This window comes from Salvelinus alpinus, chromosome 18 (assembly GCF_045679555.1).
Source record: "Salvelinus alpinus chromosome 18, SLU_Salpinus.1, whole genome shotgun sequence".
Lineage (NCBI taxonomy): Eukaryota > Metazoa > Chordata > Actinopteri > Salmoniformes > Salmonidae > Salvelinus > Salvelinus alpinus.
In genome coordinates this window covers 15,838,837-15,963,836 of record NC_092103.1, presented here as the reverse complement: position 1 = coordinate 15,963,836, position 125,000 = coordinate 15,838,837, and the positions used below count along the sequence as shown (strand labels likewise).

The following is a 125,000-nucleotide window of genomic DNA, read 5'->3' as shown; positions in this document are numbered from 1 at the left end:
TACAGCCTGCCGGCTCTCAGCGAAGCCCTTGCGTAGAAAGATGCAGGCAGGCCCCAGTACGTTGTGCATGTTGCCTCCGTTCTGAGCCATAGCCACTAGTGGCTCAAGATAGCCCCCCCCAGTCCCCTCCTCACAGGACTGCACTGCTCTGTAGTTCTTCTTCTGGTCCTGGGGCCACAGACATCCAGGGTGTGGGGCCAGGAGATAGAGGCGCAGGGGCAGAGACAGGGACACAGACTGTGACTCAGCTTGTGGATGGACAACATGGAGTCAGACTACAACAAGAGGCTAGCTGGCATGAGGGTGGGTGGTTGGAGGTGGAGGCTGAGGTCTGCTAGTCCCTGTGAGGTCAGAGGGCAGGATGGTAATGGTCAGGGTGTCAGTCATGTGAAAGGAACAGTCAGGTGCTGGGTTCAGTGAACGGGGCCCTGAATGTCACCCACCCATCCATCCCAAAGACGCTCTCTGTGCAGCTGGGGACACTTATTTGACTCAGCACACTGCCAGATGTATACAATCAAAGAGACACAACAGCTAACTAAGACAATCAGACCAATCCATGGGACAACACGCAGGAAGACCCAAACAAATATCTGCAAGCCATTCTGCTTTTGACAGGCACAGTTTAGTGGTACAGTGTTCCATGTGACAGCTACAGCCAAAAATGGTCACACTCATTAGTGGTTAAAAATGTAGGGTTGTCAATACATAATTTTGTCTAATCTCCATTTAACCTTTAAATACAGGGTTTCGTTCATGACAGGAAAGCCACTTGCATATGAAAGCGATGGATGGCTTATTTGTGCTCGTTCCAATTAGCCATTGTCCCAATGATGGAAGGAATCAAATCCATCCAGCCATTACATTATAATGACCAATTAGTCTGTGGACCACGGGGCAGCGGCAGGCCACAATGCACAGCCCCAATTACAGACAGAGCCTCAGGTTAATTAAAGAGGGGAACATCAGCCACCATTGAAACCTTTACAAATATTAATCTGCACCAAGGCAAATAAGGGCCAACCTTTCTTCAGTCGAATGACAGACAGACAGAAAAGTGGCATCAGTGGACAGAGCTGAGCTGTGTTCAGAGACCGGAACGCTGACAGGCTTATGACAAAAGGGTCACTATACAAGGAACACTGAGCTGGCAACTTAAGAAGGATATGCTTCTATTTCCCTCCATTGTTTGTTTCCCCCCAAAATAGCCTTTCACAGCAGCGAGACAGCTATCTCTCTATCCCTGCCCTTCTTCCTTCCCTCCCTTGGTGGGATTTTAATTAGCTTGGTGGGACATTTTGGGTGACCTTCATACTCCATCTGTTGCTGTGGAATTTCGAGTGCCAGCTCCTGCCCTGCTACAGTGCACCCCATCACACTGTCCACTGGGTAATCTGAGCAAGTGATGCATGAAGCAGTGCAGATTTTCTGAAGGTCCAGTGTGTCACCAAAATCACTACTAATGTTAAAAATGATGACATTGAATTGGCAGCTAGAACAATATTAGAATGTGAGAAGCAGTCAAGAAGTAACTTCCCTATTTACCAGATGGCTTCAACTGTTGCTTGTCATATTGTATCGTACACGCTCAAGGATGTACAGCTGCTGAAGAGGATTTAAATCCCTGATGCATGGTGGACCAGCGCTCCCACTGAACATGAAGTCATGTCTTTATTGTGCAGTTATCTTTGTACTAGATAGCTAAAGAACTGTGGCTGTCATTGTTGTACACAGACTAAGCATGTAGCGCTGGCAGATACTGTAAAACTAAGTCCAATATATCCATTCTATAGATACATGCCGCTCAGTCAAATCCAGTCTGTAGTCCACGTACGGAACAATGAACATCAGCCGGTTGCAGAAACAACCCGTATCAACAAGGTTTCTGCTAAGATCAGGTTACGGTTCACGGCGCTCCTGCAGGCAGGGTTAAACAGGATAGCGCCACCTGTTGGTTTGTCCGCGCCACTGTATCCCCTCTGAAGGGGTGAAGTGGTGACGCTGGTTTGGGGCTTTGACTCATGTGGTTGATCTTGACATGAACCTGCTCATTGACACCACTCATCCCAGCTAGCGGGTTCCAGGACACAACTAGACACTGTCGACAACAGTTGAGTGACGGTTGAGCATCATTGGCTACACTGAGGACTCCAACACAGTCACTCCAGCTCAACTGACATTCAGTAGGGAAAAACAGTTATGTGTCCATCTGGTATATATCTATAACAAAGAAATATGGGAAAACAGACACAATACAGTCCTATGTCACGACTTCTGCCGAAGTCGATGCCTCTCCTTGTTCGGGCGGTGTTCGGCGGTCGACGTCGCCGGTCTTCTAGCCATCGCCGATCCATTTTTCATTTTCCATTTGTTTTGTCTCGTTTTCCCACACACCTGGTTCTCATTTCCCTCATTATGTGTTGTGTATTTAACCCTCTGTTTCCCCCATGTCTTTGTGTGGTATTGTTTATCTGTTTTCATGTATGCGCACGTTAGACTGGTTATGTTCAACCCGTATTTGTATTTCGTGTTTGTTTGTGCCGTGTGCTTTTGGTTCGCCAAATAAAAGGCTCCGTTTTGCTACCAAATATCTGCTCTCCTGCGCCTGACTTCCTACAGCCCTTCACGCATACCTTGACAGAATACCACACAAAGACATGGGGGAAACAGAGGGTTAAATACACAACACATAATGAGGGAAATGAGAACCAGGTGTGTGGGAAAACGAGACAAAACAAATGGAAAATGAAAAATGGATCGGCGATGGCTAGAAGACCGGCGAAGTCGACCGCCGAACACTGTCCGAACAAGGAAATGCATCGACTTCGGCAGAAGTCGTGACATCCTAATGCGTGGTAGAGTGGTATTGTCGTCATCCAGTCCACAAATGATTTCAAGCATCACAGTCGGTATTCTATGCTGGTCAGCGGACTATTTTAGTTACTGTGGCTCAGTGGGGTGGATGAGACAACAGCATGACACACTAGGTTGTCCTGTCTCCTCTAATATTCACAACTAGCCTGTAAGAGCGGGAGCACTGCTCCTCAGACCAGAAGTCTAACTGAGATGCCCCACAGTCAATACAGCAGTGTGCTCTAAAACCGAGTCTCTCACAGTCAATACAGCAGTGTGCTCTAAAACCGAGTCTCTCACAGTCAATACAACAGTGTGCTCTAAAACCAAATCTCTCACAGTCAATACAGCAGTGTGCTCTAAAACCAAGTCTCTCACAGTCAATACAGCAGTGTGCTCTAAAACCAAATCTCTCACAGTCAATACAGCAGTGTGCTCTAAAACCAAATCTCTCACAGTCAATACAGCAGTGTGCTCTAAAACCAAATCTCTCACAGTCAATACAGCAGTGTGCTCTAAAACCGAGTCTCTCACAGTCAATACAACAGTGTACTCTAAAAACAAGTCTCTCATAGTCAATACAGCAGTGTGCTCTAAAACCAAATCTCTCACAGTCAATACAGCAGTGTGCTCTAAAACCAAGTCTCTCACAGTCAATACAGCAGTGTGCTCTAAAACCAAGTCTCTCACAGTCAATACAACAGTGTGCTCTAAAACCGAGTCTCTCACAGTCAATACAACAGTGTGCTCTAAAAACAAGTCTCTCACAGTCAATACAGCAGTGTGCTCTAAAACCAAGTCTCTCACAGTCAATAGAGCAGTGTGCTCTAAAAACAAGTCTCTCAGTCAATACAGCAGTGTGCTCTAAAAACAAGTCTCTCACAGTCAATACAACAGTGTGCTCTAAAACCAAGTCTCTCACAGTCAATACAGCAGTGTGCTCTAAAACCGAGTCTCTCACAGTCAATACAGCAGTGTGCTCTAAAAACAAGTCTCTCACAGTCAATACAGCAGTGTGCTCTAAAAACAAGTCTCTCACAGTCAATACAGCAGTGTGCTCTAAAAACAAGTCTCTCACAGTCAATACAGCAGTGTGCTCTAAAAACAAGTCTCTCACAGTCAATACAGCAGTGTGCTCTAAAACCAAGTCTCTCACAGTCAATACAGCAGTGTGCTCTAAAACCAAATCTCTCACAGTCAATACAGCAGTGTGCTCTAAAACCAAGTCTCTCACAGTCAATACAGCAGTGTGCTCTAAAACCAAGTCTCTCACAGTCAATACAGCAGTGTGCTCTAAAACCGAGTCTCTCACAGTCAATACAACAGTGTGCTCTAAAACCAAGTCTCTCACAGTCAATACAGCAGTGTGCTCTAAAACCAAATCTCTCACAGTCCAACACTACTGTAAACAATCCAGTAGTGTCTGCTGAGTGGAGAAGGCTCATAATAGTGGCCGGAACAGAGCAAATGGAATGGCATCAAACACCTGGAAACCATGTGTTTGACGTATTTGATACCATTCCACCGATTCCGCTCCAGTCGTTACCACGAGCCCATTCTCCCTGATGAAGGTGCCACCAACCTCCCGTGACACAATCCCAGGGTCAAAAAGGTCCAGTGTGGTCCAATAGCCTCCAGTCAAGTTATGGACACATAGTGAGACATGCACCACAGACAGTCAGGGGTCCAGGTAGACCACAGCCAGAACACAGTACACAAAACCTTACCTTCTTGGAGAAGTGAGATTTGACAGAGTTCCCCATGGTGAAGTCCCTCTCGGTGTGTGGTGCGTCTCTAAACGTGTCTGTGTTAGTATGTCTGTGTGGTGTTTGGGCATGTGTTTGCGTGTGCGTTTGCATGTGCATGTGTTTCTATGTATGGGATAAAGAGAAAGGGGGTCCAGTGGGTCAGAAACTAAGACGAGGGAATTTAGGGGGAGAGAGAGACGCACAGAGAAAGAGTGGGAGAGTGAGGTTGCACAGGATCAACATATGACCTAGAGGGAAGGACACTGGGAGTCACAGGAAGAGAGGGAAGAGGGGAGGTAAACCTAAATGGAGGAAAGCAAAGAAATACTACAAAGAATGAAAGATCAAAGTGACAAAGACATGAGAGGGAGAGGAGGCAGGCATGCGATGCATGCGCTCAAAGCAGAAAATGCAAGATTGCTTTATTCATTGGCTCACCGTCCTCTCTCTCTCTCCCTCTTTTCCCCCCTCCCTCTCCCGTCTCTCTCTCCCTCACTCTGTTGCACTGTTTCAAACCATCTCTGCAAAGAGAAAGTGGTAAAGAAGCTCATTAACATATTACCTTCCCCCGAGCAACACACTGGAGACACTAATCCAAATACACACACATGCATACACTGGATTAAACCCACACATGCACACACTGGATTAAACCCACACATGCACACACTGGATTAAACCCACACATGCATACACTGGATTAAACCCACACATGCATACACTGGATTAAACCCACACATGCATACACTGGATTAAACCCACACATGCACACACTGGATTAAACCCACACATGCACACACTGGATTAAACCCACACATGCATACACTGGATTAAACCCACACATGCATACACTGGATTAAACCCACACATGCATACACTGGATTAAACCCACACATGCATACACTGGATTAAACCCACACATGCACACACTGGATTAAACCCACACATGCATACACTGGATTAAACCCACACATGCATACACTGGATTAAACCCACACATGCATACACTGGATTAAACACACACATGCATACACTGGATTAAACCCACACATGCATACACTGGATTAAACCCACACATGCATACACTGGATTAAACCCACACATGCATACACTGGATTAAACCCACACATGCATACACTGGATTAAACCCACACATGCATACACTGGATTAAACCCACACATGCATACACTGGATTAAACCCACACATGCATACACTGGATTAAACACACACATGCATACACTGGATTAAACCCACACATGCATACACTGGATTAAACCCACACATGCATACACTGGATTAAACCCACACATGCATACACTGGATTAAACCCACACATGCATACACTGGATTAAACCCACACATGCATACACTGGATTAAACCCACACATGCATACACTGGATTAAACACACACATGCATACACTGGATTAAACCCACACATGCACACACTGGATTAAACCCACACATGCATACACTGGATTAAACACACACATGCATACACTGGATTAAACACACACATGCATACACTGGATTAAACACACACACATGCATACACTGGATTAAACACACACATGCATACACTGGATTAAACACACACATGCATACACTGGATTAAACCCACACATGCATACACTGGATTAAACACACACATGCATACACTGGATTAAACCCACACATGCATACACTGGATTAAACACACACACATGCATACACTGGATTAAACCCACACATGCATACACTGGATTAAACCCACACATGCATACACTGGATTAAACACACACAGATGTGGGGCTGTGGAGCTAAAAATACAACACACGCTCTCTCTTCCCCCTCTCTTTTTCTCCTCCCTCTCTCCCCTCGCTCTCTCCCTCCCCTCTCTCTCTTCATGTACATTTTAGTCATTTGTCAGATGCTCTTTTCCAGGGCAATTTACAGGAGCAATAAGGTTAAGTGCCTTGCTCAAGGGCACATCGACTGATTTTTCACCTAGTTAGCTCGGGGATTCTAACCAGCGACCTTTCGGTTACTGGCCCAACGCTCTTAACCAATAGGCTACCTCCCCCTCTCTCGTACACACACATGTACACACACAGAAGAGTACGCTCATCACAAAGTCATGCTAAACTAGAAGGGACAGTATTGAGATCAAAGTCAAAGCTCTACAAAATATGCACGAAATGAACATAAAAGGCATGTGAATGATGGACCACACACACACACACACACACACACACACACACACACACACACACACACACACACACACACACACACATGCGTACATGTACTACACACACGCGCAAACACACACCACAAATCACTGCATATACTTGCTAGATCGCTACAGGGGTCTCAGCTTTTAGACAGCAAGCGCCACAGGGATGCTGATGCTGATAGCAATCCCTGCAATCCCCTGCAGTGGCTGCCACTGGTCACATAATCAACGACATCATTTCCTGTTTGACTTTGTCAATTGTTTCCCATAGTTACACACACCAAGGTCCTATCTCTCGTCTATCCTCTCTCTTCCATTCATTTATTCTCACTCTGCCTCTCGGTTTCCCCTCACGGAGGCTCATTGTGAACATCAGAACACATCAGAAATCAGCCTCGGGAGCTGTCGGCTCTCATAATGTCAGTGCAAAGACACAGCACACACGCAGCTTATTAAACCTACATAATGGTGCCAATTCACATAAACAATAATGCTCACTGCATTCACACACCTCCTGATATAGACTCAACCATACAAAAATCCCTCTATAATGTGTGCTAATAACAAGTCACATGAACACCCACAGTCATCACACAAAGGAAAGCATGCCTTAGTATTTCAACAAGCTGCACACATGCAGACACACTTGCACACACGTATACAGTTTGTCACGGGAGAGACAGGCAGCTAATTCCATTAGGAGATGTCATGTTAATAATGGCATTCGCAGTTTAAAGAAGATTTGAGCTGGGAGAGAAGGGAGAGGGGTCTGGGACTGGGAGGGCTGATAACGTCATCTCTCATGATGCCGTCATGGTATGTCGTTTCTCATTCCATGTATGTACTATACCCAATGTACTATACTATGGTACTGTATGTGAGTGTGGGCTCATTCTGTAACCTCTATACAACAATGAAAATATTAGTCTCACAGTAAAAAGGTTGTACCTCCTCCAATGACGTATAATTATTACTGTATATTATAACGCTACATTGCCTCACGTCACTATTCACATTTCAGATACAGATGTTCTTCTGAGAAAATAGATTAACAATGTGCTTTATTCTTTGTATTTTCGTTTCATCTGGGGTTAAATATTGAAGAATGAACAACCCTGATCTCTGTCTCCTTATGGAGGAGAGTTGAGCCTGAGAAACCAGTTGAATTGGGACGATGACCTTGTAGCATGTTCGCAGCCTCACAGCTCTGTATGTGAAGATCACCAGAGGAGCATCCATTCAGTGACCTATAAAAGTGCCCCAGGCAGAGAGAGGCTATGGTGACCTTCATGGTGACAGGTCATCTCCTGAGGTAAAATATAACAGTCATTTTAATTCAAGTGTGAATAATTGATTAGGTTGAATTGGTTGTTATTTTATGCAAGGAAACTATCATCTTTCATTTGAGACTAATGAATTCCGTGCTAGGGATAGTGAAGAGAGAAGCTCATGAAAAAGGAGAATGGAGGGGGAGTAGTTTGCTGTCAACATTTCAAATAGCAAAGCACATACTATTTTATACAACCCCAGCCAATATTACACTTCTCTTTTTCTTCTGCATCTCATCTGCTTTAACCTCTGTGTCCCCTTTCACTCTCTCTCTCTCTGTCTCTCTGTCTCTCTCTGTCTCTCTGTCTCTGTCTGTCTCTCTCTCTCTGTCTCTCTCTGTCTCTCTCTCTCTCTCTGTCTCCCTGTCTCTCTGTCTCTCTGTCTCTCTGTCTCCCTGTCTCTCTGTCTCTCTCTCTCTCTCTCTCTCTCTCTTACTCTATCTCTCTCTCTCTGTCTCTCTCCCCCTCTCTCACTCTCTCTCTGTCTCTCTCTCTCTGTGTCTCTCTCTCTCTGTCTATCTCTCTCACTCTCTCTCTCTCTCACTCTCTCTCTCTCTCTCTCACTCAATTCAATTCAATTCAATTCAATTGACTTTATTGACATGGCAAGTTCATTATTACTTACATTGTCAAAGTATACATATCGAAAAATCAAAGTCAAATATATATGTATATACTGTATATACAAAATATATATATATTTATATATAAATAAATGGTGGGATCAACAGCAATAAAAATAGTAGTAGTGGACATGGGATTACCATTAACAACAACTACAACAACAATATTAATCAGAACAACAATACATTAAAGCAACAGTAGTAGACCAGTCTCAACATGACTGAGAAGACACATGATCTGGTATGAAAGATAAAACAAAACAAGATGGGAAATATTATCAACATTACTCACTCTCTCTCTGTCTGTCTCTCTCTCTCTCTCTCTCTCGCACTCTCTCATTCTCTATCTCTCTCTCTCACTCTCACTCTCTCTCTCTCTCTCTCTTTGTCTCTCTCTCTCTCACTGATTTCCTCTTTCACTGGCTACAGACAGCCTCAGGTTACCATGAATATTAATAATTAATATTCACACACAAACACGCGCGTGCACGCACATGCGCACGGACACACACACGTCATTACACAGTCTCTTGAATTTCACGGTCTAATCCTTCCCATTTCAATGAGGATTTAACTGAATAGTGAAAACATCTAGCTCCTTCACAACCATCCGTTAATGGACTGTATAAATACCCATCCGTGGCTATAAATAGTCTTTGGGCTATAAACATATTGAAAACTGAAATGACATGGTTCATACGACAATACCTACATCATAGCAGCTTATCTACACCTCCTTTCCCTTCCCCCTTTCTCTCTATTTTCTGTCATCCATGATCTCTCTCCATTTTTTCTGCCCCCCCCTATTCTCTTTCCCTTTCAGACCTCATCAAGGTCAGTATGACCCTGGCGGGAGAGAGGGAAGGGGGGAGGGAGGGAGGTAAAAAGGGAGGGATGGAAAGATGGTCAGAGAACCAATAAAAAGGGAAAGAAAGGAGACTGACAAAGGAGAGAGAGAGAGACAGAGAAGATGATTCAGTGGAAGAGTGACAAGGGAAGGTAGGGAGGAGGGAGAGAGAGCAACAGCAGGAAAAGGGAGCAAGGGAAAAGGAAGCCTCAGCTGTGATTTTACCAGAGAGCTGTCAGATGCTGTGACAACAGGGAGCTGAAGAGGAAAAATAGAGTCCTGTGTTTTCCTTACATAACCCAGGCCTATCAGCATGCCTGTCCACCTAGCTCGGATCCCTCCTCCTATTTATCCAATTCCTTAAATACCTGCTTATATAATACACAGAGGCTTGGTTTGAGAACTGTGGATTTGCTAATGTGTGATTGTCAAAATCCTTAACACACAACACAGTTTAATAATGAGTAATTTATTAGCTCAAGCTGGGTAAACTGCAGAACCAACACACAGCCTGTTATCAAACACGGATGTACACACAAATACACCACTTTGAATACATTGAAAATGCTTTGTGTTTGTATCCACGGTTTATGGTAATACAAATCCTTGACACAAATCTTACAAACAAACCCACACTCTCTGTTTAACAAATTGTAAGCAGTCACCTCCATCTGGTGGTGTCATCTCAGAGGTGTTTTCTCATTGTTGAGAAACTATCATCTATTTACTTCTTTTCCCAGACTTCCAATGAATATTTTCCTTTCCTCAGAACAGGTATCTTTGGGTCAAATAAAGTCGCTACAGCAGTGAAAGCTGCGAATAGACTGAAAGACGAGTTTGACCCAATCGTGGCTAAGAAGCAAGGCAGAAGTTCACTGGTGATAATTCCAGGTGTCCATGTCCAAGGTGCTGCTGTTACCTGGATTGGTCTATAAATGAATAGCGATGGAAAATGTAGCCTATATACTGTAATTAATGTATGACTACATCGATATACAGTCTTGCTAAGGATTCCTAGGAATACCTAGGATAGGATAAAGTAATCCTTCTCATCCCCCCCCCCCCCCCCTTAAAAGATTTAGATGCACTATTGTAAAGTGGCTGTTCCACTGGATGTCATAAGGTGAATGCACCAATTTGTAAGTCGCTCTGGATAAGAGCGTCTGCTAAATGACTTAAATGTAAATGTAAATGTAATGCTAAGTACAACACAGATGAAGTGAAAATATGAAAGCAGTTATGTGTGAGATAATTATGTCCCCCAAGAACTGAGAGTATGAGTGTAATGATGTTGTTATCATGACTGTCCAACATGTGTGCTGTTTTATTTATTCATACGTCTAGACCGCGATGTTGTTCTTAGACCAAGATGTTCCTTTACTGATAGGAATCATTCCTCATTAAACACTCATTAGTCTCATGACCTCATAGCCCCTCTATTTCAGTCATTCCTTCTGATGAAAATGAAAACCTGCTATTTATACGGATGCTTGAGATAATACGTTTGCTTATGCAGGGATCCCTGCTTAAGTCACCAACTTGCAAACTGGCTTTGTCAGGTAGCGCATTAGCCAAAGGATTTGAATATTTTTACTACCACATAAAAGGCTGCTCTCCTCTACTCTCTTATAATCAGGTCTTGGGAATGCTATATTTAGCTTCCACTGGCAGAAAATAAGTTCTGTAGGGATTGTATGCAGACCTTGATGGAAATATGAAATGTAGAATGTCAGTGGGTATATTCTCACTCCATATCAAAACATGTATTCAAAGTATACTTGTACCAGTGCCAATACAAAAACACAATCAGATGTGACATGTAAATGTGAAAGGCAGTGTCCTCTAATAGAGTATCACAACCAAAGATCCAAACATGCACATTTGTGCAAACACACACAGGGAAGTACACACCCACGCGCGCACACACACGCAGACACACAGACGACCTTTGTATCAGAGAAACAGAACATCTTGCAATATCTCGGCACCACAACACAACTCTCAGGTGCATTGAAACTTTGCAATGACTTAATTGGACTCAACCATACTGCATATCCAGTTATAGATGTGATACTACTGAAAGAGTCTGAGAGCGTTGTGACAAGGCTCTGATTTTCAGTAACTAGCATCAAGTGACAGTCACCTTGCACACTTTTTCTACTTGAAAACTCCTCCAGCTGAGCAATTTCACAGGCAAGCGAGTGTTAACAGATATTGTCATTAGAGGTCCTTCTGTATTCCCATTTCAAAGCATAATGATTGGATAGAGTGATAGAGGACTACTGTCTCACTATGGAGCAGATTGAGACAGGCAGAATAGAGCACAGCAGTGCTGCATAGATTTGGGTTTGCTGCCTGGAACTCCTGTGACTGATTAGAGCTCTGGCCTAGATTGAGTGAAGTTATTTCTGGCACAAATTAACACATGAGGAAAGTATTGCCTCCTGAGCTTTATATCTCCTTCAGTACTGAGACAAATATTTCAAAGCACAGAAAGAAAACTGGATATCCTATATGAAGAGCAACAGAGGCACAGTAGGAATGAGACTATTGTATGAGGACTTTGAGGAGGGCTTTCGTATTTGTAGATGGTAGAGGAGATGGGATGCAGGAATGAAGAGATGGAGAAGCACCCTTCTTTTACCATCGACCCTCACCTCTCCATCTGTAGGTTTACAGCCCCAAAGTATAGCGTAGATTTTACCTTTACCTTCCCCAATTTCTCACAGTGTTATCACTGTTCAATGTCACTTTCTTTTTTAAACACTTGATGTGAGTGTGACTTACCACAAATAGCTGTGTGTGTGTGTGTGTGTGTGTGTGTGTGTGTGTGTGTGTGTGTGTGTGTGTGTGTGTGTGTGTGTGTGTGTGTGTGTGTGTGTGTGTGTGTGTGTGTGTGTGTGGGCAGTCGGGTGTTCAGCACAGCTACAATTTCCACAGGATTGGAAAGTTTATCCACCTGACTGACATGATGAGAGTATCCTTATTCATACTGCTACGCATGGTAGTCTGCCAGCCCCGCCATGAAACTAATTATCAGATACATGGAAGTTCAATTTGGACTCAAAATGTACATACATTTTTAATATTGTCAGCAGGGGTGAATGGGTGTCCGGTCACATTTTGGCTTGGGTTGCTGCTCTACCTGTCTCTCACCTTTGACCCTACCAGACCAACCTGACACTGTGAAGCATTCAATTTTTCTCTAGGTGTGTATATCACGCATGTCTGAGCTGTCTGAGCCATATCATCTAACTTATAGGCTACTATTCATATGTCTCAAACTGTCTTGTTTCAAATATATTAAGGCATTGAAATCTTGGGGGCAAGTTTGAGGCATTGTGTAGTGCACTGTGCTGTTGGAAAAATCCATAATACCTTCTCTGTTGTCACACATTCTACATTTCTGTGCCATGAATTACTGTTAAAAAAACGTTCAAAAACATGATTTCCTGTGATTATATATATATTTCCACACTATGAGGTTGAAACAATACTGTGAAATTGTGAACATTAAGATAAAGCATTTTTACTGTAAGAGAAAAGACCACATGAAATTTCATCCTGTTTTTCGTGGGATGCAGTTTTGGCTTGCCTAGTGACATCACCAGGCGGTAAATGTGTTAATAGACCAATATGAAAGAGAGTTCCAAACTTCTCTGCCAGTAACAGCTAATTTTCAGTTTTCCCCTCCCAACTCAGACCACTCCCAGACAGTCCTAGCAAAATTCTTGCTTGAAAATTGCTCTTTGCTAAGAAGCTGTTTTTGTTTTTTTGACTATTTTAATTGAAAACAATCACAGTAAGGTACTTATTTGTTACACATAAATGATTTGATATTGAGATTTTAAAAAACCCAGCTGCATTGGACCTTTAAACGTGTTTTTTTCCCATCTCTTTGTTACACAACAAACACCTACGCGTTTATTAACGGGACAACGGTGTAAATTAAGTTTAATCTTTTTGCATTTTGTTAGAGACAGACAGTTTTACAGTATAGTGATGGTGTAGCCTATGAAGATTGTCTAAAATGACAATTCGAAATGACCCTTAAAACAATACATAAATTCCTATTGAATAAAAAGCGAACTTCTGTCGCGCGCCGTTTTTTGGCAATGGTCGTATGTATCGATAATGAGTATTAATCTCCAGTTTAATTTACTTGTTGAATCCTTGTGCTGACTTTGAATGTTTGTTCGAGAGTAATCATGTGTTATAGTTCTGTCTAGACAAGGGACTACTACGTACCTGCCCGAAGACTGATTTCACTATCGGGTGCAGATTGGAGTCATGTTCAGATGGAGCTGTGCTGAGTCTTTTGGAGGTGCGGCTGGTAACGGGGCCGGTAACTGGCGTAGCCGTTGCGGGTGGGACCGAGTTTAAACTCGTGGACGACCCAGTATTTATTCTGTCCTTTGATTCAAAAAAGTACGCAGTATCGTCGGATTGTTTAGTATAGGATGGAGTTGGCGAATACCTCCGCCCCGGACGTGCGTTGCCGTGGTGATGCGCTGGCGGCAGGTCACATCTTGAGGTGTTGTGGTGGTGGTGGTGGTGGTGTGGGTGTCTAGACGACTTACTGCGGTCTTTCCCGCTCCGATCCATCCGCTCTCTAATTTCTTCCTGGCTGTAGCCGTCATTGTAGTGGCTGCTTTGTTGGTGGGAATGTCCCCGTTTATCACATCCATTCCTGTCTGTCCTGCCACCAGCATGCCTCGGTTGACAAAGGGGTCTGCGCGCGCTTGCCTCGCGCTCATCGGTCCAACACGGCTCGTCAGGTACATCTGTACCTCCGTCGGGTTGGTGGATGTGACTACAGTGGCTGCGCGACCCATGATGCTCAGAATGTTCGGACCTCCGACTCACCGGCACGGCCGAAGCTCTCAGCAGAGAGGTGGTAGATTCGCTTTTGGGAAGAGAGGAGCTCATTGTCGTATGCCGTTCCCTTAATGTATTACTGTGTGCAGATACCAGGACTAGACAGGAGGTCGTTTAAGACAGATGCACCTGTGTGGTCGTGCTGAGCATTTAGCCAGTGTGTAGTCAGGGCAGCCTGTTGGATCACCTCAGAGTAGCCTATTCGCGCGACTCTAGCCTAGGCGACAATGCAAACTAGGAACACCCACCTACACTCTCACTTGTGAAATTATAAAGTTCTGAATGCAACCTGCTCGCGCAATTGTAAAGATGTCCTTACGTGTCAGGCGAAGTGAGGAATCAGTCGCTTCTATAGTAGGGTACTAGGGGGTAACTAGCCCCCCCCTAAGAACAATGTCTAATTGCTGACACAAAAAAAGCACGTTTTGAAAAAAATTGGTATGTGGATGAAGATCATGCTTAGGCGAATACAATATAAAGGGAACTAAATGGCCACAGTTTACACATTTTTTTTCTATTTCATGAAATGTTTTTAGAAAAGGAGCGTTACCCTGGTAGAAGAATATGGCATAGAGTTTCACACAAGTGTGTTAAAATCCATTTGATCAGTTTTATTTAGAAATTCTTTAGTAAGTAATACTGAAAAGATATGTCTAGTTGTCTTATTTTAATGATTTACATAAAATATTGGGAGGGGGGTAATGGTGTTGCACATGTCACCATTAATATCCTCACTATGAGGAGATGTGATGTAAAGTCCCTCTATTTAACTCACCTGTACATTCATTTTATTTGTTCTTTCTGTGTTGAACCTTTTCCATGCAATCCATTATGTACAAATACACTAAATATGATTTGAATAATGCAAGATTTTAGTTGTTTTTAATTCATATAAAGTATATAATATTGGAATGGAATATAAATAATAACGCTGGAATATAACATTTGATTACAATAACTTATGTAACATTGATATGGAAACTCTATTATGCTATGCTATTGCACGATTCTAATTTTAAAGACAGGTGGTAAGGGTAGGTAACAACTAGAGGTCGACCGATTATGATTTTTCAATGCCGATACCGATTCTTGGAGGACCCAAAAAAGCCGATACCGATTAATCAGACAATTTTATTTATGTATTTATTTGTAATAATGACAATTGCAACAATACTGAATGAACACTTATTTTAACTTAATATAATACAACTATAAACTCAATTTAGCCTCAAATAAATAATGAAACATGTTCAATTTGGTTTAAATAATGCAAAAACAAAGTGTTGGAGAAGAAAGTAAAAGTGCAATATGTGCCATGTAAAAAAGCTAACGTTTAAGTTCCTTGCTCAGAACATGAGAACATATGAAAGCTGGTGGTTCCTTTTAACATGAGTCTTCAATATTCCCAGGTAAGTTTTAGGTTGTAGTTATTATAGGAATTATAGGACTATTTCTCTCTATACCATTTGTATTTCATATACCTTTGACTATTGGATGTTCTTATAGGCACTTTAGTATTGCAAGTGTAACAGTATAGCTTCCGTCCCTCTCCTCGCCCCTACCTGGGCTCGAACCAGGAACACATCAACAACAGCCACCCTCAAAGCATCGTTACCCATCGCTCCACAAAAGCCACGGCCCTTGCAGAGCAAGGTTACACCAGCCTAATCTCGGGAGTTGATAGGCTTGAAGTCATAAACAGCTCAATGCTTGAAGCACAGCGAAGAGCTGCTGGCAAACGCACGAAAGTGCTGTTTGAATGAATGCTTACGAGCCTGCTGCTGCCTACCATCAGACTGCTCTATCAAATATCAAATCATAGACTTAATTATAGCATAATAACACACAGAAATACGAGCCTTAGGTCATTAATATGGTCAAACCCGGACACTATCATTTTGAAAACAAAACGTTTGTTCTTTCAGTGAAATACGGAACCGTTCCGTATTTTATCTAACGAGTGGCATCCCTAAGTCTAAATATTGCTGTTACATTGTACAACCTTCAATGTTATGTCATAATTATGTACAATTCTGGCAAATTAATTACGGTCTTTGTTAGGAATAAATGGTCTTCACACAGTTCGCAACGAGCCAGGCGACCCAAACTGCTGCAGACACAATTTCCCTAGTTAAAAGAAATTAATGTTAGCAGGCAATATTAACTAAATATGCAGGTTTAAAAATATATACTTCTGTATTGATTTTAAAGAAAGGCATTGATGTTTATGGTTAGGTACACATTGGTGCAACGACAGTGCTTTTGTCACGAATGTGCTTGTTAAATCATCACCCGTTTGGCGAAGTAGGCTGTGATTCGATGAGAAATTAACAGGCACCGCATCGATTATATGCAACGCAGGACACGCTAGATAAACTAGTAATATCATCAACCATGTGTAGTTAACTAGTGATTATGTTAAGATTGATTGTTTTTTATAAGATAAGTTTAATGCTAGCTAGCAACTTACCTTGGCTTCTTGTTGCACTCGCGTAACAGGTAGTCAGCCTGCCACGCAGGCTCCTCGTGGAGTGCAATGTAAGGTAGGTGGTTAGAGTGTTGGACTAGTAAGAACGAATCCCCGAGCTGACAAGGTAAAAATCTGTCGTTCCAGGCCCCTGAACAAGGCAGTTAACCCACCGTTCCTAGGCCGTCATTAAAAATAAGAATGTGTTCTTAACTGACTTGCCTAGTTAAATAAAAGGTAAAAAAAGAAAAACGTCCACAATCGGTGTCCAAAAATGCCGATTACCGATTGTTATGAAAATTTGAAATTGGCCCTAATTAATCGGCCATTCCGATTAACAACACATCCGCCACGCTGATCCTAAACACCGGGGCCGCTCAGGGGTGTGTGCTCATGTCCCTCCTGTACTCCCGGTTCACTCATGACTGCATGGCCAAGCACGACTCCAACACCATCATTAAGTTTACAGATGAAACAACAGGGGCAGGACTGGTCACCGACAATGATGAGACAGCCTATAGCGAGGAGGATAGAGACCTGGCCGTGTGGTGCCAGGACATAGGAGATGATTGTGGACTACAGGAAAAGGAGGAACGAGCACGCCCCAATTCTCATCAACGGGGCTGTAGTGGAGCAGGTTGAGACCTTCCTTGGTATCCACATCACCAACAAACTATCATGGTCCAAACATACCAAGACAATCATGAAGAGGGCACGACAAAGGCATGGGTCCTCAGATCCTCAATAAGTTCTACAGCTGCACCATCGAGAGCATCCTGACTGGTTGCATCTCTGCATGGTATGACAACTGCTCGCCCTCTGACCGCAAGGCACTACAGAGGGTAGTGCTTATGGCCCAGTACATCACTGTGGCCAAGCTTCCTGCCATCCAGGACCTCTATACCAGGCGGTGTCAGAAGAAGCCCCTAAAAATTGTCAAAGACTCCAGCCACCCTAGTCATAGACTGTTCTCTCTGGTACCACACGGCAAGCGGTATCAGAGCACCAAGTCTAGGTCCAAAACGCTTCTTAACAGCTAATACCCCCAAGCCATAAGACTCCTGAACAGCTAATCAAATGGCTACCCAGACTATTTGCATTGCCCGCCCCTTTTACGCTGCTGCTACTCTCTGTTTATTATCTGTGCATAGTCACTTTAACTATTACCTCAATTACCTCGACTAACCAGTGCCCCCGCACATTGACTCTGTATTGGTACCCCCTGTATATAGCCTCGCTATTGTTATTTTACTGCTGCTCTTTAATTATTTGTTACTTTTATTTTTTATATTTTGCGTATCTATTGTTTACTTAACACTTATTTTTCTTAAAACTGCATTGTTGGTTAAGGGCTTGTAAGTCAGCATTTCACCTGTTTTATTCAGCACATGTGACAAATAACATTTGATTTGATTTGACCTGTAGGTCACAATTAAAGCTATCCCCAGTAAAATTGGAGCTCATGAGCCCACCTCCTGCACTGCTCACACCTAATCCAGTCTCCACCTGTGACTGAAAACGGGGTGAGATACCAATTGAAAAGCTCTCTCTTAAAAACGTAGATAGCTATCTAGCTATATGATATAACATGCTGTGTAAAATAGCTAAACGGCTATAAAGTTGCATTAACTGTAAAGCTATCAGTCACTAGTGGAATCGTTTGCAACTGAAATTAAGTTACATTATCTTTTTTAATGTATTTTACCTCAGACGATTGCTAGCTAGTACTCCTAGTAGCTTATGCTAACTAGCTAGCTGGCTAGCTTTTTACTTCTAATGAAGTTGCTAACTAGCAAGTTAGCATAAACAAGCACTAACTAAGCTAGTCATTGTCTAAATGACAGGTAGAAACACATTCATAACCTTAAGGGGGTAACTGGTCCCAACACACTCATCCAACATATTACTACTTTACAAAAAAATTCTCAAAATGTTTCTCTCTTTTAACAAGTCGATTATTTATCTTAAGGCTTTTTTACTTGTATATTTAAAAAAATATATATAGATCTAACTTCATTGGAATATTTATATCTACAACTTTTTCAGAATTGATTTTTTTTTAATCAACTTACCACCAAATAATTTTGTTGAAATATCTCAAAAAGTTGTGATGACACAAAGCACATTTTTTGTTCAGCAAGAACAGTGACAGCCAGGGAAAGTTTTGGGGAAATAATTTTGTGAAATCTTGTGGTCTTTGTGTGACTTTCAGGGGCGGGGGGCAGTTACCCCAGGGGGCTAGTTACCCCCTACTACCCTATACAGTTGCATAATGCATCAGTGAATTTGAGTGCCTTTGGATGGGGATTTATAGTTGCCTCCTATACAGCATGCTGCGCACTATCCTAGCGGAAAGTTCGTTTAGTTCCACGTCAGCACAGATTATAATGAACAGTAAAGGAGTTGTATATCATCAAAATTGGTCACTGCCTGGGGGGGCGGGGGGGTGGACAGTGATTGGTCAGTGGTAGAACACTGACCAATCACTGTACAAGTATTTTGGTCAGTTATTGATGATAGGCAACCTAAGTGGGACCTCATCTCTTGGACAAATACATAAGGCCTATTCATGTCAAAGGGAAATACACTGAACAAAAATATGAACACAACATATAAAGTGTTGGTCCCATGTTTTATGAGCTGAAATAAAAAATCCCAGACATTTTCCATATGCACAAAAAGCTTATTTCTCTCAAATTTTGTGCAGAAATTTGTGTACATCCAGGTAAGTGAGCATTTCTCCTTTGCCAAGATATTCCATCCACCTGACAGGTGTGGCATATCAAGAAGCTGATTAAACAGCATGATCATTACACAGGTGCACCTTGTGCTGGGGGACAATAAAAGACCACTCTAAAATGTGCAGTTTTTTCACACAACACCGTTTTGAGGGGGGTGCAGTTGGCATGCTGACTGCAGGAATGTCCACCACAGCTATTGCTAGAGAATTTCATGTTCATTCCTCTACCTTAAGCTGCCTTCAATGTCATTTTAGAGAATTTGGCAGCGTATCCAACTGGCGTCACAACCGCAGACCACGTGTAACCAGTATTTCTGTCTGTAATAAAGCTCTTTCGTGGGGGAAAAACTCATTCTGATTGGCTGGGCCTGGCTCCCTAGTGGGTGGCCTGGCTTCCAAGTGGGTGGGCGTATGCCCTCCCAGGCCCACCCATGGCTGCACCCCTGTCCAGTCATATGAAGTCCATAGATTAAGGCCTAATTTATTTATTTAAATTGACTGATTTCCTTATGTGAACTGTAACTCTTTAAAATCTTTGAAATTGTTGCATATTGCGTTTATATTTTGGTTTGTATACATTAATATTATCACAATATTCTCAATTTCATAATGAGTCATACTGCAGGGAAGGAATTGTCTCTTCTCTCCTCTACATCTTTTGTCTCGTATCTTTCCGAGGGCCTTTGGGAATTGCCATTGTAGCCTTCCACAGTAGAAAGTTGACAGCCTGCATGGAATTCCGAGCCAAACTCCCCCTCCCCAGTCCTATCTAACTACTGTATATCCCAGCTTTCCATACATCTTGTATAGCCTAGCCTACACTAAACATGTTCAAATGATCGAGCTGGTGAAACCCTAGAGGCCCAATGGCCTCAAAAAAAATCTATATATTCATTTTCATCCACAATGTCTAAATAGGCTATTACCACTCCTGTTGGCAGATTGCTCTTTTTTTCAGTGACCTCAGTCATTCTCTGGCCTCTCCCCCTGTGTGCTCCCACTTTCTCTCTAGGGTAAACAGATGCTCTCAAGCTGAAAGTCTTATGTAACATTGTACCTTCACCTTTCAACCCAATTTCCACACTGTAAAAACATATTTGTTGACTCAATTTACAAAAGTTTGTTATAAGTCCAATCAGGATTTCATGTTGAGTTAGCTTAATCTAAAGTTACTTCAACCTAGTAAAGTAAGTGTAACTGACACATTTGGATTTAATAGCTTGTTGAGTGACCATGATACTTGTAGTCAAATCAATGTGCTTCAACTGATAGTTTTAGTTGTGCTAACAAAGTTACTTAAGTTGTTTTGGCAAATTACTTGGTGTAAAGGGCAAGTATTTGCTAGTCAGAAAAACAAAACTATTAGTTGTTTCAACTTACCAAAGTTTGTCACAATGCTGCCTTACCATTTTAAGTTGTGTCAACTTCCAAAACAGTTAAAACAACTACTTTTTTTTAAATTACACATTTCTGAACTGGGCTGAAATCTTTTAAATAATATAATTGTGATTTCAGTAGGGAACATTATGCTCCCATCTGTCTCTTGCTCATGTGTGAGCATTTTCACCAGTTTCAAAACTGGCAGTGCACTCAGTAATGTCAACTAACCAACACCACTTTAACTACAACATGCTAAGTAACCATTACAGAAATGTTTTACTTGTTCGTTTTAACGTGGTTGTTTAACTACCTTCATTGAATGTTGACATTGCTCTGGATAAAATCTGAATTAGACATTTGTTATGTTGCTTCAGTTGATTTGACTTCTTAGTTTTCAATTTATAAGTTGCGTAAACATATCGTTTTTTGCTAACTCAACTTGAGGTCATAAATTAAGACTATTTGATGCGTTGTAGTTATCTTAACTTGACATTTTTGTTCAGTTCACTTGACTGATTTGACTTCATGGTTATGAATTTCTAAGTGGAGTAAACACATAGTTCTTTGCTATCTCAACTTGATTGAATATGTTTTGACTTTTTGAGTGAGTTGAAGTCAACTCAACTTTAGAAAAAAAGGTCAACTCAACTAATTTAGTTGACTTGGCTAGTTTAAACGAGTCATTTTGACTGAATCCTTATATCCTTTTTTACAGTGCATACATTGTTTTATGGTAAAATAAAATGTAACATGACTTAGACAAACCCTTCATAAAAGATGAAGTGCAATCAGTGGTTGAAATTGTGTGATTGTTTGTGCTTGCTGAAAAGAATGGGGTTATATGTAGCTGTTATAATTCAATCAATACACTATAAACTAACTGTCTTTGCAACTTTTGCAAAGCCTTTATAAAGGCCTCCTTAATGTAAAGTGCTTTTGAACAGCACCATTTACTCAGTATGAGTGTGTAAAAATTATGGAATTCACAATACATTCTTGACCGTAAGTATTTAATGAGAGACCAGAAGATACAACAGGTGAGGGACAGTAGATCTGAAGCTCTTTATCAATAGCAGTTCTTCAGATAAGAAACTTATAACCTATTTCTGTTTATGATTGCATCATTACATAATGAAAGAAAAACTATGCTGTTTAGCCAGATAGTTGCAGTAAAACCTGACAGTCTTGCAGACCCATCTGCATGCCCATGGTCTTGAATCAGAGCAGATGTCCAGGGATTCAGGGCAGAAGTACATATGTGAAGGATTTTTATATAGAGACCCAATTAGACATACAACCTCTCCCTCCTAACTGTGTTTGAGTGTGCAGTCCTAATCCAGGCTCTTGTCATCTCCTTTCTAGACTACTGCAACTCTATGTTAGCTTGTGCCATCAAACCCTTGTAACTTATCACGAACACTGCAGCCCGCCTGGTGTTCATTCTTCCCAAGTTCTCCCATGTCACCCGCGCCTCCGCACACTCCACTGGCTTCCAGTCGAAGCTTGCATCTACGACAAGCCCATGGTTCTTGCCTATGGAGCAGCAAGGGGAACTGCCCCTCCCTACCTAGGCTATGTTCAAACCCTAAACCCGAGCATTCCGTTTTGCCACCTCTGGTCTCTTGGCTGTCCAACCCCTACGGGTCAGTTCCCGCTCAGCCCAGTCAAAGCTCTTCTCTGTCCTGGCACCCTAATGGTGGAACCAGCTTCCCCCTGAAGCTAGGACAGCAGAGTCTCTGCCCATCTTCTGAAAACATCTGAAACCCTACCTCTTCAAACAGTATCTTAAATGACCCCACCCCCCCACAAAAAATATATATTTTCCTACTGGCACTGACTTTGCTGATAACTACTTTGTTGAGTGGAAATGTACTTGCTATGACTGTAGTATGTGGTTGTCTCACCTAGCTATCTTAAGAGGAATAAGATCTGGATAAGAGTGTCTGCTAAATGACTAAAATGTCAATGTAAACTGTAAGTGGACTCTGTCTCCTCCATCCTCCTTCCCTCTGCCCCCTGTCTCTCTGACATCTGTTTCTCTGTCTCCTCCATCCTCCTTCCCTCTGCCCCCTGTCTCTCTGACATCTGTTTCTCTGTCTCCTCCATCCTCCTTCCCTCTGCCCCCTGTCTCTCTGACATCTGTTTCTCTGTCTCCTCCATCCTCCTTCCCTCTGCCCCCTGTCTCTCTGACATCTGTTTCTCTGTCTCCCCTGCTCCAGGGATAGGCAGCAGAATATCTCGCTTATCTTTTCGTCTCTTTCCCATCCCCTGTTTTCCTCACCTTCTTTTCCTGTTCTTGTTCATGCTATTTCTAATTTTGTCATCCTCTCACCCGCACTGTCCTGTTTCTATGTGTCCTTCTTTCTTTGTAGAAAGTCTACAGCCCCCTTGGAGTTCTTCATATTTTATTGTGTTGCAAAGTGGGATTAAAATCGATTTAATTGTCTTTTTTTTCAACGATCTACATAAAATGTTCTGTAATGTCAAAGTGGAAGAAGAATTAACACTAACATTTTGTAAAAAATTTATGAAATACAAAACACGAATATACAGTGGGGCAAAAAAGTATTTAGTCAGCCACCAATTGTGCAAGTTCTCCCACTTAAAAAGATGAGAGAGGCCTGTAATTTTCATCATAGGTACACTTCAACTATGACAGACAAAATGAGAAAAGAAAATCCAGAAAATCACATTGTAGGATTTTTAATGAATTTATTTGCAAATTATGGTGGAAAATAAGTATTTGGTCAATAACAAAAGTTTATCTCAATACTTTGTTATATACCCTTTGTTGGCAATGACAGAGGTCAAACGTTTTCTGTAAGTCTTCACAAGGTTTTCACACACTGTTGCTGGTATTTTGGCCCATTCCTCCATGCAGATCTCCTCTAGAGCAGTGATGTTTTGGGGCTGTTGCTGGGCAACGCGGACTTTCAACTCCCTCCAAAGATTTTCTATGGGGTTGAGATCTGGAGACTGGCTAGGCCACTCCAGGACCTTGAAATGCTTCTTACGAAGCCACTCCTTCGTTGCCCGGGCGGTGTGTTTGGGATCATTGTCATGCTGAAAGACCCAGCCACGTTTCATCTTCAATGCCCTTGCTGATGGAAGGAGGTTTTCACTCAAAATCTCATGATACATGGCCCCATTCATTCTTTCCTTTACACGGATCAGTCGTCCTGGTCCCTTTGCAGAAAAACAGCCCCAAAGCATGATGTTTCCACCCCCATGCTTCACAGTAGGTATGGTGTTCTTTGGATGCAACTCAGCATTCTTTGTCCTCCAAACACGACGAGTTGAGTTTTTACCAAAAAGTTCTATTTTGGTTTCATCTGACCATATGACATTCTCCCAATCTTCTTCTGGATCATCCAAATGCTCTCTAGCAAACTTCAGACGGGCCTGGACATGTACTGGCTTAAGCAGGGGGACACGTCTGTCACTGCAGGATTTGCGTCCCTGGCGGCGTAGTGTGTTACTGATGGTAGGCTTTGTTACTTTGGTCCCAGCTCTCTGCAGGTCATTCACTAGGTCCCCCCGTGTGGTTCTGGGATTTTTGCTCACCGTTCTTGTGATCATTTTGACCCCACGGGGTGAGATCTTGCGTGGAGCCCCAGATCGAGGGAGATTATCAGTGGTCTTGTATGTCTTCCATTTCCTAATAATTGCTCCCACAGTTGATTTCTTCAAACCAAGCTGCTTACCTATTGCAGATTCAGTCTTCCCAGCCTGGTGCAGGTCTACAATTTTGTTTCTGGTGTCCTTTGACAGCTCTTTGGTCTTGGCCATAGTGGAGTTTGGAGTGTGACTGTTTGAGGTTGTGGACAGGTGTCTTTTATACTGATAACAAGTTCAAACAGGTGCCATTAATACAGGTAACGAGTGGAGGACAGAGGAGCCTCTTAATTAAAGAAGAAGTTACAGGTCTGTGAGAGCCAGAAATCTTGCCTGTTTGTTATTGACCAAATACTTATTTTCCACCATAATTTGCAAATAAATTCATAAAAAATCCTACAATGTGATTTTCTGGAGTTTTTTCTCTCATTTTGTCTGTCATAGTTAAAGTGTACCTATGATGAAAATTACAGGCCTCTCTCATCTTTTTAAGTGGGAGAACTTGCACAATTGGTGGCTGACTAAATACTTTTTTGCCCCACTGTACCTTGATTAGATAAGTATTCATCCCCATGAGTCAATATGTTAGAAACACCTTTGGCAGTGATTACAGATGTGTCTTCTTGGGTAAGTTTCATAAGAGCTTTGCACACCTATATTGTGCAATATTTTCCCAAGCTCTGTAAAGGTGTTGAGGATAATGGCTAGACAGCAATTTTCAAGTCTTGCCATAGATTTTCAAGCAGGTTTAAGTGAAAACTGTACCTTTACCACTCAGGAACATTCACTGTCTTCTTGGTAAGCAACTCCAGTGTAGATTTGGCTTTGGTATGATTCCAGGCTGTATCACAACCGGCCGTGATTGGGAGTCCCATAGGGCGGCGCACAATTCGCCTAGCATCGTCTGAGTTAGGGTTTGGCCAGTGTAGGCCGTCATTGTAAATACGAATTTGTTCTTAACTGACTTGCCTAGTTAAATAAAGGTTAAATAATACATTCTTAAAAAATATATAGTTATGTGTGGTGGATGGTGCAGTATGTGTGGATGGTGTTCGTTGTTGTCCATGTAGCCCTCTCCCTGCTGTCTGTCTCTTATCTCTGACCACATTTTGCACCCCCATTAACCCAGTCCCCTGGTACAGTTTGCACCCCCATTAACCCAGTCCCCTGGTGCAGTTTGCACCCCCATTAACCCAGTCCCCTGGTACAATTTGCACCCCCATTAACCCAGTCCCCTGGCGCAGTTTGCACCCCCATTAACCCAGTCCCCTGGTACATTTTGCACCCCCATTAACCCAGTCCCCTGGTACAGTTTGCACCCCCATTAACCCAGTCCCCTGGTACAGTTTGCACCCCCATTAACCCAGTCCCCTGGCACAGTTTGCACCCCCATTAACCCAGTCCCCTGGTACAGTTTGCAGCCCCATTAACCCAGTCCCCTGGTACAGTTTGCACCCCCATTAACCCAGTCCCCTGGCACAGTTTGCACCCCCATTAACCCAGTCCCCTGGCACAGTTTGCACCCCCATTAACCCAGTCCCCTGGCACAGTTTGCACCCCCATTAACCCAGTCCCCTGGTACAGTTTGCACCCCCATTAACCCAGTCCCCTGGCACAGTTTGCACCCCCATTAACCCAGTCCCCTGGCACAGTTTGCACCCCTGAAACATTTATCAGTTGCTTTATTAATTAACCACACACAAGCTTATGGCATATACAATGAGGACAGAATGTGAATGAACGCTCTTATCTGATACTTTGCTTCTCAGGTAGAAGCAAATCTCTACGGGTTGAAAAGACACTATTACTGAAAGTGACATTATTACTAAGTGCCTGCATGTGCTCACAAATAATGATTACTGCAATATCATCTACTGATTAGTTTAGAGGGTTTTAGTTTCTATTGTACTATATCATGATTTATAATTGAATGAACTTTTACTTTTTACTTCTACTTCTATTTTTAGTTCAGTCCTCCAATAGCTTGTTATTTCTTTCACACTGTTTTGTGTACTCTGTTTCTCCACTGCCCCAGGTTCTAATCTTTCCCCCCCTCTCTCGCTCTCTCTTTCTTTCCAGGAGGGACTCAATTGGACAAATATTCTTTCGGAACTGTATTTCCGCCTCAATGGACGAAAAGCTGATTTTTGCTCACTCATCTGTTTGGCTGTTTATCTGCTTCCAAGTACACTCTAAAGTAATGCTTGTTGGCATCTCATTAAAAAAGATCCCAAATTCCCAGAAAAACAAAAGAGCAAACAACATTTTTAAGTGTTGAAGAGAGGAGAAAGTGGTATATTATTTAGAATTAACGGAAGAAGTGAAGGGTGATTGAAAACTGACATCTAAAGGAGAGGTGGGTAAGAAAGGGGGGTTGGTGGAGATTTGGAATGACGCAAAGAGAGCAGAATAATAACTAGTGCTATTTATAGAATCACAGAGACCTTTATCTCTGCTAAAACACATACTCCTACCCCGTCTCTGGGTGTTCTTATGAATGGTAAATAATGCATGGGGCTTGCAGATACCCTCGTTTTAATGATACTAGGTTAACACAGGGGCAATTTACTTTGTAATTATACTATTATAAGGGCTTAATTACAATATTTACTTCAATTGAAAGATTTTTGTTGAACGAAATCCTGCAATCACTCTGTAAAAATGTCAGCCTTAAATTGTACGGTGCAGATCACCATCTTGTGCATGTTCCAATTAAAAAGCTACACACCATCTCCCCCTGGTGTCAATATCCCTTTTAAGAGTAGTCCAACAGAGAAATACAGTACAGGTAATAATGGAAACACTTGCATAAATGAGGGCTACGAAGTATACTGAATGCAGGTGCTTCGACACAGGTGTGACTCCTGAGTTAATTAAGCAATTAACATCCCATCATGCTTAGGGTCATGTATAAAAATGCTGGGCAGGCCAATACTTTGGCTTCCATGGCTGTGCCCCCATAGTATGACAACGAACCCATCCACGGGGCACGAGTGGGCACTGAATGGTTTGATGAGCATGTTAAGATCATATGCCAAGGCCGACTCAGTCAGCAGTTCTCAACCCAATTGAACCCTTGTGGGAGATTCTGGAGCGGCGCCAGAGATAGCGTTTTCCACCATCATCAACAAAACACCAAATTATTGAATTTCTCATGGAAGAATGATGTCGCATCCCTCCAATAGAGTTCCAGACAATTGTAGAATCTATGCCAAGGTGCATTGAAGTTGACGTCATTAAAAAAATATATATTCTCCTCTTTTCTACCGTAGGTATATAATTCAAATGTTGTTTATTCTGTTGTTGCTAGCGATATTCATATATATAATATATGTATTTATTTATTTTTCGCGGACCTCCTGCAGTGCTTCCGTCTGCGGACCACCGGTTGAACACCCTGGTTTAAAACATGGATGAAGATAAGCCTATGACATGTATAATATGCCACATTCCCTATAATGTCATCTAATATCTGACATGTCTCAAGAGAATACCACATTTACCTGAACTTCTTGAGCACAGATTTTCTTTTTTACGTGTGGGGGAGGGGGATTTGGTGCATAAATAAGAGGGCTCATTGGCTACTGTACCACGCGCTCCTGTGACGGGACTATACAATACCATTCTCCGTTGGGCAGAAAGTGTTGGAAAAGTTTTACTCCTGAAAGTATGGCCAGATATAAGCCCTGGCAGTTTGGTTGCTGTCTCTGTATTGGCTTATTGGGTGCTATAATATCCATTTGTCTCTGCATAGCCTTCGATGTATTTATCCACCGAGGATGCTCGGAGGACACCTTCAAGAACGCGGCAGTTTCTGCGGACTCTCAACTTTGCTCAGAGATTGGCAGGTAAAGTAGAGTACGGTTTCTTTGCTTAGTTAGATACGCTCTTAGAAAAAAGTGTTCCAAAACGGTTTTTCACTGTCCCCATTGGAGAATAATTTTTGGTTTCAAGTAGAACCCATTTTGGTTCCAGGTAGAACTCTTTAGGGTTCCATGTAGAACCCTTTCCACAGAGACTACATGGAACCGAAAAGGGTTCTTCCTGAAACCAAAAATAGTTATTCAAAAGGTTATCCTATGGGGACAGCTGATAAACCTTTTTAGGTTCGAGATAGCACCTTTTTTTCTAAGAAGGTACAGCTTGTGAGGATTTATTTTAAACATCTTATTTGAAGTTTTCACTGTTATCAAAAGGTGTTTGGTCTAAACAGGTGTTTGATGGTTCTGTAAAATGGCTCAACTGGTCTCTTTAGGCTACAGGTTCAAGCCATGTGCGTATCCTGTACTGTACAACATAAATTGAAATGTCAATATTGCAGGGATACTCATTCTTTACTGCAGGGATTAGAATCTTTGTAGACTATTTATTTTCAACCGAGCCAAGGTGCAGTGAGATATAAGATGTAGACTAGTGAACAGTAAACGGATTAAGAGATTTGATAGGCTGTCATGGAGATTATGGGCTGAAGAACATTTCATTGTATTGCATTGAACCCAAGTGACTTGATTCAACTGTGACTGATCAGATCTATAGCTTTACTTGTATTACAAAAAAACAAATCAAGTGTGCCAGTCAACGGCAATGTCTGCAAATTCAGAAAATGTACTACAATAAACATTTGTTATGTTTTTTTATCTGTGACTTTTTCCATGTATTTTACGCACACTGACATGTTTTGTGTATTCAGTTGCTTGAGCTATACATTCCTTCGATATTATCCCTAATTTGGCATGACCATTTTGTAAATGTGAGGGCTACCATGACCTTAAATAAGTAGCATCAAATCAAGCTTGAAGTCAGCTCCCCAAGCAACAGAAAATATTCAGCTTTGTTAGCTGAACAGGTAGTGGTAGAGCACACACCATGCTTTTCTGTGTTGAAGGTCATAATATGTCCCCTATTGGCGAGATGCATCCCCTGAGCAAATAATTACAGGAAAGAAAATTAGGAAAGGAAAGGAAGAAGGAAAGGAAGCAAGGAAAGTGCGCTAGGAAAGGTGGAAAGGAGCTTGAAAAGAAAGGAGATACGGAAAGAGAGTTAGGGAAGGAGGAGAGAAAAGGGAGGTAGGGAAGATGAAAAAGTTTGAGATCCCATGCTTTAAAACGCTCTGGATAAATTATGTAAATGAGTTCTCATGTATGTGATAGGGATTAACCACAGCCAGTAAATGCCGATATTATAGTTTTTAGTGACAGGCTAGTTTTAGTGACAGGTTGCTGCGGGGCTGCAGCTAGATACTATTACTATCGGCTGCAAAAGTTGTCGCCCTTCAGCAATCCATTTCCTTCTTCAGTTGTGTGAAACGATCTTTATCCTTCGCAAACAATGAGACATGAAGACACTCTAGGGGTACAGATTACCCAACATGCACCACCTGACTGGAGGAGAGAGGATGTAAGGACCGTTATAGTTGGACATACTTCTGTCTGGTGGGACAGTCCCACTGAATGTACATGTACAAGCCAAACAAGCTGTGTGATGACACCATGGCCTCAGATCCCCATACTGTCCCCTCTATTGTTGTTTAACAAAGAGAGGAAATGAGAAAGGACTCAAGGCTTTTAATACCTGGGTCATAATATTTTTATGACCCTATTTTAATGACCCAGAAAAGTCCCGCCAGACATCAATAAGGGGTCCTGGCTTTCATCTGGATTCACTTGGTCAGTCTTTATCATGGAAAGAGCTCGTGTTCTTCTTGTTTTGTATGCTCAGTGCAGATGTAGGATCTGTTTCACCAGTGAGCGAGCCCATGCCAAAAATGATGTTCCATTAACAGGAAATGGCGAGACAACAGTAGAAACAGATAGAATTGCAGTGAATGCTTCACTTGACCCTGTGTTCTTAGACTGAGGAGAAAATTCTTCAAAAGTTTTGAATTCTACTCCCATAGAGAGAGGTTATATAGGCATATTCGATTATTTTACTGGGTCCTCTTTGATTTCTATCTGAAAGATATATATATATATTTTTCATTCAATGACCCCCAGGCAAATTCATCAGTTGGCAAATGTTTGTCATCCTCAGTGATTATGACCATCTTTAATGTAACCCTGATCAAACCTCTGATTTAAAATATCCATATGTAAAATAAAAAATTTAAATAAAAATCCTCAAGCGACCAAAGTGAAAACAAGGACCCATATAAAAGTAACGTGTTAGATATGATGAGTGGTATTCAGAAATAGTCGGTTTCCTCTGTTAGCTGTGCTCTGGGGGTTGAGACATGGTGCATGGCCCAAACTTGCCTCTTGGCATGGGATTTGACATTCTGACTTTCCCTTGAACTTAATAACATAACTTAAGTTTCAGTAAAATTACTCAACTACAGGAAGCTGTGACGTGTGTGTGTGTGTGTGTGTGTGTGTGTATGTGTGTGTGTGTGTAGCCTTTGCACACACAGTCAGTGTTATCCTGTCAAGTATTGTTTATAGTGGAGCATTGAAGTTATACTATAATGCAGGGTTTCCCAAACTCTGTCCTCAGGACCCCAAGGGGTGCACGTTTTGGTTTTTGCCCTAGCACCACAGCTAATCAACTAATCATCAAGCGTTGATCATTTAAATCAACTGTGTAGTGTGTCATGGAAATTCTAACCAATAAGGAGATACTTTGTTATTTCTTCAAACAATCATACTTTAATATCGATTAATTATTGCAATAATGAAGCTGGTCAACGAAGCACCCGTAGGTGATTCGTCGAGAGCCCCATGATACAGGAAATGCTGATGTGTTATATAGTAGACCTAAAAATGCTTAGTCATGGCTCGTTCCACCCCTCGCCGGCAGATCAGGGCATCATAAGCTACCTTGTTTTCTTCTTGTGGCTGTGTGTATCGGGTGTGTGAGGTCATAGCTCACGAACAAGTGACAACGTTAGTTCTGTTACTCCTCTCTGTTCAAGCCAGCCTCTGTTCACCTCATATCTCCACACAGAGTCAAAGTGAAAAAATGTCAGCTCCTTCTTACAAGACAGTGGAAATGTACAGGTTTAAGGCTCATACAGCGCATGTGCATAACAAAGTAAACCATTAAGAAATATTAAATTCATTATTCATTACATTGTCTCTGCTAAACAAGCTTAAAGAGCTTATACAGGATTTTTCGCCTTACAAGTATTAGGGCAAAAACCAAAACATGCACCCCTTGGAGTCCTGAGGACCGAGTTTGGGAAAAGCTGCTGTAATATGTGCTGTGTTTCCAGAGACATACTGCTACAAGGAGGGTCGGCAGTAGATGGGGCCATTGCAGCTCTGTTGTGCACCTCACTGGTCAACCCTCAGAGCATGGGCCTGGGAGGAGGCTCTATATTTACTGTTAGGGATACATTTGGTGAGTCTGTTCTTTACTGTTCTTTGCTTCTGTGTTACTGTACCGTGTAGGGTTTAGCCAATAATGTTTGTGGTGGAATTGTGTGACCTCTACATCTCTTTATCAATCTATTCTCAGGTAAGGTGAAAACCTTCAGTTCGAGAGAGACTGTCCCACAGTTATTCAAAGCTGACCTGCTGAAGGGTTGTCCCACATCTGTCACATTTATCACAGGTAGGTAGACTTGCCAATCGATGGAGGAATTAATGAATGGATTGATGGAAGGATCAGTATACAGTATGAATATGTAAACATTGCATGACAACAACAACTGATTCAAATTCAAATTACTCCAAGACCACTAAAGTAGTAATGTCTTCTAATCTTTCTAACATCAAATGTGAACAAACCACAAGCCCATGTCTGTACAACTTTAATTTTGCTCTCTGTCCTGGAGTGTAGCATCACATATCTATTTTTGCTCGTGCTTTACACCTCTTCTGCCTCTGTGGCCCCTGGTAGGTAGTCAATGGATTGGCGTTCCTGGAGAGTTGCGTGGGTATGAGGTGGTTCACAGACAGTATGGGAAGCTGCCCTGGGCCAAGCTGTTTGAGCCCACCATTAGACTGGCCAGAGAGGGATTCCCTCTGCCGCCCTACCTGGGACGCCTCCTTAACTTCCCAATCATAGAAAACCTGGTGAAAGCAACATCACTCTGGTAGTACAACATCTCACACTGACACACAGGAACTCAAATGTGTTCCATTTGTTTTCATTCTAACTGTACTGCTACCTAAAACAGGCATTTTCCCAAATGAGAAGGCAACAAAGTTGTTTCAAAGTGAATGCATGTATCTCAGTCAGAGAAGTCCAGATATCCTGTCCTATTACCCTAGCAATGAAGCTAATAATAAACTTGCTCTGCTGTAGTCTTTATCTGTTGGCTCAGACCAAGTTCTCATCCGTATGGTTGTGCGGTACTATACACAGACAGACTGCAGAGGCTTTCCTAAAGCCCAGCCCTGGGATTAACATCAAAGGGGGTTGTCTCCCCTCAGCTCCCCGCTCTCCTCCCCTCTCTCCTCCTCTTACATAACAGAAGTCTAAGCAGTAGCACAAGATCTGCATAGAGAAAGTGCCCTTGGCACCCCAGCAGATGGACAGGGGGATTCACATATACTCAGGGATCATTTGAGATGCTAATGGGATTCCACAAACTGCTTAGGAAGGGAGATATTTATGAAATTAGGTGGTAAACAGAGATGTAATGTTTGTTGGCGGTAGCTACTTCTCTGTTCTATCTCTGTAATCCAGTGAAGTCGCGTAATAGGCTATGGCATTGGCTACATGTGCATGTTTATGTTTGTTCTCTTGTCTTTTCCCAGATTATGGTTGCTATGGTATAATGAATGCATTCCCCTCTTCCAGTGAGGTGTTCTGCAACAAGAACAAAACGGTGCTGGGCATGGGGGACATATTGAAGTTCCCTAAGCTGGCGGAAACCATGGAAACCATTGCAGAACAAGGAGCAGATGCCTTTTACACTGGCCAAATTGGACTTGACTTGATCCAAGATGTAAAAGCAGCAGGTGGGTGAGGTTTGTATGTGTAAATGAGAGAGAGTGAGTGAGAGAGAGAGAGAGAGAGAGAGATAAAGAAGGAACAAACTATATCCCCAAAAAATGTATATGAAAACTCCAGCTTGTTATTTTTTCTTGTCTGGATTGCTCACATGGATAGACATACTTTGTTCCCCATTATATTCTAGGTGGGACCCTAACCATGGAGGATCTGAAGTCATTCCAAGTCAGAGTGGAAGATGCCTGGACTGTTCCTCTGGGAGATTACCAGATGCACATCCCTCCACCTCCAGCAGGGGGAGCCATGCTAGCCTTTATTCTCAACATCATTAAAGGTGCATGATCAAATACTTTCTCAAGTCTTTCAACTCAAATCGTCGTGGTAGCTCACAAGCATTGAACAGCTCCAAAATGTCCCTTCATCGGGTAGTAGAGATTTGAATGGCTGTTTGTGACCTTTCCCAGGGTTTAATTTCACCCCCAGGTCCATGGAGGGGGACCAGAAGGTCCTGACCTATCACTGCTACATTGAGGCAGCTAAATTTGCTAGTGGACAGAGGAGAGGCGTCCGCGATCCTGTCTTCAACCCTAAAAAAGTAAGGATCTGAGAAGAACTGCCTCTCTTTAAGTGTATTCTGTACTTTTCACCCACTTATATGTGAAATATTTTTTTTCATGTAGGATGCATCGTATATGGTGGACTCAGATTTTGCTGATCGGATCAGGGTATTGATCAGTAAAAACCGTACCTATAACAACTCCTACTACAACATCACACCTTCCCCTGACCGCTTTGGGACCACACACGTGTCAGTCCTGGCTGAAGATGGATCTGCAGTCTCTGTCACAAGCACCATCAACCAAATGTGAACCTCTACCCTCGCTGAGATAGAAAACATTGCAGAACAGTAGCTACATCCCTCTAAATAGAACACTGTCTACTGATTTAGAACACAATCTCCTTCTAAATATGAATATGATGGCAGTCCTGACGGCAAACAAACCAGCTAATACTGCAGCTTTTGGAGTTGTGTACTCTTCACTTGGCTAACAAAACAGTCTTTCTTTCTCTCCTCGCAGTTTTGGTGCAGCGATTTACTCTCCTAGAACAGGCATCATCCTCAACAACGAGCTGGCGGACTTCTGTTTTAGAGCAGAGAGAGTCAGTGCAGGTAGATTAAATGTTTTTAAATGAATGTATCACTTAGGCCTACCTGTCTAACCTCTAACTGGTATTCATGGGGTGATATCTTATCATATAAGTCTATGGGGGATATCTGTGTATATGATTCTATCTAATTTCTCACAGGTGAACAACCTCCCTCTTCAATGGCTCCAGCTATACTGAGCTCCAGCTCTGGAAAAAATACCCTTGTAATTGGGGGATCAGGGGGCAGCATGATCACCACAGCCATGGCCCTGGTGAGTCTAGATTCAATTTCTACCAATTTCACAAGTCTGACTGTTCCTTCTCCACCCATTACCATCTGAAAAACTGAGAAAGGGATCCATAGGGCCTCATCAACTCTCTCTCGCTCTCTCTCGCTCTCGCACTCTCTCTCTTGCTCTCTCTCTTTCTTTCTTTCTCTCTCCTTTCAGTCAATCATGAACCACCTTTGGTTGGGGATGAGTTTGAAAGAGGCCATTGCTGCTCCTGTAGTGTTTGTTGACGGCAACAACAACGTGAACTTTGAGCCTGCCTTTGATAAGGTAATTCCCATGTTCGTATCCTCTCAGTAAACCAATGAAAATGACACCCAAGGTTACTGCAATTGACTGCCTGAGAGCAGTGACCATTTGAGAAATGTAAGGAACTTGTATGTCGGCCCTGTATTAAAGAACATAAATGGTTAAAGAAAAGTGTGATAAATAAAAACATATACCAATTTCATTTAAGGACCATAAAACTGACAGCTGTGCCATATAAATTGCAAAATAGTTGGGAAGAGATTTTCGATGTACCCATTCCATGGCACATGGTTTATGAATTGATACGCAAAACAACGCCGGATTCAAAACTTCAAATTTTTCAATTTAAATTACTATACAAAATTCTTGCAACCAATAGAATGTTATATATATGGGGGATACAATCTTCCCAGCTCTGCAGATTCTAATGTGAGGAGGCAGAGTCATTAGATCATTTATTTTGGTATTGTCCATATGTAGCTCGTTTTTGGTCATATGGCAAATAGAAATCCAAAATGGATGATGTTGAGAGATAGATGGGAGGGGTTGAATGGAGCTGAAGGGTGGTACTAATAACAAGATAACCAATGTAAAACATACGGGGTCTGTAAAATGTATATAGGTTCAGAACTTTTGTGAAATAGCACAGTTACAAATAGAAATCAAACTGGATGGACATCAGAAATAGAGGAAGGACTAAAAACAAACAAAATGTAACTATTGTAAAATAGATTGTGTCTGTAAAATGTGTATAAGATATATAAACTGAAGGTAGAAGCCTAAGTGTTTATTGGTTTACACCAATTGGGGGAAGGGTGGTAGGGTTTGTGGGGAATAATAAAGGTAAATTCAACAACAACAAAAAGTATGTCTATATAGGTATGTGTATATGTACGCATGCATGTATCTTAATGGATATATATTTACCCAAAAATATATGGGGGATTGGAAATGATGCAGACAATTACATTGATGGAAGCAACATTCTCTCCGCAATATTAAGCTGATCCACCCCTAAAAAAAATTGCAAAAATAAAAATGTACACTGAGTAAGTGTTGCTTCATCGCAATCAAACCATGACGTTGAATAGATAAGGATTGCGGGTGGTGCTTGTTTTACCCTGACTAACTGTCTGTCTGTGCTTTCAGTCTGTGATAGAGGCCCTAAAGGTAATTGGACACAGAGTGACAGACTACCCATACTTCTTCAACGTGGTCAATGCTGTGGCCAAGGAGGACAGATGCATCACAGCCGTGTCAGACGGCAGGAAGCAGGGCAAAGCTGCTGGCTACTGACCAATAGAAAACCAGGACATTAAGAGGTTACCAAGACCAGGTGTTCCCTTACTCAGGTCTACAGCCAAGTAGTGGGCCTCAGGACACTGCAGTAGATCCAAGGGGATCATCATTTTAGTGAGATGTATTTTTATAGTTCAATTATCTTTATATATGAACTATTTTTCTAAACCAACAGTCCAAAAGCCTTAAGAAGAATCAAATGTGCCTCTTGACAAAATAGTTTGGGCTTTTTTGGGGCCTCTCACTTTGGCACTCAAATGGATAGAGTTTTACATTTTACAAAGTACATATAGTACATGTTTGTTCTTGAGGACTTACTGTACAGTACGCATACAGTATAGTGAGGTCCTGAAGGAACTGACATGGGAACAGAAGGTCAGTACAGCCTGTCAGCCTGTGGTAACACGGGGCTCTTGCTGTGACCACAAGGACCTGTCAGATTCAGGCAGAACATGTAACAACACAATCCTCCAAGTTCATTTATTAGTCCTTCTCTGGAGTGTAGTAGCAGTACTCTGAGACTCACACATTCATGAAGATAAAACAGGCTTTCTGCGGCCCCCTTTCACAGTACATTATAATAGAATCAACATCTGAAATAGCAAGTTAATCGGTTAGAGGGGCTGAATGAATACTGGTGCGATAGTGATAGTGTGCAATCTTACAAAAGCTATAATGGCACATATTACCAAAATGTGAAAAGTAATGTGCACTGATGTTGATACTGTGAGAGTACTGTGTTAGCTTTTTATGTGTTTAATTGACCTCACCAGGGCCTGTTGTCACAAATGTACAGATTTATATAGGTCCCCTCCAGGTCTATTAAAACTTCAACCAGTGTTAACTTTCAGCATGTTGTGTCTGAGATGAATACTAATTAGATCTACTTTTTCTGTTTGCCCTAAAAGAGGTGAGAACAGCTTTCCCACCCCCAACGGAGACAAAGGCAATAGTAATGAGATGTGTTTCAATAGTGGAGCTTATGAATGAGTAATGATCTCCGAAGTGGATCCTCCCAGGCGCTAGATGTGAATTATGAAAACATGGAAATCTGCTACCCAGTGTTAGGTGCTGGTGTCTGGTGTTCATGTGGGATCATTTGGCGTAAAGGAGCTCAGTCTTTGGTATGTGGCAGAGGGTTTCATCAGGTTTAGCTGAATGATAGTAAGGCTCTCGTGAATCAGACCATCTCGAACACTCGTGGAAATGCTTGACTAAAGCCTTAGTTAATCAACTCTCCAATACAGCATATTCTCTGTCCAGAGCATGCCAAAGCTGTAAAATAGTTGTTAAAAGCTTTGCCTCATCGTTTTGTATCCTGCTCTCCAAACGTTTAAGTGCTTTATGTTCCTTTCCCTCCAATAATACAGTGAGAGATGTGGTATGACCCTGTCTGAAGAGACAGTATTGTTGAGGTCATGTCATGAGCGTTTACTGAACTCTTGTTGGTGGGAAATGATTGTTACAGTCATAAACTGTAGCTCTGCAGCACATGCTGTTCCCACGTTCACTTTGCCCATTGACCGTAGTATGTCACATAGACTATGTCCGAAACATGACGCTAAAGACAATAGACACAGGTTCAATATTTTCTGACAGACCTTGTCCCTTTCTGTTTGCTATATTTGGTCGTAGAGTATATGGTCTATGTTACGCATTCACTATATCCCTGAGTGGCACTGAGAATAGTTTCAGGTTTGGTTTACATTAGTTTTCTTGTTATCCTCTATGCCATTATGACATAATGGTTTCATGTTTACTGTCCAAATAACACGCATCAAGTAAACACATGCAATATATCGGGGTTTTTTTAAGTGTGGGAAAAAAGTTACGTAACACTTAGCCTTACAAGATAAAAAATTATCATCAATAAATATGTTGTCATGGTATAGGCAATGTGATGCAGAAACGTTGGTGGTTTAGCCAATAGATTTCTGGTAGCTTATACAGTGCTTTTGGAAAGTATTCAGACCCCTTGACGTTTTCCACATTTCTTAACGTAATAGCCTTATTTAAAATGTATTAAATAGTTTTTTTCCCTCATCAATCTACACACAATACCCCATAATGACGAAGCAAAAATAGGTTTTTAGAAATGTTTGTAAATGTAAAAACTCAAATATCACATTAACATAAGTATTCAGACCCTTTACTCAGTACTTTGTTGAAGCACCTTGGGCAGCGATTACAGCCTTGAGTCTTCTTGGGTATGACCCTACAAGCTTGGCACACCCGTATTTGGGGAGTTTCTCCCATTCTTCTTTGCAGATCCTCTCAGGCTCTGCCAGGTTGGATGGGGAGTGTCACTGCACAGCCATTGTCAGGTCTCTCCAGAGATGGTAGATCGGGTTCAAGTCCAGGCTCTGGCTGGGCCACTCAGGGACATTCAGAGACGTATTCCGAAACCGCATTGTCTTGGCTTTGGGCTTAGTGTCGTTGTCCCGTTGTAAGGTGAACATTCGCACCAGTCTGAGCGCTCTGGAGCAGGTTTTCATCAAGGATCTCTCTGTACTTTGCTCTGTTCATCTTTCCCTCGATCCTGACTAGTCTCCCAGTCCCTACTGCTGAAAAACATCCTCACAGTATGATGCTGCCACCAACATGCTTCAGCATAGGGATGGTGCCAGGTTTCCTCCAGATGTGACGCGTGGTATTCAGACCATAGAGTTCAATCTTGGTTTCATCAGACCAGAGAATCTTGTTTCTCAATGTCTGAGAGTCCTTTCGGTGACTTTTGGCAAACTCCAAGTGATGCCATGTGCATTTTACTGAGGAGTGGCTTCCGTCTGGACACTACCATAAAGGCCTGATTGGTGGAGTGCTGCAGTGATTGTTGTCCTGGAAGGTTCTCCCATCTCCACAGAGGAACTCTGGAGCTGTCAGTGACCATTGGGTTCTTGGTAATCTCCCTGACCAACGCCTTTCTCCCCCGATTGCTCAGCTCTAGGAAGAGTCTTGGTGGTTCAAAACGTCTTCCATTTAAGAATAATGGAGGCCACTGTGTTCTTGGGGACCTTCAATGCTGCAGAAATGTTTTGGTACCCTTCCCCAGATCTGTGCCTCATCACAATCCTGTCTCGGAGCTCTACGGACAATTCCTTCAACCTCATGGCTTTGTTTTTGCTCTGACATGCACTGTCAGCTGTGGGACCTTATATAGACAGGTGTGTGAATTTACCACAGATGGACTCCAATCAAGTTGTAGAAACATCTCAAGGATGATCAATGGAAACAGGATGCACCTGAACTCAATTTCGAGTCTCATAGCAAAGGGTCTGAATACTTATTTAAATATGGTATTTCTGTTTTTTTATGATTTATATAATCAATTTTAGAATAAGGCTGTGTGCGACTCTTTATTAGTATAGCCTACATGGTGTATTTGACCAACATAAATTAACAAATGGCAAACAAACATTGCACTTTGCAGTCGTGTCATGAGAACAATTGAACCATGAAGTAAGCCCTCTTTTATTATTTGAAATTTGTTTCTGTCTTCCTGTGTTTTCATTGTTGGTCAATGCTTATACGATTGTTGCAGTCTTACATCATAAAACTTTTATATGGGTATGGCTTGTGAATTATTAATCTTGAACCAATAGCATGTCTTCTCAAAAGTAACACAAATAATATACATTTTTTTACTGAATATAACATTTGGTTTAAGGCAAACAGTGATTATAATAATATATTATCTCAAAATGAAAATCCTGACTGAAAATCCATGAAAGATTGCAGTGAAAGAAAAACATTGATATAGTGTTGGCACAGTTACTTTGAATAAGAAATATTGAGATGGTACACATAGTACCGCATTGTAAAGCAAAGTGGAGGAGGACTGTGGAGAATGAATAGCTCTATCTCAGCATCTGGATCTCAGACTGAGGCACTGGAGGGATAGGAGACGCTGGAGGGTAGCTTCTCTCCACTTTCTTATGACACCAACGAGGGGAGAAAGGTGACCCTGGTTTACCAGAGAGGACTAAGGTCATACTGTAGGTCGTAGGTCTTTGCTGAGATGACAGGAATCTGAATGTTTTTCTCTTGGTTTGTAATATAGTCTATAGAGTAGGGCCAGGACGATACCAGTATCGCAAAGCGGATTAACTTCTTCAGGAAAACAGCCCTAATGTTGGAAACAAACATCATTATGTTGTCATCCAGAGTCCGATGTATATGTTTTCCATCTACAGCACACAATATTTTACATACAGTACAGCAGGTTTTTAAAGGACCAAAGAGATCTGCTTCGTGTATTCATTTTTGCCATGTAAAAAATATTGCGATACTGGTATTGTCACAGCCCTATTGTAGAGGTGGCTTTCATCTGAATCAGAAGCCCAATCAGCCAGCCTGTCTGTGGGAGCAGAGGTGTGTGGTTTGCCTCAGTTCGTGGGAGCAGGGGTCTGTGGTTGGTCTCAGTACCCAGCAGCGTAGCCCCATTTCCTGGGGTCGGATTCAGCACGGAGCCGGTCCCCCTGGCGCAATACTGCCTGAACCACAGCCCCTGCGGCTGTCAGGAACTCTGTCTCATGGTTCTTCAAAGCCAGACCTGCCATCACCATCTGAAGGAAAGCATACTCATTGTGACACTCCTTTTTATGCACTGTAGAGTATGTGAATTCACTGTCGTCAGTCATCTAACCCACCTCGTCAAACCCGGGCTCTCCCAGTGTGGTGTTGGGACTCAGCTGGTTGTGGATTCTGGGATCTGCCACAGCTTTCTTCAGGTCGTAGTTAAAGAACAGCGTGTTGAGAATCACCTGCAGAATGAACAGCCAACAATTCAGTCACAGACGACAACTTGGTAGAATGCAAAGAAAGTATTAGAGTACTTTCACACAGCGATGAAAGGGCATTGTAGCCTGATGTACCGTGGCAGTTGCCGTGGTGATCTTTGTTCCTCCTGAGCCCCCCACCACCATCTTGACATTGTTGCTCCTCTTGTCAAAAAGAATGGCTGGACACATAGAAGACAAGGGCCTCTTACCTGGGGAGAGATAACAAGGCAGTTAGGCCCATCCTTACCCACCATCAAGTACCAATTTCTGGCTATTAGAGCCGGGTGGTGAACTGAAAAGTGTGGCGTCTGTACAGATGTAGCCCTTACCTGGTCTGATGAAGTTGTTTGGTGAAGGAGGCACTCCAAAGCCATTGGTGATGAGGGGGGAGCTGAAGTCATCCATCTCATTGTTGAGGAGGATTCCTGTAGATCGTGACATGACTTTGGAGCCAAAACTAGGGAGGAAATAGAAAAGAATGATAATGAGGACTAGCTCCAGTTCATTTTTCCAATCAAATGTTTAACTGGGACATGATTCCTACAATTGGTTGATGGTGCTGGTGGCTGCCACTGCACTCCCGTCCTCTGCCACCACAGACAGATGTGCTGTCCCGTGGTTCTCGGGGACAAAGTACTCCGGCTCATAGTAGTTCATGTGATGGGTGGTATCATCTGTAATCTTCTGACGGAGGGCATCGGCAAAGTAATCTGAGGTCATGTTGCGGATGAGCTGAAGAGGCGAGGGGACAGGAGAATGAGTCTTAAATGAATGCCAAATAATAAAAATAACCATCTAGAACAGTCTAAAATGACGAAGCTGTGCTGGTTTGCATTTACAGAAATTTCAACATAGCAGCTGTACAAATAGTCTCTTGGCAGACAGAAGTTCATTTCAATCAATAATCCAATCAACTCTCTTATATGAGCATATTTAATAAAAGGGCTTACCAAGAAAACAGGATTTTAACATTAAATCCATAATGTTGCTTCATCTATGATTAGGCTATTAGCTGGCCAAATGTAGGCTACATTAAATATAACCATGTATTAGTGTGGGTTTTCAGTGAATTTATGTAAATCACGAAGCTCGTCTGTATTTCCTTTGGTGCAGGTGTAACCGATGTGAAATGGCTAGCTAGTTAGCGGTGGTGCGCGCTAATAGCGTTTCAATCGGTGAAGTCACTCGCTCTGAGACCTGAAGTAGTTGTTCCCCTTGCTCTGCAAGAGTCTTGGCTTTTGTGGCGCGCTGTGTAACGATGCTTCGAGGGTGGGTGACTGTTGTCTGTGTGCAGAAGGTCCCTGGTTCGAGCCCGGCGAGGGGACGGATGAAAGCTATAATGTTACTGTTACACAGGAATAGAGGTTAAACTATGATTTTTCATTGTCCTCGTTTCCATAATGTTGCCATGATTTTTTGGGTCTCTCTGCCGCTGTTTTCACAGACACCCAAATATCACCTTTGTTCATTTTGATATGGCCTATTAATCAACGAGACACCTGATATTTGTTACTATTATTTTGTGTTAGTATTAGCCATTGACACTGTTATGTTTCATTTCACATTGTTGTATCTCAATAGGCCACTAGGCTAAAAATAGGAGTTGAGTGCAATTGTTGGGTCAGTCACCTGTAACTACTCATCCAATGGATTAAAGCTGAGAAAAATAAATCCCTGTCTTTTTTGTTGAGTGCTCCAACTCCTTTCTACTTGAATTAGTCCTTTTGTAAGTTTTTCTTGGCAAGCCCTTTTGTTGGATTTTTTGACATTGTTGCCAAGCATCCCTCTTACCTTTATTTATTTGCTGTAGCTCGGAGGCCTACCTGAAATCATATCCATATTAACTGTCTCCAATGAACATGAACTTATTGACCCATGACATTCCAACACATACAGTACTATGAGCCGTTGATTGAATATGATCAGTAAGTGATTGAGAGTACTATTGAGACTTACATCAGAGATGTTGAGGAAGTTTGGATCTCCCAGCATGCTTCGCTTGGCGTAAGCAAATCGGAAGGCCTCGACCATGCGGTGGTACGTGAGGATCTTCTTCTCAGTGCTGGAGACACTGTCTGAGGTGAAGTTGTATCCTGAAAACAGTAACCAGTGTAACCATAGCCACCATCTTTACATTTATTAAACAATAATACAGTACATTACATTTGATCAGGTGAAGTTGACATTCAAAGGGTTTACTCTCAATATAAAAGTTCTGTTCATTCTGTTTCCCTATTCCAGACTATCACTGTTAGAACTGTTTTAGCTCACAGCCATAGAGGAGGAGAGGATGGGGAAAAAACGAAAGAGAACTGTAACCAAATGGAATTGTTTGATGAATTTCAGCTGACAGGCAGTAGCAGAAGTCATGGTGAACTGTCAGGATGAAGGGCTTGAGCGGGCCCTGGCATGCCAGTGTTATGTGATTCCCCCACCACTCGTCTGTGTCCAATTAGAGGTAAATTGGTCAGATTAGTGTTTGCGGTAGAGGCAGAGAGCCACTGTAAGTGGGGCGGCCAGGCAGAGGAGCCACAGGAAGAGACGGTTTAGTTTAATTAGGGAGTTTAAATACTCTGGAATAAAGTTTCCATCTAATCCCCCGACAGACACTGTCATATTATATAGCTACTGTACTGGGAACCAGCAGAGAGAGGGAGTCTGGAGGAAGTACTCTATTGACTAGATATCCAATAGACTCTGGGCATTAATGTGAAGCTGAAACAGAGCTGGGGATGAGAAGAGGAGATGTATTTCTACACCCCAATTACTGGTCAGTCAGCAGCACCACCACCGAACAGAAGGTGGTTATTTATCTGAATATGCATTATCAAGAGAGAGACATGGAGCATACAGTAACGGGATGCGATAGACCAGGGCTGCTATAATGGTAATGAACAGTTCAGCATCATTTTCCGCAGTTAACAGTGCTGACGGAGCACCAGGCCTGCAGAGCAGAGCACCTCGGGTGTGATGGCTCAGAAAACAATTATCTTTGGTTCTTAATTACTCCTATCTTGAGCAGCTGCCACATCTCTAATACATTTGTACTGTAGCACGAGAGTGACAGGCTGTCCAAATGTGACTCAAATATTTTTCCAAACCTCCTTAAATAGAACAGACACAGTTTGATGTTGAATACAACTCTGTGTCATCAGGTTGAAGGCTTACCATCCAGAATGTTGAGTATGAGGGACAGGACAGGGCCACTGGCTGGGGCGTTGGGCACATACATGATGTACTCCCCCACATTAGCATTGAGAGGACTCTCATCCAAAAAAGGCTTGTAGTTCTTTAGGTCATCCAGTGTGATGATACCATCTGAAACACATACCGGTAAACAGACAATAAGACACTGTTTCTGTTAAGATGTTCAGCCAGCAGACCCTGAATGAAATTCTATCAAAATTGCAGCTTGTTAATATTTGGTAGATATAAGGGAGAAGCCAACCTGCTGACTGAATGTCCCTCACAAGGTTCTCTGCCAGTGGGCCTTCGTAAAAAGCATTAGGTCCCTTATTTGCTATTGTTTCATAGGTGTCAGCAAGTTTAGTAAAGGTGATGGTGTCGTTTTCCTTCAGGATGGTACCATTTTTGTCACAAAACACCTCACTTAAAGAGAGACCAAAAACAGAGATGTCAGAGACAACATATGAGACACTGAGCTCTCATGTTTGGGAATAAGGGAAAAAATCATCTTAAAAGGGGAGTATCTCCTCATGTGAAAACTTGACCCTCTGTACAGTAACTCAGATCACCACTCCATATTATGTCTCCCTTCTAGGCATTCTTACCATAAAGCGGTGTCACCAGTGATGGTTTCCCTGTTCTTGGAGATAGCAGTTGCCAATGCCCTGCCCAAAGGAAAGCCTTTCCGTGCCAACTGGATTGCAGGCTGGAACAGCTCTCTCCATGGCAATTTTCCATGGCGATTGTGTGCCAGCTCGTACCCACGGATCTCCCCTGGTATGGCGATGGATAACCCTCCTGCCAAACGTTACTGCCAAACATTACTGCCAAACGTTCCTGTACAACTCTTATCTCTGTATCTTTGACTATCGCAAGGCCATCACTCATCGTAAACGTATGCCTTTCATCCATTTTCTGGTGTTAGGTAACTGGTAAAACATTACCTTTCTTGGCTAACTGGGTGCTATTCCCAAACATGTTCTCTGTCGCGTTGGCGGGAGCCGTCTCCCTGGAATCAATGGTCTCTACTTTTCCTTTGAAGGAAGTCAAAATCATCTTTACCACATCACACCAAGGTTTTACATCTCCTGTTTTTAGTTCAGGTGTCATTGTTGGAATTGTTGACATCATTAAAGATAAATATGGTGTAGTTTTAAGTCAAGGATTAGGGCTCTGACTGTACCAGTTTTGGCATCATAGATAGTGAAGAAGAGTCCTCCTCCAATGCCCATGCTGTGGGCGTTCATCAGCCCAACACACAGCAAGGCAGCAATAGATGCATCCACTGCAGAGCCACCTTTCTGCAATGTGTCTCTGAGATTTACAGACACACCCACGCCGAAAAAAGTTTATATTCAGTGGCCCTAATTTGCATACAAATGCACTAGTTCATAAAGAAACAGCAGGCAGTTTACACAGACAGAATGAATTATCATGACAAAACGGGAAGGATTTGAAATGACGGAGGAACATAAATAGACTCAGAAGCAGGAGCATATTTGTATGTTCAGACCAAGAAAAACTTGAGCCTGGTTTCTGCTATTAGGCCTGTTTGGAACAGTATGCTTTGAAACCGGTATCTTTGTGTCTGGATGTCTACAAAAACATTTAAATGAGTAATTTGTTGGTGTAGAAATGTTTGAGACTGGTACTGTATATACTTTATGTGTTTGTGTGAGAGTTCTTACCTGCCGATTTCTGAGCATGGGCCAGCATCAGCTGCCACGGCAGCCCTGGAGTAGGAATGGTCATTTGAGGTCGACCTGCTGCCCAGCCCAAAGAACACACCCACGAAGGTGCTCACGGCAGCCACCAGCAGCACCACCAGACCCACCACTATGGACTTATGGACCATCTTTCTGTCAGGGAAACACAGGAAATCATATTACAGTCAATCTCAATTGAAGGGAGTTATATAAACACATAGAAACACCCCCACACAAACGTACTCTCAAAATTGCAAAACACATGAGCAAAGGCAAAAGTCAGTGCAACACAATTGTACAGTGTGAGTTGTTGATCAATTCTTACATTCTGTTCAGGTATGAAACCATGCCATTACTACTCACCTCACTCCTCACTGACACAAATGACTGATGATTGGCTAAAATGCATTTATAATAATACGATTGAGGTAGCTTTTTTGTTGGACTTTAGTGCAGCTTTTGATATTATTGATAACAACCTATTGCTGAAAACACTTAAGTGTTATGGCTTTACATCCTCTGCCTTATCATGGATTGAGAGTTAACTATCTAACAGAGCATATAGGGTTTTCGTTAATGGAAGCCTCTCTAATGCAATTACAGTTGAGTGTGGTGTACCGCATGGCAGCAGGCTTGGGCCATTATTGTTTTTCTGTTTTTACTAATGACCTTCCGCTGACCTTGAATAAAGCCAGTGTGTCTATGTACACTGACAACTTAACAGCATACATGTCGGCTACGACATTAAAATAAATAACTGACACCCTTAACATAGAGCTCCAGTCACTTTTAGAATGGGTAACTAGCAATAGGCTGGTGCTAAATATATTTTAAAAAGCAACATTTTTGGAACAAATCACTCACTCAAACCTAAACCTCTAGATATATATCTAGATATATTATTGAATAATGTGGTGATTGAGCAAGTTGAGGAGACTAAACTGCTGGGTGTAACCCTAGATAGCAAGATGTCATATAGACTCAATGGTTGCTAAAATGAGAAGAGGTCTGTCCATGATAAGGCTTGCTTTGCTTTCTTCACATTGCTTTCTTCACATCTCAGTCAACCTATTTTTGTCGCACCTGGACTACTGCCCAGTTGTATGGTCAGGTGTGACAAAGAAGGACATAGGCAAACTGCAGTTGATCCAGAACAGAGCAGCAGGTATTGCACTTAGATGTAGTAACATGAGAGCGAATGTCAGTAACATGCATGTCAATCTCTCCTGGCTCAAAGTTGAGGAGAGATTGACCGCATCACTATTGCTCTTTGTGCGACGTGTTGATATGTTGAAGGTACCGATCTGTCTGTTATCTTGAGATGGGAGCATCTGCTATATTACTAAATTGTGATGTAAATGTAGTGCAATGTACAGTCATCTATTTCATTTGATTTGTTTTGAGTTCTGTTTGCCTCGGCAGCAGCTAATTGGAGATCCTAATAAATACTAATACTACTACTATTCAACAGTGTCCTAACCTTATCTAGAGAGTAAACACAATAGTACTCCTTTCAGTATATCAACCCAACAAGATACACTTTTCCCCTAACTACACTGAACAAAAATATAAACGCAGCATGTAAAGTGTTGGTCCCATGTTTCATGATCTGAAATAAAAGATGCTATAAATGTGCACCTTGTACACAGGTGCACCTTGTGCTGGGGACAATAAAAGGCCACTCTAAAATGTGCAGTTTTGTCACACAACACAATGCCACAGAAGTCTCAAGTTTTGAGGGAGTGTGCAATTGGCATGCTGACTGCAGGAATGTCCACCAGATCTGTTGCCAGAGAATTTAATTTTAATTTCTCTACCATAAGCCGCCTTTAACGTAATTTAGAGAATTTGGCAGCACGTCCAACTGGCCTCAAAAACGCAGACCACTTGTAACCACGCCACCCCAGAACTTCCACATCTGGCTTCTTCACCTGCAGGATCGTCTGAGACCAGCCACAGCTGATGAACCAAAGGAGTATTTCTGTCTGTAATAAAGCCCTTTTGTTGGAAAACAATAATTCTGACTGGCTGAGCCTGGTTTCAAAGTGGGTGAGCCTGGCCCCCAAATGGGTGGGCCTATGCTCTCCCAGGCCCACACATGGCTGTACCCCTGTCCATTCATGTAAAATCGCTAGATTAGGGCCTATTTAATCTATATAAATTGACTGATTTCATTAAATGAACTGTAACAGTAAAATCATTGAAATTGTTGCATGATGTGTTTATATTTTGTTCAGCATAATTTATTTTGTTGAAATCTGAGACTGGGTTTACACAGGCATCCCAACTCTGATTTCTTTGCCTAAATATTTGCAAAAGATCTGATCTGATTGGTCAGAAGACCAATTATTGGCAAAGATCTGAATTCGTCTGCCTGTGTAAATGAGGTCCACTTACTGAGGGCAAGGTTCACTTGACTAAAGAATGTAATAAAAAGAGGCATAAACATTTAATACAATTTGATTCTGACCTTGGGGCAATGCTAATAACAAGCTTTGACATGTTGCGATAAGAAAGTTAAACATATTTATATTAAACAGTCACACATTGGTGAGAGGGTAGTCTCTACCTTTTGAAAAGGAAGGTTGTTTTTGAAAAAAATATATACAGTATATATCTAGCTGGTTGGAAATTTAAATTCAGATAAGAGCCTTTTGATGTACTTAATGAGAATTTTCCATAGCTTTTTTAAATTCATTTTTATTTAACCTATATTTAACTAAGCAAGTCAGTTAAGAACAAATTCTTATTTACAACGACGGCCTAGGAATAGTGGGTTAATTTCCTTGTTCTGGGGCAGAACAACAGATTTTTACCTTGTCAGCTCGGGGATTCGATCTAGGCAACCTTTCGGTTACTGGCCCAACGCTCTAGCCACTAGGCTACCTGCCGCCACAGCTTGCACTGTACTGTATAGATATTGTACATACAGTGCATTCGGAAAGTATTCAGACCCTTCCCTTTATCCATATTTTGTTACGTTACAGCCTAATTCTAAAATGGATTAAATATTTTTTTCCCTCATCACACACAATACCCCATAATGACAAAGCGAAAAGTGTATTATTATTTATTTTTTTATACAGTATTTACACAAATATTCAGACACTGTGCTATGAGACTTGAAATTGATCTCATGTGCATCCTGTTTCCATTGGTCATCCTTGAGATGTTTCTACAACTTGACTGGAGTCCACCTGTGGTAAATTCAATTGATTGGACATGATTTGGAAAGGCACACCTGTCTTTGTAAGGTCCCATAGTTGACAGTGCAAGCCAGAGCAAAAAAACAAGCTATGAGGTTGAAGGAATTGTCCGTAGAGCTCAGAGACAGGATTGTGTCGATAGTCAGATCTGGGGAAGGGTACCAAAAAATGTCTGCAGCATTGAAAGGTCCCCAAGAACACAGTGGCCTCAATAATTCTTAAATGGAAGAAGTTTGGAACCACCAAGACTCTTCCTATAGCTGAATGTCTGTGTCTGTGTTGAATACAGAGCAGATTTGATACATTAACAACAACATGAAAATTATATGCTCTTTATCGCTGAATCAACACCCCAGTGTGTCAACACCCTAGTGTGTCACATTCATCAGTAGATACTAGCACCAGGTGTAGGTGAGTAACTGTTGAATGTAGAATGATAAATTCACATACAGACACATCTCAGCTTCAGTGGGCAACACTGAACAGTCACCCACGCACCAAACTGCCCATCTAGTGTTGCCAAAAGATATGACCCGTTCTAGCTGACCATAACTCTCTCACCATTGCACATGATCACAACTCACATACACAACCCCCATAGTTAAATATTGTCATCATATGTTTTCAAACCCTTTTTATTTTACAAATGTCATATCATAAGCTACCAATTACCCATCATTGTTAAGGAAGAATATTTCCACTGAGATGCAGACTTTTTACAAGTACTGACTGACACTATTAGCTATTTAGTTAAGGACATTTGGTAAATATATTGACACTGAATCATTTATTGACTTGACTGTTTCCCAGTAACAGAGAGACCTGTTAATTGTTAGAGAAGCGCGGATGTGTTGCCTGCATCAAACCCTACCTCACTGCAGAACTGTAGCTACAATATATGTGAGCACACTGTAATGCAGCACATCCCTCTCTGTGAAGCTTGTGCTGCCTGCGGCCAACAAAATTAAACCAGCAACACAAAAGACTGGAATTTCTCAGCCAGATAATACCTCCCTTCAGTGCTATGTATTTACTGCCATGCAAATTCCTCAGCCTTCAAAGCAACAGCGTTCAATGCGTGTAACATCTCTGGACACTTTCTTTAGCTTATGCAGCACAGGTGCAGTTGATGAAAATACACAAACCAATCAGACTGAATTATTCCCTGTCCTCACTCTTTATAGCATTTTTGTTGTTGTTGTTGCAACGATTGAGCTGTCCATCACCCAAATAGTAAAAGATCAGATCCTTCTCTTACCTTGGTGTCTCTCAGGCCTCTGGAACAGACTGGTTGCCAGTGGGTTTCTCACAGTCCTCTGAGCAAGTTTGAGCAGTACATAGCACCATGTAGGCAATAGCTCTCAATGTGTAACTATTACAATGCCATTAAACATTAACCTACGCCTCCATAAAAGCACCTCATCGGTGGTACTGTGGCAAAAGCAGACAGGAACATTCAGAAAACATTAAAATAAGACCCACCTCTCTTATGAGGGAATTCATTTACAAGTTAACATCAACATAAAACCATCTATGATGCCGTTTTGTTGCCCCAGAGACTGGATGTCTGACCAATAGGACAAATTATCTCTTTAACAAATAGACTGCTCTTGTGCACAGCTACGCACATGGAAGATTAACCACATGAAGCAAAATGGTTGTTGGAGATGAATTCAAACAGGTTAACTGCCATGATTTGAATGTGTAATGTGCTTCTAGAAGCGCTATCTTTTAGCACATTACCAATGCAGCAATCTACCACATGAAAAGGCATAGCAGTGTGGTACATTGCTTGTAGATCTCTTCTCTTGTAGTCTTTTCTGAGAACAACACAGCTGGATTGGTTTTAATGTTTAAGTTCAATGGGTGCAACAAAAGTTGAGATAGTATAAAAATCTTTAATAACACTCCTATATTGCTGAGTTTTATAGATTCTTCATTTTTTTCATTCGAGAATGACAACATCACCTCATTTCACAACAGAATTGTGGTTTTATTTCTTCTTGACACGTAGAATATATTATACAGTAACTGCATAATTGATTTTCTCTTTAGGTTTAACTCGCCTATTAAATGTGATTACCAATAGTTAGTTAAATTATTTTACTTTTACATATTGACTGCATGGGAGTCTCATTCCCAGCCTGATTCACGGCTCATAATAAACATTCATTTATATTATGTCAGTATGTAATACTCTGGAAATACCCAGCTAGCTAAATAAAAAGGTTGGTGAGAAAGAGAGTGAGATAGAGAGAGAGAAAGAATCTGAAAAGAATCTGCAGTGTAGGTCTGTAAGACAATATATAAAAAACGGAGGACGGAGCGAAAGACACATTTCCTTTATATTGTATGTTTTGTATGCATTGTTGTACTGTATAAACAAAACCAAAAAATATACATTGATTAGCCTATATGATAATATGGATTATGATAATTAATATCACAATTTACATTCCTGCACTCTAAAAAAGTCTGGGTTAAAAACAACCCGATTTGGGTTATTTGGTAACCCAGCACTGGGTAAATTATGGACAGAACACACGCTGGTTATTTTTACATGTTGGGGTTGCTTGGATTACCCAAACGGTTAATTTAACCAACATTTTTCTTTACCATCTGTTGGGTCGACCCAGCAGCTAGGTCTTTTTTAATGTAATCAATCGGTTATTTCAGGGGGCGTGGCCTAGTAGGGCCGTGGCTTTCACATTATTATTTTTGGCCACCCGTAAGAGTAAATGTTATTCCTGTTCATCATTTTAAAGGTGCTACACCTAGAATCTCTCTTAATTTCTCCCCTATGTGGAAGCTAGGTGAATTGCAACAGCACTAGGCTACTTTCAAAACAAATCTCCCCCTAGTCCGCATCCCATTTCCCGTAACATGGTGGAGTCTTTTACTTTCGGTTTTGTTCCACCAGCTTCAAACAGCTGTTAAAACTATATTTGTTGTTATTGAAAATATAATTCACAGCGATTTAGATGGTACAATGATTCCCTACACTATTCAGTGATTGTTTTCTCACCAGGAAATTAGTGATTTCTACATTGGCCACTCAACCTAATTTCCACTGGATAACACAGCCACAAAGTCAAAACAGCTTTCCATTTTGACAACAGATGCCGTGCCGGCGGGAGAAATCAATAGGCAAATATCACACCCAATCACAACACTGGCAGGTAAGTAATACCGTGAAACACTATAATTCCACTGTTACTGCAGATATATTATGGACATTTTCTGAAAATACAATGCAAAATGTAATATATCCTATATGTAGCACCTTTAAGTTTGTACACTGCAAATTTCAAATTTCCTTTAATATTTTTGCACATAACATATTATAATATAACATTCATAACATTATTATTTACATATCCCAACACTGGGATATGCATAGGCTCCTGGGGCCCGATTCAGAATTAGGAAACATACGCATTTCCTATTCAAGTCTTTCCTATGCACTTCTCAGTAGTTGGTATTCAGACTTACCTTAGGCAGGTGCGTAATGGGCTTTGCAGACATGGTTTCCTTGCGTGCGCTGAATAAACCCTCCCACTTGCTGGCCAACAGATTTTCTTGTGGGGTTTTTATTCAATAGGGTTTTCACTACATTTATCTAAAGCCATCCCTTTGAATTTGGTGTACCTTTAATTCTAATTTTCTCACCAGACTCACTAGAATATATGGAGAGAACGGTTCAGAATTCAAGGATCAGTGAAAGAAAGCCATCTAAATATACGCATATTCGTCTCCGTTTCAGCATTTCAGATTTAAAATACTCTGATTTTGTAGATTATTTGGGCAAATTTCAGGGTTAGGAAAGTATGTATGAATCATAAAATAATTGTTTGGAGAGCCTTTGCGCATGACATATATTGATGAATCAAATATATTGATGAATCAAATATACAGTGGTTTGATTCATCTTGAAAGTTGCCATATTCAAGTTTAATCCATTAAATATTGTAAAGTGGAAAAAAGAGTACAATAGAGGTTTAACCATAGTCCTATAAATCTGGTGTCCTGTGTGATTTTATGTATGCTCCCTCTAATTTTCCCATCTCTCTCTCTCTCTCCCGGAGGACCTGAGCCCCAGGACCATGCTTCAGGACTACCTGGCCTGACGACTCTTGGCTGTCCCTGTCCCCAGTCCACCTGGTCATGCTGCTTCTGCTGTTCGAAACCTGCTGTTTTGACCCTCACTCTCTCTCTCTCACTCTCTCTCTCTTCTCCCCCGCACCTGCTGTCTCGACCTCTGAATTCTCAGTTATGAAAAGCCAACTGACATTTATTCCTGAGGTGCTGCCCTGTCACACCCTCTATAAGCGCTGTGATTATTATTTGACCCTGCTGGTCATCTATGAACGTATGAACATCTAGAAGAACAATCTGGCCTTAATGGCCATCTACTCTTATACTCTCCACCCAGCACAGCCAGAAGAGGATTGACATGTACACTACCGGTCAAAAGTTTTAAAACACCAACTCGTTCACCAACTCGTATTTTTACTATGTTCTACATTGCAGAATGATAGTGAAGACATCAAAACTATGAAATAACACATATGGAATCATGCAGTAACCAAAAAAGTGCTCAACAAATCAAAATATATTTTATATTCGAGATTCTTCAAATATCCACCCTTTGTCTTGATGACAGCTTTGCACACTCTTGTCATTCTCTCAACCAGCTTCACCTGGAATGCTTTTCCAAAAATCTTGAAGGAGTTCCAACATATGCTGAGCACATGTTGGCTGCTTTTCCTTCACTCTGCGGTTAGACTCATTCTAAACCATCTCAATTTGGTTGAGGTCAGGGAATTGTGGAGGCCAGGTCATCTGAACTCCAGGTCATCTGCGCCCCATCACTCTCCTTCTTGGCAAAACACCCCTTACACAGCCTGGAGGTGTGTTGGGTCATTGTCCTGTTGAAAAACAAATGATAGTCCCACTAAGACCAAACCAGATGGGATGGCATATCGCTGCAGAATGCTGTGGTAGTCATGCTGGTTAAGTGTGTCTTGAATTCTAAATAAATCACAGACAGTGTCACCAGCAAAGCACCCCCACACCATAACACCTCCTCCTCCATGCGTTAAGGTGGGAAATTCACACCAACCCAAAATCTCAAATTTGGACTCCAGACCAAAGGACAAATTTCCTCCGGTCTAATGTCCGTTGCTCGTGTTTCTTGGCTCAAGCAAGTCTCTTCTTATTATTGGTGTCCTTTAGTAGTGTTTTCTTTGCAGAAACTTGACAATGAAGGCCTGATTCACAAGGTCTCCTCTGAACAGTTGATGTTGAGATGTGTCTGTTATTTGAACTCTTTGAAGCATTTATTTGGGCTGCAATTTCTGAGGCTGGTAACTCTAATGAACTTTTCCTCTGCAGGAGAGGTAACTCTGGGTCTTCCATTCCTGTGGCGGTCCTCTTGAGAGATAGTTTCGTCATAGCGCTTGATGGTTTTTGCGACCTTCATGTCTTAAAGTAATGATGGACTGTCGTTTCTCTTTGCTTATTTGAGCTGTTCTTGCCATAATGAAGCTGGTTGAGAGAATGCCAAGAGTGTGAAAAGCTGTCATCAAGGCAAAGGGTGGATATTTGAAGAATCTCAAATATTGTAACGATCGTCGTAATGTGGAAGAGAGGAGGACCAAAGTGCAGCGTGGTAAGTGTTCATGTCTTTAATATAAATCCAAAAACTGAACACAGGAACAAAAACAATAAACGATGATCAAACGAAACAGTACCGTGTGGCGACAAACACTGACATGGAAACAAACACCCACAAACCAAAAGTGAAACCCAGGCTACCTAAGTATGATTCTCAATCAGGGACAACGATTGACAGCTGCCTCTGATTGAGAATCATACCAGGCCGAACACAAAACCCCAACATAGAAAAAACACACATAGACTGCCCACCCCAACTCACGCCCTGACCATACTAAATAAAGACAAAACAAAGGAAATAAAGGTCAGAACGTGACAGTACCCCCCCCCCCCCAAAGGTGCGGACTCCGGCCGCAGAACCTGAACCTATAGGGGAGGGTCTGGGTGGGCGCCTGTCCGCGGTGGCGGCTCTGGCGCGGGACGTGGACCCCACTTCACCATAGTTTTTGTCCGCCTCAACCGCCCCCGTGGCCTCTTACGAGCGGCGATCCTTGCCGCCGACCTCCGACTGGGGACCCTAGCCATGGGTCCCGAATGGACGGGAGATTCCGGCAGCACCGGAGTGAAGGATGACTCCGGCAGCGCCGGACAGGCGGGAGGCTCCGGCAGCTCCGGAATGAAGGACGACTCCGGCAGCGCCGGACAGGCGGGAGACTCCGGCAGCGCCGGAGTGAAGGGCAATTCCGGCATCGCCGGCGTGACAGGCAGCTCTGGCAGCTCCTGGCTGACTGACGGCTCTGGCGGCTCCTGGCTGACTGACGGCTCTGGCGGCTCCTGGCTGATTGACGGCTCTGGCGGCTCCTGGCTGACGGACGGCTCTGGCGGCCCCTGACTGGCGGGCGGCTCTGGCGGCTCCTGACTGGCGGGCGGCTCTGGCGGCTCCTGACTGACGGGCAGCTCTGACGGCTCAGGACAGACGGGCGGCTCAGGCGGCGCTGGACAGACGGGCGGCTCAGGCGGCGCTGGACAGACGGGCGGCTCAGGCGGCGCTGGACAGACGGGCAACTCAGACGGCACTGGACAGACGGGCAGCTCAGGCGGCGCTGAACAGACGGGCAGCTCAGGCGGCGCTGGACAGACGGGCATGTCAGGCGGCGCTGGACAGACGGGTAGCTCAGGCGGCGCTGGACAGACGGGCAGCTCAGGCGGCGCTGGACAGACGGGCAGCTCAGGACAGACGGGAGACTCTGGCAGCGCTGGAGAGGAGGAAGGCTCTGGCAGCGCTGGACAGGCGGGAGCACCTGTAGGGAGGAGACGGAGAGACAGCCTGGTGCGTGGAGCTGCCACAGGACCCACCAGGCTGGGGAGACCTCCAGGAGGCTTGGTGTTAGGAGGAGGCACCTGAAGGACCGGGCTGTGGGGGAGCACTGGAGCTCTGGTGTGCAGCCTTGGCACCACTCCCCCAGGCTGGATAACTACTCTAGCCCGGACCCTCCACAGTGCAGGCACAGGTTGAACCGGGCTGTGGGTAAGCACTGGAGATCTAGTGCCTACTACGCGCACCTCTCCCTTAGGCTCCACTCACACATCCGCCCGGTACGAGCGGAGCGCAGGCATAGGACGCACTTCACCCTCCCAGCGCCCCGGAGACACAGCACGCAGAGCCGGCGCAGGATACCCTGGACCGAAACGGCGTACCGGAGACTAGACACGCTGAGCAGGCACCATACGCCCTGGCTGGATGCCCACACTCGCATGACACTTTCGGGGGGCTGCCCTATAGCGCACCGGGCTATGGGCACGTACTGGCGACACCGTGCCCTTAACCGCATAACACGGTGCCTGACCAGTAACGCGCTGCTTATAATAAGCACGAGGAGTGAGCTCAGGTCTGCTACCTGGCTTAGCCACCAAAATTTTTGAGGGCTGCCTCTCGTACCTGTCGCGCTGCCGTGCTGCCTCCATTCGGCGGTATCCCTCCTCACACTGCTCCAGAGAATCCCAGGCGGGCTCCGGCACTCTCCCTGGGTCGACCGACCACCTGTCTATCTCCTCCCAAGTAGTGACATAGTCCAGATCTCGCTCCCATGTCCTGTGATCGCTGCTGCTGCCCGTTACCACGCTACTTGGTCCTTTTGTGGTGGGTGTTTCTGTAACGATCGTCGTAATGTGGAAGAGAGGAGGACCAAAGCGCAGCGTGGTAAGTGTTCATGTCTTTAATATAAATCCCAAAAACGGAACACAGGAACAAAAACAATAAACGATGATCAAACGAAACAGTGCCGTGTGGCGACAAACACTGACACGGAAACAAACACCCACAAACCAAAAGTAAAACCCAGGCTACCTAAGTATGATTCTCAATCAGGGACAACGATTGACAGCTGTCTCTGATTGAGAATCATACCAGGCCGAACACAAAACCCCAACATAGAAAAACACACATAGACTGCCCACCCCAACTCACGCCCTGACCATCCTAAATAAAGACAAAACAAAGGAAATAAAGGTCAGAACGTGACAAATATAAAATATATTTTTATTTGTTTAACACTTTTTTGGTTACTACATGATTCCATATGTGTTATTTCATAGTTTTTATGTCGTCACTATTATTCTACAATGTAGAAGATAGTAAAATGAAGAAACCCTTGAATGAGTAGGTGTTCTAAAACGTTTGACCGGTAGCGTATCTAAAACCCCACAGAGCAAGAGAGCAAGCAATGCAAATGTAGAAGCACGGTGGCTAGGAAAAACTCCCTAGAAAGGCAGGAACCTAGGAAGAAACCTAGAGAGGAATCAGGCTCTGAAGTCAACCCTCAGGGCCTGGTTCCACTCTATGTTACTCCCTAGGTTCTGTCTTTTCCAGGGAGTTTTTCCTAGCCACCATGCTTCTGCATTGCTTGATCTCTGGGGTTTTAGGTTTGGTTTCTGTTTAAGCACTTTGTGACAACTGCTGATTTAAAAACGGCTTTAGAATACATTGGATTGATTGGTTGATTGAGGACAATGCGATCAATTATCAACCCAGAGCTTGAAGAAGTATCATGTGTAAATATTGAACAATCCAGGTATGAATTTAGAGATTTACCCAGAAAGACTCACAGTTGTAATTGCTGCCAAAGGTGATTCTAACATGTATTATGAACTGGGTGGTTCGAGCCCTGAATGCTGATTGGCTGACAGCCGTGGCATATCAGACTGTATACCACGGTTATGACAAAACATATTTTGTTACTGCTCTAATTACGTTGGTAAACAGTTTATAATAGCAATAAGGCACCTCTGTGGTTTGTGGTATATGGCCAATATACCAGGGCTAAGGGCCGTATCCAGGCACTCCGCATTGGGTCGTGCTTAAGAACAGCCTTTAGCCGTGGTATACTGGCCTTATACCATTATTGCTTAATTGACTCAGGGGTGTGCATACTTATGCAAATTAGATATTTCTGTATTTCCTTTTCAATACATTTGCAAAAATGTCTAAAAACATGTTTTCACTTTGTCATTATAGGGTATTGTGTGTAGATGGGTGAGAAAAAAGATTGAATACATTTTTAATTCAGGCTGTAACACAACAGAATGTGGAATAAGTCAAGGGGTATAAATACTTTCTGAAGGCACTGTATGACAAGACAGTTGACCGTCAGAGCACATCTCCACAGAGGAGCATGTATAGACATATACAAGTTAGCTGACAACATCACGAAAATGATGAGTGTGCTGCAATGGGTGAAGTTGTGATTCTGGATGGCCAGATAGCTACTGTAGCAACAATGCCAAGAATCTGCCATGCATGGAATCGTAGGAGGCTCGTTTCAGCAAGTTTTATCTTGTCTTGATACCATGTCTTATTTTGATATGTTTTGTATGTGATAATATGGCAAAAATTCACTAGCTAGCTAACCAACAACTGTAACGATGTATTTGAGACAAGTTCTCATTGTGAAAATGTATTTATGTTTATGTATTTATGTTTTCAATAAATATTGGAGACGAAGTATAGTTTACATGTTGTCAACAATCTAGGCCAATTATGTCTGTTTTGCCCCATAGTTGCGCACGCGTCGGTTTTGTTGCTAAACAACCTGTCAATTAATCCTGCTGTAGAATTCATTGCAGCCAAGCAGGTCAAACGAAGGACTGAACGAGTCCCTCAGAAAACCGAATCACGCCTCTCAGTCACTAAAAAGAGTCGTTCAAAAAGAAGAAATCATTCACGACCTACACATCACTACTCAATAACCCAGCATCAATAACCTAGCACCCAGCATCAATAACCCAGCACTCTTTAAAGAAAACAGCCAAACTAAGTGACCCATAGCCTGCAACCCAGCAGTTGGGTCAACCAAACAACCAAGCATTTTTGTGTGTACAAAATGTAAAAGCATTGAGTCAGATTTCTCAAATCGAGTTAGTTCATCATGAGCTAAACAACAAAATTAGCCTTGGACCTGTATGAAGAGAGAGTAATCGCGCGACTCTGATCTGGGCAGCGCGGGTTCTGATTGGAAGCAAAGACCACGAGCTCCGTGTGATGTTGTATTACTGCACGAGCTCTGCTGTGGCAGTGCGTGGTTATTACTGCAAGACGATGGAAACTATTTGAAGACGAATTACGAATAGAAAGCTATGCAATACTGACGGTGGGATGCTCTATATTTAATATAATAGATAATATAGTAATTTATCAACCTCTGCTCATATCTTCTCCCTTTGTTTTCATACTGTAAAGATAAAAGTACATGCGTGCGTTATTCAATTTCCAAGTTTAGGCTACTGTGCAACTGTTATGGCTACATTCTGCCAAACGTTAATGTTACATAGTGTCAAGGAGCCGTTGTTCAAGTGAAACATTATTCTGTGAAGTAATGGGTTCTAAATTGACCAGGCAGAGTAGTCTGGACCAAATAGAAACCACATTTTCCAAGAGGAGACGCCAGCGGCATGACAGCTCCAGAGAAACCGAGAGGTGTGGAGGCAATGGTGGCAGAGAGTTCTTGTTTACATCCCTGATGCTAAAGTCCGACAAGCTTCCAGGGATGCTGCGAAAAACCAACCACAGCCCCTACGTGAGACGGGTGGCGTGGATCCGGGAAATACAGAAGCTTATCCGAGAAGAGAAACAAGAACAAGCAGTCGAAGTGCTCAAATTGCTAAGAAAGGTAAGAGAGAATGTTTAACACTGAATATTAACTTCTCAACTTCTCAAAGACGTGCTCTCTGTAAGTCACCTGCTGCACCTGCAGAATATGATGCTGTTTGTTCAGCAGTATCCACAGGTTGTCACTCAAGTCAGTGCCTGATAAATTATTACAAATGTACTGGTAAAAATGCTGCATCTATTATTAGTATTAGATTATTATACTGTAGGTTTGTTTATACGTTAGGCTGGGTTCCTTCTTATTTTGGGGTTTCCCGCTTTAAATTATTTTCTGTTTGTCTTTAAATGTTTTGGTTCATTTCATTGTCAACAATTATTAAGTGTCTTAGCTTTATAGTTTACTTTGTTCCAGGGTACAATTATTCAGTGGCTTGGCCCTTATATAATCTCAGAGCAAAGGTGTAACTGTCACGCCCTGACCTTAGAGATCCTTTTTATGTCTCTATTTTGGTTGGTCAGGGCGTGAGTTGGGGTGGGCATTCTATGTTTTTGTTCTATGTATTCTATTTCTATGTGTTTGGCCGAGTGTGGTTCTCAATCAGAGGCAGCTGTCTATCGTTGTCTCTGATTGAGAACCATACTTAGGTAGCCTTTTCCCACCTGTGTTTTGTGGGTTGTTGTTTTCTATCTTTGTGTCTGTACCAGACAGGACTGTTTTGTTTCATTCTCTTTGATATTTTGTTTAGTGTTCTGTTTTACTAAATTAACATGAACACTTACCACGCTGCGCTTTGGTCCGATGATTCCTCATCTTCAGACGGTAACTGCTTTGTCAGATTGCTTGCCTCAGGCTCAGGTACAGTGCCTTCAGAAAGTATCAATTTTAACATTTTTGTTATTTAGCAGATGCTCTCATTCACACCCGTTGACTTTTTCCACATGTTGTGTTACAGCCTGAATTTAAAATGGATTAAATTCATATTTTTGGTCACTGGCCTAAACACAATACCCCATAATGTCTAAGTGGAATTATGTTTTTCAGAATTTTTACTAATTAAAAATGAAAAGCTGAAATGTCTTGAGTCAATGAGTGTTCCACCCCTTTGTTATGGCAAGCCTAAATCAATTCAGGAGTAAAGACTAGCTTAACAAGTCACATAAATTGCACGAACTCACTGAAAAACAGCTTCTATCTCAAGGCCATCAGACTGTTAAATAGCCATTACTAGCCAGCTACCACCCTGTTACTCAACCCTGCACCTTCGAGGCTGCTGCCTTATAAACATAGACATGGAATCACTAGTCACTTTAATAATGTTTACATACTGATTTACTCATTTCATATGTATATATGTCACGATTGTCGTATGGTGGAAGAGAGGAGGACCAAAGCGCAGCGTGGTTAGAATACATTCTTCTATTTATTGAAGACGAAAACGAATAACACTATACAAACTAATCAAAACAATAAACGACGAACGTGAAGCTATATAAACAATGTGCAAACATGCAACATAGACATAGACAATCACCCACGAACTACCTAATGAATATGGCTGCCTAAATATGGTTCCCAATCAGAGACAACGATAGACAGCTGTCTCTAATTGAGAACCAATCTAGGCAACCATAGACATACATACACCTAGACTAGACACTGCCCCATAAACATACAAAAAACCCTAGACAATACAAAACACATACATCCCCCATGTCACACCCTGACCTAACTAAAATAATAAAGAAAACAAAGATAACTAAGGCCAGGGCGTGACAATATACTGTATTCTATTCTACTGTATTTTAGTCAATGTCACTCCAACATTGCTCGTCATAATATTTTATATATTTCTTAATTCCATTATTTTACTTTTAGATTTGTGTGTATTTACATTTACATTTACATTTAAGTCATTTAGCAGACGCTCTTATCCAGAGCGACTTACAAATTGGTGCATTCACCTTATGATATCCAGTGGAACAACCACTTTACAATAGTGCATCTAACTCTTTTAAGGGGGTGGGGGGGGTTAGAACTTTATCCTATCCTAGGTATTCCTTAAAGAGGTGGGGTTTCAGGTGTCTCCGGAAGGTGGTGATTGACTCCGCTGACCTGGCGTCGTGAGGGAGTTTGTTCCACCATTGGGGTGCCAGAGCAGCGAACAGTTTTGACTGGGCTGAGCGGGAACTGTACTTCCTCAGAGGTAGGGAGGCGAGCAGGCCAGAGGTGGATGAACGCAGTGCCCTTGTTTGGGTGTAGGGCCTGATCAGAGCCTGAAGGTACGGAGGTGCCGTTCCCCTCACAGCTCCGTAGGCAAGCACCATGGTCTTGTAGCGGATGCGAGCTTCAACTGGAAGCCAGTGGAGAGAGCGGAGGAGCGGGGTGACGTGAGAGAACTTGGGAAGGTTGAACACCAGACGGGCTGCGGCGTTCTGGATGAGTTGTAGGGGTTTAATGGCACAGGCAGGGAGCCCAGCCAACAGCGAGTTGCAGTAATCCAGACGGGAGATGACAAGTGCCTGGATTAGGACCTGCGCCGCTTCCTGTGTGAGGCAGGGTCGTACTCTGCGAATGTTGTAGAGCATGAACCTACAGGAACGGGTCACCGCCTTGATGTTAGTTGAGAACGACAGGGTGTTGTCCAGGATCACGCCAAGGTTCTTAGCACTCTGGGAGGAGGACACAATGGAGTTGTCAACCGTGATGGCGAGATCATGGAACGGGCAGTCCTTCCCCGGGAGGAAGAGCAGCTCCGTCTTGCCGAGGTTCAGCTTGAGGTGGTGATCCGTCATCCACACTGATATGTCTGCCAGACATGCAGAGATGCGATTCGCCACCTGGTTATCAGAAGGGGGAAAGGAGAAGATTAATTGTGTGTCGTCTGCATAGCAATGATAGGAGAGACCATGTGAGGATATGACAGAGCCAAGTGACTTGGTGTATAGCGAGAATAGGAGAGGGCCTAGAACAGAGCCCTGGGGGACACCAGTGGTGAGAGCACGTGGTGCAGAGACAGATTCTCGCCACGCCACCTGGTAGGAGCGATCTGTCAGGTAGGACGCAATCCAAGCGTGGGCCGTGCCGGAGATGCCCAACTCGGAGAGGGTGGAGAGGAGGATCTGATGGTTCACAGTATCAAAGGCAGCCGATAGGTCTAGAAGGATGAGAGCAGGGGAGAGAGAGTTAGCTTTAGCAGTGCGGAGCGCCTCCGTGACACAGAGAAGAGCAGTCTCAGTTGAATGACTAGTCTTGAAACCTGACTGATTTGGATCAAGAAGGTCATTCTGAGAGAGATAGCAGGAGAGCTGGCCAAGGACGGCACGTTCAAGAGTTTTGGAGAGAAAAGAAAGAAGGGATACTGGTCTGTAGTTGTTGACATCGGAGGGATCGAGTGTAGGTTTTTTCAGAAGGGGTGCAACTCTCGCTCTCGCTCTCGTGTATTGTTGTGAATTGTTAGTTATTACTGCACTGTTGGAGCTAGGAACACAAGCATTTCGCTACACCCGCAATAACATGTGATATATGTGAATGTGACCAATAACATTTGATTTGTGTGCAATAGTGTTTAACATGATTTCTGAATAACTACGTCATCTCTGTACCCCACGCATACACATCTTGAAGGTCCCTCACTTGAGCAGTGAATTTCAAACACAGATTCAACCACAAAGACCAGGGAGGTCGCAAAGAAGGGCACCTATTGGTAGATGGGTATAAAAAAGCAGACATTGAATATCCCTTTGACCATGGTGAAGTTATTAGTTACACTTTGGATGGTGTATTAATACACCCAGTCACTACAAAGATACAGGCGTCCTTCCTAACTCAGTTGCCGGAGTGGAAGGAAACTACTCAGCGATTTCACCATGAGGCCAATGGTGACTTTAAAACAGTTACAGAAGTTAATGGCTGTGATAGGAGAAAACTGATGATGGAGCAAGAATGTTGTAGTTACTAACCTAATTGACAGAGTGGAAAGAAGGATGCTTGTACAGAATAAAAAATGTCCAAAACATGCATCCTGTTTGCAACAAGGCGCTAAAGTAATACTGCAAAAAATGCGGCAAAGCAATTCCCTTTTTGTCCTGAATATAAAGTGTTATGTTTTAGGCAAATCCAATACAACACATTACTGAGTACCACTCAGCATACTGGTGGCTGCATCATGTTATCTGTATTCTTGTAATCGTTAAGGACTGGCGAGTTTTTCAGGATAAAAAAGAAACGTAATGGAGCAAAATCCTTGAGGAAAACCTGGTTCAGTGTAATGTCGACGCAGGGAGTCAGGAAGCAGGTGTAATTAGTGAGTTTAATATGAACGAACATAGAACGATACAAAACAAGAGACACATCTGACAAGGAAACAACCAATAGCGCCTGATGGGAAATAAGACGGAGTGTGTGATGGCGCAGGTGTGCGTAATGAAGGGTTGCCAGGACGGGTGGTTTGTAAACTGACGTGCGGCTCCAGGAGGAGAAGGCCGGATGATCTCAGATGATGTTGGGATCTAGAATGTTGTCCACCGGGACCCAACACCGCTCCTCTGGACCAGTCCACCAGGTACTGGAGCCGTCCCCCACAACGTCTGGAGTCCAGGAGGGATCTGACGGCATAGGCGGGACCTCCCTCGATGTCCAGCGGAGGTGGAGGGGTGTCGTGGGGGACGCCCTCAGCCAGGATCCGTCGACCTGAGGAGAGAAACATGAAAGGAAGGTGAGATCCGATACTCAGTGGGGAGCTGTAACCTGTATGTCACCTCATTGACCCTCTGGAGGACCTTGAACGGCCCCACAAACCGGGGTCTCAGCTTCTTGAAGGGCAGGCGAAGTGGGAAGTTCCTGGTGGAGAGCCAGACGCGATCACCAGGATGAAACACGGGCGCCTCACTGCGGTGGCGATCAGCCTGCTACTTCTGGCGGCGGACGGAGGGCTAGAGCCTCACGTGGACATCACTCCACACCCCTCTGCGCACTGGAACCATTCGTCCACCGCAGGGGCTTTGGTCTTTCGTCTATGGAGACCCAGGACACACCAGCTCCTGGTTCATCTTCTTCACCTGCCTGTTGGAATGAGGCTGGTACCCGGAAGTGAGGCTGACCATGACACCCAGTTTTTCCATACCCGTGATGTGAATTGGGGGCCACGGTCGGAGACGATGTCCTCCGGAAGGCCATAGTACCGGAACACCTGCTGAAAGTTTCTCAGCTACCTGGAGAGCGGTAGGGAGACTAGAGGAATGAGGATGACTTTGTGCATGGGTGCAGTGATGAGGAAGGGAAGGCTTTCCTGGTGCCACAGTGAGGGTGAGTGGTGCTGTGATGGGTGTGACATTTCCAGATCCCAGTGCTCGACCATCCAACGCTTGAACCGGAAATGGAGAGAAGAGCGGGTATGAGGGGATGTTAAGTGAGGAGGCAAGGGCCTGGTCAATGAAATTTCCTGCGGCACCGGAGTCCACTAGAGCAGTAGATACAACATATGAGGGACAGCCAGCTAGTGATATTGATACTAGAAACGGTTTGGCGGAAAGTGAGGATGGTGGAACATTCACGCCAAACCCAGGAGAGGGATGATTACGGGACCGTCCCTCTGCTCTTGTGAACCCCGGGTTGGGACATTTCGGACACGGCTGAAGCTGATGCCCCTCTTGTCCGCAATAGGGACAGAGCCCCAGCTGTCTCTGGCAGTGTTGCTCAGCTACGGGGAGGCACGTGGACCCTACCTCCATGGGTTCAGGCTCTGACTCAGATTGGTCAACGAAGGAGGCAGAGCGGTGATGGTGGTTCCGACGCTCCTGCAGAAGGTTATGCAGACGGATGGCCATCACGATAAGTGCGTCCAAGAGAGTGTGTCCTCTTGGCACGCCAACTCTGTCTGGATCTCCTCGTGCAATCCTCTTTGGAATAGGGTGCAGAGCGCTGGCTCATTCCATCCACTGGATACTGCCACTGTCCTGAAGGTGAGGGCGTACTCCGCAGCGGTCTGGTCTTCCTGCCATAGGTGGAGTAAGCGCTCACCTCCATCTCTGCCCTCTGGTGGATGGTCAAAGACCCTTCTGAACAGAGCCACGAACCCTTTATACGAATCCAGCTCCTCCTCTCCTTTCTCCCAGATGGCCGTTGCCCACTCCAACTCACGTCCAATCAGCAGGGAAATAACCATGTCAACCTTGGACCTCTCGGTGGTGGGTGCTCCCATCTGAAGAGCGGAAATAGAGGGAGCACTGGATTAGAAAGCCACGGCATTTTGATGGAGTCCCATCGTATTTGTCCGAGAGGTACAAACTGACCTCTCTGACCTGGACGGACTGCTGGATGGGCTGGGATGCTGGCTCACTGGGTCGACACATAAGAAAGAATCCTCCGCCCGAGGGAGGTGACGCCCTTTGCGCAACGTCGAGACATTGAAGAACACGGAGGATCTCATCCATAGCTGTCCCCATTTGAGCCAGCTGGTCGTGGTGTTGGCGAAGTATGTCTCCCTGTTCGCTGACCATCTGGAAGATGCCTTGATCAAATACTACTTCCATGTGGTGAGGCATTATTCTGTAACGTCGACGCAGGGAGTCAGGAAGCAGGTGCAGTTAGTGAGTTTAATATGAACGAACATAGAACGATACAAAACAAGAGACACGTCTGACAAGGAAACATAAGCAATAACGCCTGATGGGAAATAACAACGGAGTGATATATATATATATAAGGGGAGTAATCACGGAAGTGATAAAGTCCAGGTGTGCCTGATGATGAGCCGCAGGTATGCGTAATGAAGGGTTGCCAGGACCGGTGGTTAGTAAACCAACGACGTCGAACACCCGTGGGGAGAAGCAGGAGTAGACATGACATTCAATCTGCTTTCCACCAGACGCTCTGAAATGACTTCACCTTTCAGCAGAACAATAACCTAAAACACAAAGCCAAATCTACACTGGAGTTGCTTACCAAGAAGACGGTGAATGTTCCTGAGCGGCCGAGTTACAGCTTTGACTTAAATCTGCTTGAAAATCTAAGTCAAGACCTGAAAATGGTTGTCTAGCAATGATAAACAATCAATTTAACAGAGTTTGAAGAATTTAGAAAATAATAATAGGCAAATATTGCACAATCCAGGTGTAGAAAGCTCTTAGAGACTTACCCATAAAGCACAGGAGGTTGGTGGAATCTTAATTGGGGAGGACAGGCTTGTGGTAATGGCTGGAGTGGAAATAGTAGAATGGTATCAAATACATCAAACATGGTTTCCATGTGTTTGATGCCATTCCATTTGTTCCATTCCAGCCACTATTATGAGCCGTCCTCCCCTCAGCATTCTCCTGTGCCAGAAGACACACAGCTGTAATCTCTGCCAAAAGTGTTTGTAACGCTCGTCGTTGGAATGAGAAGAGGAGGATCAATATACAGCGTGGTAAGTATCCATTTTAATAAGAATATTTGAACAATGAACAAAAACAATAAACTGACAAACAACTGAGACAGTTCCATATGGTGAAACACAGACACAGAAAATAACCACCCACAAAACACAAAAAAAACAGGCTACCTAAATAGGGCTCCCAATCAGAGACAACGACTGACACCTGCCTCTGATTGGGAACCATACTAGGCCAAACACAGAAATAGACAACCTAGACATACAACATAGAATGCCCACCCACATCACACCCTGACCAAACAAAACATAGAAACATACAAAGCAAACTATGGTCAGGGCGTGACAGTACCCCCCCCCCCAAAGGTGCGGACTCCGGCCGCAAAACCTGCACCTATAAGGGAGGGTCTGGGTGGGCATCTGCTCTGGCGCGGGACGTGGACCCCACTCCACCATAGTCTTAGCCCGCTTAAGTGGCGTCTTTGGCACAGCGACCCTCGCCGCCGACCTAGGACTGGGGACCCTAATAAAGGGCACCACTGGACTGAGGAGCGCCTCTGGACTGAGGGGCGCCTCTGGACTGAGGGGCAGCTCCGGACTGAGGGGCGGCTCCGGACTGAGGGGCGGCTCCGGACTGAGGGGCGGCTCAGGCGGCTCCTGACTGAAGGGCGGCTCAGGCGGCTCTTGACTGAAGGGCGGCTCAGGCGGTTCCTGACTGAAGGGCGGCTCAGGCGGCTCCTGACTGAAGGGCGGCTCAGGCGCCTCCGGACTGAAGGGCGGCTCAGGCGGCTCAGGACAGACGGGCGGCTCAGGACAGACGGGCGGCTCAGGACAGATGGGAGGCTCTGGAGCGTCCGGACTGGAGGGACACACAGGAAACTTGGTTTTTAGAACAGGCACAGTACTCACCAGGCTGGAGAGATCTACTGGAGGCCTGGTCCTTGGACGAGGCACAGGATAGACCGTTCCGTGGAGGCACACTGGAAGTCTCGAACTAAGGACCTGCACAACCCGTCCTGGCTGGATGTTGATTTTAGCCCGGTACTTCCGGGGCGCAGGCACAGGACGCACTGGGCTGTGCAGACCCACGGGAGACACAGTGCGTAGGGCTGGTGCCATATAACACGGACCGAGGAGACGTACTGGAGACCAGACGTACTGGAGACCTGCTGAGCAGGCTTCATCGCACCTGGCTCGATGCCCACTCTAGCCCGGCCGATACGAGGAGCGGCAATTTAGCGCACCGGGCTATGCGTGCGCACTGGGGACATTGTGCGCTTCTCCGCATAACACGTTGCCTGCCTGGACCACCTCTCTCCACGGAAAGCACAGGAAGTTGGCTCAGGTCTCCTACCTCCTACACACACACCGTGTGCCACCCCCAAGAAATTCTTGGGGCTGCCTCTCGTCCCAGCTGCGCTGCCGTGCTGCCTCCTCATACCAACGCCGCTCAGCTTTATAGACAACCTAGACATACAACATAGAATGCCCACCCACATCACACCCTGACCAAACAAAACATAGAAACATACAAAGCAAACTATGGTCAGGGCGTGACAGTGTTTCTACAAAGTATTGACTCAGGGGTGTGAATGCTTAGTAAATTAGATATTTCTGTATTTAATTTTCTTCACATTTGAAAAAATGTGTTTCTTGACTGTCCAGCTCACTAATAATTATTGATTAATAGTCAGGGAGCATCGAACATTTTTCACCAATTTTGAAGACAATGAAATATAACCCATTGTCAGTGCAGTCCTCCGGACCTCGTTGAAGACTGAATCCGGACCCGGGGCAAAATTAGTTTGACACCGCTGGACTAGAGTGTAGGCCTACTACACACATATGTTTAACCAGTGGTCACCAACCTCTTCTGAGTCAAGATCACTTTTGCAGTCAAACAGCAAGTCGAGATCTACCTCTCAGAATAGTTTTAAAACATGAACCTAATAAAAACAGTAGGAAAGAGGTTTGTGCAGTAGGCCTAACACATTATCACAGCATATTGACTATATTCCTGGTCTGCCAATATTGTTCTTCTCAGACCATAATATATTTCAAAACTCAAGCTTTGATAATAAATCAGATCAGTTGGTGTAGCACTTGCAAGGCACAGCTGAGCATAAATTAAAATAATTAGCTTTTTTATTTTACTGGACTGATGGTACCTGCATCTAGTGAGCTTTAAGTTATCTACAGGGTACATAGAAATGTGTCCAACTATGATTGTGTTCAGGGGTTGGAACCGGTTCAGGGAACAGAACAGAAAATATAATTTTTTTGATGAACAGAAACAGAATCGGTAATGAAAGTGATATATACTGTTACGGAACAGAACCGTTATTTTAAAAACAGGGGAACCGGTTAATGACATTATTTTACATTGCTGGCATTTGTGACTCGTTTCAGGAAAATAGGCTTATGTCATGCGTCACAATTTGAACGTAAACTGTTGCCTTTTGAAATGTCTTCTGGAACATGTGAACTTTCATGTACCTTAAGAACTAACTTGTGTGCCATCTGTAAATGCAAATAAAATTGTTAAATTAGGAGAGTAGTTGGTTTAGCCACGGAAAAACCTTCCCGCTAGCCATGATTGACTGAGATAATGAGTGGGCTGGACATGCCGTGAGATGAGTTTGGATTGGTCCGCCATGTCTGTAACATAAGCTGCTCAGTATGTGGAGGCAATCCTTTCTAACGCTGCTTTTTTCAAAGATATCACGTAGTAGAACTGCATAAGTGTTGCTCTCCACTTTCTGGAGGACCGAGTTTTGAAGTCAGTATGATAGCTAAAGAGATGGAGAAAATTCTGCTGTTTGATTGCAAATATGCAGATGGAGTCGAGAAGAGAACACACAGAAGGCTGTTGTATAAAACACCTGTCTCCAGATTACAGCTTCAAACTAAGGGCAACCATGGCATCCATGATAGAGAGGGAGAAGCGTCCATCCATGTATACGGATAAGATAGTCTAGCTAGCTACATTTTCAGATATTACACATTTCTAATTTTGTCAGAAAGTGTTTTAATTTCACGTTAAAGTGTACTGTTGGCAAGCTAGCTCATTTTAGCTGGCTGGCTAGCTAGCTAACGTTACGTGTAAGATCTGTGTAGTAATATTATTCGTATCTCGGAACCATTTGCATTGCTAGTTATAGCCTAATGTTAGCTAACCTGGTTGGTTAGCTACCTGCAGATTCATGCAGGGTAGTAATGTTATGAGTTTGGATTATGGTTAATTGATTAGCTAGCTACATGTCTAAACAAAAGACTCCACTATGCAAGTAACTATTTCAATAAAATGTTTATGATGTCACTGCAACAACTGTCGATATACGTAGCTGGTAAATTCGCTCTGGCTATATACTCCGATTTCAGAGTACTCTCGTCTGAGTGCAAAAAAGCGTAATTAAATTGTTGCCAGCAGCACCGTTGCAGTCACCATGCCCTGGATAACATAAAAACAGCCAAACCAGCTCTGCTAGTGCAATTAAAATGGTCAGAGTGAGCTGTTCTCTCATTTGTATCCGGAAGTAGCTAGCAAGCTAAGCTAGCCAACGTTAGCCAGTTAGCTTGGGCGCTTGACTGCTGTTGCTAGGTCTGAACACTCGGATCAACCCTACTCCTCGTCCAGTGTTCGCGCTGAACGCTCCGAGAGCAAAACACTCTGAAATTATGAACAGACAATCTGACAACGCTCTTGAGTTTACAAATGCCCAGAGCACACGCAGGTACTCCTGATTAAATTTACGAACACACCAGTAGTATAAACCAGACTTTAGTCTTAAAATGTTTGGTTGTTTAGTACATAGCCTCACATGTGAATCCTTTAAGAGATGCTTAAGAGGGTGTGAGCGATGCTGAATGGGTGTAGACAAAGAAGACCTCTCCAGTATGCCTAGTTAAATAAAGGTTAAATAAAATAACAATGTAAAATATATGTACCAAAACATTCAAGGGCCATTTTCTCAAGTTTATCAACTTTCAAAGCAGAATTACTTTCCCATTGTTCCTCAACTGAGTCTCTATAGTCTCTACTTTTATCCAAAGTAAAAAACACCATTTCAAATTTTGCTACATAAGACCGAATTGAGCCGATTGTAAGAGCCGATTGTAAAAAATAAATAAAAAAATGACAGTCCAACAAAAAATGCAACCAAGTGCCTATGCAAAGCCCTCATTCTCACTCCAACCTGGTCTCAGAGCATTTCATATTATTAAAACTTCTTGTCAATAGGGAGGCGCTATTTTCACTTTGGGAAATATCGTGCCCAATTTAAACGGCCTCGTACTCTATTCTAGATCATACAATATGCATATTATTATTACTATTGGATAGAAAACACTCTCAAGTTTCTAAAACTGTTTGAATTATATCTGTGAGTAAAACAGAACTCATTTGGCAGCAAACTTCCAGACAGGAAGTGAAAATTCTGAAAATGGGGCTCTGTTTCAGGGCCTGCCTATTCAACTGGCTTATATTTATCGATATACATGCACTTCATACGCCTTCCACTAGATGTCAACAGGCAGTGGAAGGTTGAATGGGGTGTCTAGCTTGATCTGAGGTCGAACAAGAGCTTTTGGAGTGGCAGGTCAGGAATTTCCTTTCTCTACCTAGGCGCGCGAAGCAACTCGATATTGTCTTCTGATAAGCGTTCGGTTTACACGGCGAATATCTCCGGCTCTGATTTTATTTGATACATGTGATAATAACATCGTAAAGTATGTTTTTTCAACCGAGTTTTATCAGATTATTCAACGTTTATTGGGACTTTTGGAGTTTTCCGTTCTTTGCGTAGAGAGAAGATGGGAACGTTATCAAGCTTGGCTAGCATTGTGGCGCGAATTCGACAGAAGAAAAGGACATTCTAAAACCAAACAACGATTTATTCTGGACCAAGGACTCCTTGTACAAGATTCTGATGGAAGCTCAGCAAAAGTAAGAACAATTTATGATGTTATTTCGTATTTCTGTGGAAAATGTTGATTCCTATTCTCTGCCGTTTTGGCGAGCGCTGTCTCGCAATAACGCAAGCTGTTTGTTATGGTAAAGTTATTTTTAAAAATCTAACACGGCGGTTGCATTAAGAGCCAGTGTATCTTTCATTTGCCATACAACAAGTATTTTTATGTAAAGTTTATGATGAGTTCTTTGGTCAGATTAGGTGAGTGTCCAAAATATCTCTGGAGATTCTGGTGAATCGATGCTACGTATTCACAATGTATAATCAGGATTTGTAGCTCAAAACATAAGTGTATTGTATAACCTGATGTTATAAGACTGTCATCTGAGGAAGTTGTTCAAGGTTAGTGATTAATTTTATCTCTATTCTGTCGGTTTTGTGCAAGCTATTTTGGCGGGGAGTAAATTGCGTTGTGTGTTTGGCTACTGTGGTGAGCTAATAGAAATATATATTGTGTTTTCGCTGTAAAACACTTAAAAAATCGGAAATATTGGCTGGATTCACAAGATGTTTATCTTTCATTTGCTGTACACCATGTATTTTTCATAAATGTTTTATGATGAGTATTTATGTATTTCACGTTGTTCTCTGTAATTATTCTGGCTGCTTCGGTGCTATTTGTGATGGTAGCTGCAATGTAAAACTATGATTTATACTTCAAATATGCAAATTGTATGTATTGTATAACATGTTATAAGACTGTCATCTGATGAAGTTGTTTCTTGGTTAGTGACTAATTATATCTCTATTTGGTCGGTTTTGTGATAGCTACCTATGCGGTAGAAACATGGTGAAAATATGCGTTTGAGTCTTTGGCTATTGTGGTTAGCTAATATAAATACATATTGTGTTTTCGCTGTAAAACATTTAAAAAATCGGAAATGATGGCTGGATTCACAAGATGTTTATCTTTCATTTGCTGTATTGGACTTGTGATTTCATGAAAATTATATTATATGATATCCCTGTCCCGTTAGGCTAGGCTATGCTAGTCAGCTTTTTTGATGAGGATCCTCCCGGATCCGGGATGGGTATCACTGAAAGGTTAAATCCGATAAACTACATTTTGTATGATATGTTACATTTGGTATGGTTACAGAAGACAGATAGTTACTTGAGGCAAAAACCAAAGGAGGGTGGTTGGATGGGTGTATAACGTGAATGTCTAGCAACCCAAAGGTTGTGAGTTCAAATCTCATCACAATGCCAACTTTAGCATTTTAGCAACTTTTCAACTACTTACAACTTTTTATCTACTTTGCAACAACTTACCATGTTAGCTTACTCTTCCCCTAACCCTAACCTTAACCCTTTTAGCTAAGCTTTCTAGGCTTGGGTGGTATACCGTATACTGAGGTATTTGTAAATAACCACAGGATGGTTTTTAAATACTGTCAAAACCGTTGAAACTATTTCTTTGAAGTTTTTCAAAACATTGTAATATTTTAAAGTAAATACCTGCAGTCAACTTGTGCGATGAGTTAGGAGATAAAGCAGATTGTGTTCTTATTACACCTGTCACATTGTTTTACATTATGAAGCTTACTTAGGCAGTCACGTGTTTGTTTGTAAATAGTACAACAGGAGAAAGGGGGAGCATTTGAGTCCAGCGGTTTATTGACAGGGGTTGCGTTTTATTTAGAAAGTCAACAGTGTTTTTTTTGCTTCAATAGCGTGATCAGAGACGTGCAACTATAGTTTTCCTTAACAGAAAATACATTCTGCATAAAATAGCTTAATTTTCATCAGATGACAACAGAAGTGCAATGCTATTTGGTTGGCAGCCACGCAAGTAAATGATCTGACAATGAAAAAGCAAAAATGATGCATGGCCTTCGTATTTCTAATGTGTAGGCCCTTCATAGCCTGCTACATTTCTTAATGTTTTGCTTAAAGTTAACCTTTTCACATGTGGGTTCCAACTATCTCTTAATTAACGGTCGCCCCAGCGTGAGTTGTTTTATGCACGAGATGTCAGAATGCACTCACTGTTCCAAAATGTGATTGTTACGCAACAGGAAAGTTAACACGTGCTGCCTGATAATTATCAATAGGCTATCTTTCAGTTTGTCAATTTCAAATTATTTTCTAACAAATGTTTGAATGAAGGTGTGTTCCGCCTCATTAATTCAGATAGAAGTCGCCCATTTCACTGTAGCGAACAATTTATGTTTAAAATATTTACTGAGCCGGACAAACTTCTTCTCTCTTCAACTCAAAGAGAGCCTAAGCACCTCCCCAGTGTTTCCACAGATCAAGTATACAGACTTTTGCTCAGTCTTGCACGAACTAGCACATTTTCTGGCTGGCGCCTTCTTTGTTGCTTTCCTTACAAATAATGACTTTGGACATGTGTGAGTTCCTTTCAAAGTAAGTGCCTTATTTTCTGTATATTGTGTTGGCGTTTCTACTGGAGTATGTATGTATGGAGCATAATGTATTTAGAGTTTTTTCACGTTTTCAAGTACTGGTGACAAATAATGCATTCTGATTATTGCATAGATTTTATTGGACACCTATGATGTGTGTAAAATACTTTTTTGAAGGTTGCATTGATTATGATGAGCTAATACTAAAATATTTATCAGCTATGTGTGGCACCATGTTTGTTGACATTTTACAATGCCTTCTGGGTGTCACGTAACATAACTTTGTAAGTACTGTCTTTGTGCAAAATGTTTCTTTGAAAAAACAGTGTGGCCAGCTCAATCGCTGACCGTTGCGTCAATCGAAACTGGAGCCTCTAAATAAGCTTTCTAATCACACCGGTTTGAGCGTACACTGCAGGAACCACTGTAGAATGATCACACCCATTTGTTGGTACATGTGAAAAGGTTAATCTTGCATTTTACCAGAGAAATATAGGCTGGCTACACGAGAAAAGTATTGGAGGGAAGTAGCTACACATCAGTCAGAGCGCTGTCTGCTGATAGAATTCCCATTCATAAATTCTCATCCGAGTTTAGAAGTGCAAGTGAAGCACAACATTAGTCTGATGTTGAGCAGAAATTACAATAAGAAGCCTTTTAGATCTGTGTTCACAAAATGCAGCAAGATATTTTGTATGCATAAAAAAAAAATCCTGTTTGGAAAATGCAGAATTATGTGTTAACACGACCCTGAGTTTAACTTGCTATCTAAGCAATTGGCTGAATCATTAAGGTGACGAGGCATCATATTTTGTTAACTTTCTGCCGTGCTTGAGAAGGCAAAGTCCTTTGGATGAGTTATTTGACCAGCTGCCACTTATATCTTGATTTTCATGCGTTTTCTCTCCTCTTTGTTCTCGGCCCGTCTGCTCCTCCTCCATCATTTCCAAGCATAGCAGGCCTGTGACTCAGACTCCACACAGACACAGCGTGTAGACATGCTGCTGGAGAGCCATTACTGCATGCGTCAAAACTTTGTTAGTTTGTACAATGTCTATCGTTCACATTCGCTTGTAAATGTCCAAAATCACAAAAAATGACATTCGGTAGTAGCTCCTAACTATATATGTATAACTTTATGAGCTGGATTGCCTGACTTTGCAATTCATTTATTTTTGTTTGGGCTCGTTAGCATATTTAGCTAGCAGCCTCCATGTAAATGTGCTATTACTTGTGTAAATTTTGTTAGCATTCTGGTAATAGATGCCTAATGTGCTTTTTTGCTGGGTTTTCTGGTGCCCCCTTGTGTATATCCCGGGGTGAGAGAAGGGCGATATGGAAATGTGGATACCGCCCAACCTGAAACCCTTCCCCTAACCTTTACCATTTAACCTAACTCCTAAACTTAATCCTAACCCCTAGCCTAGCTAATGTTAGCCACCTAGCCACCTATCTAGAAATTCATAACATATCATATATTATGCAAATTTGTAACATAATATACATTTGCAAATTCGTAATATATTGTACATTTTGTAAATTCGTAACATATACTGTAATACGAATTGTAATCTGTGACATATCATACGAAATGGGTGATGAATATCCTCAAATTCATACCTACCATACGAAACGTAACATATACTAAATGGAGTGGGCATATTTACGTACAGAATAATACGAAATCCTCTGAGACCAGGTTGGTCACACAAATCTTTGCCAGTGTGTGTGCATGTGTAGGCTACCTGCCCCTCGCTCTCTCCCCACCCGCAAAGTTTAAGTAGCATCTCGCGCCCTACACTTGTCTGACCATCACGTATGTAAACAACTAGCATGCATGTTCCATAGCAAACTGCTCTATCCACACTGATTGGTGAAGTAATTTAATGAGCTACATGGAAAAAACTGTAGATTTCACAGGTTTAAAAGGAAAAGAAAGGAACAATATAAACCAGTCCTTTTTTGGGGTTCAAACCGCTTTATTTTGCTGGTCGGAACAGTGGAACGGAACGGAAAAATTGTGGTTCTGTTCAGAACGAAACGATTGGAAAGTTTTGGTTCCAACCCCTGATTGTGTTGCCATGCAGAATGGGGCATGTCTATTGCACAAATTAGTAAACTATATCTGAGCCACGTGCCACACATCAAACCTTAGCACTAGCAAATAGCATAACCTTGTCTAAAGGACGTCACGCACTGACACTTCAGGCTGAATCATTTTCACACACCCCCTGCGCTACATTCACCCCTCAAACTTACTCAACAGTGACCCCAGCATTGAGCTGAGTGTAACTGTAAATCCGGCTCACGGCACCACTGTAAAGGACGTCACACTGCTTGCTTAGCGTGTACCACATCCTCCTGATTCAGCTCACGCTGAGGCTCAAACCTTGGACCTCTGCCTTGCTAGCACACGAGACCGCCCTCCTAAAGCGTCTTACCAGTCAGCGAGACACTTCAGGCTGAGTTTCACACATCCACATGTGCTACACTTGCACTGATCTGCTTCCCTGAAGTTACATGAATTAAAACATGCTCAGCTGCACCTTCTCTTGTCAAGTCCTTACTTTTCACAGATTCGCCACACAACTAACAGTGGGTATTTAAAGTCAGTGTCTGTAATTAATGGATCTGGGCCTTGCTGTGGGTTTTATTGCCCTTGGGTAGCCACTTATATTGATCTTACAGGAAAGCCTCTTAAAGTTCAGAGAAACACGTGCTTGATCAAGACAACTCCCTGTTGAGAAGACTCCTTCCCATCATTAACATACCACAGAGGAGACTAAATAGTACTGTACTGCCATACAGTATATCTCCCTATCTGAAGAATACTATACATCTATTAGACAGGGCAAACATATTATAACGATTTCACATACACTGTATTTCATGAAAATCAATACATTATAGCACGTTTTTTTTGGCTCATTCAGTAGTTTATACCAAATTAAGTAGAGTTATTTATATTTCTAAAACATAAGTTTAACATGATACTGTGGCTGCTTCCTGTTTTCATGAATATTAGATGTATAGCCCAGTGTCAAAACATTGGTTTTAGATGTCCAAATTCAAAATCAATATGTTGAAATAAACTGTGATATGTTGAAGACAAGGAAAATTACCCTACACACACACGTCACTCTTGTAAATTCGTACCTTGTAAACTGCTTTCGCACCCATTTTTACCAGGGGGCCACTCTAGACTGGAATTGATGAGCTTGTTCTACTGTAATCAATAGCGTGTGCATATTAATCACAAACATCAATATTTGTATTGAAATCAATGAAACTGGTAGAAAAAAAGCGTAGATATGTACCGCTTGCGCTCTTCTAACAGGCAAAACTCAATGGACTTGGGTATACTACATATACCAGCAGATAAATGAGAGCCTGTAGCAGCCATTTATTAACTCATATCTCTGTGAGAAAATGTTTACGGCAGACAGCCAATAAGAATAAGGTATCACAACACCCACTTTTTGACTGAACAATTTCAAGGAAATCAACACCTCACATTGGTTTCTAAATAGCGACAGGGGTTGGCTTTCATTTGAATGATAGCTTAACCCTCAAATTTGCAAATTCATGTGAGGCCAGAGATGTTTATCTAATATTGTCTTGCCACTATGGCCTTAAAGTCCCACTACAGACAGAAACACTTGTACTAAACCAAAGACATTGATTTGTTTTTGTAAGATTGTGATGATTATTAACTTTTATACTAACACCACCAATCTGAGGTAAAAATGATATGTATTTCCTGTCATTTTTGTGTGGTGATTGTACTAAGACGTTCTGTCTACCATGGGGAAATTAGCCTAATATTTTTTTTTTTACGTATGTCAAGATAATTCTATATTTAGATTTAAGATTAATCACACTCACAGTTTTACATTTATTTCCTACTACTTTAACATGGAGAGAGTTTAAAAATGCTCCTAACCACAATTTAACAGGGCACTCTAGACTAGAGCTTCCATAGTGATTGTGCAGCAGGCTGAACATTTGACATTTCTAGATCTATTCTGTACAACATAGATAGACAGTTAGTCTCTTCCCACTTGCTGTTTCGACCCATTACACTTTTGATCCGATGATAGATAATTTTAATGAACACATCAATGCAACTTGATAAGAAAACCGCCCACTAGATAAAAACACTGGTCCAGTCAGGTGGGAATGAAACCTATATCAACTCACACTGTTCCACTGATCCACTTTAACAACACAGTAGTTCTTGTAGCTCTGCTGTTTTTCCTCAATGAGTGGAAAAGCTGTTTTTTCTTTCAGTGAAGGCTGGATTTGGAGTTAACGCTTTGAGTCCGTGTTTTAGTGGTTGTAACCCCTTTTAAACATCTATTTATTTTGCTTCCGCGGATACCAACCATTAGCGTGTGCGATTAACAGGGGCTGAAAGAGAGCGTTGTTTGTGAGACAAGGGACAAAGTGTCTATCATACTGTCGTGCTTTATGTACAGTACCAGTCAAAAGTTTGGACACACCTACTCATTCAAGGTGTTTTCTTTATTTTTATTATTTTCTACATTGTAGAATAATAGTGAAGACATCAAAACTATGAAATAACAGATATGGAATCATGTAGTATCCAAAAAAGAGTTAAACAAATCTAAATATATTTTATATTTGAGGTTCTTCGAAGTAGCAAGCCTTTGCCTTGATGATAGCTTTGCAAACTCTTGGCATTCTCTCAACCAGTTTCATGAGGTAGTCACCTAGAATAAATTGATTAAAACTTTTTTGGGATAGGGGGCAGTATTTTCACGCCCGGATGAAAAGCGTGCCCAGAGTAAACTGCCTGCTACTCAGTAGATTTGGATATAAAACACTCTGAAGTTTCTAAAACTGTTTGAATGATGTCTGTGAGTATAACAGAACTCATATGGCAGGTGAAAAATTGAGAAAAATCCAACCAGGAAGTGGGAAATCTGAGGTTTGTAGTTTTTCAAGTGATTGACTACCCAATATCCAGTGTAAATGGGGTCAGATTGCACTTCCTAAGGCTTCCAGTAGATGTCAACAGTCTTTAGAAAGTTGTTTCAGGCTTCTATTGTGAAAGGGCAGCGAATAAGAGCTGTTTCAACAAGTGGTCAGCCTGAAAGCCATTAGTTGTGTCTCGTGCGTGGCCGTGAGCGCGACGGTCGTTCTCTTTCCTTTCTATTGACAACGGAATTGTCCGGTTGGAATATTATTGAAGATTTATGATAAAAACATCCTAAAGATTGATTATATACATCGTTTGACATGTTTCTACGAACTTTAATGGAACTTTTTTGACTTTTCGTCTGGACTTAGTGCATTTGGATTAGTGAACTGAACGCGCAAACAAAAAGGAGGTATTTGGACATAGAGATGGACTTTATCGAACAAAACTAACATTTATTGTGGAACTGGGATTCCTGGGAGTGCATTCCGATGAAGATCATCAAAGGTAAGTGAATATTTATAACGCTATTTCTAACTTTTGTTGACTCCACAACTTGGCGGGTATCTGTATGGCTTGTTTTGGTGGCTGAGCGCTGTACTCAGATTATCGCATGGTGTGCTTTCGCCGTAAAGCTTTTTTGAAATCTGACACCGCGGTTGCATTAAGGAGACGTTTATCTTTAATCCTATGTATAACACTTGTATCTTTCATCAAAGTTTATGATGAGTATTTCTGTAAATTTATGTGGCTCTCTGCAAATTCACCGGAGGAGGCAAAACATTACTGAACATAATGCGCCAATTTTTGGATATAAATATGAACTTTATCGAACAAAACATACATGTATTGTGTAACATGAAGTCCTATGAGTGCCATCTGATGAAGATCATCAAAGATCATTCATTTTATCTCTATTTCTGCTTTTTGTGACTCCTCTCTTTGGCTGGAAAATGGCTGTATGTTTTTGTGACTAGGCGCTGACCTAACATAATCACATGGTATGCTTTCGCCGTAAATACTTTTTTAAATCAGACACTGTGGTTGGATTAAGAAGAAGTTTATCTTTAAAATGGTGTATAATACTTGTATGTTTGAGGAATTTTAATTGTGAGATTTATGTTGTTTGAATTTGGCGCCCTGCAATTTCACTGGCTGTTGTCAAATCGATCCCGTTAACGGGATTTGATCCCTAAGAAGTTTTAACAGGTGTGCCTTGTTAAAAGTTAATTTATGGAATTTCTTTCCTTCTTAATGTGTTTTAGCCAATCAGTTGTGTTGTGACAAGGTAGGGGTGGTATACAGAAGATAGCCGTATTTGGTAAAAGACCATATTATGGCAAGAACCGCTCAAATAAGCAAAGAGAAATGACAGTCCATCATTACCTTAAGACATGAAGGTCAGTCAATGTGGAAAATTTCAAGAACTTTGCAAGTTTCTTCAAGTGCAGTTGCAAAAACCATCAAGCGCAATGATGAAACTGGCCCTCATGAGGACCGCCACAGGAAAGGAAGACCCAGAGTTACCTCTGCTGCAGGAGATAAGTTCATTAGAGTTAACTGCACCTCAGATTGCAGCCCAAGTAAATGCTTCACAGAGTTCAAGTAACAGACACATCGCAACATCAACTGTTCAGAGGAGACTGCGTGAATCAGGCCTTCATGGTTGAATTGCTGCAAATAAACCACTACTAAAGGACACCAACAAGAAGAAGAGATTTGCTTGGGCCAAGAAACACGAGCAATGGACATTTTACCGGTGGAAATCTGTCCTTTGGTCTGATGAGTCCAAATTTGATATTTTTGGTTGCAAACGCCTTGTCTTTGTGAGATGCAGAGTAGGTGAACAGATGATCTCCGCATGTGCGGTTCCCACCGGGAAACATGGAGGAGGAGGTGTAATGGTGTGTGGATGCTTTGCTGGTGACACTGTCTGGGATTTATTTAGAATTCCATGAACACTTAACCAGCATGGCTACCACAGCATTCTGCAGCAATACGCCATCCCATCTGGTTTGCGCTTAGTGGGACTATCATTTGTTTTTCAACAGGACAATGACCCAAACACACCTCCAGGCTGTATAAGGGCTATTTGACCAAGGAGAGTGATGGAGTGCTGCATCAGATGACCTGGCCTCCACAATCACCCGACCTCAATCCAATTGAGATGGTTTGGGATGAGTTGGACCGCAGAGTGAAAGAAAAGCATCCAACAAGTGCTCAGCATATGTGGGAACTCCTTCAAGACTGTTGGAAACGCATTCCTCATGAAACTGGTTGAGAGAATGCCAAGAGTGTGCAAAGCTGTCATCAAGGCAAAGGGTGGCTACTTTGAAAAATGTGTTTAACACTTTTTTGGTTACTACATGATTCAATATGTGTTCTTTCATAGTTTTGATGTCTTCACTATTATTCTACAATGTAGAAAATAGTAAAAATCAAGAAAACCCCTTGAATGAGTAGGTGAGTCCAAACCTTTGACTGGTACTGTAGATGTTATTTATCTCTCTATATTGCTCCTATGGAATGCTAGCCTAGACATAGCAAGCTAGCTAGGCGGCTGGTGGTGTCCTGTTAGAGAAGGTAGTGAGAAATACTCAGGACAGGAGGCGTAGAGTGACACTACAGATATAAGGTTCTCGAATAATGTCGGTTTACTGACAGATGCGTTGGTACAGAACATTGGTGTTGCTCTTGCTCTAGTATCACGTGTTATCACAGATCGACCGTGATCAGAGCTAATACGAGCACACACCATTATTGTTTCATCAACCAGATTAAGGGGGGCCTAAATCACACCCGGAAGGTGAGTAATCAAACACACAACATACAGTCCCACTGTAACAATACTGTAATACGTTCACATAGTTGCTATCACAAACTCCACACAGTTGTCACTGAGTAGTTGGGTATTAATTTCCTACTTATCCAACAATTTCTGTACTTACAGCATTCTTATACATGTATTTTCTATCAGGTTTTTGCTTGGCAGACCTTATTTTTAGATTTACATTTGTTAATTAAACTCATGAATGCAACTGTTTATGTCAAATTGGTTTGTGTTCTACTTGTAGCCCTGGTTGTCCTGAAAATAAAATGGTAAAACACTTCAATGTGAGGCTAAATGAGGGCAGAGCAAGCAGATAAATGAAAGTAATGAATTTCAGGTTTTTCACTTAGGTATTGCCTGGGTCTAATAAGGTTTTAATCTACTTGAGATGGTGGATGATATTGGAGCATGCCTGATGTCTCCTTCAGAGCACAGCACAGCACAGCACACAGGAAGTCATTACACAGAGGAGATGCACAGAGGAATCAATGAGACCGGACTCTTATCTCCATCTCCAATCTCTCTTCTGGGCTATTAATGTTAATTACTTTGGACTTTTCTCTATGTTCGTCAGTAAACAAGGAATCAGCAAGCAGGCATTACGATTAAAAGCATTAACACAGAATATGTTTAGTGATGCAGGAAGCAAATACTATAGTGCCCCTGAGGTTATAAAAGGCTAGATAAAATGACCATTGGAATGAGACTTAATAATGCATCATTTTACTACCTCAGTTGTGTTTGAGAGGATTAGTGAGTCATCGTTGTTTGAAACGTAATGTGAGGTGCCACTTCTCCTGATAGTTAGATGTTAAGGAATAGGCTACCTACTAATCATGTATTATACATATGTACAGTGCATTCGGAAATTATTCACATTTTGTTATGTTACAGCCTTATTCTAAAATGTAATGAATTACGTTTTTTCATCATCAATCTACACACAATACCCCATAATGACAAAGTGAAAACAGTTTTTTTGAAATGATTGCACATTTATTACAAATATAAATACAGAAATACCTTATTTACATACTGTATATCATACACTACAGTTGAGGAACAATGGGAAAGTAATTCTGCTTTGAAAGTTGACACATTTGTAACCTCTCTTTTAAGAACATGGGTCTTTTGGTACCTACTGGAGAGCTCTTCTTTGTCTACACCCATTCATCATCGTTCACACCCTCTTAAGCTTTAGCCCCACCCATCTCTTTAAGGATTCACATGTGAGGCCATGTACTAAACAACCAAAGATTTCAAGACTAAAGGCTGGTTTATACTATGTATATACACACCGTTTGTAAATTTGACCTGGAGTGCCAGAGTGTGCGCTGGCCATTCGTAAACTCAGAGTGATGTCAGATTGTCTGTTCCTAAATTCAGTGTGTTTCGCTCTCAGAGCGTTCAGAGCGCACACTGGACACTCTGGCCTAGGAGTAAGGTTGATCCGAGCATTCTGACCTAACAGCAGTCAAGCACCCAAGCTAACTGGCTAACGTTGGCTAGCTTGCTACCTATTTCCAGACACAAATGAGAGAACAGCGCACCATTTTACTCGCCCTAGCAGAGCTGGTTTGGCTGTTTTTATGTTATCCAGAGCGTTGGTGACTGCAACTGTGCTGCTGGCAACAATTTAATTACGCTTTTTTGCCAACTTTTACGGACACCGGCCATATTCAACGGGTGTTGAGCGTTCGTAAATGTGTCAATTATTCTGCGCTCTGGCACAATCAGACGAGAGTGCTCTGAAATCGGAGTAGATAGCCAGAATTGACCAGCTACAGCTATCGACAGTTGTCGCAGTGACATCATAAACATTCTATTGAAATAGTTACTTGCATAGCGGAGTCTTTTGTTTAGACATGTAGCTAGCTAGCTAAACAGTGAACCATAATCCCAACTCATAACGTGACTACCCTGCATGAATCTGCAGGTAGCTAACCAACCAGGTTCAATGTTAGCTAGCTAACATTAGGCTATAACTAGCAATGCAAATGGCTCTGAGATATGAATAATATTACTACACAGATCTTACACGTAACATTAGATAGCTAGCCAGCCAGCTAAAATTAGCTAGCTAACTAACAATACACTTTAACTTGAAATTAAAACACTTTCTGACAAAATTTGAAATGTGTAATATCTGAAAATGTAGCTAGCTACACTATCTTACCCATATGCATGAATGGACACTTCTCCCTCTCTATCATGGATGCCATGGTTGCCCTTAGTTTGAAGATGTAATCTGGAGACAGGTGTTTTATACAACAGCCATCTGTGTGATCTCTTTTCGACACTGTCTGCATATTTGCAAATCAAACGCCAGACTTTTCTCCATCTCCTTAGCTATCATACTCTAATTCCACTGATTTCAAAACTCAGTCCTCCAGAAAGTGAAGAGCAACACTTATGCAGTTGTACTACGTGATATCTTTCAAAAAAGCAGCATTTTAAAGGATTACCTCCACATACTGAGCAGCTTGTGTTTTAGACAGTCGCATGTCCAGCCCACTCATTATCTCAGCCAATCATGGCTAGCGGAAAGGTTGCTGCCTTTTTCTGTAGCTAACCCATCTAGGTTCGTAATTGAACTTTTTTTCCCACGTATTTACAGATGGCATACAAGTTTGTTATTAAGGAACATGATAGTTCACATGTTCCAGAAGGCATTTCTGCCAAAAAACGCATTTCAAATTTTAAAAAAAGTTTACGTTCAAATGGTGCTCCTGTGAAGTCGTGACGTGCCTAGTTTCCTGAAACGAGTCACAAATTAGATATTTCAGTTGTTGTTTTTTATTATTTTGATTACATTTCTAAAAACCTGTTTAGCTTTGTCATTATGGGGTATTGTGTGTAGATTGATGAGGGAGAAAATATAATTTAATACATTTAAAAATAAGGCTGTAAGTAACAAATTGTGGAAAAAGTCAAGTCGTCTGACTACTTTCCGAATGCACTGGATATTAAATGTCTATATTATACATCTCTCATATGGAGGCCAAATTGGACTGGTGTGGAGATTACGACTCTTGCTCTCTTCTATGTTGCACCACAATCAGTTACATTTAATTCCTTGCTCTAATGATCTGTCAGTGCTTGTTTTATGTTTATTTGGTAGCCTTCTGCCATTCATCCACAATTAAAGACTTGGGTGTATGAAAATGTACTCTTTCAGAACACAGAAAGTGTCACAGTGTTTTATGTTGTTATTCCCTTCTTTTCGTCGTTTTTGAAAGGCAAGTGTTAGATGTGAGCAATTTTAGAGGATTATTATGTCTAATAATCCCACTTGTCAAATTGTCAAAGAAAACTCAAAGCAGGCAACAGACTCCGGGACTGGTTGTGGGGCTCTATCCAATACGTTTTAATAGATTCCTAATGAGCTGTGGATGTAGGATGGGTGTTCTCAAATTCCAAACTCTCAGCACTCAATTCTTGGTTGAAAAGACAGCAATCATATTAGATATGCAGGCAGCCTACGGAGCAGGCTTTGTGGAGTGATCTGAAGACAACTTTCATGCAGAGACATCGATGCAGACACACTGTCAGTGACAAAATGAAACACCCTTCACACAGAGATGGTGGAACATGAGAGACGCAGTGGTACGTCAGTTATTCTGTCAAATTAACCCATGCAATGTTGAGCCGCCACACCAATGCAGACATCACACAATGTTGTTTACTGTGAACCCAGAGAAAAAACATACCTACCGTAATAGATTTAGAACCATGGCATTTTCTTCAAGGCTGTGCTGGGGTTCTTCCAATATTACACAAAATTGGTCATAGTTGACCTACTTGATGATTGAACACATTTTCAACATACTAATTTGAAAATGATCTACTATATAGGCCTATCTCTATGCTGTTGTTGTTTGGGACTTGTTTACTGTATTTTGTTGGGGTATGTTTCCCTGTCATAAAGGGAGCACTGGAGAATGGCCCGGAGTCAGGGAATCCCAGAGAGCTCAAGTGTAATAAATCAGCCAGAAAGCTGGAGGAGTAGAAAGTGCTGATGGGAATTTGCCTCAGAGCTTTCACTGTAGCCTTCAGTGTTTGGCCTGTCAGACTGTAGGTTTTGCTTAACATAGCATGAGTCCCCAGCCTCCTCCTATACAGCCTCTTTGCAGCAGTTTACATGTATAGCGCTATACCCTCGCCTGATACTATCTTCACATTGCATGTCCAGCAAGTAAACAGTCTAGCAAGTAAACAGATTTACAGCAGCTTTGCACGTACTGTAGAACAGAAGAGGAGAAAATAATATTTTGTATAATTTTTCTTGATATTATATAGCCCCCATATTTGATGCTGAACACATTAGTAAACCAAGTTATAAGCAAGAGGAGGAGAAATATTTTCCAAATTTCGTTTTTGTCCTCTGCTCTACTCCGCCTTAACCTTTCATTGTGGTGGATGTTTTGTTTTTGTCCTCTGCTCTACTCCGCCTTAACCTTTCATTGTGGTGGATGTTTTGTTTTTGTCCTCTGCTCTACTCCGCCTTAACCTTTCATTGTGGTGGATGTTTTGTTTTTGTCCTCTGCTCTACTCCGCCTTAACCTTTCATTGTGGTGGATGTTTTGTTTTTGTCCTCTGCTCTACTCCGCCTTAACCTTTCATTGTGGTGGATGTTTTGTTTTTGTCCTCTGCTCTACTCCGCCTTAACCTTTCATTGTGGTGGATGTTTTGTTTTTGTCCTCTCCTTCACACATTGCCTGCGGTTTCAGCTCATTTGTTTCAGGACTTGCTGTGTCTGTTTGGTTGATGTCATCCTCCTCGGTAGGGCAGGTGGGTGAGGGCTACGTCGAAGACCCTTTGATGTGTCTCAAAGCGTTACATCTCAAACTCGGGTTCCCGATGACATCCCTCACCAGCAGCAGCCCTCAGAGCATTACCTGAAGTTGCAGATTCCTTTGCCTCAATATATTTACACTGTCACTGCAAGTAGCAGCCACCCTGCAGATTATACTAGTAAGAACAACCTCTGGGGATGTTTTCTCTTTCCTCATTTTATTAAACCAGTCTGCACATCACACCCACCTGCCATTTGAATTCCAGAGAAGACGGTGAGGAACTGGAGTTCTGTAGACTTGAACCATTTCTCTCTAAGTGCCTGCGTGGTGTTTTTAGAGGTTGTTCTTAGATAACTGGAGTGTGTTCAGTGCAGTATGTGTAAAGACCCAGGGCTTTAGGGGTGAATGACGGTACAGCACATCACTTTAGTTATGTATCTGTTGAAATTTTATTTGGGGAGAAATTGTCCTGCTTTATTAACCCCACATACCTCTCATGCCACACCCCAGCCCTCCCTGTGCCTTGTCCCATGTGACACTCTTACTGTAAAATCCTCAGCTTGATAAGTGAACATCATGAGGCAAGTGGATGATGAAATGATTATGTAAATACATTGACAATCTGTTACCATTAAGCAGTCCATGTCATGGCAGTTGAATGCATGACTTTCACTTTAAAAATATTGAAATTCACACTCTGTTGGACTTTGGAATGATTGAAAGGAAACACCAATGATTGATTCTTCTCTCCTTCTCTGTGTTCCCACAGGACTTGGGACTCCAGGGAACATCCCTTAATGATATCCTCTATAAGAACGCAGCCTTTCTCAACCTGGTGGATCCGATCTCCCATGAGCTCCTGCTCAGCCTGGCCAAAGACATGCAGTGCCCAAAGAGGGTAAGCCCGTCGTACCGTCTGGCTGTTCATCTGTCTGTCTGTCTATTTGTCTCGACCTCCTCAGCCGTGCTGTTGTCAGGGAACATCAAATGAGATCAGGCACAGAAAATAGAACGTTTAGGAATCCACAGCTGCAAGGGTCAATTCAAGAGCAAGTACATGACGGTCAGTCTTTTCGAAATGTGACTGCTAGGCCAGCTGGTTTGGTTCCAGCCTTCCAACTGCTGCCAGTATCCATACAGTCGTTATGATTATGCTCTAAACGATGCCTGTGTGTGTGCACGTGTTCACTCTTGGGGTGCCGGAGACATGGGCACCTATTTATAACTAATGGCCAGAAGTAGGTCAGTCACAGTGTGGTGTCATTTCAACAACGTACACAACTTACAACACAGTATCTTCTGTTTCTTGTTACTTTTTATTCAGTATTCACTTGCATGAAAACAGGTAATAGTGGACAATTGATCTAAAATAATGACTTTACTGCCAGGAAAAAATTAAGCAGACAATAGCTCATATAGTTTTCGGCCAGAAGTGTTTGCTCCTTCCTAAAAGACTTTGCTTTCATCATCTTCTAGTCTAAATGAATTTGCTGGGAGCTTGAATCTCTCAGATTGATGTGGTTGACCTTTCCCTTGCTTTAAAGATGTACCAGGCATCTTTTGATAAGCTCTTTTCCCAATAAATGGCTTCCCAGAAGAATATGCAGGGAAGGGGCACACTTTCCAATAATAACAAAGACAGACAGCTGTGCCCAGCTAATAGGCTCCTCTTGTTTAAACTGGTGCCCAGAGAGATCTAGCAACACATTGTGAAATACAGTAGATAGAAAAGTTGAACTATGAAGCACTTCTTCTCTTTAACAGATTATGAAAAATACTTTTGAAAAAAGGCTACTTTGAAATCAGATCTTTCAATAAGGGCAGCATACCTATGGTGGTGTGTATTGTATTTTTGTATTTTTGGGGTGGTGAGTGGGTCATGAGGGGTTGGCAGGGGTGTTCTCCGCTGTGACCGCCTGGCTTCCCACTGGGAACAAATTGGTTGAATCAACGTTGATGCAACGTAATTTGTCAACGTATAATGACATGGAATCTATGTGTCATCATGGTAACCAAATTTTAACATAGACAACCTTGTATAAAATATGTTACATTTGTACCTTTAAAACAACGTGAGATGTTCAACATTAAATCCACTGTCAGAAGAAAAAAATAATAAGCTCAGCATTACCTCCTGCTGGAGAATTGATCTATCTACAGCTACCCTTTGGTCTCCCATCCAGGGTTTTAACCAGGTCAAATGAAATGTGATGAAATGTGCGTTTTCACATATGAAATTTGATACCCTGGTTTGGTTTCCTGGAGCGTTTGTGAGAATTCTACAGTATACGTTAACCATTTCAGGGTTTGATTAGCAAGACGCAAATTCTACATGACGTTATTGAGCTATCTTGTTTACAACGGGCAAAAAAGTTCCACGCGACTCGCCCTGCCATGTCGCAATACCTGCTACTTTTGTCCTGGATCTTGGACCCACTACTCACGCAGGTCCAGGATTCGTTTGCGTTTCACACATGCTCTATAGCGTGGATCAGGGTACCAAACGGTCCAGGAAACAGATCATAAGGGGATGTGTGAAAGCGCCCTTTATCACTCATATAACATCAATGATGCTATTTAGGCCTATATAGCATTTGCAAAGTCATCAACAGCTATTGTTCAATTCAACCCAGAATTCAACACAAAAAAACAATACAATAGACCAAGGGTTTAAACCCCTGATTTCAAATGTTATGATATTCAGTGATATTGAATTGTGTTCGGTTGTCAACGCAACCAAACATCAACATTTGAAGGAGATGTATCTTCTGCTTGGATAGTTCCATCTGTTCCACTGACTTAGTCTGGCTTTAATTCCAGTTTGTCTACAAATTCATAATTGATATGTTGGATTCACAGCGATTTAGTGAGTTGGTCTGCTGTGCCTCAGGGCCTCAGCTGCAGGTCCAGTCACGGTTCTTCCTCTACCTCTATGCTTCAAGGGATTGACAATCAAATGCAAACAACAACTCATCAAAACGCTTCACTGCTTCATTACTATTATTGTGCATTCAACTATAGAACTGTATATCTAACTCAAGAGCCCTGTGGTCGTCTAAGTCTATGAATATTCAGAATCGTGTTGAATTTGAGTGAAAAACATGTTTTGAACAATGTTAAACAGATTCCATGTTGACAATGCCCAAATTCACATCAAAGAGAAGAACATGTTATTTCCAGATTAGAGTCAATAGCTCGTCTAAGACTACTTCCATTCAGTTAACCCCTTTCCCACTAAGATTTAACATAACAAATACTGTAATGGTGTTCTCACTGTCATTTCATTGCCTGAAACGAAACGCTGGAAGGTTGGAAGTGTATGAGGCATGTTTTGTGCCACACAGAGTGGGAGGAGTGGGAATAGTTAATCGCCTGAATTAAATTGCCCCTGTCTTTTTTCTCTTTTGCTGCATTGCCTCTTTCTTGTTGTTGTGTTGTACCATTAATTAGATTTACCCTGCTCTGCTCAACCCAATCCGTTTAAAGTCTTTGACAGAGGAAGGGAGAGCAAGAGAGAGAGAAAGGAGGGGGGGGGGAGAGGGAGCAAGAGCTGGAGCGAGACCAAGGAGGAAAAGAGAGGGAGACTGACAGAGATGCTAAAGCATATTTTTATGTATAAAATGCTCGAGGCAACCATGTTGAATGGACAAATGAGAAGAGCCTTGAGATCATTTGGTGAAAGCAGTCAAAAGGTTGGATTGTTTGTAGAGTGATAAGTGAAGGGGATCAGACAATTATAAATAACTACCTTTTAAACCAACATTCTAGGAACAAAGGAAACAGCCCCCTCTCCACAGCTCAATGTGTCATAATAGGGGTTGCAAGGCCGTAAGTGATACAATGGTCCATTGAAATATGTGTATCCAATATGTTCTGCCTTGGGCTTCTAAATGTATAAATTCATTCTATGGAGTCACAAGTTTACCTGTTGTGCTAAATGTGGTTAAGACTACCTTGAAATCAGAACAACAGATGCATTTGTTGTAAACACATTCCTAAGAGTTTTCAATCTCTTGCAATATATTCAGCACTGTATAATATGGATACGGTCATTCGATTGGATATGATTTAGTAAAGTTATGTACTTTAACATATACAATGTACATCACCTGGGATATTGAACCAATTCTCAACAAAGGGGTCAAATTCAGTTGTTCATGATGTCGGAAAGGAAAATAAGCATGTTTTCATTACATGAATTCACTTCAGAAAGTCAAATAGAGCAGTCATTTGATTATTTCTCTATTTGAAAGCCAGACACTTTTTAAGCCCTTTGAAACCTTTTGAGGCCTTTTTTCAGCTGTAGCCGCCAGCAAAAGAGATTAAAGTGTGTGGGTTTGTGGGTTTTTGTATATGTGTGTATTACAGGAGAAGGACACCCTGAAGTCGTCCGACAAGATCTGCAGACAGCTGATATTCCATCTGACCCCTCACTCCAAGTGGATGAGACAGAGCGTGCCCAGGAGGAAGTCGCAGGCCTGGTGAGTCCGTCCGTCTGCCCGTTTGCACATCCACACACCGGGACAGCTACTGCCATAACACCGATGCAAACGAATAAACAGCTAACAGCAAACTGACATCAGAGCAGTGATACGGTACGCATGCCCTAGAACCTTCTAAACCCACTAGCATCTCTAAAACAAGACAGTCTCGTGTTCAGTGTGTGTCAGAGATAAGTCACTCCTGACATTGGGCTAAGGCGCTTTACTATACAATACCTGCTAAGATTTAATGTGCTAGATCAGGGCTCTCCAACCCTGTCCCTGGAGAGCTACCCTTCTGTAAGTTTTCATTCCAACCCCACTTGTAACGAACCTGACTCAGCTTATCAACCAGCTAATTTGTAGAAGCAGGTGCCCTAGCTCTCCAGGAACATGGTTGGAGAGCCCTGTGTTAGATAATTATACAGCAGCACCAGCTGCCACAAAGTCTAATAAGTTATTGTATTGGGGTCCTATAATATAGACCTGTGTAGTAGCCTATTGTTTGGGGCAGGATATCATGTTCACTTGGTCAGTTTCAGTTTCTTGGGGAGTGTACTGTCGCCTCACTGCACAGCTTGACAACTGCCATGGTGCTGTAGACCTATCTCACCCAGAAATAAATGAACAAATCAATCATAATGAATAACAGAAAGGTTTTAATGAAATAAAACATCAGACAGATTCGGCTGGAGAAACGCTGTGTAAAGAATAGACAGAACTGCAAATGCTCTCCAGCTCTAATTGCCAAGCAGGTGCATTTGAGGGGAAGAAGGAAGGAAACAATCTAATGATCTTCATGTGTTTCTATCTCCCTGAGCAATTAAACTAGTTTGTGAGATGTTTGACAGCCCCAGTCGAACCTCCTAGCCCGTCTCCTTGTTGCAACGTTTCAAAAGATGTCAACAATAACGAGGCTGGCTCTCCCACTGTGTTCATTAGCAGACTCTGCTCTGGCAGCAGGCTCCTCGCTGTAAACCGTCCTTCTTCTCATAGCCTCAACCCTCTTAGCAGACAGCCTCTCTTCTCACTACCTCAACCCTAACTAACTACCCAGCCAGGCAGCTTCTCTTCTCACTGCCTCAACCCTAACTAATTACCCAGCCAGGCAGCCTCTCTCCTCACTGCCTCAACCCTGACTACCCAGCCAGGCAGCCTCTCTCCTCACTGCCTCAATCCTCACTAACTACCCAGCCAGGCAGCCTCTCTCCTCACTGCCTCAATCCTCACTAACTACCCAGCCAGGCAGCTTCTCTTCTCACTGCCTCAACCCTAACTAACTACCCAGCCAGGCAGCCTCTCTTCTCACTGCCTCAACCCTCACTAACTACCCAGCCAGACAGCCTCGCTCCTCACTGCCTCAATCCTCACTAACTACCCAGCCAGGCAGCCTCTCTCCTCACTTCTTCAACCCTAACTAACTACCCAGCCAGGCAGCCTCTCTCCTCACTTCTTCAACCCTAACTAACTATCCAGCCAGGCAGCCTCTCTCCTCACTTCTTCAACCCTAACTAACTATCCAGCCAGGCAGCCTCTCTCCTCACTTCTTCAACCCTAACTAACTACCCAGCCAGGCAGCCTCTCTCCTCACTGCCTCAATCCTCACTAATTACCCAGCAAGACAGCCTCTCTCCTCACTGCCTCAATCCTCACTAACTACCCAGCCAGGCAGCCTCTCTCCTCACTTCTTCAACCCTAACTAACTACCCAGCCAGACATGCTCGCTCCTCACTGCCTCAATCCTCACTAACTACCCAGCCAGGCAGCTTCTCACCTCACTGCCTCATCCCTAACTAACTACCCAGCCAGACAGACTCTCTCCTCACTTCTTCAACCCTAACTAACTACCCAGCCAGACAGCCTCAGCCATACTGCGATGGAACCCCATCAACCAGGGTTCCGTTAGCTGGTAATAGCCGCATTTTGACCGATTAAAAAAATAGAAAAGCCGATAAACAAAAGCCGATAAATAAAATTGGTGGCGACCAATTGTCCGGGAGAAGAAGAAAAAATCTCATTGCGAAATGATGCTTTTTAGCCTATTCATTGATGGAAATACCAGTCAATGTACTTTAAATACATTTGACTGGTCATGCTTATTGGTGTATAGGTTAATTTGCATAATTTAGTGGAATTAAATTGGCACGTGTACAGTATATTCGTTATGTATCTTATTTATCACATGCGTACAGCATACAAATACAGAGCCTTTGAGTGGAAAATCTCAAACAGCAAATGCACAGGCAACAGAAGGCAGGCCTCATCAGCGCTTCACACACCACTTTGCAATGAACTGGAGGCAGTATGCATTTTGAAAACATATACTGAATCGTTTGAAACATGATCGTTTTAATACATAAACTCAGCAAAAAATGAAACGTCCCTTTTTCAGGACCCTGTCTTTCAAAGATAATTAGTATAAAATACAAATAACTTCACAGATCTTCATTGTAAAGGGTTTAAACACTGTTTCCCATGCTTGTTCAATGAACCATAAACAATTAATGAACATGCACCTGTGGAACGGTCGTTAGACACTAACAGCTTACAGACGGTAGGCAATTAAGGTCACAGTTATGAAAACTTAGGACACTAAAGAGGCATTTCTACTGACTCTGAAAAACACCAAAAGACAGATGCCCAGGGTCCCTGCTCATCTGTGTGAACATGCCTTAGGCATGAGGACTGCAGATGTGGCCAGGGCAATAAATTGCAATGTCTGTACTGTGAGACACATAAGACAGCACTACAGGGAGACAGGACAGACAGCTGATCGTCCTCGCAGTGGCAGACCACGTGTAACAACATCTGCACAGGATCAGTACATCCGAGCATCACACCTGCGGGACAGGTACAGGATGGCAACAACAACTGCCCGAGTTACACCAGGAACGCACAATCCCTCCATCAGTACTCAGACTGTCCGCAATAGGCTAAGAGAGGCTGGACTGAGGGCTTGGAGGCCTGTTGTAAGGCAGGTCCTCACCAGACATCACCGGTAACAACGTCGCCCATCTCAATCCCATTAAGTACATCTGGGACCTGTTGGATCCGAGGGTGAGGGCTAGGGCCATTCCTTCCAGAAATGTCTGGGAACATGCAGGTGCCTTGGTGGAAGAGTGGGGTAACATCTCACAGCAAGAACTGGCAAATCTGGTGCAGTCCATGAGGAGGAGTACTTAATGCAGCTGGTGGCCACACCAGATTCTGACTGTTACTTTTGACCTAATTTTGACCCCCCCATTTGTTCAGGGACACATTATTCAATTTCTGTTAGTCACATGTCTGTGGAACTTGTTCAGTTTATGTCTCAGTTGTTGAATCTTGTTATGTTCATACAAATATTTACACATGTTACGTTTCTTGAAAATTAACGCAGTTGACAGTGAGAGGACGTTTCTTTTTTTGCTGAGTTTATTATGAGGCATGTCTTACCTTGCTTTCAAATAACCTAGCCAAAGTCTTACCATATCCGTGGACAATGATTTAATATCAACTTTCTTTCATTGTCTTGTAGCCAAAGGCACAATACTAGTCCTATTAGCAACCCATGCTAGTTGTTGCATATTAGATCTCCCCTCTTTCTAAATGATATCTCTGTCACATGAAACCACATGCACGGTGCCCTTTTTAAAACAGTGTTTTCCCGCTAATTGCATTATGGAACAAACATTGCAGTGTGCATCGCTGCGCTTAGCTATAATGTGAAGAAAGAGTAATTGATCAACATTTTAAGCTAAATTTTCTGATCTGTTGCATCAGATTTTTTGCTTTTTAATATTTAATATGTAACCTAGGCCCACTGGTTGTATGAATTTGGGCTCTATCGTCCCACAACTGTTCCAGAGTCTGTTTGGAATAGGCTATTTCTTTCTCCACAAACTGACCAATAGAATAGGTCGATTTTGTTCTATGGGGGATAGTAGATTGACATACGCTAGTGATTTTGCTGTTCATTACTCATCTTGTTGGCTGGGGGGAAGTAAATGTGGAAAGGAATTCTAACGTCTTCAAAGTGTACATCAGAATTCGGTAAGAAGTATCGCACATCGTTGCATCCTCGACTTGTATGTCCTGTTCATATGAATTACCATAATCAAAATGTGATTTCTGTTATTCTGAGCACCCTGGATGGACGCCCTAATCAGGTTACGCACCGAATGCATATGGGTCCGGTACATTTCTCAAGTGTGCGGTAAATGAAAATGCTGCCGGCGCCACCCTGCCGTCAACCCATTTCTATTCAAGTACATTTCCAGGCTTAATGAAAAATCTCAGAAGACTTTGAAAGAGTTTGTGCTGTGAATATACTAGTAGCATTTAGAATTCATAATGGTTTCACTGTTTCAATGATAATAGGTATTTAACAATGTTTGATAATGGGTATACTTTACATAAAGTGATGCTTTTCCTCAATTGATGTCTTTATGATTTTGAGTAATCTTCCCCTTTTATCCTCTTTATCTCTCTCTCTCTCGCTCTCTCTCTCTCTCTGTTTCTCTCACGCTCCCTCTCTCTCGCTCCCTCTCAGGTTGGTCCTATTTTAAAATCCTTTTTCGCACATCGATTTTTTTCTTTCTTTTAAGAGTCCATTTTGTTCAACAGTTTCCTCACAGAGAGAACAGAGTAGGTCTGAGCTGGGGCTCTAGGGAAAACCTTCTGTCATAGAGAGAGAGATGAGGGAGGGAAAGAAAGAGAGAGGGTGGGTGGGTGGGAGAAGGGAGGGGGGCACTACAAGGTTACCCATTAGAACCCCTGTGTTTCTTTCATTCCTCCCACCTCGTCTTACAGTAAATAGGTTACAGCTATAGATCTGTTCTCTCATGTATAGGAAATAAAATACTTATTACATGTGCAATAGCCTGCTTTCCAGCCACAGAAAATGTCATTATTTTCACAGAAGAGATGGAATAGAATCCATTGTATTCGTTTCAGAGCTCATGCATAAAATGTATTATTTCAGTCAGCTCAGTCCTAGAGCACTGTGTAAGGTACAGAGCCATTTTGTCCTTTATTGTTTGGAATCGTGTCCCAGGAGAGTTGAAAGTCTATTTGATTAGTGTCCGCAATAGCATGTTATAGTGTCCTCCTTATAATAAATGACTGAGTCTCCCTGAACATGTTTATAAAGTTTTCTACATTTGCATTGGATTTCAAATTAATCAACTCCATATTCTTTAATACCCTGAAATTGCTTTTTACAGCACAATCGGAGGAGAATTCGCTCATATAGCAGATGTTATTTCATTACTTATCTTTACTTCCAGGCAATCACTGACGCCGTCATCTGAGGTCTTAATAACGACATCCAGTGATGAATCTAGCTCAGTAAAAATAGGAAGAAGCCCTGCCTGCAGCCAATTTAGTGGATACCGTAAGACAACATTCCCCATGTAGTAATAAACGCATTGCACAGTACTAGCTGATGAGGGTTTGAAGTTATAAAGGAAGTCAGTGAATATGAGTTAAATGCTCTATGCTGTGTGTGCATGCTCAGTAAATAAATACTACTTCTACTTCTAACCCAATTGATACTTATTTTTATCCCTTTATATGGTACTACACTCATACTAAACTCATCATTCAGAAGCATTATCAGCTGCATGGGTCAACGGTTATCCAAGCAGCTCAATAGAAAGCATTATTAGCTTTAGGTCAATGGTTAAAAGAGTAAGATACTGGCGTTCAGTGCTTTAATGGCTGTTGGGCTGTTAGCAAATCAAATCAAATTGTATTGGTCACATACACATGGTTAGCAAATGTTAATGTGAGTGTAGCGAAATGCTTGTGCTTCTAGTTCCGACAGTGCAGTAATGTCTAACAAGTAATCGAACAACTACCTAATACACACAAATCTAAAGGGATGGAATAAGAATATGTACATACAGTTGAAGTCGGAAGTTTACATACACTTCGGTTGGAGTCATTAAAACTCGTTTTTCAACCATTCCACAAACTTCTTGTTAACAAACTATAGTTTTGGCAAGTCGGTTAGGACATCTACTGTGTGCATGACACAAGTAATTTTTCCAACAATTGTTTACGGACAGATCATTTCACTTATAATTCACTGTGTCACAATTCCAGTGGGTCAGAAGTTTACATACACTAAGTTGACTGTGCCTTTAAACAGCTTGGAAAATTCCAGAAAATTATGTCATAGCTTTAGAAGCTTCTGATAGGCTAATTTACATATTTGAGTAAATTGGAGGTGTACCTGTGGATGTACCTCCAAAGATGTGGCAAAATGACTTAAGGACAAAAAAGCCAAGGTATTGGAGTGGTCATCACAAAACCCTGACCTCAATCCTATAGATTCTATAGGATTGAGGTCAGGGTTTTGTGATATAGGATTGAGGTCAGGGTTTTGTGATGACCACTCCAATACCTTGGCTTTTTTGTCCTTAAGTCATTTTGTTCTATAGTATAGAACATTTGTGGGCAGAACTGAAAGGGCGTGTGCGAGCAAGGAGGCCTACTAACCTTACACCAGCTCTGTCAGGAGGAATGGGCCAAAATTCACCCAACTTATTGTGGGAAGCTTGTGGAAGGCTACCCGAAATGTTTGACCCAAGTTAAACAATTTAAAGGCAATGCTACCAAATACTAATTGAGTGTATGTAAACGTCTGACCCACTGGGAATGTGATGAAAGAAATAAAAGCTGAAATAAATCATTCTCTCTACTATTATTCTGACATTTCACATTCTTCAAATAAAGTGGTGATCTTAACTGACCTAAGACAGGGAATTTTTACTAGGATTAAATGTCAGGAATTGTGAAAAACTGAGTTGAAATGTATTTGGCTAAGGGTTATGTAAACTTCCGACTTCAACTGTATAAATATATGGATAAGCGATGGCCGAGCGGCATAGGGTAGGTGCAATAGATGGTATAAGGTACATTATATACATATGAGATGAGTAATGTGTGTGATGTCACTAACTCAGAGAGGTAGCAGCCTCTCTGAGTTAGTGATGGCTGTTTAGCAGTCTGATGGCCTTGAGATAGAAGCTGTTTTTCAGTCTCTCGGTCCCAGCTTTGATGGACCTGTACTGACCTCACACAGGTCTTATCAGCTGTGCATGTGGGTGAATATATCCACTCTGACTCCATCTTTCTGCTACACGTGAGGCTGTCCACCAGGGGCTCTGATATCTGACCCAGACACAGGCTACAGAATCAGACGATTAGGTTACATATAGTACCAACCACGCATTTGACAGCCTGTTCCTCACTGCTATCCCTAGCACACTGCTGGCACTCTTACCTTTGCACACACAAACCTTTGCACAGACACACCCACACATCTAGACACTTCCACATACACTCTGGCTGTGACACGAGGTAACAGGTTTATCCAAGTCAGGTGGAGTAGGTAGGGTTTCAGTCAACTCAGCACGTGTCAAGCCCCGTTTGATTGACTATCAATTTCACACTGATCCAAAGGTGTGAAATGACTTGATACAGTGCGAAAAAAAAGATACTGCCAAGGTTACTTTTGCACATCCCAAGCAATGTAACTTGGTCTTGGTCTTTCTTGCCTATTTCTTGCCTATTTTTGTCCCTTGAATTCACTCATACACTCACAAGGACATTGTAGTATGCTTTTCATTGGCTTGCTTGTTCAGCTAAGCATGCAGTATTGTATACAAGTTGACGTTGGTTTACTCAGGCAGTTCAGGTTAATTAGCTACCCTGCTCAGGAGCACAACAGCGTTCTGTCATTCTATTGCTACCTGTTGTGTCACTACCATTGTTCAGTGACTCCAGTAGACTTGTGAGTCTAGGACAAAGTTGTTCATGATACTGAAGCACTTCTCCTTCATTTATTTATTTACATCACTCATCTGCCTGTTTTCCCGGTGTCAGCTGTTTCAATGTGTTTAAGCTATTTCCAGAGAGTCTCGGCAGGCATCCCCTGAGGTCTCTCTACAAAAAGGTCATGACAACTCTGACTCATCCCTCCTGACCCTTTAATAACCTGAGAGACATGTTCAAGGTGAGAAAAGGAGGTGAAATGAGTAAACAACATGTGGGAGGAAAATATACATCTAAATATAGACTTCCTTTTAGAGTCGAGTGAAATGCTTACTTAGAATGAAATAGAGAATGAAAAAGGGAAATGTCTTAGCAGGTCACAGAGTGGTATGTCATTGTAAGTACCTTATCTGTGAACATTGCCTCATGTTGTCCCTCCCCTACCCATTTGATCGAGTATAAAAGTCTCCTCCTCTCATAGATTAAGTAGTCGGTCTAGTTTCTTGTATACTCTAGGTAATCCAATCAATCTCTCATTGTTCTTTGCCAGCAGCATACCACCCTGCATCCCACTGCTGGCTTGCTTCTGAAGCTAAGCATGTTTGGTCCCTGGATGGGAGACCAGATGCTACTGGAAGTGGTGTTGGAGGGCCAGTAGGAAGCACGCTTTCCTCTGGTCTAAAAAAATATCCCATTGCCCTGTGTAGGGTGCTGCCTTCAGGATGGGAAGTTAAACAGGTGTCCTGCCTCTCTATGGTCACTAAAACGCCCATGGCACTTATCGTAAGAGTAGAGGTGTTAACCCTGGTGTCCTGGCTAAATTCCCAATCTGGTCTTCATACCATCATGGTCACCTAATCATCCCCAGTTTGCATTTTCCGCTGTAACTATTCCCCAGGTCATTGCTGTAAATGAGAATGTTTTCTCAGTCAACTTACCTGGTAAAATAATGGTTAAAATGTCTAGCCTCCACCTTGTAGAGAAACTTAAGGAGTCATCCATGGTCCTTATCCATAATGAATGGCACATTTCCCAATGAGCCCAGCATCGTAGGGCCTCTTTACACTACACTTCTTTGACGACACAAACTAGGTCCAGGAGAGATACTTGTGTAGTCTAAAGAGACAGATCTAGATTCAAATCTCTCTTGAAGAGATGTCTCCCACACTACCTCTGGAGATAGTGTGGGAGACAGCTACACCACATACTCCCCTCTGAGTGGTAGGGCTCTCCCACACCACATGTACCTGCAAGAATGACCTTGATTACCTTAATACCAGTAGGCAGCATTTTTGCTCTGTTAGCCAAATTCTAAATTAGGATATCCACATTCTCTGTGGTTTTGATCCATTGATTATATCTGTGAAAACATATTGATCTGATATTAGAGCTTTTGATTTGGGCCTTGCGTAAAAAAACATTGGGGATTACAGGAAAATATGGAGGGAGAGAACCTGAAGAATGAATCAAAGAGCATTTTTGTTGCTGCCTGGTCTGACTTTTACACAGAGCAAATCCCTTTTGCCTCCCAACTACCATCAAGCACCACTGTGTTCCTTTGGAACACTGCACTTTAATGTTGGTTTCATAATCGGGCCTTGACATTGCAGACAGGGGCACAGTCTTCCATGATTTAGTATTCAGTATTTTATCAGGATAAAGCAGCAGCTACTCTTCCTGGTGTCCAGTTACAGTTATGTAACGCAAACCCTTTTCCATGGAAACTGAAAACATGGCAAATAGTGTACTTCTGGAATAGTTTTTGTTTTTTCATACACTCTTAGAAAAAAGGGTTCTAAAGGGGCTCTTTGGCTGTCCCCATAGGATAACCCTTTTTGGTTCCAGGTTGAACTATTTTGGGTTCCATGAAGAACACTCTGTGGAAAGGGTTCTACATGGGGACAGCCAAACAACCCTTTTATGTTATAGATAGCACAAGATTTTCTAAGAGTGTAGAATACATGCTCACAGAGATATGTCTTAACACCTGTAGCTCTAGATACTGAGTAAGCAACTGTCAATGATTAACTTTATTAATGATTCACTTCATACATTCAATGAAGAAAAATAAAAACGTTGAACTTAGTACAGATACAGTAGATCCTATTAGGTAGGAGAGCGAGGGAAACAGCGAGTCTGGGAGAAAGGTTATTACGGTTTATAGTTCAGGGCTTTGCTTTACCTTGAATTGTGTTATTGTACGTGTGTTCCTTCATGTTGTGTTCTGTACCCTCACGTTGTTGTGTTGTGGTGCGTGTCGTTGCACACTGCGCTGAGCTGCCACTCCAGCCTGTGTTAGGGGAACCCGGTGGCGTGCTGGTGTCAGGAGGGCCCATGAGAAGTGGCTGATTGGCGGATTAGTAGAGGGAAGGAGGCGTTGGTTGGCACTGAAACAGTCTGCTCCTCTCCTCCCTCTGAGACCTCAGTGCCCTTCTCTGTGCTGCACCTGTGGAGAAGTCTGGGGGGTCTCATAGAGCTGGATCATGAAGGGTTGGTGGGAGGAGAGGACTCCTTCAGAGGCTGTTGGAAGAGGCTTACTTAGCCGTGGGTTTAGGGGTGAAAGCCTGTGTGTGTATGTTTGTATGCGTGTCCAATCGGAATGATAGCTTGGCTCCAACCAAACGTGTTGCTGGATGTTAGCTTCCAAGGCCCTGTGGCAAAGTTCTGAATCACTGCATGCACATCCATTTGTGCAACGGGCCCAGCAGCACTACTAAAATGTTGTCAAATATTTTCACTCTGAAAAGCTTCTCTTTGGTGTCCCCTTTTTAAACCACCCAGGCCTGGGAATCTGTGCCCTATCTCACCAATAGACATGTGTCACGCCCTGACCTTAGAGAGCTTTTTTATTTCTCTATTTGGTTAGGTCAGGGTATGATTAGGGTGGGCATTCTAGGTTTTCTGTTTCTATGTTGGTGTGTTTGATTCCCAATCAGAGGCAGCTGTCTATCATTGTCTCTGATTGGGAATCAGATATAAGTTGTCAGTTTCCTTTTGGGTTTTGTGGGATCTTGTCTTTGTTTTGTTGCTTTAGGCACGACTAGCTTTGCGTTCGGTTTGTGTTCATTGATTTTTCCTGGTGTTACATTTTCAAATAAAGAGAGAATGTACGTCTACCACGCTGCACCTTGGTCCGGTCATTTATCATCCGACGACGGACCAACGGACCAAGCAGCGTGTCCCGGAGAGGAGGACATCATGGACATGGGAGGAGGTAATGGCAGGGCATGAGAGCCTGCCGTGGAAACAGGCGGAAGCAGCGAGGGAGGAACGGCGACGAGACTAGGAGTCACGGCAACGACGGAAGCACGAGAGGCAGCCCCCCCCCCCCGGGCACACGGGGAGATTGTCGGAGTCAGGGTTTAGACCTGAGCCAACTCCCCGTGCTTACCGTGGGGAGCGAGTGACCGGTCAGGCACCGTGTTATGCGGTGATGCGCACTGTGTCTCCAGTGCACATTCACAGCCCGGTGCGCTCTGTGCTAGCTCCCCGCATTTGCCGTGCTAGAGTGTGCATTCAGCCAGGACGGATTGTGCCGGCTCAGCGCTCCTGGTCTCTGGTGCGTCTCTTCGGCCCAGTATATTCTGCACCGGCTCTGCGCACTGTGTCTCCGGTTCGCCTTCACAGCCCAGTGCGTCCTGTGCCAGCGCCCCGCATTTGCCGGGCGAAAGTAAGCATCCAGCCAGGACGGGTTGTGCCAGCTCTACACTCAAGACCTCCAGTGCGTCTCCACGGCCCAGTGTATCCGGTGCCTGCTCCACGCACCAGGCTTCCAGTGCATCTCCCCAGTCCGGTGAGACCTGTTCCGGCTCCACGTACCAGGCCTCCAGTGTGTCTCCCCAGCCTGGTAAGCACTGTGGCAGCTCCACGCACCAGGCTGCCAGTACGTCTCCTCAGTCCGGTGAGACCTGTTCCGGCTCCACGTACGAAGCCTCCAGTGATGATCCATGGTCCGAAGCCTCCAGTGATGATCCATGGCCCGGAGCCTGTAGTGATGCTCCATGGTATGGAGCCTGTAGTGATAATCCATGGCCCGAAGCGTCCAGTGATAATCCATGGCACGAAGCCTCCAGTGATGATCCAAGGCCCGGAGCCTCCAGTGATAATCCATGGCACGAAGCCTCCAGTGATGATCCAAGGCCCGGAGCCTCCAGTGATGATCCATGGCACGAAGCCTCCAGTGATGATCCATGGCCCGGAGCCTGCAGCGACGGTCCCCGGTCCGAAGCCTGCAGCGACGGTCCCCGGTCTGGAGCCTCCAGTGATGATCCATGGCCCGGAGCCTGCAGCAACAGTCCCCGGCCCGGAGCCTCCAGCGACGGTCCGCAGTCCGGAGCATCCGCCGATGATTTACGGTCCGGAGTCTCCGGCGACGATCCACGGTCCGGTTCCACAGAAGCGGAGGGATCAGCGTCAGCCTTTTTTGTTTTTTGCAAGCTCTATTCTGAGCAAAGATTATGATTTGTTTCATTTTTGGACTGTGTTAGGTTTGAATTTGTAAACTATGTCCCGAACTGGAGCCGCCACCGAGGATAGATGCCCACCCGGACCCTCCCCTATAGAGTCAGGTTTTGCGGCCGGAGTCCGCACCTTTGGGGGGGGGGGGGAGTACTGTCACGCCCTGACCTTAGAGCCTTTTCATTTCTCTATTTGGTTAGGTCAGGGTGTGATTAGGGTGGGCATTCTAGGTTTTCTGTTTCTATGTTGGTGTGTTTGATTCCCAATCGGAGGCAGCTGTCTATCGGATCTTGTCTTTGTTTTGTTGCTTTAGGCACGACTAGCTTTACGTTCGGTTTGTGTTCATTGTTTTTTCCCGGTGTTACGTTTTCAAATAAAGAGAGAATGTACGCCTACCACGCTGCACCTTGGTCCGGTCATTTATCATCCGACGACGAGCGTAACAACATGACACAGACTGAAAGAAAGAATAACATACAGCACAATGAGAGAATTCCACACCTGGTTTGGTGTTGAAAGAATAGATTAGTTAGCAGAAAGCCCTGGTTCTCGCAAGGCTCAGCCAACCTAGACCATCCATCATGTATAATACAGATACCCAGACCATTCATCATGTATAATACAGATACCCAGACCATTCATCATGTTTAATACAGATACCCAGACCATTCATCATGTATAATACAGATACCCAGACCATTCATCATGTATAATACAGATACCCAGACCATTCATCATGTTTAATACAGATACCCAGACCATTCATCATGTTTAATACAGATACCCAGAGGCAAAACAGCCTGGATCCATATCCTGAATAAACAACTCAGGACCAAAGCGTTGATGAAGCAGACATTGATCCAGCTGGATCCACCGGGCCTCTGGGATCGCATCCACATCCAATGTTTCTCAAGTGCCGTTATTTCATTTGGCTGACATGAGTCGCGTGTGTCTTTGCATGCTCAGCTGAAGTTTAGCCGACTGGAGGACATTCTAATTAGTATTACCTAGTTAGGCCCTCTTCCCAGTTCCCTGAGAGACTCACATAGTGCATATTATTTATGCCTGAGCACCTTTTCGAGCATATTGCTGGAGTGTCCTGCTACGCTGGCAGGTAGCCTAGCAGTTAAGAGTGTTGGGTCAGTAACCAAAAGGTCACAGGTTTGAATCCCTGAGCTGAGTAGGTGAAAAATATGTCTGTGCCCTTGAACAAGGCACTTAACCCTAATTTCTCCTGTAAATCGCTTTGGATAAGAGTGTCTGGTAAATGACTAAGTGTGAGTTTCTGTAAGTCCACATCCATCATGGCAACTCCTTACATTTACCATATGAGACTGAGTCATCCCACCATTTAGAGTAGATTTGGATATTTAAGTGCACAAAAACCGGTCAGTATGAATTAGTCTATATCCACTGAAAAACTATAACTCTACTCCCAGGCTCTCTATACTGATTTGTGGGGGTAAATGAAGGGGGAAGGTGTATTCTGTGGTTGGACAGATTTCAAGATTCCCTCAACATTTGCATTTATCACTCACCACCCACCCCCAGACGCTTTAGGTGTTGTGTGAAAAGTGTCTGGTAAAAGTTAACCACATTTCTTTCCAAATCAAGTTTTCAGTGGTGACAGAAATGTTCATCAACCACTTTCCCATTTCAAGATAGATTGCGTACCTTGAGAGAGTTAAATCGTGCCAGGGTTTTCCGAGGGAGAAATAATTGGGAGGGACAAAGAAGGCCAATGCTTATGACCACTTACCTTCTGTCCACCAGGAGAGCAGCTACACTGAACATAGCCATTAGCCTCAATGGGTCTAAAACTACCCAGACAGACAGTAGTAGAGTGGTAGAGATTAAAGGAGAGGATGAGAAAGGGTGAAGGTAAAGGTAAAGAAAGAAATCAATGGGTCTGCTAAGGTCTTTACTGGAGTTGCTATCACTGCAGCCAGGAAGAGTTTAAGTGACCAGAATTAACTAAACTACCAGAGTTTAAAAGCAACACTTACACAGTACACAAATACACATGCTAACCAACATCCTGAATACAAATTCAGGTGAATGCTGATGTGCTCTGAAATAGGGAATAGGGGTTGCATGAAGAGAGCTCTTCTGGCTGAGACATGAGTTGACGTCATGTTATCTGTGCTGTCGCGGCTCGCTCTGTAAATCTCTGGATTTGTGGCGGCAGGTCTTGAAATGGATGTTGCCATAACTTAGCCTGTATGATCTCAACCCAGAGCTGTTTAAACTGACACTAAATCATATGTGATGGCCTCGCCCTATTTCACTGAATGGTTTGTTTGTTCAGAGCTTTTGAAGCTGATAAAGATCTGCCTTTAGTTCTGACCTACCATCTCAGCTTTATACACCAGTGTTTGAGGATATTTTACCGTAGACTCTACAGCCCTTTTCCTCAATAGATAACATAGATTGTCTTATAATGAGAATGAGTGCCCATAGACATCCATATTAAAAAGATGATTATTTCCTGTAGGAAAGAACAGGCAATCAGCCAGAGCAGCTGTTAAATGTTAACCTGTTAAATGTAATATCAAAATGTAGATTTCCGCATAAATAGACAAAACCAATCATTTTTTATCATGAGAGGGCCGTAAACAATACCAAGTAATGCTTATACTGCCAGACAGATTGAATTGCTGAGGTGTAGTCACTTTTGAGGACAGAAGCTCAAGAACACAGTACAAATATGAAAATGTGAAAAATCGTGTGATTTTTCTTCTCCCTATTCAACAACAGCGGGGGAATAGGGCTTGAAATTATTGAAGTGCTTTCTAGTTATATTTGTTTATACTAATTGCTCAGGGAAAGACATTTGTTTCAGAAGTAATAAAAACACGGATGGGTTCCAAAATATTGACACCCCTAAATATTCTTAGAAATAAAGTAGTCAAAATGTTAGTATTTGGTCCCATATTCCTAGCACGCAATGATTACATGAATGGTGTCTCTGTTATTGGTAATGGTGAGATGTTAGCATGTCTTGGGGGTATGATCGTTGACCCTCTGTAACTTTCTCACTCATCGTTATTCACAATTCATTGAGGATTATCCATAATCATGGTAGAATTCACATTAATGTAGAAGTCTTAAGAAACATATTATATTCTTATTTACAATAAAAGTGACTGCAAAATGACACAATATATTATTTACCATTAATTTTTATTGGGCACAAAATAATCTGAAATAGAGGAGAGGGGGTTCAAACCCCAGGCAAACAGGACCCACTAAGAGGAGAGGGGGTTCAAACCCCAGGCAAACAGCACTCACTAAGAGGAGAGAGGGGCTAATGTGTACATGTCTGGAGTGTAACCTACAGTGGTTGCTCCACTAAACGTTTTGCGATTATGCTGCTGGATTTAGAGGTAATTTGTTGTTTAGTACGGTACCCTGCGTCACCACTTCATTGCTCCAGACCAGCGCAAGGGAGAGTTAGAGCACTGATTATGCTTTTGGGTAGTACTGTGTCTCTAACTGACTATGAATGGGCGACCATAAACCTAAATAGAAACTGTTAATTGTACACAACTTCAGTTTTACTTACTAAAACAGTTGTTATACTAAGGTTTTTATTATTTTAATTTGTTAGGATCATTTTGCTCTTACTGTAGTACTGTAGCCCACTCCCGACCGGTCACATTGTACAGTGCCTGAGTGGCGCCATTGTCTAAGACACTATATAGCAGTGCAAGCTGTGTTGTTACCAATGCTGGTTCAATACCCGTGCCGGCCTCGACTGGGAGACCCATGAGATGACTGGAGGTTTTTGGTTTCTCTCCCTGTAAAAACAGAAATAAATAATTCTAAATAACAAACTGGCTTTATTTACAAATTAGTAACAATGTCTCACCCCATGGCCTTGATTTTTTAATCAAAGCGATTATTATTATTATTATTCATTTAGAATTATATAAAAGCCCATTGGATATTCTCACAGATATATGATCAACCCTGTTATTAGCAGGACAATATATATTGGTCATATTGTTCATGGCTCCCGAGTGGCGCACAATGGGATTGCCTTGCAGTTCTCCAGCTGTATCCACTGAAAGCGCGTGAGGTTCAAGGCACGAGGGCAGGGAGCACGGGATGGGCCACAGAGCCGCGCACAGAAGACAGACCTAGCCCCTCTGGGGAAGGGAGGGGGAGGGGGGGTGGACCCTCACCCCCCCACCCCCCCACACTGGGTAGCACAGAGCAACACTTTAAGGGGCATTGCACTAATAATGGCGCTAACTAGGGAAACGCTCCCGCTGTTCTTAGTGCCAGTCTACACGTTCAAACTTAAACAATGTAACTAATAATGCTATCTTTATGCTTTCGTTTATAAAATAATTATAAAAATACTCTTGAAAATAACCATGTTTATTTAGTTATGGACCCCATGTATTATATTATAATAGCCCATTATGGGCTATTAGCAAGACAATATACCTTTACCAACCTCTCTGTATTTTGATACTTTGTGGATGGGGGCTCCGGAGTGGTGCAGCTATCTAAGTCACCGCATCGCAGTGCAAAATGTGTTGCTACAGATAACCGTGCCTACAACTATTTTAGCACTGTTTTGCGCTGCTGGTCTTGATAAATCAATGATATTTTTATTTTGACTGCATCTCCATTTGGCTATTGATTAGACATTTAGGGTGTAGAAATGTTATACATTTACATTTTAGTCATTTAGCAGACGCTCTTATCCAGAGCGACTTACAGTAGAGTGCATACATTTTATTAAATTTTTACATACTGAGACAAGGATATCCCTACCGGCCAAGAGCAGACGCTCTTATCCAGAGCGACTTACAGTAGAGTGCATACATTTTATTACATTTTTTTTTTTTTTTTTTTTTACATACTGAGACAAGGATATCCCTACCGGCCAAACCCTCCCTACCGGCCAAACCCTCCCTAACCCGGACGACGCTATGCCAATTGTGCGTCGCCACACGGATCTCCCGGTTGCGGCCGGCTGCGACAGAGCCTGGGCGCGAACCCAACCCAGCCTGGGCGCGAACCCAGAGACTCTGGTTGCGCAGCTAGCACTGCGATGCAGTGCCCTAGACCACTGCACCACCCGTTATGCTCTTAGTATAATCTTTATTTAACTAGGCAAGTCAGTTAAGAACTAATTTTTATTTACAAGGACAGCCTACTCCTTCCTCCCCATCTGGTAATTGAACTCTGGTCTCCCACACGACACTGGGATTCTTTAGCTAAATAGCCCAGTACTGTAGCCTACTCAAGACTGTCTCATTGTACAGCACCATATTTTCCGTTCCATCCTAATGGAAACCTAGAGGGTTTTCATTTTTCTTGGAATGGACTCACCATAATATTAATCATTTTAATCCCAAACTCTAAAAGTAATTGGAAAGGTAGATACAAATGATTTGTGACATTGTGGTTACAATAAAGAATGTAAACAAGATGAAAACAAGATGCTGTGTTTTCATTTACAGTAATGATGGACAGCTGGTGGCATTTTGAAAACAGGTTTTCAAACACTTGTAGCCCGATTAGCAGGACAATAGACTCTTTACAGCCCGGCTACTGTAGGTGTGAACATCCCCCTAACTGCAATGTGTTCGATGCTTAAGAATTCTGAAGTGTAACATTTCTAACTCAAAACAGCAGTACAGTATTTTTTCATCAACATCTTTATGCATTCGTTAATAAAATGATGAATAAAATACTTCTAAAAAATGCAGATGTTTATTTAGTTATGGATCCATAATGAATTTCTATTGTTGCTTACTGGAAAATAGTCTTTCAAACACACACGGTCACGTTGTACAGCGCCATTATGGCTATTAGCAGGTAGCTGGACAATAGACTTACCTAGAAGGAGGGTAGGGGGAGACTTCTATCGTCAAATGTATTTCTTAGGTTGGCTGTATCACAACCGGCCATGATTGGTTGCAATTTAAGTTTAATCCACCAGAAAAGACAAAACAAATAATACAACAAAAAGTATTATTATTATTATTATTATGTATCACATCCAACCGTGATTGGGAGTCCCATAGGGCGGCGCACAATTGACCCAGCGTTTCTCTCCCTCTAAAAACAGAAATAAATGTTTTGGCCTTTACAAATATTATTTTGGCCTTTATTCAGATTACAATCACTCACTTTAATTTTTTTGAAAAACGAAATAACCTCCAAAATATCGTTATATATTATCAAGTTGATGGCACAGTCATATAGCTCGGCACCTATATAAAGCTGAGTGACTCACTCATTCATGGCTTTGGATCAAAATAAATAAGTACCAAAATTCTTTCTGATAGTTTTTAATAAATACATGTTTTGGTTATCCTGACCTGGCCACCATGTACAGTTTTATAATAGCCCATTATGGGCTATTAGCAGGACAATATACCTTTACCAACACCTCTCTGTATTTTGATACTTTGTGGATGGGGACTCCCGCAGTGCAAAATGCGTTGCTACAGATGCAGGTTCGATACCAATGCTAGCCGCCACCGGGAGACCCATGAGGCGGCTTTTGGTTTTAATTTAGAATCCTCCAATCCTCTATATGTAATTATTGGCGAAGAGTCACGTCATATTTTTCGATGTACTGTAGGCCTACTGTAGGCGACATGAATCTCATTAGTGTTGAGTAATGGTCTGTTAAAAGTGGTGTAGGTCTTATTTATTTAAAGAGCATATTGAAGTTAGAAGCAATAGGATACAACTATTTTAGCACGGTTTCGCGCTGCTCTGAGACAAGCATGGGGACTGGTCTTGATAAATCAATGAGATTTTTATTTTCACTGAATCTCTGTTTGAGTATTGGTTATACTACAATTATACAATTAGGGTGTATAAATGCTATGCTCTTAGTGTAACTTTTATTGAACTAGGCAAGTCAGTTAAGAACAAATTCTTATTTACAAGGACAGCCTACTCCTTCCTCCGCGTCAGGGAATTGAACCCCGGCATCCCACATGCCCGCACAACACGGAGATTCTTTAGCTAAAACGCCAAGTACTGTAGCCTACTCCCGTCCGTCACGTTATACAGTGCCATATTTTCCGTTCCATCCTAATGGAAACCCAGAGGGTTTTTTGTTTTTCTTGGAATAGAAACACCATAATATGAATCAAATTAATTAACCTTTCTAGGACACACGTTCCGCTAGCGGAACCCCTGACAACATTCCGCTGAAAAGGCAGCGCGGGAAATTCAAAAATATTTTTGGGAAATATGTAACTTTCACACATTAACAAGTCCAATACAGCAAATGAAAGATAAACATCTTGTTAATCTACCCATCGTGTCCGATTTAAAAAATGCTTTACAGCGAAAACACAACATGATTATGTTAGATCACCGCCAAGTCCAAAAAACACACAGCCATTTTCCCAGCCAAAGATAGGAGTCACAAAAAGCAGAAATAGAGATAAAATTTATCACTAACCTTTGATCTTCATCAGATGACACTCATCTGAGCTCCTATACTCAGCATAAACAGAGGTTGCGTTTCATAAAGACCTATGCATGCTGCATGGACAGGTTTTATACATTTCAAACAGGACATGTAAATACCCTCACAAATGCATGGAAGCGGATTTGAAGAGCACTGGATTTGACACAATATCTTTTGTGAAGGGGCCTTTTTCGAACATTTGCTAAAAACCTGTATGCTACCCAGCCAGCATAGATGTTATCTGCTTATGATGATGTTGTTACACAATACATCTATGTTTTGTTCGATAATGTGCATATTTATATCCAAAAATCTCAGTTTACATTGGCGCCATGTTCAGAAATGACTCCAAAATATCCGGAGAAATTGCAGAGACCCACATCAAATAACAGAAATACTCATCATAAACTTTGATGAAAGATACATGTTTCACATAGAGCTAAAGATACACTTGCTCTTAATGCAACCGCTGTGTCAGATTTCAAAAAAACTTTACGGAAAAAGCAAGCCATGCAATAATCTGAGACGGCGCTCAGATAGAAACAACATTTCTCCGCCATGTTGGAGTCAACAGAAATACGAAATTACATGATAAATATTCCCTTACCTTTGATGATCTTCATCAGAATGCACTCCCAGGAATCCTAGTTCGACCCAATAAATTGTTGTTTTGTTCGATAATGTCCATTATTTATATCCAAGTAGCTACTTTTGTTAATACGTTTAGTACGCATATCCAAAACGCTCGTGCAGGTCCAGGCGAACATCGGACGAAAACTTCCAAAAGTTATATTACAGGTCGAATAAACTTGTCAAACTAAGTATAGAATCAATCTTTAGGATGTTGTTATCATAAATATTCAATAACATTCCAACCGGAGAATTCCTTTGTGTCTAGAAGTAATGGAACGCAAGTCGATATCATGTGGAATACGCGTGACCAGGACCTGGCACTCTGCCAGACCACTGACTCAAACAGCTCCCATCCGGCTCAACATCACAGTAGAAGCTTCATTCAACGTTCTACAGACTGTTGACATCTAGTGGAAGGCGTAGGAAGTGCAAACAGATCCATATCCCACTGGGATTTCAATAGGCGATGAGTTGAAAATCGACCAGCCTCAGAATTCTCACTTCCTGTTTGGATTTTTTCTCATGTTTTTGCCTGCCATATGAGTTCTGTTATACTCACAGTCATCCTTCAAACAGTTTTAGAAACTTCGGAGTGTTTCATATCCAATAGTAATAATAATATGCATATATTAGCATCTGGGACAGAGTAGGAGGCAGTTCACTCTGGGCACGCTATTCATCCAAAGTGAAAATGCTGCCCCCTATCCCTAAAAAGTTAAGCAAAACTTCTTTAAATCTGTCCCATATACTATGTTCTTACAAAAATGGTTTGAAATTCTCTAGTACAGCCACTATTGAAGGCTATCAAATGCTTCTCAAAGATGCCCTCTGGTGGTGAAACTAGCACTAAATAACGTGCCATTGAATTCTGCGGCACTATGCAAGCTGTGCCGCAGTACGCTGCAACTTTTAAAGGACGAACCACTGTAGTACATCCTCCCAGCGAACTACAGAAATGTTGGTTGTGTTTCAGATTATGTTGTGCCCAATAGAAATAAATTGTAAATATTGTATTGTGTCATTTTGTAGTCACTTTTATTGTAAATAAGAATATAATATGTTTCTAAACACTTCTACATTAATGTGAATGCTACCATGATTATGGATAATCCTCAGTGAATTGTGAATAATGATGAGTGAGAAAGTTACAGAGGGTCAACGATCATACCCCCAAGACATGCTAACATCTCACCATTTCCAATAACAGAGACGCCATTGAAATGGCTGATGACTCGATATAATTTTAGCTTTAAGCACGAAGGGATTTCGTCCCTCTGTGACCAAGAGAAAGTGGTCTTGTTTCAATTTGACTCAATTATTTGGTATTTTTTCATGTTGTGAGCTCTAAATACATCTGAGAACATTACAGCGAGATGAGACCGCTTTATCTGTAATCGCTAGGCTCCGTTTCATATGCAGTATTGCAAGCGGAGCTGCAAGGTTCACAGCCAGAGGAAATCGATCATTTGTCTGGCTATGCCAGAAAATGTGACGTGTCGCTCCCTATGCAAATGAGGTGTCAGATTTCACATACTGCATCTCAGCTGAGGGCGGAGAGCGGCATGAGAAGAGGGACAACCAGAGCTTTCACGGAGTGCACAGCAATTGATGTTGCGCCGTTCACAGAGCGCTCTGTGCACAAAAATGTTGTCCGGAACTGGTTCAGAACTGCTCAAAGTCCCCTAAATAAGGGACTTAACCAGCTAATATCTTTATGAAGGGGACTCCATTCTCATTTAGGTTCCTGTGCTGCATAATCAATTCCCTCTTGCTGGAGTGGATAGATGGATATCCCTCGCTCATTTGCTGTTAAATGAGACCTAATACAGGAAAAGCTTAGTGTTCTTGAGATGCATCTTGCTTATTATGCAGACAGAATCTGGCTGCCTTTGAAGTCCTTTGTTTATGTTGCAGAAACTGCAGGTCCAAGTAAAATGATACTGCTGGCCACAGGCAAAGTGGGTGCACTAAATTAGAACAAGAGAGAATACTTTTTGTTGTTATTTTATCTTTTCATGGTAACGGGCAGTGAGAAAGGTTGGTTGTGCCCATAAGTCTGAACCAAGCGGAGCCCTAGGCCTGTGGGTGGCATTCTGCCCACCTTGCTAGGAGGCAGTGGATTTGGATGGCGGTCTGAGACCGTCTCTGCTTCTCAGCCTCATTAAAACGATAGTACAGAGAATATTCCCCTACGCCACCCACACGCCCCGTCGCAGTCGAACTGGAACAGGCTTTTTCCTTCTTTATTTATCTCTCTCTCTCTCGCTCTTTCGCTCTCTCGCTCTTTCTCTGTACTCTCTTTTTCTCTCTTCCTATCCCCCCTTCGCTCTACTCCCCTTTCTCTCTTTCCTCTCTCTCTCCGCCCACACAGTGAGGTGAGAAAGCAGGCTGCTCCAGCAGGAACTGGGAAATACCCACATCCTCTGAGCCCTCAAGCTGCCAAAATACAGAGCAACACAAAACGAAAGTTGATGGATGGCTCTGTTGGCTCAGAAAGTGTAGCCTACATCTTGCAGATCTTGCACAAAGCAAAAGCCCCAGAGCCACTCGGCTGAGGAGAGCTAGGGAGAGACAGATGGGGCTCCCTGGCATTTAGAGGGGAGAGTGAAAGAGCAACCAGTCAATGCCAATGACGTTAATTACCATATAGAGGAGGTGCAGAGTACACCTTATATTTCTATGGGGAAATCAGCTTGCCATTCTAATCCTTAGGGGTTATTAGAGAGAAAAGGGTAGCAAGATAAAAATAGATCTTACAACATACAGAGCAAAATAACCTGAAAGCAGCCCAGACTGGGATTGCAGAGGAAGGGAGAGCGGGATGGATGGTGATCGAGGGAAGGAGGGAAAGCGAGAGTAGGAAGTAGAGAGAGGGAGTAGAATTATATCCCACTCGAGGAATCAATAACTTCACAAATCTGAGCTCCAGTTAGCTACTGCAGGCCTTTCCCTGGCTGCTCCAGAGCAGAGAGGCTGACAGATGTGAGGACCACAGGCAGCCCATTTATGAAGCTCCTGCTCCCACACAACCTAGGAGCAGGAGGGGAGAGGAGAGGGAGTTCAAATCCCAGGCAAACAGGACTGACTAAGAGGAGAGGGGCTTCAAACCCCAGGCAAACAGGACTGTGACTAAGAGAATAGGGGGTTCAAATCCCAGGCAAACAGGACTGACTAAGGGGAGAGGAGGTTCAAACCCCAGGCAAACAGGACTGACTAAGACGGAGAGGTTCAAACTCCAGGCAAACAGGATTGTGAATAAGAGGAGAGGAGGTTCAAACCCCAGGCAAACAGGACTGACTAAGAGGAGAGGAGGTTCAAACCCCAGGCAAACAGGATTGTCTAAGAGGATAGGAGGTTCAAACCCCAGGCAAACAGGACTGACTAAGAGGAGAGGAGGTTCAAACCCCAGGGAAACAGGACTGTGACTAAGAGGAGAGGAGGTTCAAACCCCAGGCAAACAGGACTGACTAAGAGGAGAGGAGGTTCAAACCCCAGGCAAACAGGACTGACTAAGAGGAGAGGAGGTTCAAACCCCAGGCAAACAGGACTGTGACTAAGAGGAGAGGAGGTTCAAACCCCAGGCAAACAGGACTGACTAAGAGGAGAGGAGGTTCAAACCCCAGGAAAACAGGACTGACTAAGAGGAGAGGAGGTTCAAACCCCAGGCAAACAGGACTGACTAAGAGGAGAGGAGGTTCAAACCCCAGGCAAACAGGACTGACTAAGAGGAGAGGAGGTTCAAACCCCAGGCAAACAGGACTGACTAAGAGGAGAGAGGGGCTAATGTATACACGTCTGGAGTGTAACCTAGTACATCCTCCCAGCGAACTACAGAAATGCTGTGTGTGTATGTAAATCTCTCTCCATGCCCACTTTGTCATTGTCAATTGTTTTAAAGACTTCCTCCCCCTGACTTCCTCCTACTGTAATGTCCTGCTGGAGGCTAGAGAAAGGAGCTCAACCCTCTCCCCAAATCCATAACATATTCTTCCATGGCACATCTAGAGTCCTGCACTCCAGTGCCACCTCCGCACGGTACAGCTGCCTCAGAGCTTTCAAATGAATTTTTAATCAGACTATGGCAGGGAGCAGGTTTTTGTTTAGTGCTTCTATTCTGCCTAGTCTCAGAGCTAGTGAGGGATGTGATTATTCACCATGACAGAGTCAAAGGTCCAGTAGCACCACTCTTAACTCTACATACACTTTTATTTTTTATGTCACTAGTCCAGTCATTTGAAGATTGGTATGATCATTAAATGCCATATCCTTAATTTGCCATCACCACAGATTCCATCCTCTTTTAAAACAGATTGCTCTTCTACTATATGCAGAGATATTGAGTAAATTACATTGTCGGTAGTGTGATGCCTCTTTGCCCACTGACAGCACTGTGGAAAAGGGACAATATAGCCAATGTCAGCCGTGCCCTGTGGAACGTGACATTTGGCATTTTTTGGGCTGTTCTGACAGAAGAAGGGAGGGAGAGAGAGAAACACACACGAATACATGACATTCACCAAAAACCCTTCTCAAAACAATTCTCCCAGTTCTCTTATCTGTTTTTACTGCCTGGTTGCAGTGGGACCTCTGATCCCATGTCAAGTTAAACAACATCCATAGTCCCCCATAACAGGGCTCTCTGTACATCGATAAAGACAGGCTCATTAAGTTAAGATAATTTGTTTTTACACGCTAGAGGATACCTAACTGCCAATATAGGATGCTTGGTCTCAGCTTTGTTATCATGTATACTAAATGGCTATTCCGCGCTCTAGAGTCTGAGAACCAAAACAACTTCCAAACAATATTGGCTTTTCAATTCTATTCTCTGTGTAGTTTCTAACAGTCTCTGATCTTTCCTTTCACAGTCTTAAAGCCACACTGAAGAAGAAACTGACCAACGATGTGGTCAACCTGTCTGGCATCCCTCTGTCTGGCCGAGACGTCCACCGGGTGGCCTACTACCTCCGAAGTAATGGCGACTCTGTGTCGGCCGTGGACCTCAGCTTCACCGAGCTGCAGGACGAGAGCCTGCGCCTGCTGCTACCCCACCTGGGCTCCATGCCCAAACTCACCACCCTGGCCATCAACGGCAACCGTCTGACGGTGGGCGTGCTGAAGGACCTGACGGAGATGGTGAAGAACCCCCTGCAGTTCCCCAGCTTGGCCTGGGTGGACCTGGGCAACAACGTGGACATCTTCACCGTGCCACAGCCTCTCCTAGTGGCCCTGCGCAGACGCTTCGGCCTCCGGAGCAGCCTGCCCACAATCTATGAGTACAGTGAGGTGCAGGCCTATAGTAGTTATACCCTGGAGACCTCTATTGAAGAACCCAGCCTGTATGAAGAGGAGGAGGGGGGAAAGAGGGAGGAGGAGGAGGGGGAAGAGGATGAGGATAAGCTGGAGCTGGAGGCGTGGGGTGTTGGGGAGAAGCTTGGGGGGAAGGTTGTATCCACGAATGTGGCTCTGCACTACTGTGAGAGGTGAATGGTCAGAGCCAGCATTGTGTATTGACAAATCTTTGTACCCTACTGTACCCTCACCTTGCCCTGAGTCCTGCCTCCCGTGTCAGCATGCGTCATCATGACAGGAGAAGCTTGGGGTCACCAATTTCATAAAACACCCGCTAGGAGAAAACACTGTGTTGTGTTGTCCCTTTGTATGTTCCGATTGCAGAGAGCTAAAGACAGTTTCAGGAAAATGTACAGTTCTTTTGTTGGTACAGACGTTGGTATCCTAGGCACTGCAGTGACGTTGTTACTGAGTCGTCCTCCGAATGTCATTATTTATGAGCAAAGGAATCTTAAACAACAGGAACAAGACAGATTAGATTTCACCTGACTGTTTTGGCTTTCTAATGTCAAGTACTTTTTTCCTAATGTTTTGAGGTACTTTCATGTAGCACATGCAGACTGGATCACACAGTGGGAGGGTTTGTTTGCATAAATATGCTGCTGTGTTTTATTGCACAACACACAACATTGACTAAACGCTGATTTCAGAACAGATGGTTTTAATTCACCAGAATCCCATTCATCAAATAAGAGTTTTTATTTTCCAAGTAGAGCAGCCCCGATGAGGCTGTGAACCTCTGAGTGAGCCTCAGCCGGCGAGTTCTGGGTCGGGCTGCCCTGGGCTGGAAGCTGGGGAGAGGACACCCAGTCTGCCTGGGAGGGTTTGGGCAGCTGATGAACTGATTGCCTCCTCTGTCAGGTCATGTTAGAGGTGACCAGAGACAGATGCTGAGGAGATTCACAATTTTTGTCATCGCAAAACGGAATGATCTCTCGAGTGAATCTTCCACCGTTGGTTATATGGAAGATTATATTTGTGAATCGTACCATAAATAAGTTAAATGTGCCCTACTTGTTCAAATGAAAGGCAAAAATATTGACATGATGAATGAATTTGTTTTTTCTTTCCTCTGTACTGCTGTTTGCACATTTAAATGGACTGAATTGTGAATGAGGATCAGAAGACGCATGTTACAGGTGTCCATCACCTGTTCTCTTTAGATGTTCTGTTCTGTGTTTATTTTTAGCATTATTTTGTATATATTTTTTTAACTGACATGACTGTTTACTACAGCTCAACAATAGTCTGCAGAGATAAAGTTTTAAATAAATGATTTATAGTGTGTGTGTACTTGTTTGTGCACTCGTGTGGTTGTCTATGTGTGTCTGTGTGCACATTTGTGTGGGTGTGGATGTATGTGTTTGTGAGTGCTCTGGACATACCTGGTGTCCTCTAGAAACTGTTGCTTACTCGTTCGCACTTTACATACAAGTACAAGTCAATGCCTGTTCAGACTGGCTCTATCCAGTCACAACTCTCTAAATGAATGTCCTCTAGAATGGGTTGATCTTCATCCAAACCGCTGTAGTCACTATGGCTTCCAACATACTGCATTTGTCTCTGCTTCCCACCTCAGTCTACTCTACAGTAACAAATTATAGAATACATGTTATGACTGTTCTTGCTTACTGTAACAAAATAAATACATGTCACAATTCCATGCATGTGGTCATTGTTGTTGTTTGCTGTTGAACTGTATAAACTGACGTCATCTCCCCCAAGGCAAGAACATAAACCAAGAAGTTGAACACTCATATTCTGTGTGGCAGTGGCGACGTCATCTTTTTTTAAATTGGGGGGGCTTGCCTGTTTTGCATGTTATTTTGGCATTAATACGTGTCACATATCAGTTTGCAAAAAAAATCATTTTGGGGGTTATCATTGAGTTAATAAAGCCACATGCAAACAGGCAGCTCCAAAATGCAGGTGTTTCAGCCTAGCTCAGTGCTTTCTGTGGTGGTGGGGCTGGCCAGCAGAAAATAGGATCATTGCACTATGATTGGCTCAGCACTGCACCGTGATTAGCTCAGTGTTCTGTCACTCATGGGGACACTACATTACCCCCCCCCCCCCCCCTAGACATCAAGAATGTGAGCCCTTTGGGTGCTGCCATAGAGTTACATTAGAAGTGCCCTTCCGAGAAGGCTCAAGGTCATTGGCCACAGATAAAATCACATTTTATTTGTGGCCAATGACCTTGAGCCTTCCTGGAAGGGCACTTCCAAATCATCTACAGTAGCTTTGATTGGACTGAACATCTTACTTTCAAAATCTTAGCTAGCCATCATCATCATAAACCAAGTAGACAATCTACTGGCAAATCCTTTTTAATCCTTATCATATGAAGATAAATAATGAAGATAAATTATAGATAAAACATATCAGTGCTCATCGGCCATTGGACATAAACAACAAGTTGGATATCGCAAATTCAACAATGAGTTGTTTGGAAGGAATCGGTGATAGTGGCTAACCCGCAAGCATTGCAACTGGGAGGCCAGACTGGGAAAATCCGTTTTGAACTTTTTCTTTGATGACTAAATTTGCTGACAAAGGACCGCCGCACGCACACAAGGTGAGTCCAAAAATGTCTTATATGCTGCTGCATAAATTATGTTATATGCCAGGGAGATATGGTTAGCCATATCAGCAATGTTTTTTAAAAAGGCAGTAAACGAGGCTGAATGAATTGTTTCGCTGCCAGACAAGGCTCCGCTGATAGCCAAGTGTAGTGGAGGTAAGGATTCACTCCATGGTGCTGAAAAGAAAGCTCTGCTGTTGGGACAGCTTTATGTAGGCCTAAACCGTTTGTGGGCACCGTTTGTGGCCGTTATAGTGCAATTAATGTATTGTTTAGTGTTGTGTTGTGTAGTGTAGTGGCTTTGCTGGCATGCATCTTTTTGAGTTTGCTCCACCAAGATTTACATACTAAAATCATTACTGGTATAGAGTGACCACATTTAAAATACCCAAATGCGGGACAAAGGGATGATTTTGCGGGACAGTGTCACCTACATTCATAATTTTTTGTGGCAGCAAAAAATCCCCTTTCCGCTGCACCGAAAATAATTGACAGGGGCCTATAGGCTCCTCAGGAGGCTGAAGAAATTCGGCTTGTCACCAAAAGCACTCACAAACTTTTACAGATGCACAATCGAGAGCATCCTGTCGGGCTATACCACCGCCTGGTACGGCAACTGCTCCGCCCACAACCGTAAGGCTCTCCAGAGGGTAGTGAGGTCTGCACAACGCATCACCGGGGGCAAACTACCTGCCCTCCAGGACACCTACACCACCCGATGTCACAGGAAGGCCATAAAGATCATCAAGGATAACAACCACCCGAGCCACTGCCTGTTCACCCCGCTATCATCCAGAAGGCGAGGTCAGTACAGGTGCATCAAAGCAGGGACCGAGAGACTGAAAAACAGCTTCTATCTCAAGGCCATCAGACTGTTAAACAGCCACCACTAACATTGAGTGGCTGCTGCCAACATACTGACTCAACTCCAGCCACTTTAATAATGGGAATTGATGTAAAAAATGTATCACTAGCCACTTTAAACAATGTCACTTAATATAATGTTTACATACCCTACATTACTCATCTCATATGTATATACTGTACTCTATAGCATCTACTGCATCTTGCCATCTTTATGTAATACATGTATCACTAGCCACTTTAAACTATGCCACTTTTATGTTTACATACCCTACATTACTCATCTCATATGTATATACTGTACTCGATACCATCTACTGCATCTTGCCTATGCCGTTCTGTACCATCACTCATCCATATATCTTTATGTACATATTCTTTATCCCTGTGTATAAGGTAGTAGTTGTGGAATTGTTAGGTTAGATTACTCGTTGGTTACTACTGCATTGTCGGAACTAGAAGCACAAGCATTTTGCTACACTCGCATTAACATCTGCTAACCATGTGTATGTGACAAATAAAATGTGATTTGATTTGATAGTTTGTTAAATAACCTACAGAAAGAAAATAACAAACTGTATGTAGGCATATCCCATCTTCGCTAAATACGTTTAACATGTTTGCAGTCAAAATTATAAGAAACCTAAATGCATGGCTTCAATATGGAAATGTTTTGTTAAACATAGCATTCCAACTGTTATAGGGGCTAGGCCTACTTTAAATTGCATTATGTCTGCCATGTCTAAGCAATGGACATGCCAAAGGTTGTCAATAAGCAGGATTAAATGTACTAATGATAAGGCTTAAAAAGACCCACTAGGCACACACTGGTTGAATCAACATTATTTCCACATCACTTCAATCAGATTACGTTGAACCGAAGTGGAATGGAAGTTGAATTGATGTCTGTGCCCAGTGGGGAGAGTGAATAATCACAGGGGCGCAAGTTTGGTTTTAGAAGTGGGGGGGACATAATTATTATTATTTATTTATTGTATCCTATCAGATAAACACTCCAATCAGCCTACCCGACCGCTCGGAGGCGTCCGCATGGTCCTAAAGCACACCGTTGCCTCGTTTTGTATCACATTCCAATGATAAAACTGGGGGGGACAAAAATGCTATTTCAGAATGTGGTTGGGGGGGGGGCATGTCCCCCCATTGAAAGTTGCGCCCCTGGTCAAAGACCATAATTGCTCCCTGTGGGCATATAATATTAAGGTAGACTATGGAGGCGTTTACGCACATCCAAAATAATAAGGGGAGCTGGCTAGAATACTGATTGAAAGAGGATGTCAGCTCACTGTGTTGCTGCTCCCAAACGTGATCTTTTAATAAGCTTTGGTCATTCATATTCATTTCAAAGTCTCACGAGCAAACCCCTTTATTGAGAGACTGCTATTTGGCGATTACATTGGGAAGGACAAAAAAAAATGCCTTTATTGAGGGGAGGGGAGGTTATGCTTTGTTTTTAATCTAAACAACAATATTTCTAATTAGGATGGGGTCAGAAGCTTGATATCATAAATTGCATTTCTCGTTCCATGACACTGTGTGCACACATAGGCTTACATTTCTTTACGCATAACATATGTACATCTATACAAAATATTAGGCTCCTGTCAACTGTATCGTTGCTTATGTGCCTTTGACACTTGCACCTCCTTGGCGCCATACAGAATACTAAGAAAATAAGAACTTTTCCATCCACCCTGATTAGAAAACTTTCAAACAATTTGAGTTTGTTGGAAATGACATCTGTCTCTGTCTTTGTTGTCTCTCTCTCTCTCTGAGGCTGAGAGGAATGGGACTGTTCTTTCCCCGTCTCTCTCTGAGGCTGAGAGGAATGGGACTGTTCTTTCCCAATGTCTCTCTCTGAGGCTGAGAGGAATGGGACTGTTCTTTCCCCGTCTCTCTCTGAGGCTGAGAGGAATGGGACTGTTCTTTCCCCGTCTCTCTCTGAGGCTGAGAGGAATGGGACTGTTCTTTCCCCGTCTCTCTCTGAGGCTGAGAGGAATGGGACTGTTCTTTCCCCGTCTCTCTCCGAGGCTGAGAGGAATGGGACTGTTCTTTCCCCGTCTCTCTCTGAGGCTGAAAGGAATGGGACTGTTCTTTCCCCGTCTCTCTCTGAGGCTGAGAGGAATGGGACTGTTCTTTCCCAATGTCTCTCTCTGAGGCTGAGAGGAATGGGACTGTTCTTTCCCCGTCTCTCTCTGAGGCTGAGAGGAATGGGACTGTTCTTTCCCCGTCTCTCTCTGAGGCTGAGAGGAATGGGACTGTTCTTTCCCAATGTCTCTCTCTGAGGCTGAGAGGAATGGGACTGTTCTTTCCCAATGTCTCTCTCTGAGGCTGAGAGGAATGGGACTGTTCTTTCCCAATGTCTCTCTCTGAGGCTGAGAGGAATGGGACTGTTCTTTCCCCGTCTCTCTCTGAGGCTGAGAGGAATGGGACTGTTCTTTCCCAATGTCTCTCTCTGAGGCTGAGAGGAATGGGACTGTTCTTTCCCCGTCTCTCTCCGAGGCTGAGAGGAATGGGACTGTTCTTTCCCCGTCTCTCTCTGAGGCTGAGAGGAATGGGACTGTTCTTTCCCCGTCTCTCTCCGAGGCTGAGAGGAATGGGACTGTTCTTTCCCAATGTCTCTCTCCGAGGCTGAGAGGAATGGGACTGTTCTTTCCCCGTCTCTCTCTGAGGCTGAGAGGAATGGGACTGTTCTTTCCCCGTCTCTCTCTGAGGCTGAGAGGAATGGGAGATGGTGGAGGGAAGGATGGTTGACGAACCAATTAAATGCAGGGATAGACTACTTGAGAGATGGTTATTAGAAGTAAAGCAATATAAACTCCTGCATTTTGGCTTCAATCAGCATGATGTGTAGTGAGATGGAATGAGACAGTATCAAAACAACAACCAGTGTCTCACATTAGTGTGAGTGGATATCAGATAAAGGCTTGTTGTGTGATTTATACACTGAGGTTGTGTGACTGAATGCATGTTTCTGTTTCTCCATATGGAGTTGCTCAATTACTGTCTCTCTATCTGTAGTTGATCCTGGAACAGCTTATCATATTTGTGTTCAACCAGCAGAGTGGCTGAGGAGTCCAGTGAATTAGGGGAGGAAGTGAAAGAGTGTGTGTTTCTCTGATGTGAGACTGAGTGGCTCCACTATGTCCAGGGTCTGTGGTCCCCACTGGCCCCTGCCGGCCCCTGCTGAAAAGGCTGCCTGTTGACCCGCTGTAGTGACAGAATATTATTTTTGGGAAAGCAGGCTCCAGACACCCCCCCCCCTCCCATATCCTGGGGAACATATCCTGGGGAACACACACACACACACACACACACACACACACACACACACACACACACACACACACACACACACACACACACACACACACACACACACACACACACACACACACACACACACACACACACACACACACATATACAGGGCCCACTTTTATGTAGTTAAAAGCATCGACATGGAGGAAACAGGTGGTTAAACAAATATTGGAGTGAGTGAGTGTGTGTGTGTGTGTGTGTGTGTGTAACATCAATAAGGGATCATAGCTTTAACCTGGTCAGTCTATGTCATGGAAAGAGCAGGTGTTCTAAATGTTTTGTACACAGTGTAAGTCTGTTATAGGTATGTAAACATTGCTCTCTGGCTGAGTATACAATTATATCAGATAGTCATTGACATTTTAGTCATTTAGCAGACACTCTTATCTAGAGCAACTTACAGTAGTGAGAGCATACATTTTCATACTGGTTCACCGTGGGAAACGAATCCACAACCCTGGCGTTGCAAGCGCCATGCTCTACCAACTGAGCTATACGGGACATCATCTCTGGTAGCTTATTAAATCTTGTTAGGGCTAGGGTCCTTTTTTCTCAATTCCCGCCTGACTGACATGCCAAAAGTAAACTTCCTGTTTTTTTTGAGAGCCCATGCTCTTCC

At 42.8% G+C, this 125,000-nt stretch overlaps 4 protein-coding genes across 6 annotated transcripts in view; 2 read left to right on the top strand and 2 right to left on the bottom strand.

The window, feature by feature from the left end:
* LOC139543868 (calcium-binding protein 2-like) overlaps nucleotides 1-14,820 on the bottom strand; it is a 22,112-nt gene extending 7,292 nt beyond the window's left edge. Inside the window, exons 1-2 of one of the 3 annotated variants that reach the window (XM_071350365.1) lie at nucleotides 13,864-14,820; nucleotides 7-168 (exon numbers count right to left, since the gene is read on the bottom strand). In XM_071350365.1, the coding sequence (XP_071206466.1) occupies nucleotides 7-168; nucleotides 13,864-14,544 (843 nt within the window). In that variant the 5' untranslated portion in view covers nucleotides 14,545-14,820. Of the gene's footprint in view, nucleotides 1-6; nucleotides 169-4,580; nucleotides 4,988-13,863 lie in introns of those variants that run through there. The other 2 variants (XM_071350363.1, XM_071350364.1) reach the window with 2 other exon arrangements.
* A 13,465-nt stretch (nucleotides 14,821-28,285) lies between these two features.
* Nucleotides 28,286-40,145, top strand: LOC139543867 (glutathione hydrolase 5 proenzyme-like). The gene is made up of 12 exons (XM_071350362.1): nucleotides 28,286-28,543; nucleotides 31,903-32,030; nucleotides 32,148-32,247; nucleotides 32,536-32,727; nucleotides 33,438-33,598; nucleotides 33,778-33,924; nucleotides 34,055-34,185; nucleotides 34,271-34,455; nucleotides 34,670-34,761; nucleotides 34,899-35,011; nucleotides 35,189-35,299; nucleotides 36,428-40,145. The coding sequence occupies exons 1-12, from the start codon at nucleotides 28,365-28,367 to the stop codon at nucleotides 36,572-36,574; spliced, it is 1,686 nt and encodes a 561-aa protein (XP_071206463.1). The 5' UTR covers nucleotides 28,286-28,364; the 3' UTR covers nucleotides 36,575-40,145.
* On the bottom strand, nucleotides 40,013-50,807 carry LOC139543866 (glutathione hydrolase 1 proenzyme-like). Its single transcript, XM_071350360.1, has 13 exons — nucleotides 50,715-50,807; nucleotides 46,233-46,403; nucleotides 45,728-45,858; nucleotides 45,489-45,578; nucleotides 45,150-45,342; nucleotides 44,807-44,967; nucleotides 44,527-44,676; nucleotides 43,315-43,451; nucleotides 41,903-42,090; nucleotides 41,688-41,815; nucleotides 41,452-41,567; nucleotides 41,227-41,340; nucleotides 40,013-41,142 (listed from the first exon to the last, which is right to left on the bottom strand). The coding sequence occupies exons 2-13, from the start codon at nucleotides 46,397-46,399 to the stop codon at nucleotides 40,996-40,998; spliced, it is 1,722 nt and encodes a 573-aa protein (XP_071206461.1). The 5' UTR covers nucleotides 46,400-46,403; nucleotides 50,715-50,807; the 3' UTR covers nucleotides 40,013-40,995.
* Nucleotides 50,808-59,646: 8,839 nt separating this feature from the next.
* On the top strand, nucleotides 59,647-119,257 carry lrrc75bb (leucine rich repeat containing 75Bb). The gene is made up of 4 exons (XM_071351687.1): nucleotides 59,647-60,237; nucleotides 88,223-88,351; nucleotides 91,822-91,934; nucleotides 117,111-119,257. The coding sequence occupies exons 1-4, from the start codon at nucleotides 59,944-59,946 to the stop codon at nucleotides 117,727-117,729; spliced, it is 1,155 nt and encodes a 384-aa protein (XP_071207788.1). The 5' UTR covers nucleotides 59,647-59,943; the 3' UTR covers nucleotides 117,730-119,257.
* The last annotated feature ends 5,743 nt before the right edge of the window (nucleotides 119,258-125,000 follow it).

Excerpts from the sequence above, each read along its gene's own strand:
- LOC139543867 (XM_071350362.1), top strand. The coding sequence starts at position 28,365 with ATGGCCAGATATAAGCCCTGGCAGTTTGGTTGCTGTCTCTGTATTGGC. Across the intron at positions 32,031-32,147 it reads TACTGTTAGGGATACATTTG|GTAAGGTGAAAACCTTCAGT; the intron begins GTGAGTCTGTTC and ends ATCTATTCTCAG. Across the intron at positions 35,300-36,427 it reads TTGAGCCTGCCTTTGATAAG|TCTGTGATAGAGGCCCTAAA; the intron begins GTAATTCCCATG and ends CTGTGCTTTCAG.
- LOC139543866 (XM_071350360.1), bottom strand. The coding sequence starts at position 46,399 with ATGGTCCATAAGTCCATAGTGGTGGGTCTGGTGGTGCTGCTGGTGGCT. Across the intron at positions 44,968-45,149 it reads ACTGGTGACACCGCTTTATG|TGAGGTGTTTTGTGACAAAA; the intron begins GTAAGAATGCCT and ends TCTCTCTTTAAG. Across the intron at positions 42,091-43,314 it reads ACTTCCTCAACATCTCTGAT|CTCATCCGCAACATGACCTC; the intron begins GTAAGTCTCAAT and ends TCGCCTCTTCAG.
- lrrc75bb (XM_071351687.1), top strand. The coding sequence starts at position 59,944 with ATGGGTTCTAAATTGACCAGGCAGAGTAGTCTGGACCAAATAGAAACC. Across the intron at positions 60,238-88,222 it reads TGCTCAAATTGCTAAGAAAG|GACTTGGGACTCCAGGGAAC; the intron begins GTAAGAGAGAAT and ends GTGTTCCCACAG. Across the intron at positions 88,352-91,821 it reads ACATGCAGTGCCCAAAGAGG|GAGAAGGACACCCTGAAGTC; the intron begins GTAAGCCCGTCG and ends TGTGTATTACAG.